The following is a 113302-nucleotide window of genomic DNA, read 5'->3' on the forward strand; positions in this document are numbered from 1 at the left end:
GAACAGCCCCCTAAGTTTGCTCATAGCCTGTACAGAAAGATACCATAAAACTATGGCAGCATAGGGATTCCCCTGTATTAAGCACAATTCAGCAGGAACAGCCCCCTAAGTTTGCTCATAGCCTGTACAGAGAGATACCATAAAACTATGGCAGCATAGGGATTCCCCTGTACTAAGCACAATTCAGCAGGAACAGCCCCCTAAGTTTGCTCATAGCCTGTACAGAGAGATACCATAAAACTATGGCACATAGGGATTCCCCTGTACTAAGCACAATTCAGCAGGAACAGCCCCCTAAGTTTGCTCATAGCCTGTACAGAGAGATACCATAAAACTATGGCAGCATAGGGATTCCCCTGTACTAAGCACAATATAGCAGGAACAGCCCCCTAAGTTTGCTCATAGCCTGTATAGAGAGATACCATAAAACTATGGCACATAGGGATTCCTCTGTACTACGCACAATTCAGCAGGAACAGCCCCCTAAGTTTGCTCATAGCCTGTATAGAGAGATACCATAAAACTATGGCACATAGGGATTCCCCTGTACTAAGCACAATTCAGCAGGAACAGCCCCCTAAGTTTTCTTGTGCACATTGCAGGTTATACCCATACTATCTAGGGAAACAATATGGCAGATTGGAATGACTAGGCACACCATGAGCTGTACGTATAATTAGATTATATTTTGTCCTTGATTAGATAGCAACTTGCTTATAAGCATTATTACCCAAGCTGCATTTAGAGAGAGACGCGGCTGGGCCATCAATCACGTGCTGAAACTAGAAAGTGACAGGCTATCTAAGGATGAGCTCCCTTGCACAACTGCAATCCTACTCCATGGCATAGGCACCCAGGAGCAGCGATATAAATAGCCGGAGAATTCAAACATATGCCAGAGAGCTATAGATCTGCCCCCCGAAGAATGGGGAGTTTAGCCAGTAATTAGAATGCTGTGTGGCCAGGGTGGTTGTACAAGGTGGGCCTGATGCTGCTATTTATATGATTGCCCCCCCTAAGGCTGGGCAGAACCCCAGTGCCATCGTTATGTATTAGGTAACTAATGGCAATCATTCACGTTAAAGGGTTTGTTCCCCTTTAAATTACCTTTTAGTAGAATGTTAGACTGCTATTATGAGACAATTTGCAATTGGTCTTCACTTATTTATTATTTGCGTTTTTTTTTAAATCATTTAGCTTTTTGTTCAGTAGCCCTCCAGCTTGGAATTTCAGCAGCTACCTGGTTGCTAGGGTCCAATTTAACCTAGCAACCAGGCAGTGGTTTGAAAAAGAACCAGGAATATGAGTAGAGCAGGGCCTATATCGAAGGATTAATAATAAAAAGTAACAATAACAATAAAACTGGAGCCTCACAGAACAATAGTTTTTTGGCTGCCGGGGTCAGTGACCCCCCCAATTGAAAGCAGGAAAGAGTCAGCAGATGAAAGGAAATAATTAAAAAATGAAGACTTTTATTCTGGCCATCTTTCATAGCTGCAATCACCAGAACCATTAGTGGGCCCCCGAGTCCCACTGAAATGAATGAGGAGCGACAAAACAGCCAAAACTGCATTGTGTATGTTTAGAATGAGATTCAGGGGGATGGAACATAAAACCTTTGGATGACAAAGGGGGCCTAAACCCCAGGAAAAGCAGTCTGCTTTCAAGTTGCCAGGAACGCTCAACATAGCAACAAGAACAGGAAATGAATACCCATGGCAGTACTGGTTCCTATATAATAAAGGTATTGAGATGCTTGCATGAATTAATCCTTAATGGCAGAAAATAATATAGAATGTAGGGGCAGAGATAACTGTACCACTGTGCCCTCATCCTAGATTCCATGGTTCCTGGATGCTTTTTGATCTATGCCATAACGTATATTGCCAATCACATAGATTAATGGGCAACCTGGAACTGTAGAGTCTATGCCGATGTGGTACTGTGGAAACATGTCACGTGGCAATATCAACAACTTATTAATGGTTAATCTATATGTTCTTGATACATTGTATTATTGAATAATTACATATAAGGTCCTTCCTACCTATGCTGCCATAGTTTATGGTATCTCTCTGTACAGGCTATGAGCAAACTTAGGGAGCTGTTCCTGCTGAATTGTGCTTAGTACAGGGGAATCCCTATGTGCCATAGTTTTATGATATCTCTCTGTACAGGCTATGAGGAGCAAACTTAGGGGGCTGTTCCTGCTGAATTGTGCTTAGTACAGGGGAATCCCTATGTGCCATAGTTTTATGGTATCTCTCTGTACAGGCTATGAGCAAACTTAGGGGGCTGTTCCTGCTGAATTGTGCTTAGTACAGGGGAATCCCTATGTGCCATAGTTTTATGGTATCTCTCTGTACAGGCTATGACCAAACTTAGGGAGCTGTTCCTGCTGAATTGTGCTTAGTACAGGGGAATTCCTATGCTGCCATAGTTTTATGGTATCTCTCTGTACAGGCTATGAGCAAACTTGGGGGGCTGTTCCTGCTGAATTGTGCTTAGTGCAGGAGATAATAATCTGAACCTTAATAGATAAATTGAAGCATGGGACAAAAGTCAATCACAAATAACCTTGAAATACTAATTTCTACATTATACTAAGCATTATCTTTTACTTCCCCTTTAATACATTTCTTTTTGCTGTGTGTGTTGGATTAACTGGTCACACACGTCAAGCAGGAAATGTAAGTTGAAGGAATATGAGTGGAACGCGCGCATGCCTTGTTCTGTTCTGAATGTGTTTATCCCTATGACAGCAGTCGTAACAATACCTGAGGGAACTTAAAATACAAAAACACAGAGTCACTGTCCCTTAGAGCTGACAATCAGCATATTTCTGGAATGTCTTGCGTCCTACCTTGCTAGAGTCAGCCTTTCTAGCCCTATGGCTGTGTGGCTTAGTCAGGATCTATACTTTGCCTGGAAACAGCACAAGGGTGGAAGTTCTACTGGCAGGGCTACCAAGAGGGCCATAGCAAGATATAGGGCACCCTTACCCAGCCCCCCTACCAGGTTGCCAAGGACCAAGCAGCCAATGTTAGTGTTCTATAAGGGCTCTGGTACACGGGGAGATTAGTCACGAGTCTTTTTCGGCGATTTCCCGAAATCGCGCCGCCGCGTCTGCCATCCCGCCGGCGACTTACATGTTCGCCGGTGGGATGGCAGAGGGAAGGCAACTCGGGGAGATTAGTCGCCCGCGAGCAGGGAGTTTTGCCACGGGCGACTAATCTCCCCGTGTACCAGAGTCCTAAGCCCACACACCACTAATCCAATTCAGAAAGGCACCTCTAGGCCACTGTTGTTCTTAAGGGTATAAATATAAATACAATTCTGGATACACTGGACTTGAAAGACATGAACATGATATAGATCCTATGGGGCACTTGTACCCGGTTATAAATGCAGAGTAGAGCAGCAGGGTTCACGGGCACCATGTCCGACTCCTTCCCTAGCTCTATGGTAACATAGTAAGTTGGGTTGAAAAAAGACGTACATCCATCACGTTCAACCATAATGCCTATATATAACCTGCCTAACTGCTAATCCAGAGGAAGGCAAAAACCCCATTTGCCGCAGAGGGGAAAAAATTCCTTCCTGACTCCAAGATGGCAGGAGTGGTTCCCTCGTGCCCGTTGGAAGGACCTACTGGTAAATAAAACATTAGAGAGGTTATTATATGATCCCTTTATATATTTATACATAGTTATCATGTCACCTCTTAAGCGCCTCTTCCCCAGTGTAAACAGACCCAACTTGGCCAGTCTTTCTTCATAACTGAGACTTCCCATACCCTTTACCAGCTTAGTTGCCCTTCTCTGGACCCTCTCTAACTCAATCATGTCCCGTTTGAGCACTGGAGACCAAAACCAACAGCATATTCTAGATGGAATTTGGTGGCCATCACTGACCAAGTCCAAGCACAGTTGTTGTCATGTCCATAACAGCTTTAATCCCACACACCATCTCTGTGGCCAGCATTGCCAGAGGGCTTGGGGACAGGAAGTGAGGTGGCCCAACATGTCTGCCCTTTATTATAGGGCTGTATCTGAGGAGTGTGGGGGTGGGCCCAAGAAGGGTACTGTGTAGAGACATTAGTTTATTTAGCTTCCTATCCTGTTAGTAACATTGGCATTAAACGCCATATTTAGTGGTTATTTGCCCACCAATGACATTACTGAGGGACGTCCCAGAACTATAACGCAAAGCTGTGAAGTGGGAACTTCTTAATGTACGCCACACCCAAGCCTGGCCCCAGCCTGCCTCCCCACTTTGGCTTGGCAGCCACCTCACAGGCCAGGCACTAACTTGCTCTATGTTTGTGCCAAAGTACAGCCATCGGGAAGCCTTAATCCCGCCCACTGCAGCTGGCTGCTCCCCCTATAAATAGCGCTGACTGACAGCTTTCAGGCCCAACCGAGCGTCACAAACAGAAGCACATCGGAATAACCTACGCACCGATTGGCCGATGCTTGTGAGGTACCCAACCTGCCTGGTGACGTCAGCGCACTCTCCTCGCATTCTGACAGGAACATCAGCCATTCGGGACGCGACTAGAGCCGAGAGCTGCTCCGCCATTGGTTGTGTGTCCGCCCTGCGCCCGCCCCATTGCCCTTAGAATGGCGGAGGCTACGTATAAATAAATGTAAGTGACAGGCAGAGGGACGTAGCGAAGCCTGTGAGAGGGGTACGGTGTTATTGGCAGGGAAGCAGCCGGGCCTCTCGCACACGGTGAGTTAGGGGTTGTACCGAGGGGGGAGGGATAGGGGCAGGGGGAGACGGCTCCTAGGGGTCTGTGGGGCCGCACTCACACACACGGGCATAGGGGCACTGTATGAGGGGAACCCTGGGCACCGCCTCCCCTACTCACTCACCCACCCTTATAACTACTCCTGTGGGGATTAGTATTGCCTGCGCAAACTGCCCTTTAACTCTTTATATGCTGCCCCCTATCCCCTGTACCCCAGTACCCCTATACAGCTGCGCCCCCACCACTTGGCCGGCCTCTGTACCCTACCCACCATAGCCCTGTAACCCCTTGTAGCCTGGCAGCCTCTCTATCTTGCCCCTGTAACCCCTTGTAGCCTGGCAGCCTCTCTATCTTGCCCCTGTAACCCCTTGTAGCCTGGCAGCCTCTCTATCTTGCCCCTGTAACCCCTTGTAGCCTGGCAGCCTCTCTATCTTGGCCCTGTAACCCCTTGTAGCCTGGCAGCCTCTCTATCTTGGCCCTGTAACCCCTTGTAGCCTGGCAGCCTCTCTATCTTGGCCCTGTAACCCCTTGTAGCTGGCAGCCTCTCTATCTTGGCCCTGTAACCCTTGTAGCCTGGCAGCCTCTGTATCCTTGGCCCTGTAACCCCTTGTTAGCTGGCAGCCTCTGTATCTGGCCCTGTAACCCCTTGTAGCCTGGCAGCCTCTGTATCTTGCCCCTGTAACCCCTTGTAGCCTGGCAGCCTCTGTATCTTGCCCCTGTAACCCCTTGTAGCCTGGCAGCCTCTCTCTTGCCCTGTAACCCCTTGTAACCTGGCAGCCTCTGTATCTTGCCCTGTAACCCCTTGTAGCCTGGCAGCCTCTGTATCTTGCCCCTGTAACCCCTTGTAGCCTGGCAGCCTCTGTATCTTGCCCCTGTAACCCCTTGTAGCCTGGCAGCCTCTGTATCTTGCCCCTGTAACCCCTTGTAGCCTGGCAGCCTCTGTATCTTGCCCTGTAACCCCTTGTAGCCTGCAGCCTCTGTATCTTGCCCCTGTAACCCCTTGTAGCCTGGCAGCCTCTGTATCTTGCCCCTGTAACCCCTTGTAGCCTGCAGCCTCTGTATCTTGCCCCTGTAACCCCTTGTAGCCTGGCAGCCTCTCTCTTGCCCCTGTAACCCCTTGTAGCCTGGCAGCCTCTGTATCTTGCCCCTGTAACCCCTTGTAGCCTGGCAGCCTCTCTATCTTGCCCCTGTAACCCCTTGTAGCCTGGCAGCCTCTCTATCTTGCCCCTGTAACCCCTTGTAGTCTGGCAGCCTCTATATCTTGGCCCTGTAACCCCTTGTAGCCTGGCAGCCTTTATGCCTTGCCCCTTTAACTCCTTATCTGCTGGTTAGCCTTTAAGCCTTGCCCCTTAGCCTACCAGCTGTCATGCCTTAACCCCTTTGAGCCTGTCTGCCTTGTCCCTTAACCTTTTCTAGTTTTTCAGCCTTTATACCTTGCTCGCTTAACCCTAAAGACCCTTAAGGCCTGTCGGTCTTTCTAACCAGCCCCCTTAGTCCCTTATAGCCTGACAGTCCACTGAAAGCCTGGCAGTCTCTATACCTTACTATATTCTAGTCTGTCACTCTCTATTATTTAACCCTTTAGACCCTTTATGACTGCGTTCTAGAGTAGGGCAGAGAGGGGATTTACCCTAGGCCTATACTATCACAGGGGGGCTTTGGAGTTAATGTGTAATTATAATAGACATAGTTACTGCTATTGGGACTGTCCCACCTACAAGGATAGTTGGGAGTTGCAGGTTGGAAATCCCAGAGTCCCCTGCGGTTTGAGGCTGCAGCCATTTGGATATGTACATATGGCCCCCTTATAGACTGAGCTCCCATACCTTGCCCCTTAACTCTTATACATGCCATATTAGCCCCTTATCCTGTCACCATTTTACCTAAACATCTTATAGCCAGTTGCCTAAGGGTTAAAAAGCACAGAACTGCTAGTAGCAGCTACTTGTCACAACTACAAAAATAGACAGAGACTGATAATTGTCTCTATGTGTGTTTAGCAGATGAAATTCTAAGTAATGTCTATGGCAGGGGATTTTCTGGCATTTAGTAGCCGTGAAAAGTAGTTGCTACTCGGTAGCTGTGTGTGTCTTCCCCCCCCATAGTGAGCTAGACCCGATAGCCTCTCTCCCCTGTCTCTGGTATACCTTGTGCCCAGGGTAGGTACACTGTGTCCTGCCAGTGCTACAGATAGGCCAGCAGCTTACTGGGACTGGCACATTGTATACATTCCTGGGTGTGTGTACAATGTGTGTGCATATGTAATAAAATATAAATATATATACACCTAGATATGTACAGGTAAGTGATACAAGTTCTTTATCCACTTTGGAATCCTAAAATATCATTGTTCATAATTATTTGTGAGTGTGGAAATTGCCCCCTTGCCCATATGGCATATAGTTACTGGCCAGCTGTACACCTAGGCCCATTTATAGCAATATGTGCCGTATATAGGACATTCCTGCTCATAATAAACCCTTAATGCAGTAACAATCTCACTTCCGCTTGCCATCTGTTGCGCTACAGCTCACTTCCTGGCTCTAGTGGGGGATGCTGGGAGATGTAGGATTAAGCCGCTAACATTAAGCACCAGTTCCAGACTAAAGACCAACTACAATTTTTTTTTTCTTCTAGCTTTACACTGGATTATATGTACTAGGGATGCACAGAATTCGGCATTTAGCACTATTTTGCAGAATTCTGATGTCAAATCCTTAGTTTGTCCAAATCCTTAGTCATGTGACTTTAAAGCCCTGGGCAACTGAATGCAACTTTTTTTTTTTTTTTTTTTTCCCCTCAAGACTTAAGGACTTTAAAAAAAAAAAAAAAAAAAAATTCCTTTCAAGCGGAATATCCCAATTTGATTTTGTTTTTGAAGTTGTAATTGGCTGCATCGTTAATAACTAGCTATTAAGTTGTTAATGAACTGGCTGCCTAAGTAGGTGCGATTATTAGGCCTGTTTGTCCTTCTACTCCCTGGTAATGCCCTCTAGCTTCCAAATATCAAAATCTGCCCCTACAGGCACGGCTAAAGGCTTCTGTATGATATTCTGTATGTGTATAAGTCAGGCTGGCCCAAATGGTACCTCTGTACCCCCCCTGGGCTCTTGACCCAAACTAACGCCTTGGTAGAAAGGTGACCACATAACGGCCCCTCATACGTTGGCCCCAACCGGTTTGGGGATAGTGGGTGTTGTTCCGACTGTGCCGCCGTAGTGCGTTAGTTCAGCCGGAGCCTGCTGGGCAGTGCAAGGGTTAAGAGCAGTTTCAGGCGTTCCTTGGAACAGTTACAGCTTGGGTGGCACTCAGTGTTTTCATTCCACCTGTGCTCCAGTGAAAGTGCTAGAGCCAGCGCCACAGCACAAGGGAGGTTACACAGCCTGGCTAAATTGCCCTGTCTGGTAAATTTTAATTATTGCCTCTGGTTGTCTCTCGATCTTTAGTCCGTACCCCACCCTTGCTGAACTAGCAAATGTGTAAAGGTCGCCTTACACGGGCCCACAGATTGGCTTTCAGTAGGAGGCAGAGCAATGCGCAGAGCCCTTTGGGGGGGGGAAGAAATGGCTTTGCTCTTTGGGTTGCCCTGTAGCCACTGCTGCTCTACAGGTTCTACTAACAACCCTAATACTGTATCCGACTCATTGTAACCGCCCTATTACTCTGCCCTATTACTCTACCCTATTCATTATTACTCATTTTCCCTTATTACAGTATGAAGGTACAGCCCAGACTGTTTGTTTGTATGTTTTCATATAGGTTAAGGGCTGCCATATTGTTTACTTTTGACAGTTAATGTTGTTTGGGATAAAAGATACAAAATGTATAATCTGTACTTGCCCTTTAAGCAATAAGGGATGCACAGAATTTAGGCTTTGGTTTGGGATTCAGTCGAGACCCTAAAAGGGGGTTGTTCACCTTTACCATAACTATTATGTTATAGAATAACTTATTCCTAGCAATTCTGCAATTGTTCCTCATTATTTATTCTTTATAGTACAGGTATAGGATCCGGAAACCCATTATCCAGAAAGCTCCGAATTACGGAAAGCCTGTCTCCCATAGACTCCATTTTAATCAAATAATTCAGAATTTTAACACTAATTTCCCTTTTCTCTGTAATAATAAACCAGTATCTTGTAATTGATCCCAACTAAGATATAATTACCCCTTATTGGGGCAGAACAGCCCTATTGGGTTTATTTAATGGTTAAATGATTCCCTTTTCCCTGTAATAATAAAACAGTACCTGTACTTGATCCCAACTAAGATATAATTACCCCTTATTGGGGGCAGAACAGCCCTATTGGGTTTATTTAATGGTTAAATGATTCCCTTTTCTCTGTAATAATAAAACAGTACCTGTACTTGATCCCAACTAAGATATAATTACCCCTTATTGGGCAGAACAGCCCTATTGGTTTATTTAATGGTTAAATGATTCCTTTTCTCTGTAATAATAAAACAGTACCTGTACTTGATCCCAACTAAGATATAATTACCCCTTATTGGGGCAGAACAGCCCTATTGGGTTTATTTAATGGTTAAATGATTCCCTTTTCTCTGTTAATAATAAAACAGTACCTGTACTTGATCCCAACTAAGATATAATTACCCCTTATTGGGGCAGAACAGCCCTATTGGGTTTATTTAATGGTTAAATGATTCCCTTTTCTCTGTAATAATAAAACAGTACCTGTACTTGATCCCAACTAAGATATAATTACCCCTTATTGGGGGCAGAACAATCCTATTGGGTTTAATTAATATTTTATTGATTTTTTTTTAGTAGACTTAAGGTTTGGAGATCCAAATTACAGAAAGACCCCTTATCCGGAATACCCTTGGTCCCGAGCATTCTGGATAATGGGTCCTATACCTGTATTCATTTTTTTTGTGTGTGTGTGATTTGCTTCTGTTTCGACCACTTCAGCTTTTAAATGTGGGACGGGGAACTGCCGCTCTGTAAGGCTACAATTTTATTATTACGTTTTATTATCTTTATGCCCTTTTTTTATACTAATTTCACTCTATTATTCAAAACAATTGCCTGGTTGCTAGGGAAAATATGACCCTAGCAACCAGATTGTTGCTGAAATGCTGAACTGTAGAGCTGCTGAACTGAAATCTAAATCACTACAATAAAGATCAATTGCAAGCTCTCAAAATATCTCTGGTAAAATTGAATTCAAAGGTAAATTACCCCTTTAACTTAGTGTAGTTTTTCATTTCCAGATTTCGTTTTTTTGATATCTCTACTTTTCTAAAATTTTAATTTTGGATATTCACCGTTCAGACATATATTTTATGAAAAATTTTTATTTGGTCAAAGCCAAAAATGCTGGGTTCAGTGTAGGGATGCACTTAATTCCCAACCAAATCCAAGCCTGAATATTATTTTTCCTGAATTTGGTGTTCGGCCGAATCTTATCCCTACTTGAGGTCGCCAAGCGAGCGCATCTTCACCTGATATCCCCACCTATGGGTGGGCAATATTGGGGAGCGTGTAGGCTAATTTGGCCCTGGGGCCAAACGATCGAATTATATTGGCGGCAATGGGCAGTCGTTTCGGGGACCGCATCAACGAGCCGATGCGGTCCCCAATCTGACTGAATTTTCTAACCTGTCTGATTTGATATCTGCCCGATTTCAGGCCAGCTATCGGTCGGGCAGGCCCCTCGGTTCTGCCCCTACACGGGCCGATAAGCTGCCAAATCTGTCCAAGGGACCCATATCGGCAGCTACAATCGGCCCGTGTATGGGGACCTTAACTCATATTGAAATAATCACTTCTCCAAGTGACGGCCATTGTATGGAATCTAATGGATCTTGTTTTCCTTCTGTTGCAGGAGGAACACTGCGGGGTAACAGTCGATTTGGATGAGATTACATTCCGTTGGCCAGTTGGGCACAGTCTTTGTATTTCTGGAGACAAGTAAACCGCACTGGTTTTGCCGCTATGCAGCTTGAGATTAAGGTGGCACTGAATTTTATCATTTCATATTTGTACAACAAACTGCCGCGGCGGCGCGTCAACATATTTGGCGAAGAACTGGAAAAGCTGCTGAAGAATAAGTATGAAGGGCACTGGTACCCCGACAGGCCCTACAAAGGGTCAGGGTTTCGCTGCATTCATGTAGGAGAAAAGGTGGAGCCCATCATCCAGCAGGCAGCCAACGAAAGCGGCCTGGAAATCGAGGACATCCGCCGGAACCTCCCCCAGGACCTCAGCGTCTGGATTGACCCGTCAGAAGTGTCCTATCAGATCGGCGAGAAGGGGCAGATCAAGGTTCTGTACGTCGACGATAACTCCGAGAACGGCACGGAACTGGATAAGGAGATCAAGAACAGCTTTAACCCGGAGGCACAGGCGTTCATGCCAATCAATGACCAATCTTCTTCCGTGTCCAGCTCCCCGTCGCCCCTTTTTAACGAGACTGCCGCCGTCAGCCCGACGTTCATGCCGAGACTCAATCAGCCTCTCACCTTCACCACCGCTATGTTCGCTGCCACCAAGTTCGGTTCCACCAAAATGAAGAACAACCGCAACAAGATCGCGCGCTCCTCCCCCACTCAGTTTGGCCTGAACGTCAACCTGTTGCAGCAGAGCGCGTTGTCTTCCTCCATGCACCCTATGTACGGCATCGGCCTGCCGCAGAAGCCCTCCGCCCTCTCCCCCAACGCACAGGAGTTCAGCTTCCCCAGTATACCGGATCCAGGCAGACCCGCCATAGGCTGCCCCAACGACGGAACTCTTCCCTACAGTAATGCCTTCGATATGTTCGCAGCCTACGGCGGCCTGAATGATAAATCGCTGGTGGATGGTTTGAATTACAGCCTAAACAACATGCAGTACAGCAACCAGCAATTCCAGCCGGTTATGGCCAACTAGCCGCCCAAACACAAGTATTGAACAAGCTGCATGAGCCCAAGGTTACCATTTTGTTTTTTTATTCCTTAATCTCTTCAGCTTGTTGCCCTTACACATTCAATACATTCAAGGTTGGTTGCATAAGCACATAGACCATTTTTTTGTTTTTGTTTTTTTTGCCAGCGAAGTGCAAATCTTGTGTTCACTACATTTATAAGGAACGTTGCTCCTTACAGTATTTAGAAGCTACAAATACATATTATATATTTTTTTATATAATAGGCCTTGAGATTTGTTTTTCTAAATTGGGATATGTTGATTATTTATATTTACAAATGCATACAGGACTGGAGGCCCCTCCCCCTTCCCCCTTGCCCCGCCCCCAGCTCTGGAAAGAAGAGGGCTTTAATGAAAAGCGATTACGCCTATTGTAAATAGCGTAAGGCGGCGGGGATTCAGTTTCCCAGCCCTGTATGGGGAGATTGACATAAAGCATTTCAGAATTTCTATGGATCTGTGATTCCAGCTACAAAACTCCCTTTTACTTTTTTTTATTTCTGATTGTAATTTTTATTTCTTTTCCTTTTGAGACACCAGTTCAGAAAGTTTATTAGAGTTTTTTTCCTCGCTGTAAACCTTAAAAAAAAAAAAAAAAGAGATGACCGAGGATATATGTATTTTCAGAGTTGTATTTTCTGTTACAAATTTAAAAACAAAAAAAAAAAAATTTTTGCTATATAAAAGATGGAGATGTTGTAATTTTTGTATCTAAATTGTGCAATACTTGACAATGTTAAAGTATATTAAAGTCAGTGTCTTACATGTTAAGAGCTGAGATAGTTTATATTTAGTTTGTATTAAAATTATTTTAAATGAAAAATTTCCTTCCACGATTGGTTTGTGGGTGCGAATGCGCCCGTGTCCCACCCAAACAGGTGCTTATTAAGGTTAATGGGGGGGGACCAATATCTGATTACACAGGAAGTGCCCGGGGAGCACAATGAGGCAGCGCTGCTTTTGTGGCTTGAATGGATTTTGCAGTGGCCGAGGGGTCAGAGAGCCGGCGCATCAGCACTCTGGGCCGGTATTGGGGGATTAATAGCAGGGCGGGGCCTACTCAATAGAACTGCTGATTGAATTTTTAGAGACAGAAGTTTATTTAAGGATCAGGTTGCTGTGCAAAATGGGAGCGCTCATGTAAACAGGACTGTAAGTGGGGCTTTGTTCTATGGCAGCATAGGGATTCCCCTGTACTAAGCACAATTCAGCAGGAACAGCCCCCTAAGTTTGCCCATAGCCCGTACCGAGAGATACCATAAAACTATGGCACATAGGGATTCCCCTGTACTAAGCACAATTCAGCAGGAACAGCCCCCTAAGTTTGCTCATAGCCCGTACCGAGAGATACCATAAAACTATGGCACATAGGGATTCCCCTGTACTAAGCACAATTCAGCAGGAACAGCCCCCTAAGTTTGCTCATAGCCCGTACCGAGAGATACCATAAAACTATGGCACATAGGGATTCCCCTGTACTAAGCACAATTCAGCAGGAACAGCCCCCTAAGTTTGCCCATAGCCCGTACCGAGAGATACCATAAAACTATGGCACATAGGGATTCCCCTGTACTAAGCACAATTCAGCAGGAACAGCCCCCTAAGTTTGCTCATAGCCTGTACAGAGAGATACCATAAAACTATGGCAGCATAGAGATTCCCCCTGTACTAAGCACAATTCAGCAGGAACAGCCCCCTAAGTTTGCTCATAGCCTGTACAGAGGTACCATAGAACTGGAATTCCCCGGTACAAAACACAGTTCAGCAGGAAGAAGTAAGGCTAATGGTGACTATAACCTCATACTGGGTTTCTCTGGCTGTAAGTTTCAAAGTACTGTACATACCCCCCCCCCCCCCCATATTCTCTGTGCTTATTCTATACCCTAAAATCAGACAAAATCATTATTGTGACTAGTGAAACCAACCTGGGCCTGCCGGCAGCGCAGCCTCCGCTTGCCCGTAGCCTTCCCTTCAGCTGCCAGAGACATTCAGGCCTGGGCGGGAGGCTGACAGCACTGACTCTCTTCCAGCCTGCTGGGACAGCCATTATGAAATCTCCTAATAATATCTTTATATGGCGCTGCTAATATTAACCCAGTCGCTTGCACGGCTGCCCCGCAGAGCTTACTTACACTGCTAAATTTGGTACCTGTGGGAGGAGGAGCTAAGGGGACTCGCACCTTGCATGGGAAATGCCTCCTGCCTGGCTGCATGGGATTAAAGGGGAACTAAAGTCGTCTTTTCCATGTATAGTTCATATGTCTGGAGTGGAAGCAGCTGTGACTGATGGTCAATATAACCCGGGACAAACTAACAGCAGAGGCATTTGGTGGCCCCATGTGAAAATCATGGGCAGCGATTTCTCTGGCCAAACAAACGAGTCTGGTAATGGGGCAGAGCGCAATGTCAGCAGTGACCCGATACTGCCCCCCCCCCCCCCCCCCCCCCGGAGGTGCCTCTGCTGATACCTACACAAAGCAGTGATAGCACAATGGGCACAGGGAAAGTGCTACAAGGCTATGGGAGTCTGGCTAAACAGAAACTCAATGATTTATTCTGAATGGGGCCACGGGGGTGGGGGGGGATTCCCTTAGACACCAGATAAGGGCTTGTATAACAACACAGTTCATTTATATAGGGGGCTTGGGAAGAGAGAGCGCCAGTGTTTGGTTGCTAGGAGACGCTCACTTCTGCTACATTTATTCAGTAGTCGGATAAGCAGTGAATGGTGTTTAGGAAAAAACCTGAATAATCACTACAAACGTGTAAGTGGGTAGGAGCTGAGAGAGACACGAGTGGTTATTGGTTATATTGTGTGTTTCCACTCTAAAGTTTGCTCATAGCCTGTACAGAGAGATACCATAAAACTATGGCACATAGGGATTCCCCTGTACTAAGCACAATTCAGCAGGAACAGCCCCCTAAGTTTGCTCATAGCCTGTACAGAGAGATACCATAAAACTATGGCACATAGGGATTCCCCTGTACTAAGCACAATTCAGCAGGAACAGCTGCCTTAGTTTGCTCATAGCCTGTATATACACCAGTATAATACAGTAGGAATACAGTGAATGCTGTATGTGTCTCTGTCACAATCCTGAGAGTGCCGCCGGGGCAGTAGGGGTATTACACACACACAGAAGGGAACACTATTTCCATCCCCATAACACCCAGACCGTTCCAGGCACAGAATGAGCAGCAGCATTCTAAGCTCCCGGACACTGTGGCATTTGTGTCAGAATCCCCCACAGCAGCCCACTCCTATAGGCACGGCCTGCAGGGTCCCCTGTCACACAGGAACTGATACACTAAACGCAGCTAAATCTGTGCAACTCTGACTGTGCTACATTGTGGGAAAATACATTATGTACTGCAACAGTAACAGATTGAACTCCTTTGGCCCCAGTGGGGTTTGATTGTGTTTGCCCATAACCTCACTGCTTGGCATACGCCAGCCCCTAGATACCCCCCTAGATAATGTACCCCCTACTATAAATGTTAAGGATATTAGCAGTCACTGAGGGGTTCTGTGCCCATATAAAGGCACAAGGCTGCAGGCTGAGTTATACAGGGAACTCTGAGTATCACTCATGTATTATAAGGGATAATGTACCCCCTACTGTAAATGATAAGGATATTAGCAGTCACTGAGGGGTTCTGTGCCCATATAAAGGCACAAGGCTGCAGGCTGAGTTATACAGGGAACTCTGAGTATCACTCATGTATTATAAGGGATAATGTACCCCCTACTGTAAATGATAAGGATATTAGCAGTCACTGAGGGGTTCTGTGCCCATATAAAGGCACAAGGCTGCAGGCTGAGTTATACAGGGAACTCTGAGTATCACTCATGTATTATAAGGGATAATGTACCCCCTACTGTAAATGATAAGGATATTAGCAGTCACTGAGGGGTTCTGTGCCCATATAAAGGCACAAGGCTGCAGGCTGAGTTATACAGGGAACTCTGAGTATCACTCATGTATTATAAGGGATAATGTACCCCCTACTGTAAATGATAAGGATATTAGCAGTCACTGAGGGGTTCTGTGCCCATATAAAGGCACAAGGCTGCAGGCTGAGTAGAAAGACACAAGTCACAATGACACAGCACAGCCATATACAGTGGTGTGAAAAACTATTTGCCCCCTTCCTGATTACTTATTCTTTTGCATGTTTGTCACACAAAATGTTTCTGATCATCAAACACATTTAACTATTAGTCAAAGATAACACAAGTAAACACAAAATGCAGTTTTTAAATGAGGGTTTTTATTATTTAGGGAGAAAAAAAATCCAAACCTACATGGCCCTGTGTGAAAAAGTAATTGCCCCCTGAACCTAATAACTGGTTGGGCCACCCTTAGCAGCAATAACTGCAATCAAGCGAGTCTTTTACAGCGCTCTGGAGGAATTTTGGCCCACTCATCTTTGCAGAATTGTTGTAATTCGGCTTTATTTGAGGGTTTTCTAGCATGAACCGCCTTTTTAAGGTCATGCCACAACATCTCAATAGGATTCAGGTCAGGACTTTGACTAGGCCACTCCAAAGTCTTCATTTTGTTTTTCTTCAGCCATTCAGAGGTGGATTTGCTGGTGTGTTTTGGGTCATTGTCCTGCTGCAGCACCCAAGATCGCTTCAGCTTGAGTTGACGAACAGATGGCCGGACATTCTCCTTCAGGATTTTTTGGTAGACAGTAGAATTCATGGTTCCATCTATCACAGCAAGCCTTCCAGGTCCTGAAGCAGCAAAACAACCCCACACCATCACACTACCGCCACCATATTTTACTGTTGGTATGATGTTCTTTTTCTGAAATGCTGTGTTACTTTTACGCCAGATGTAACGGGACACGCACCTTCCAAAAAGTTCAACTTTTGTCTCGTCGGTCCACAAGGTATTTTCCCAAAAGTCTTGGCAATCATTGAGATGTTTTTTTTAGCAAAATTGAGACGAGCCATAATGTTCTTTTTGCTTAAAAGTGGTTTGCGCCTTGGAAATCTGCCATGCAGGCCGTTTTTGCCCAGTCTCTTTCTTATGGTGGAGTCGTGAACACTGACCTTAATTGAGGCAAGTGAGGCCTGCAGTTCTTTAGATGTTGTCCTGGGGTCTTTTGTGGCCTCTCGGATGAGTTGTCTCTGCTCTTGGGGTAATTTTGGTCGGCCGGCCACTCCTGGGAAGGTTCACCACTGTTCCATGTTTTTGCCATTTGTGGATAATGGCTCTCACTGTGGTTCGCTGGAGTCCCAAAGCTTTAGAAATGGCTTTATAACCTTTACCAGACTGATAGATCTCAATTACTTTTGTTCTCATTTGTTCCTGAATTTCTTTGGATCTTGGCATGATGTGTAGCTTTTGAGGTGCTTTTGGTCTGCTTCTCTGTGTCAGGTAGCTCCTATTTAAGTGATTTCTTGATTGAAACAGGTGTGGCAGTAATCAGGCCTGGGGGTGACTACAGAAATTGATATTGAAATTGAAAATTGAAATTGATAAACCACAGTTAAGTTATTTTTTAACAAGGGGGGCAATCACTTTTTCACACAGGGCCATGTAGATTTGGAGTTTTTTTTCTCCCTTAATAACGTAAACCTTCATTTAAAAACTGCATTTTGTGTTCAATTATGTTATCTTTCACTAATAGTTAACGGTGTTTGATGATCAGAAACATTTAAGTGTGACAAACATGCAAAAGAATAAGAAATCAGGAAGGGGGCAAATAGTTTTTCACACCACTGTAACTAAATATATGAAGGATGTTCTGTCCCAAGGCCACAGACACACGGTTGGGCATGGGTGCCAGGCCAGTTGCCAGCGGCTACTCACTGCACTCTGTGTAACCCGGATCATCAATCTGACAAGCCCAAACCCTTCCCAGGCTGCATCTGCTGTGCCAGCTAATCCCCTGCGCAATATTCAGCACAAACCCCTTAAAGTGGCAGTGACACACACAGAGGGTAAGTAGTGATCGGGCACCCCCATATAGAAGTGCTGTACCAGGCAGGGCCCCCCCGTGCCTCTATACTCCCGGGCTCCTCTGTCACAGTCTGAGCTGACATGTTTTGTGCTTCTTTAAATCAACTTGATCAACACCAGATCCCATGACAAATCTCTCCCCATGGTTGGGGCACATGGTCACATGACCTTCCCATGGCTTATTCATGGCCAATCAATAGCAAGTTCTTCCTCATGACATAACATTTGTTATTGTATATGCCTCCTTGCCAAGCGCTCAGATAATTACATAACAATTAAATAGGCATTAAACACTAATCACAATGTTTTCTTGTACGCCTTAAACTTTTAATTTTAATATTAAGCAATGAGACACTGCAACTTACCATCTGGGTTTGCTTCCCCTTTAACAGCCTACCGGCATAGCAAGACAGACTGATTAGACGCAGACAGCAGTGAATATAAAATAAAGCATAACTGGTCTTTCCATGTGATTACTGGTTTGATCCTAAGCTCATATCTAGAATCCCTGCCATAAAGCAAGACAGCAGAGCTGCTTCCCTGCCAGAAGGAAGAAGAGGCAGTCACTTCCTATAAAAGCACAAAAATGTACAAAAAAAGTAACCAATGTTTTCCCAAGTCTATTCCCTTTATTGTAGTGATGCAATTAACCCACTAGTTCCCAAAATGTCCCTCTGTTGCTTATATACACACCCATGACACGCCCATCTCTGACATCACCAAAGGGGGTGGGGCAGGCCCCAGCTAGAAATTAAAGATAGCCAGACATAAACCCTTAGTGGACTCACACCCACCCAAGCTTGTGTACCCTTTCATATCCCTTGACCCAATCCCACTGATGTCATGGAGGCAGGACTGAGAGGGGGTGGATCTATGAGGCAAAGGGGGTGGGTCTATGATTTAAATGGAGGCGGAGCTGCTAACTGTCATATGGAAGGGGAACAGAGGGCAGAACTGGGGCAGATTAGGTGCAGGCCTGAGGCAGTGGGGGTTACAAATTTACCCCCGGCCCTGGCTGGTATTTTAGTGGCCGGTGGCAACCCTGCCCTCACATTACTCTAACGTTCATTTCTAACATAATCTGTCAGAATAGACATGAATCAGATTTACTGTCACATTTTATTAATATTCTGAGAATCCAGTCCGTCAGCCCTTAGCCCCTCCCCCTGCCACCCAAATATAGGGAGCCAATTAAAATTGCCCTTGAGCTTATTACAGGAAAGTGAGTAACCATTAATGAACCCTTAGTGAGAATAACTGGCGAGTGATTGTCTTTAATTGAACCTGGCGCTCACGTGAGCAGCACTTGGAACGTTATACTAACGAGCTGACTCATTAGGCACAACTAAAGGAAATTCAGGATTTAGAAGTGACTGGGAGAGGTATAAGGGCAATGGCACTCAGGTGATATTCTGTTATAGGCCAATGGCGGCCATTGTGGGGGGATAATAATAATAGCCTCTGGGAAGGGACTGGGGCTGTGGGATAGCAGGTATAGTAGGGAGAGATGAAGCCTATAGTAGCAGTGGGGGGATAATAGCCTCTGGGAAGGGACTGGGGCTGTGGGATAGCAGGTATAGTAGGGAGAGATGGTGCCTATAGTAGCAGTGGGGGGGATAATAGCCTCTGGGAAGGGACTGGGGCTGTGGGATAGCAGGTATAGTAGGGAGAGATGGTGCCTATAGTAGCAGTGGGGGGATAATAGCCTCTGGGAAGGGACTGGGGCTGTGGGATAGCAGGTATAGTAGGGAGAGATGGTGCCTATAGTAACAGTGGGGGGGATAATAGCCTCTGGGAAGGGACTGGGGCTGTGGGATAGCAGGTATAGTAGGGAGAGATGGTACCTATAGTAGCAGTGGGATAATAGCCTCTGGGAAGGGACTGGGGCTGTGGGGATAGCAGGTATAGTAGGGAGAGATGGTGCCTATAGTAGCAGTGGGATAATAGCCTCTGGGAAGGGACTGGGGCTGTGGGATAGCAGGTATAGTAGGGAGAGATGGTGCCTATAGTAGCAGTGGGGGGGATAATAGCCTCTGGGAAGGGACTGGGGCTGTGGGATAGCAGGTATAGTAGGGAGAGATGGTGCCTATAGTAACAGTGGGGGGGATAATAGCCTCTGGGAAGGGACTGGGGCTGTGGGATAGCAGGTATAGTAGGGAGAGATGGTGCCTATAGTAGCAGTGGGGGGATAATAGCCTCTGGGAAGGGACTGGGGCTGTGGGATAGCAGGTATAGTAGGGAGAGATGGTGCCTATAGTAGCAGTGGGGGATAATAGCCTCTGGGAAGGGACTGGGGCTGTAGGATAGCAGGTATAGTAGGGAGAGATGGTGCCTATAGTAGCAGTGGGGGGATAATAGCCTCTGGGAAGGGACTGGGGCTGTGGGATAGCAGGTATAGTAGGGAGAGATGGTGCCTATAGTAGCAGTGGGGGATAATAGCCTCTGGGAAGGGACTGGGGCTGTAGGATAGCAGGTATAGTAGGGAGAGATGGTGCCTATAGTAGCAGTGGGGGGATAATAGCCTCTGGGAAGGGACTGGGGCTGTGGGATAGCAGGTATAGTAGGGAGAGATGGTGCCTATAGTAGCAGTGGGGGGATAATAGCCTCTGGGAAGGGACTGGGGCTGTGGGATAGCAGGTATAGTAGGGAGAGATGGTGCCTATAGTAGCAGTGGGAGGGCATTATGGGATAGTTTTTTTCTATGATCATGTGACACCATCTCTGATGATAGAAATGGAAGTGGAAGTATATTTTCCTCGTTATTCTTAGTATTCTCTATTTTCCCATCAGACATTAGAGAGAGAACAGTCACAAGGAGAAGCCACAGCAGGTGCAAATACCTCGGTGCATTATGGGATGCAGGTTATTCCGGTACATTCCGGCCCCTCTCTAATCTGACAATAACACACGGCGATTGCCAAACTGAGATTGGGATCAGTTTTGGTTTTGGCGTAGGCTGAAATTCTACTCCCGGACTCCAACATTGGCCAAATACATTGGTTGGTGGGTTGCTGATGGCTTCCTGCTGTGAGATTGTTTACAGGAGCAGGAAGTTAGTTGTGCAGAGGAATCTGTTTCCCCCAAGCAGTATGCTGACAGAAAGTACAGTGCATTTCTATGAAACAGCTTCTTTGCGAGAGGTTATTACATTCCCAGATATCAGCGCCCCCTAGAGGAGCAGCTGCAGTAGGGAAGAATATAGCCTAGCAATGAGGTACGGAAAGGCATCACTTTGCACTCACTGTACAGGAAGTAATGTGTGCAGAGAAAATAGATTCCCTAATATAGTCATTTGAAACTTAAAATAAAATGGGAACCCCACCCAAAAAATGTTTTGTGTGTGCTTCTTAGGGCTTACATGAGCAAATCCTTCACTTTAGTTGAGAAATCTGTGTGCGGGGTAACATGGAAGGTTATAGTAAGGTTATACTTAGACCATATGCCTCCCCTCCAACAAGGACAGTGCTGTCTGTTCAGAGACTGCTTGCTGTACGTCACATAGGGGGGCCTGTAGCTGTTACTACAGCCTCATAAAGTCCCAGAATGCCTCAGGAGTCAAATAGGAACAATAATAAGGGCAGCACTGGAGACCTAGAGACTAGTAAGGGGTGTACAAAGGTATACATGGCATCTCCATCTCTTTTATAAAGAAAAATATACAGATAAGCTGTACCCCCATACTGTACTGTCTAAGGGAAACACTATGGCACCTCCTACCCATATGTATAAATACAAATATACAGAGAAGGAATGTTCTGGGCACACAATAAGCTGTACCCCCATACTGTACTGTCTAAGGGAAACACTATGGCACCTCCTACCCATATGTATAAATACAAATATACAGAGAGGGAATGTTCTGGGCACACAATAAGCTGTACCCCCATACTGTACTGTCTAAGGGAAACACTATGGCACCCCCTACCCATATGTATAAATACAAATATACAGAGAAGGAATGTTCTGGGCACACAATAAGCTGTACCCCCATACTGTACTGTCTAAGGGAAACACTATGGCACCCCCTACCCATATGTATAAATACAAATATACAGAGAAGGAATGTTCTGGGCACACAATAAGCTGTACCCCCATACTGTACTGTCTAAGGGAAACACTATGGCACCCCCTACCCATATGTATAAATACAAATATACAGAGAAGGAATGTTCTGGGCACACAATAAGCTGTACCCCCATACTGTACTGTCTAAGGGAAACACTATGGCACCCCCTACCCATATGTATAAATACAAATATACAGAGAAGGAATATTCTGGGCACACAATAAGCTGTACCCCCATACTGTACTGTCTAAGGGAAACACTATGGCACCTCCTACCCATATGTATAAATACAAATATACAGAGAAGGAATGTTCTGGGCACACAATAAGCTGTACCCCCATACTGTACTGTCTAAGGGAAACACTATGGCACCTCCTACCCATATGTATAAATACAAATATACAGAGAAGGAATGTTCTGGGCACACAATAAGCTGTACCCCCATACTGTACTGTCTAAGGGAAACACTATGGCACCCCCTACCCATATGTATAAATACAAATATACAGAGAAGGAATGTTCTGGGCACACAGTGTGCCAGTGCTAATCTGGATAGAGATAAGGGCATTTATAATATTACAGTACAATTCCAGCAGCTCATGTGAGTAATTCAGAGATATTCTGTGAGGCTTATCTCCCCCATATCAATCACAGCTGCATAGCTAAGTGACATGTCATGTGACCCCTTGATACAGAAACAGCAGAATGGTGTTTACCATAGGATGTGATGGGGTGGAGCCAGGAGAGACCATGTAGGAGGTTCAGGGGTAGAAGGAGGAGGAGATTATGCAAAATAATAAAAGGAGGTGGGCTAGTAAGGGAAAGGTGGTTCTGTAGGAGGAGCTTGTACAAAGGTATAGAAAGAATAGAGCAAAGAAACAGGCAAGGAGGGGGGTATGTAGCCTAAGTGCCCAGCAGGAGAATAGCCCCAGGACTATAGGAGGAAACCTGCAGCAATGCCATAGTGCAACATACACACGTGCCCCAGGCAAAGGCATGAAATAGCGATAAAGTGCTGCCTGGGGTAAGCCTATCTCAGCTAATATATATATATATATATGCCTAGATGGGCAGGGATAGGGTCTGAGGGGCTGCACTGCCCTGGGGGGGGGGGTAATCAGAAACCCACTGCTATAGGTACCCCAGTGCTATAACTATAATGGGGGGACCCCATCAGAAACCCACTGCTATAGGTACCCCAGTGCTATAACTATAATGGGGGGACCCCATCAGGAACCCACTGCTATAGGTACCTCAGTGCTATAACTATAATGGGGGGCACTGGCAAAGGGAGGTAAGGGACAGGGGTGGGTAAGGGGCAGGGGTGGGTAGGGGGGTACGGGGCAGGGGTGGGTAAGGGGCAGGGGTGGGTAAGGGGCAGGGTGGGTAAGGGGCAGGGGTGGGTAAGGGGCAGGGGTGGGTAAGGGGCAGGGGTGGGTACGGGGCAGGGGTGGGTAAGGGGCAGGGGTGGGTAAGGGCAGGGGTGGGTACGGGGCAGGGGTGGGTAAGGGGCAGGGGCAGGGTGGGTAGGGGCAGGGGTGGGTAAGGGGCAGGGGTGGGTACGGGGCAGGGGTGGGTAAGGGCAGGGGCAGGGGTGGGTAAGGGGCAGGGGGGGTAAGGGGCAGGGGGTGGGTAAGGCGGCAGGGGTGGGTACAGGGGCAGGGTGGGGTAAGGGGCAGGGTGGGGTACGGGGCAGGGGTGGGTAAGGGGCAGGGGTGGGTACGGGGCAGGGGTGGGGTAAGGGCCAGGGGTGGGGTACGGGGCGAGGGATGGGGGTAAGGGGCAGGGGTGCGGTAAGGGGGCAGGGGCAGGGGTGGGTAAGGGCAGGGGTGGAAGGGGCCAGGGGTGAAGTAAGGGCAGGGGCCAGGGGTGGGGTAAGGGGGCAGGGAGTGGGGTAAGGGGCAGGGGCAGGGGTGGGTAAGGGGCAGGGGTGGGCTACGGGGACAGGGGTGCGGTAAGGGGCAGGGGGGGTAAGGGGCAAGGGTGGGTAAGGGGCAGGGGTGGGTAAGGGGCAGGGGTGGGTAAGGGGCAGGGGCAAGTGAGAATATGAAACGAAACCAGCTGAGAGGGGAGAGGCCTAGTGCGAAGCGGAAGAAGAGGGGGGGGAGGGGGAAGAGGAAACAGGGGGCACACACGGAGCAGCTTCCCGGCCGGCATAGGAAGAGCCGGGGCAAAAGCCGGGCGAGGCCGGGGATTCCAGTCAGCTGGTGATGTCACAGCCTGAGGGGCGGAGCCGAGACGGGCGGGAAGGGCAACAGGGGGAAATGCGGCCGAAAGGTGGAGCCAAAGGCTGGGTTAAGTGCCAGGAGGCGGAGTTGAGGCGAGGGGCGGTGCCTCCAGTGAAAGATGAAAGAGAAAAGGGGTGGGCTTGGAGGAGGAGTTTAGGAGAGTAACATTTATGGTCGGGGCGTGGCTAAGTAGGCGTGTGTTAGAGTGGGAGAGATAGCCAGACGGAGGAGTGCCCTATGGGAGGAGTCAAGGCCAGCAGGGCGGTGCCAGGGCGGAGTTGAGACTATGGGAGGGCTCCAGAGGGGCAGGCCGGAGCCTTGGCCGATGGAGGGGCCTTATCCTTAGAGTCAGATCGAGCGCTCAACCCGGGGCCCGGGGGCCGCAGACATGGAGCTAGAGGACGGCATGGTGTACCAGGAGGATCCGGGCAGCTCCGCTGTTATGTCTGAGCGGGTGTCCGGCCTGGCCGGTTCCATTTACCGGGAGTTCGAGCGGCTGATCGGCCGATATGATGAGGATGTGGTGAAGGAGCTGATGCCGCTGGTGGTGGCGGTGCTGGAGAACCTGGACTCGGTATTCGGCCAGAACCAGGAGCATGAGGTGGAGCTGGAGCTGCTCCGGGAGGATAACGAGCAACTCATCACCCAGTACGAGCGGGAGAAGGCGCTCCGCAAGCACGCAGAGGAGGTACCGCAGGGCCCTGGGGCCACACTTGGGCACAGTCCCACCAGCGCCTACTCACCCCCCCCCCCCCTCACTCACCCCCCTCACTCACCCCCCCTCACTCACCCCCTCACTCACCCCTCACTCACCCCCTCACTCACCCCCCCTCACTCACCCCCCTCACTCACCCCCCTCACTCACCCCCTCACTCACCCCCCCTCACTCACCCCCCCTCACTCACCCCCCCTCACTCACACCCCCTCACTCACACCCCCTCACTCACCCCCCCTCACTCACACCCCCTCACTCACCCCCCCTCACTCACCCCCCCTCACTCACCCCCCCTCACTCACACCCCCTCACTCACCCCCTCTAATGTATGCTAGACACCACATTGGCCAATAGGGTACTACTGTCACCCCAACAACTCACTGTTGCACACTTAACTACCCCCCACTGTCCCAGATGCCTTGCCCAGCCCCCACTCTACTCATAACATATAACTACTCCCTTCTGTACCCCAAATCTCTCCTCTAACCCTCTACTGTACCCGTAACTCCCAACTACCTTCTTCTGTACCCCAATCTCTCCTCTAACCCTCTACTGTACCCATAACACCCAACTACCTTCTTCTGTACCCCAATCCCTCCTCTAACCCTCTACTGTACCCATAACTCCCAACTACCTTCTTCTGTACCCCAATCCCTCCTCTAACCCTCTACTGTACCCATAACACCCAACTACCTTCTTCTGTACCCCAATCCCTCCTCTAACCCTCTACTGTACCCATAACACCCAACTACACCCTGCTGTACCCCAATCCCTCCTCTAACCCTCTACTGTACCCATAACACCCAACTACACCCTGCTGTACCCCAATCCCTCCTCTAACCCTATACTGTACCCATAACACCCAACTACACCCTGCTGTACCCCAATCCCTCCTCTAACCCTATACTGTACCCATAACTCCCAACTACCTTCTTCTGTACCCCAATCCCTCCTCTAACCCTCTACTGTACCCATAACTCCAAACTACCTTCTTCTGTACCCCAATCCCTCCTCTAACCCTCTACTGTACCCATAACTCCAAACTACACCCTGCTGTACCTCTCTATCTCTTTCTTACGCCCCTACTGTACCCATATACCACATGCTGGTACTGTACCTCTGATTTTGCCCTACCCCCTGTCACCCTGTACCTGTGATGTCTTCTCTACTGCTTATGGTGTTAGCAGTCTCTTAAATGCCCTGACTGTACCCCTAATCTCTCGCCTTCACCCTTCATATTACACTCCATTCTGCTAGCTAACTCCACGCTGTACTGCACTGTGCCCTGTATCCTTATATTCCTTACTGTGCCCCCGAACTAAAATCTACAGACATCTTTCCTACTCTGCCTTCTCTGAAACCCTAAACTTTAACCTAGCCCCCCCACACATTCCCTAAACTAGCCCCGCGCCGCCAGTAGCCCCACGCCGCCAGTAGCCCCGCGCCGCCTGAACCCTCACACTGCTGCCGTACCCTATATTGTCCCCATAGTCTCATTCTGGGCCCCTGGGCCCTCACACTGCTGCCGTACCCTATATTGTCCCCATAGTCTCATTCTGGGCCCCTGGACCCTCACACTGCTGCCGTACCCTATATTGTCCCCATAGTCTCATTCTGGGCCCCTGGGCCCTCACACTGCTGCCGTACCCTATATTGTCCCCATAGTCTCATTCTGGGCCCCTGGGCCCTCACACTGCTGCCGTACCCTATATTGTCCCCATAGTCTCATTCTGGGCCCCTGGGCCCTCACACTGCTGCCGTACCCTATATTGTCCCCATAGTCTCATTCTGGGCCCCTGGGCCCTCACACTGCTGCCGTACCCTATATTGTCCCCATAGTCTCATTCTGGGCCCCTGGGCCCTCACACTGCTGCCGTACCCTATATTGTCCCCATAGTCTCATTCTGGGCCCCTGGGCCCTCACACTGCTGCCGTACCCTATATACTGCATTGCTGTCTGCCCCATACTGTATCTAAGTTTAATGCGCTCAAAAATACCCTTTTGACTTCTGCCTTTTGAGTTGAAAGTTGGGGATTTTGGTGCTAACTGGATATGAAAGCGGAACTGTTGGTAAATAATGGGAGTCTATGTCAGGCTGTGTGCATTTATAGTGAGAATTAGGGGAGACCCGGTGCCTTTTGGTAACTGCACCCCCTCAGAGCGCTTCTGCAGTAGCCATACAAAGGCAGACTCCATTGGCCCAATGAGCTTACACTCTCCCTATGTTATATGGTCATGCCCAAGCTGAACTGAATCAACATAGGGAGAGCTTTGGTTCTTATATTAATTATAAGCATAGGAGTATACTCTACTCTACCCCCAGCATGGCACACTCACTGAGTATACACTCTCAGCTGTGATAACACGACTTGCCCCCAGGCCTCACAAAAAAGAGCCATATCACAGGTGGAGGCCCTCTCTACATTTCCTTATGAGATAACCAACTTATTTTTAGCAGTCAAGGCCAACTTAACCCAGAATGCCTCGGAAAGCGTCCCACAGACCAACGAGTAACCACATTTTAATCTATGGCCAACTTGGGCCTATGTAAACTAAGCAGTCCCAGTGCTTTCATTTGTGAATTTTGATTGGCCAGGCTGTTGCATGTTGAACAGCTTAAACTGAAAGGAATTGCAAGCTCATCAGTCAAAAAAGCAGATGGTTACAGTTCAGTAGTGAGAGCCTTAGGCTTAATTGCCCCAGAATAAGCACATACCCAGCTGGCTGTTCGGTGAGCCTTCCCACTGTATCACTATCCTAGTGGAGTCCTTCCCAGAAGGCATAGTTGCACAGTGAGTCACAGCAAGTTCATGAGTGGGTGGAGGCCGATGGCTAAAAATACGATGGTGTTGTGTCTGGCTTTCTGGGAGCGTTGGGAGGAGTAGTTTAACAACAGTTAAGGGCTCTGGCACACGGGGAGATTAGTCGCCCGCGAACAGAGAGTTTTGTCGCGGGCAACTAATCTCCCCGTGTGCCAGAGCCCTAAAGGGCTGTATTGCCTCTGCTAATTGCTTCATCATAGGGGCCAATAACAGCCAATCAACATGTAGCTTTGAACTGTTAATTGTAAATTAAACTTGTAACGACCTCTTGGCATTAGGGATTGTGTATTGTTATGTACAACACTGAGGGGTGATAGGCCCAGAATGGGAGTCATTATAGGCCCTGGCATTCTCAGTACCCAGAGGCCCAAACAGCCCCCCCAGCCCAATAAATAGTGACTGTCTGTGGCACCTTACAGCCCCCCTGGCATTCCCAGTACCCAGAGGCCCAAACAGCCCCCCCAGCCCAATAAATAGTGACTATGGCACCTTACAGCCCCCCTGGCATTCCCAGTACCCAGAGGCCCAAACAGCCCCCCCAGCCCAATAAATAGTGACTATGGCACCTTACAGCCCCCCTGGCCATTCTCAGTACCCAGAGGCCCAAACAGCCCCCCCAGCCCAATAAAATAGTGACTGTCTGTTGGTACCTTACAGCCCCCCTGGCATTTCCCAGTACCCAGAGGCAACAAACAGCCCCCCAGCCCAATAAATAGTGGACTGTCTGTGGCACCTTACAGCCCCCTGGCATTCCCAGTACCCAGAGGCACAAAACAGCCCCCCCAGCCCAATAAATAGTGACTATGGCACTTACAGCCCCCCTGGCATTCTCAGTACCCAGAGGCCCAAACAGCCCCCCAGCCCACTATGGCACCTTACAGCCCCCTGGCATTCTCCACCCCAGCCAATAAATAGTGACTATGGCACCTTACAGCCCCCCCTCTGGCATTTGCCTGAACCACAGATTGCCAGTCTGGGCCTGGGTCCTGGCATTCCCAGTACAGCCCCCATCCCAATAAATAGTGACTGTCTGTGGTACCTTACAGCCCCCCTGGCATTCCCAGTACCCAGAGGCCCAAACAGCCCCCCCAGCCCAATAAATAGTGACTGTCTGTGGCACCTTACAGCAGCCCCTCTGGCATTTGCCTGAACCCACAGATTGCCAGTCTGGGCCTGGGTCCTGGCATTCCCAGTACCCAGAGGCACAAACAGCCCCCCCAGCCCAATAAATAGTGAGTGTCTGGCACCTTACAGCAGCCCCTCTGGCATTTGCCTGAACCCACAGATTGCCAGTCTGGGCCTGGGTCCTGGCATTCCCAGTACCCAGAGGCACAAACAGCCCCCCCAGCCCAATAAATAGTGAGTGTCTATGGCACCTTACAGCAGCCCCTCTGGCCTTTGCCACAATTCACATTTTGCCAGTCCGACTGCCCCAGCTATAGTCATAGAGCAGCATAGCCATTGGCACTTTCCCTAAACTGGCGGAAAGGAACTGATTTAGTGAATAGTTTCCTTCTCGTGCCAGTCCGACTCCGTACACACAGCGCTGAGGTACTAATGCTAAGGAGTGGCTGAATTTCCTCTGCTGGTTTCCTCTTCCCCGAGTGACTCCCCGTGCACTTCTGCTCTTTTCCTTTACACCCTTGGCCTTTCCTAAAATATCATTTGGGTGGCGGATTCTTCCCATGGCATTTGAGCTCTGCGCCTCCCTGGGGGGTAGAAACTGGCAACATGTAGTAGGCTTGAGGTGGCACGGAGTATTCACTTGCCCCATCAGCTTTGGCTTTATATTTTCCCATAGCAAAGGTTAATTCTGTACCACATTTATATAGAAAGTGATTGTTTTGCCTAAAATTGCTCATTTTGGAACATAGAGTAACTGAGGTTGAAAAAAGACTTGTCCATCAATTCAGCTTTTCTGCTGGGAGGATTCAGTTGTTACAGGGGGCACAGTAAATGAATCTGCCCCAGCTGTGTGTGTGGCCTCCCACCCTGAGTTCCTTTAGCCCAATCAGTGAGCTGGAGATTAGTACAGGGTCCCACACTGAGACTGGTATTATCTGCAATGGGCCAAAGGTTTCCTTCCAGCCGAACTCACTGATCTCTGAACTTTATTTGGGTGGGGGTGGAATCTCCTTAGTCCTGTTGGTTGGGGTTGGGAGAGACCAAGCACAGTGTTATCTGGGTTTCTGGACTTTTATTTCTTTTTCCGGTAGCAACAAACATTTATTTTCCTTGCCTGTCTAGCTGGTGCCTAAAGTTGGCCAGACATGGGCCGCTAAAAGCAGCTGACTCCTCCCATCCAGGACGAGTCGCCAGATTATTGGTCTGTTTATGGGGCTGCTTGACTGATATGGGGTAGGTTGGGGCACGTTAGTGGGTTGGTGCAGGTATTGCCCAGCCAGTCCCCATAGGCTCGCTGTATGATCCAATTGTTAGCCCATATGAACTATATGAATGAAGGCAGTATACAGACAGTCTATACCCATACTTTATATTGAGCACTGTGCCCATCTGTTGTTTAACTACACCTCCCAGCTACACTATCCCACTAAACTTCTTCTAACTTTTAGTATGTAATAGAATGGCTAATTCTGAGAAACTTTTCAATTGGTCTTCGTTGATTCATTTTGATTTTGTTTGTAAGTTATTGAACTGGAGAACTGCTGTTCAGAAAATAAAATAAAGAAAAAAACCTATAAATAATAAAAAACGAAGACCAACTGCAAATTGAATTAAACTATTATTCTTTACATCATCCTAAAAGTCAGTTCAAAGGTGAACAACCCCTTTAATGTAAAGGTGACCTACCCCTTTAATGGCATTCTATGTATACATTCCAGCCTACATGTATTTGATTGATGGAGCTGCCATGCTGGTTGCTCGTGACCAGGAACAATCGCTGATTATGAAAGATTATGTTAATATTGAAAAGCCACGTTGATCCGTAGTTGTGCCTGGGGGGGGTTGCGTGTGAGAGTCATAAGGTTTATATCTTGTGATACGGACTGTGCCGCAGCCTGAAGCCAATAACTTCCCCAGCCTTATATAAGCCGCTCTGAATTCCACTCCTGTCATTGGGGGGATGAGATTGGCCGATGAGTTGGCGTTTTGATCTCATTGTTAATGCTGATATACAAGGTTCTGAGCTGCAGTGGCTCTAGCTGGCCATACATGCCTGGATTTGGTTGGCCAATTTACCATATTACCCAGCCGTCATGGCTTATATAACAGTCCAGGGGCTGTATCAATGGACTGCATGGAAACAGTAGGGAGGTGGCCATACACTTGTACTGTATCTGACACTGTGTTCAAACAGAACCACCACTACTTGTCCTTTACGGGCTGTGGCACGTGGCAGCTGGATGCGACTCCCTTCCCATTGCATGGGAATAGCATGAACGCCAGGAATTCCCAGTATTTCTAGCCAAGAATCTGTGGAAAATCTCTACTTCTAGGTTTAAGGAGCCAGAGGGGCTATAACTGTCTTAAACAGTATTAATTATGTACTCTTGTGTACTTACTGAATGTATAATGTCAGTAAATTGGGATTATACATAAAATGGGAGGTGCCATATTGTTTCGCTTAGACAGTACAGTATGGGGGTACAGCTTATTGTGTGCCCAGAACATTCCTTCTCTGTATATTTGTATTTATACATATGGGTAGGAGGTGCCATAGTGTTTCCCTTAGACAGTACAGTATGGGGGTACAGCTTATTGTGTGCCCAGAACATTCCTTCTCTGTATATTTGTATTTATACATATGGGTAGGGGGTGCCATAGTGTTTCCCTTAGACAGTACAGTATGGGGGTACAGCTTATTGTGTGCCCAGAACATTCCTTCTCTGTATATTTGTATTTATACATATGGGTAGGGGGTGCCATAGTGTTTCCCTTAGACAGTACAGTATGGGGTACAGCTTATTGTGTGCCCAGAACATTCCTTCTCTGTATATTTGTATTTATACATATGGGTAGGAGGTGCCATAGTGTTTCCCTTAGACAGTACAGTATGGGGGTACAGCTTATTGTGTGCCCAGAACATTCCTTCTCTGTATATTTGTATTTATACATATGGGTAGGAGGTGCCATAGTGTTTCCCTTAGACAGTACAGTATGGGGGTACAGCTTATTGTGTGCCCAGAACATTCCTTCTCTGTATATTTGTATTTATACATATGGGTAGGAGGTGCCATAGTGTTTCCCTTAGACAGTACAGTATGGGGGTACAGCTTATTGTCTGCCCAGAACATTCCTTCTCTGTATATTTGTATTTATACATATGGGTAGGGGGTGCCATAGTGTTTCCCTTAGACAGTACAGTATGGGGGTACAGCTTATTGTGTGCCCAGAACATTCCTTCTGAAGTTAACTCAATTAATATTTTGTGCTCTTTTTATTTGTAGAAATTTATAGAATTTGAAGACTCCCAAGAGCAGGACAAGAAGGATCTTCAGACCAGAGTGGAAAATCTAGAGTCACTTACCCGGCAGCTTGAGCTCAAAGCGAAAAACTATGCAGATCAAAGTAAGTGAGGGTTAATTTTCCTTTAACCTTTACGCCATGTTGCTAGCAATTATACAGGAACCCCTGTAGTCCATCTCATGCATGCAATTGGTCCATTTGTAGTTTCATTTATTTGTCTTGTGGTTTTTGAATGATTTTAGCTTTTTGTCTGCTGCTCTCTGGTTGCTAGTGTCCAGTTTACCCTTGCAACCAGGGAGTGGTTTGAGACTGGAAGGTGAATAGGAGAGGGCCTGAATATCAAGTAACAGTACAAGTATAGCCTTACTGAGCAATAGGGTTTTGCTGCTGGAGTCAGTGACCCCTGTTGGGAACAGGCAGACGTTGAAGGCAAATAGTAAAATAAGTATAGATAATAAAGACCAATTAAACATTAACTACTCTTTTAAGAAAAGCTCCCATTAGCTGTGACTGTTGTACAAATCCAGGGATACAGCAGTACTATGAAACCCGTTTACTTGATCTGTAATCAGCGTGGGCACTGGGAAAAGAAGGGCGGCCTTGAGGCGTGGCCATCCTGTACAACATGCAACCCCCTAAACGAGAGGACATTTTTATTGTCAGGGGGCTGCTGTACACCCAGACTCACTCAGCAGCTCTGAGATATGGGCCAAACACAGCCAGTATTCCATTTAGTGCAGGCCCCTAACTATAGGGAATAAGTACTTTGGGCCCTTATCCCGTGACAGTCAGTGTGGCCCTTAAACTCACCAACCTGCCAATAGATTGCTGTGGCTCTGTGTACTGCCTCAGGGAAATGCCATGCTGGCATTCAGATCACACCTGGCACCAAAAGGCCTGTTGAAGGACAAGTCAACCCAAAATATAATTTTTTACCTAATAAAAGAAAACCTAATTCTAAGCAACTTTGCAATATACAGATTTGTAATGGTTTTTTGCTCTTAAAAGTAGTTTAGTTTGTCAGTCCTTCTCTATTCCCTGCTCCGGGGGCTCTGACTGAAACAATGTAACACAAGGCAGCAGCCTGACAGACCCGACTCCCTGGGGGAGACCGACCGTTGCAACATTGTTTAAAAAGTAACAACCAGGAGTTCAGCAAATGCTGCTTCCAATAGCAATGACATTTACACGTAACTGAAAGCAATAAACTATTTTCAATAAATTCACATTGGAAAGTTGCTTGGAATTATGTTTTCTTCTGTTAGGCAAAAAATTGCCCAAGGGGAGTTAACTTTTAGTGAGATGTAGAGAGTGATATTCTGAGACAGTTTGCAATTGGTCTTCATTTTTAATTTTTGTTTTTTTTTTAGTGATTTTCACTTTTGGTCAGCTGCTCTCCAGTTTGGAGTTTCAGTTATTTGGTTGCTAGGGTCCAAATTACATTAGTAACCAGGGAGCAGTTTGAAGGAGAGACCGGTATATGAATAGAAGAGGATGTGAATAGAAAAACAAGTGATAAAAAGTTACAATAAAACCGACCATTCTATAACATACTAAACGGTGAACCCCACCCCTTTACACTAAGGCTGCTGGGAGTTGTAGCTGTAACTGTAGTTGTAAATACCTGTTTCTTACAACACTAAATAAATAATAAAGACCAGCTGAAACGAATTGACCATTCTATAACATGCTAAACGGTGAACCACCCCTTTAAACTGAGGCTGCTGGGAGTTGTAGTTGTAAATACCGGTTTCTTACAGCACTTTAAAATTCAGAATATGCCTATGGTAAAAGGGCAAGTAAAGCTTTGGGCAAGGATTGGCTTAATTCAGGCAACAGGCTAATGTAGTGCTTTCCAGATATAGAAGCAAAGTTTCACCCCCCCCCCCCCCCCCACATTTAAGCATTGGTCAGGGACCCCCGATTATTAATAAGGTGACAGATAGGACCATAGCAAAGTCATCCTTCCCACCATCCCTGTATCATCATTGGATGATCCATAGTTTTATACCATGGATTGCAAGCCCAATGGCAGCTCCTACTCTAGCACTGCTGTGCTCACCAGACCTTCTGTTCCTCTAGTTCCCCAGTGTGTGGCATTCTGGGGTAAAAACCTAGCACAGTGCAGACATTGGGGACCATGGGCAGCTTAGTAAATTCCTATTCGGGTCACAGCCGTGCCTTTGGGACCAGTCATGCCAATATAATGTTTAGCAGTCACAGCTCATTGGAACTTCAGTTATTATGACTGTGCTTATTGACCTCTGCCCTCCCCTGCTGCTGACTGCACCGGTTTATATACTGTCTGCCGCTGGCTACATCCACTTTAGTCTTGTCACCATTCCCATGTTTGTTTTGGGGATATAACTTGTATGCTGCTTTGGGCAGTTATAGTGGCCATTTATGAACGCAAGGACAGTGTGCAAATCCCAGGTCTTTTACCCATAATGCAACGGTTCCCCCCATAACTCCAGCATAACTGCGTCAGCCACAGTTGCCCCCAAGGTGTCAAAAAGGAGTCAAATCAGGAGCACTTTTTGCAGTGTGGGGGGGGGGGTAACTAATCAGTTTTAAAGGGAACTTTACACCCACAATGTGTTTTTGACTAAGCGTATTGGCACGCAGCACGTTTTGTCATTGTGCCTTGTCTTCTCCAACAAAACATCTGAAGCTCCTTTCCCAACACCATGAATGGAAATCACCGGTGGGAAAAAATAGGCAAGTTTGGGCTACTGAGCGACACCTATTTTTCTGACTGCCGCTTTATAGTAAAGGAGTAGTTCACCTTTAAATTGACTTTTAGTATGACATTGACATTGATATGCTGAGACTCTTTGCAACTGGTTTTCAGCAGCTATCTGGTTGCTAAGGTCTTGTTTACCTTAGCAACCAGGCAGTGGTTTGAATAAGATACTAAAATATGAATTAAAGAGGGGGCAAATAGAAAGATATGAATTAAAACAATAATGATAAAATTGTAGCCTCAATGAGATATAGTCAGTGACCCACCCATTTGAAAGCTGGAAAGATGTAAAAGAGGTAGGCAAATAATTCAATATATATATATATATATCCGGTATATCCAAAAAAGACCAGCAACACCGAGTTATATTCCAAAAACAGTCAATTGTGTATTAAAAACGAATGAACAGCCAACTTGTATAGATATATATAATAGTCCATAGGGTGCACACCATTTGCAGCAACAAAACCTGGGTGCTAGTTGAAAAAATGCACTGGGACAAGGACATACATATATATAATATAGTAATTATTTTGTTTTTAGTTTAAAGGGGTAGTTCACCTTTAAATTAGCTTTTAGTATGATGAAGATATTGATATTCTGATTGGTCTTCATTTTTTATACTTTATGGTTTTTCTGATTATTTAGCTTCTTGTTCAGCGGCTCTCCAGTCTGGGATTTCAGCAGCTATCTGGTTGCCATGGTCTTATTTACTCTAGCAACCAGGCAGGGGTTTGAATGACGCACCGGAATATAAATGGGATAAAATCAATAACAATAAAACTGGAGCCTCGCAGAGTACTAGGTTTTTGGCTGCCGGGGTCAGTGACCCCCATTTGAAGCTGGAAGGAGGCAGAAGAGGAAGGCAAATAATTAAAAACAAACAAACCAAAAACTATAAATAATGACGACCAATTGCAGAGGTGCTAGGAATAGGACATTCTTTAACCTACTTAAAGTTAGCTTAAACCTGAACTACCCCTTTAATGTCAGTGGGAAGGGAACTTCAGACCAGACCCCCAGTGCCAGTACCGCAATGAAGTAAAATGTTACCCTTAGTAACTTCCCACATACATTTATGACACATTTTCACTGGTTCTGTATAAATGGCATTGCCACTGAAAACAGTTTTTGGGTGGCCTTCCCCTTTAAATTGTTACTTTATGCTGTTGTTCTTTAGTGGATCAGATACATCTATGCAGTTTGTAATAACCGGTTCTCTGTACTTTCTGATTTGGGGTGTAGCCGATGCCTAATTCCTTTTCCCTTTCAATTGCAGTCAGTCGGTTGGAGGAGCGAGAGGCGGAGCTAAAGAAGGAGTACAACGCTCTCCATCAGAGACACTCAGAGGTAGGACTTGGGTTTACACTGTGCCCCCATAATTCAACATTAGTTTGTATAAGGAAGGCTAGCTAAAGGTCCCCATACACTGGGCGATTCTAGCTGCCGATATGGGTCCCTTAGACAGATTTGGCAGCTAATCGGCCCGTGTATGGGCACTACCGACGGGCCTGCCCGACTGATATGTGGCCTGAAATCGGGCAGATCTCGATCGGGCAGGTTAAAAAATCTAGTCGGATCGGGGACCGTATTGGCTCATTGATGAGGTCCCCGGACCAACTTTGCCTATACCTGCCGTTATAATTCGATCATTTGGCCCCAGGGCTAAGTGATTGAATTAGCCTGGATTCTCCCGATATCGACCACTCGTAGGTGGGGATATCGGGAGAAGATCCGCTCGCTTGGCGCCAAGCAAGCGGATCTTAAGGTGTATGGGGACCTTAAGGCAGAGCTGCCACAAGTCACTCAAATTTAATAAATGTTAAAGGGCTAGTTCCCCTTAAAGGGAAACGCCACCTCAAAAACTTGTTTTGGCCTAATGAAAGAAAATATTATTATTATTAACATTTATTTATAAAGCGCCAACATATTCCGCAGCGCTGTACAATAAGTGGGTTACATACATTGGACATACAGAGTAACATATAAAGCAATCAGTAACCGATACAGGAGGGGAAGGGAGCCCTGCCCAAAAGAGCTTACACTCTACAAGGAGTAACATATAAAGCAATCAATAACCGATACAGGAGGGGAAGAGAGCCCTGCCCAAAGAGCTTACACTCTACAAGGAGTAACATATAAAGCAATCAGTAACCGATACAGGAGGGGAAGAGGGCCCTGCCCAAAAGAGCTTACACTCTACAGGGAGTAACATATAAAGCAATCAGTAACCGATGCAAGAGGTGAAGAGGGCCCTGCCCAAAAGAGCTTACACTCTACAAGGAGTAACATATAAAGCAATCAGTAACCGATACAGGAGGGGAAGGGAGCCCTGCCCAAAAGAGCTTACACTCTACAAGGAGTAACATATAAAGCAATCAGTAACCGATACAGGAGGGGAAGAGAGCCCTGCCCAAAAGAGCTTATAATCTACAAGGAGTAACATATAAAGGAATCAGTAACCGATACAAGAGGGGAAGAGAGCCCTGCCCAAAAGAGCTTACACTCTACAAGGAGTAACATATAAAGCAATCAGTAACCGATACAAGAGGTGAAGAGAGCCCTGCCCAAAAGAGCTTACACTCTACAAGGAGTAACATATAAAGCAATCAGTAACCGATACAAGAGGTGAAGGGAGCCCTGCCCAAAAGAGCTTACACTCTACATAATTCTAAGCAACTTACCAATATGCGGTCATTCCTCATTCTCTATAGTTGTGTGTAAGTGTCATGGTTATTGGATTTATTTTCTGCACTGCTAGTTCTGGTTCTGGTCAGCCGATTAACAGACCAGAGTCCAGTTACCTTGTTTTATAAGTCAGAACCAGCAGATCAGAAAGGGACAGACAGACACAGCTTTCAGTAGCAAAGTTACACTATAAAACCAGAATGGAAATTACTTAGAACTTTCTTTCATTAGAGAGATGAATCATTGGGTTTACATCCCCTTTTGTTTTTCCACCAATCACATTCTCTTTTTTGGGTGCCTACAATATTGGCCTCACATCACATGCTTGCTAGCAATATCACAGGAGAGTGCAAGACCCTGTACATCGTTTGGCAACCGCTCACGTGCTGATTTTGTTAACGAGCAATTCTCTCGCTGCTTCCTCATTTCACAGTTCTACATTTTTAATTAAGGGATCTGGTTTGCCCAAAATAACTGTCTGTACTCAGATTAGTGACTGTCGGATCTCTGTATAGATTGGTTCTAGCTGTTCCACTGGAGTTGCATGCAAAGTCAGTAGTGCCTCCGACTGCTAGAGTGGCATCAAACCCATTGTACTGTGGGCATTTAGCATAACATGAGGATTATGGCTATATGGTTATACAGATAGCTAGAATCTCAGCCATAAAGCAGGGCAGGACTGCTGCTTACAATGGGGGGGGATCAGATAGGATCTGTGCCACTGTGACAGAATGCTCTGTTATACAGATAGCTAGAATCTCAGCCATAAAGCAGGGCAGGACTGCTGCTTACAATGGGGGGATCAGATAGGATCTGTGCCACTGTGACAGAATGCTCTGTTATACAGATAGCTAGAATCTCAGCCATAAAGCAGGGCAGGACTGCTGCTTACAATGGGGGGATCAGATAGGATCTGTGCCACTGTGACAGAATGCTCTGTTATACAGATAGCTAGAATCTCAGCCATAAAGCAGGGCAGGACTGCTGCTTACAATGGGGGGATCAAATAGGATCTGTGCCAGTGTGACAGAATGCTCTGTTATACAGATAGCTAGAATCTCAGCCATAAAGCAGGGCAGGACTGCTGCTTACAATGGGGGGATCAGATGGGATCTGTGCCACTGTGACAGAATGCTCTGTTATACAGATAGCTAGAATCTCAGCCATAAAGCAGGGCAGGACTGCTGCTTACAATGTGGGGGATCAGATAGGATCTATCACAGTGGCACAGATCCTGTTTCTAATTGTAGTGGGTGAATTTAGAGACCTAATACAAAATTTGACCTAACCTGCTTAATGTATAACTTGTATAGATATATAAATGTATATATTGAATCTTTTGCATTAATATACTGTCCTGTGTTATGATGAACAGGGCTCTTGTAATGGGAAGTTCAGGTTCTGGGCAGACTGTCCCTGGATATATGGACCAGGTGACTTACATGAACACAAGTATGCACAGTCATTAGACATAGTTTGGTCCAGTAAAGTAAATAAAATAATTGTATATAGTTTGAATATTAATTTGGGACAGGCTTTTTTAAAAAATGCTATGCCTTTTGGTTTTAAACTATATATAATTACTGTACTTTGGTTCATATTTATATTTTTTTAATTCAACCAAACAATACTTGTAGAGTGTAAGCTCTTTTGGGCAGGGCTCTCTTCCCCTCTTGTATCGGTTACTGATTGCTTTATATGTTACTCCTTGTAGAGTGTAAGCTCTTTTGGGCAAGGCCCTCTTCACCTCTTGTATCGGTTACTGATTGCTTTATATGTTACTCCTTGTAGAGTGTAAGCTCTTTTGGGCAGGGCTCTCTTCCCCTCCTGTATCGGTTATGGATTGCTTTATATGTTACTCCTTGTAGATTGTAAGCTCTTTTGGGCAGGGCTCTCTTCCCCTCCTGTATCGGTTATTGATTGCTTTATATGTTACTCCTTGTAGAGTGTAAGCTCTTTTGGGCAGGGCTCTCTTCACCTCTTGTATCGGTTACTGATTGCTTTATATGTTACTCCTTGTAGAGTGTAAGCTCTTTTGGGCAGGGCTCTCTTCCCATCCTGTATCGGTTACTGATTGCTTTATATGTTACTCCTTGTAGAGTGTAAGCTCTTTTGGGCAGGGCTCCCTTCCCCTCCTGTATCGGTTACTGATTGCTTTATATGTTACTCCTTGTAGAGTGTAAGCTCTTTTGGGCAGGGCTCCCTTCACCTCTTGTATCGGTTACTGATTGCTTTATATGTTACTCCTTGTAGATTGTAAGCTCTTTTGGGCAGGGCTCTCTTCCCATCCTGTATCGGTTATTGATTGCTTTATATGTTACTCCTTGTAGAGTGTAAGCTCTTTTGGGCAGGGCTCTCTTCCCCTCCTGTATCGGTTATTGATTGCTTTATATGTTACTCCTTGTAGAGTGTAAGCTCTTTTGGGCAGGGCTCTCTTCACCTCTTGTATCGGTTATTGATTGCTTTATATGTTACTCTGTATGTCCAATGTATGAAACCCACTTGTTGTACAGCGCTGCGGGATATGTTGGCGCTTTATGAATAAAGGTTAATAATATTACTATTTCTTTACAGCTTCTGCATTAGGCCACTGGGTGGCCTATCCTCTCAGCAAAGAAAACTGCCTTGAAACATGGCATTGCTGCAAATACTTCAGATAGCTCTGTAGCCGGCTCCTCATAAACACTGAACTGTAGGCAAAAACCACAGTTACTCTGTATGTCCAATGTATGAAACCCACTTATTGTACAGCGCTGCGGGGTATGTTGGCGCTTTATAAATAGTGCCATATAAAAGCGCCAACATACCCCGCAGCGCTGTACAATAAGCGTACAGCTGGAATTCTGTCCGAGATATTGTGTTGTTTATTTTACCCTTGTTTATGGCTGGTTGAAGCACCTGACCTGGAGGGGCTTGTTGTGGGCTTACCTACTCACAAGCCCCAGTCTTACTCTCCTCTGCCTCCCCAGCCCTTATTTATAAAGCGCCAACATACCCCGCAGCGCTGTACAATAAGTGGGTTTCATACATTGGACATACAGAGTAACATATAAAGCAATCAGTAACCGATACAAGAGGTGAAGAGAGCCCTGCCCAAAAGAGCTTACACTCTACAAGGAGTAACATATAAAGCAATCAGTAACCGATACAGGAGGGGAAGGGAGCCCTGCCCAAAAGAGCTTACACTCTACAAGGAGTAACATATAAAGCAATCAGTAACCAATACAGGAGGGGAAGAGAGCCCTGCCCAAAAGAGCTTACACTCTACCAGGAGTAACATATAAAGCAATCAGTAACCGATACAAGAGGTGAAGAGAGCCCTGCCCAAAAGAGCTTACAATCTACAAGGAGTTACATATAAAGCAATCAGTAACCGATACAAGAGGGGAAGAGAGCCCTGCCCAAAAGAGCTTACACTCTACAAGGTTAGCGCAAGTCTCAGCCCAGGGCCAGACGTGGGTTGGGAACTTCACAACCTATGCATTACTAGTTAGCTTGTAAAGTTTAACTTCTCCTTTCATTTTTATTTCACAGATGATCCATAATTACATGGAACACTTGGAACGAACCAAACAACATCAGCAGCTACTCGGTGGCGACCAACTAGAATCTTCCTTACACAGCAAAATTCGGTAATTTTTTACTTTTCACATTTGCATAGGAGTGAAAAAAAGATCTCTCCCACACTCGCTCTTTGTGCCACGGAGATAATGTTGCCTTTGTATTGAAATCCTCCAACAATCATCTGGCTGATTCAATAAAAGGTTGATGAATGATTGGAATTTGGTAGGAGAAGAGATCTGTAATGTGCTGGAACTAAAGCCATTAAAGCGAGCAAACGTTACTGTGCAACTTCATTGTGCCTCCAGCCTTCTAATCCACAATGAATAGGGAAATCAATTTGGGAATTTGTATTTTAGTGTAGTATAAATGTAATACAGGCTTGGGATCCTTTTAGACTCCATTATAAGCAAATGATTATAATTTTTAAATATGATTCCCTTTTCTCTGTAATAATAAAACAGTACCTCTACTTGATCCCAACTAAGGTATAATTACCCCTTATTGGGGCAGAACAGCCCTATTGAGTTTATTTAATGGTTAAATGATTCCCTTTTCTCTGTAATAATAAAACAGTACCTGTACTTGATCCCAACTAAGATATAATTACCCCTTATTGGGGCAGAACAGCCCTATTGGGTTTATTTAATGGTTAAATGATTCCCTTTTCTCTGTAATAATAAAACAGTACCTGTACTTGATCCCAACTAAGATATAATTACCCCTTATTGGGGGCAGAACAGCCCTATTGGGTTTATTTCATGGTTAAATGATTCCCTTTTCTCTGTAATAATAAAACAGTACCTGTACTTGATCCCAACTAAGATATAATTACCCCTTATTGGGGGCAGAACAGCCCTATTGGGTTTATTTCATGGTTAAATGATTCCCTTTTCTCTGTAATAATAAAACAGTACCTGTACTTGATCCCAACTAAGATATAATTACCCCTTATTGGGGGCAGAACAGCCCTATTGGGTTTATTTCATGGTTAAATGATTCCCTTTTCTCTGTAATAATAAAACAGTACCTGTACTTGATCCCAACTAAGATATAATTACCCTTATTGGGGGCAGAACAGCCCTATTGGGTTTATTTCATGGTTAAATGATTCCCTTTTCTCTGTAATAATAAAACAGTACCTGTACTTGATCCCAACTAAGATATAATTACCCCTTATTGGGGCAGAACAGCCCTATTGGGTTTATTTCATGGTTAAATGATTCCCTTTTCTCTGTAATAATAAAACAGTACCTGTACTTGATCCCAACTAAGATATAATTACCCCTTATTGGGGGCAGAACAGCCCTATTGGGTTTATTTAATGGTTAAATGATTCCCTTTTCTCTGTAATAATAAAACAGTACCTGTACTTGATCCCAACTAAGATATAATTACCCCTTATTGGGGCAGAACAGCCCTATTGGGTTTATTTAATGGTTAAATGATTCCCTTTTCTCTGTAATAATAAAACAGTACCTGTACTTGATCCCAACTAAGATATAATTACCCCTTATTGGGGGGCAGAACAGCCCTATTGGGTTTATTTAATGGTTAAATGATTCCCTTTTCTCTGTAATAATAAAACAGTACCTGTACTTGATCCCAACTAAGATATAATTACCCCTTATTGGGGGCAGAACAGCCCTATTGGGTTTATTTAATGGTTAAATGATTCCCTTTTCTCTGATGTAAATTGCCAGTGGGTTGGCATACGCATCGCTGCGATGCCCTGCGACAACAAAGATTTCTCACGGGCTGACTAATCTCCCCATGTACCCCTGCTCTTAAGATATGGAGATCCAAATTATGGAAAGATTCCTTATCCGGAAAGCCCTAAGTCCAGGTCCCAAACATTCTGGATAACAGGTCCAATACATGTAATGTCTCACAGTTTGTATAAGCATGAAATCATTTAGAATGGCAATGATTGTTTTTTTTTAATTTTTATTTTATAATTGTAATATTGTCTGAATAAACACATTTCCAGCATCCTTCTACTGATGTTGTACTACAACTCCCAGCACCCTGTTGGCAGGATGGCGGGATGCTCTAAACTGTTGTTCAAGCCGTCTTGGTGTTTATAATATTATATACTACATATTTCTTTCAGCTCAGACTTTATTTCTCCTAAAATATTACCTATTTTTATTATCTAATTAATACAAAAAATATCTAATTGAGATACATATTGATATACATAAAAATATATTTGTTATTACTTTATTTTGTGTATATTCTTTTTATGATGGAATATAAAAAAAGAATACATTTATAGATTTTTTCAGTGTGATTTATATTTTTAATATTTTTTGAAAATAGTAAAAAACAAACAAATCAATTAAATATAAATCTGTCAGGTCAATATGTATATATAATATATAAATAAAATAAATAGTTGAATGAAAACTAAAAAAAAACCCATAAAAATAAAGAAATAAATGATATTTATATAGATTTTTACAATATACATGTGAAATTTACCCAAGATGCATGTGGTCTCTTTAGAAAACAAGATGTATTTAGTTTCCCCTTTAATGGATGGAAGTCAGTTGATTGTTAATGAAGGAGGGTTGGAGGTTTGCCAGGGAAACGAGCAGGTCCCTAGTTATTTATTTATATGTAGAGAATGAGCGGAGCGAGAGAGACAGTGCGAGAGCGAGAGCGAGAGGGACAGAGAGAGAGAGAGGAGGGTGATGTCATCGCTGTGAAGCTCCTGCAGGACTGGGTTAATCGTCAGCCCATGGAATTGTTATTGTGGCAGCGGCTGAATGACAGAGTCTCAGCCTCCCCGGGAGTCCCCCTTGTTCGCGGCGTAGCTTTGGTCCTACCGGCGGCCCACCATGCCAGCGCAGCGCCATGAGTCCCAGATGCATGCTTCTGTTTGTGTTTGGCTTCGTTGGCGGGGCGGTGGTCATTAATTCTGCGATTTTAGTCTCCCTCTCCGTTTTGCTGCTCGTCCACTTTTCCTTTTCCAGCGGATTGCCGGCGCTGACGGAGACTCTGCCCAGGATACTCAGGTACCGCCGGCCTCGGCCCCATCAGCCTTTGCTTTTATGGCTGCAGTTTGGGATCTCTGTCGCACTAGGGCATCCCTGCTGTCTGTCTCCTTAATCTCTCCTTTAACTCTCCTCTCTCCACGCATCTCCTACATTCTCCTCCCCCCTACCCTGCAGAGTCTGACTCAAATGTTACCCCTAGCTGGAGCAATTATTTGCATTTTGGGGGCCGATTCCTGCTCTGCTAAGTGTTGCATTATTGGGATAGGTGTCAGTCAAGCTGGAGGGAGGCGAGTATTTAGGATGAGACTGGCGGCTGCCCTACTGCCAAGTCATAGTTTAGCTCAGCTGGAACTTAAATCAGTTCAATTGCTGATTGTGTTTAACCCTTACTGTGATCAGGAGACAGGTGCCCCTTATACCCCCCCACCCAACTGCCTAATAATTAGGGAATGCCTGCATCATGCCGCTTAGCAATCTGTGACACAGAACCCTTTCCTGCCTCTTAGAGGTTCACTCTCTCTCGTGTCTGTCTCATTATAAATACCCATAATATTCTGTAATGTACAAACAATAGTCACATTAAAGCTACTAATGTGTAATGACATTTGTTTTCTACTTCTATACGTTGTAGTTTATCTTTCTATTTCATGATATTAATGTGTATGTGTGTGTGTATATATTAGAGATGTAAAATAGAAATAGAGAGAGAGAAAGAAATTTCGATAGTTATACATATAGCTATAGAGATGTAGATAGCTATAGATAGATAGAAATATAGAGAGAGATGGATAGATATAGAGAGAGGTAGATATGGAGAGAGAGATAGATATAGAGAGAGGTAGATAGATATGGGGAGAGAGAGATATAGAGAGGGAGATATAGAGATAGAGATAGGTAGGTAGATAGAGATAGGTAGGGAGAGGTAGGTAGATAGAGATAGAGAGAGGTAGATAGAGATAGAGAGAGGTAGATAGAGATAGAGAGAGAGAGAGAGATCTAGATAGATATAGATGGAAAGAGTGAGATAGCTAGAGAGAGATAAATAGAGAGAGACTGAAAGACAGAGAATATAATTATGTGATGACACAGATTAATACGTGAAAAGGTTGAATGTGTTCTAATGAATGTGAAATAAAGGCTAACAACATAAGAGAGAGATACAGATACAGGTATGGGACCTATTACCCACATCCTTATCTGGAAACCTCAGGACCTGTGGGGCCATATTTTTATAGCTCTATACTTTAAGTTTAATAAAAAATCATTTAAACAAGTTCACCTTTAAGTTAACATTTAGTATGCTGTAGAATGGCCAGTCCGAAGCATCTTTTCAATTGCTCTTTATTATTTATTTCTTACAGTTTTTTAATTTGTCAAATGGGGGTCACTGACCCCGGCAGCCAGAAACTATTGCTCTGTGATATTCCAGTCTCTCATTGCAACTCTACCTTATCAAGTCCCTGGTTGCTAAGGTAATTTGGACCCTAGCAACCAGATAACAACTAAAATTCTAAACTGGAGAGTTGCTGAACAAATAGTAAAATCATTTAAAAAACCACAATTAATAAAAAATGAAGACCAATTGCAAATTGTCTCAGAATATCACTCTCTACCCCATACCAACCCAATAGGATGGTTTTTTATGTATGTATATTTTTATTTATATAGAGAGAAACCGCACTGAAAGTTTTTATTGCCTGCTGCACGCAATGTTGTTATAGGAACAGGGATCCTTTTTTCACTCAAGTTTTTGAGATTTTTGAACTTAATAAAAAAACAAATGTTGAAGTTTTTTTAACCATAATTCAAATCCAACTAAAGGTAGCACACCATACGAAGGGGGTTGAAACCTGGGTGCCTGTTCTTAAGGAAAAATGCAGAAACAAAAAAGTCACTAATTGAGAGAAAAAGAGTTTCCTTACAAGGCTTTTTTATTACTTAGCCTTGTAAGGAAACTCTTTTTCTCTCTATTAGTGACTTTTTTGTTCGATTGTGGAAATTCCTGTGAGTGCCGTCATTTTTTGTTTATATAGATATAGCTTCCTGAAGGCAAATTATATACAGTGTAGGACTGGGCCAGCGGGACACTGGGATAAAGCCTGGCCTGGCGGTGGTGGGCCCTCAAAGTGGCAGCCCCTCTGTTTCTCTCTGTCTTATCTTGGGCCAATGGGGAAACCAACCCCTGTTTTGCTTCTGGGGGATCTTCTAATTACACAACTGATATATTTGTACAACTGATTTGTGTCCCCCCCCCATATGCAGTTCATTTTGCAGTAGTTTTATTCAGTGTTGTGCATCAGATGATCTCTGTATAAATATGAGTGCAAGTGGGACAAGGGACAGGTCGCTGTCACACACTGCAGCTCAATTAGGGGCTGTGCGTGCGGTGGCTAATGACTGTGTAATTAGGCAGGTTCCCTGTAAATCCCCGCAGGGGGGGGTAGTTGGGACTCAGCAGCTATGCTACACTTGGCACGGGCTGCTATGGATCATCTGCTGATCAGAAGGAAGGACATGCAGCCAAATGTGAGACACAATTGGCTGATTGTGCAAATACACTCGCTGAACTGGGGGGGGGCGACCTTGGGATCAGGGCCAATAAAAATGAAGGCTTGCATATAGTTTACATATAGTGCCTATAATGTTAGGCACCCCCTGCGATTGTAATCGTATACCCCAGGCTGGTGCCCCCGTTAGTAGAAACCCGCGCCAGCCCGGGGTAGCTGCGAGGGAGCGATCCTCTTCCTTCTTCTGTCTTTGTGCCACTTGCGCAGTAGAGTGCAAAGCCAAACTTTACCAAGCATGTCCGCATTTTCACCCTACTGCGCATGCGTCGGTTTCAGAAGAAAGATGGAAGAGGATCGCTCCCTCGCACCCACGCTGGTGGGGTTTTTTCCTAACAGAGGTATAAGCTAAGCAATTATAATCACTGGGGGTCCCTAACATTTTGGCAGCCCCCAGTTATTTTTACCTTTACTTCTCCTTTAATACAAATCTTTTGTTAAGGGAAAATGTGGCCTAATCTGAAAAACGATGGATTCGGTGCAGCCCTTGCTTTAATTCTAAGCTTATTATTGGTTAAGTTAACCAATGCTTTTTTTATTCCAAATAGGAAAGAGCGCCCGATCTCGCTCGGAATCTTCCCGCTGAACTCTGGCGACTCTTTGCTTGTACCTGACAGCCAGGGTGCTGAGACGCCAGGGAATGGGCCATGGAAACACCCAGATCCAAACCACCCTCGCTGCAATACCAGTTTGAAGGTAAGACTGACGTACGGCATATTAATGTGGAGGGTGAACCTTTGGAACACTGTATGATCCAGCTGTTGTCTGGGGGAGGGGGGATAAATAAATACAGTCAGCCGGATTAACCCACTTCTTGGGCGGTTAGTTGGGCAGCCATTCTCCTGTTTGTTGATCTCACTGATTAAGTAAATGTGCCAGTTTATAACCATAGCAGGTTGATGTGCACTTTTCCCAAATCCTGATACATGGGCTGGAAACCTCCATCTTGGTCTGGAGGGGCCAAATCATTTGCTGTATGGCCATCTTCACTTTCTACCTATTTCCATATTTTTAATTCCCCCTTCAGGATGAATTCTTGAATATCAGCCAGCCAGGTCCCAAAAGCAGTGGCGCCGACACTGGCAATATGGTGCACTCTTCCTCAAAGCCGCACAAAGATGACATCACCATGAAGTCCAAGTCGCATAAAGATGATGTGTTGAAAGCAAACTTGGCAAACAACAATGTCCAGAACAGCAACAAGGGTGATGGTGCTCAGGAAGCCACAGTGCCCACCACCGGTAGGTTGTGTTTTTTTTCTTTAATTTTTTACTTGGTTGCTAGGGTCAGAGAGGCCTTTTAGATACTAGATAGCAAATGTAGAGAACTGGCATAAAACTAAGGCCTGGCCCTAGCATATTCATGCATGAAAAGTTCATTCTAAAATGAATAAGGGGTTGTTCTACTACTGCTATTCAGAGACAATTTGCTATTGGTCTTCATTTTTTATTTGTAGTTTTTTTATTTATTTATTTCATTTTCAGTTCAGGAGCTCTCAAGTTTGGAGTTTCGGTAGTTATTTGGTTGCTAGGGCCCAAGTTACCTTAGTGTCTGATCCAAACCACTCCCTGGCTGCTGTTATATATAGATAGGAGAGGGACTGAATAGAAAAGAAAGTTACAAAAAGTAACAACAATAAACCTGTAGCCTCACAGAGTAATTGTTTTTTGCTGCCGGGGTCAGTGACCCCCATTTGAATGGAGGAAGAAGACAAATAATTCAAAAACTATAACAAATCAATATAAGAACCAAGGTCCTTCTATAACATACTAAAAGTTAGCTTAAATGTGAACCACCCCTTTAATAGATTCCTGTAATAATGGAGGACGTTCCTTCTGTTGTTTACCCACGTGCCACTTACTGCAGTCGAGGTCGGGAGCTGCCATTGTGATTTGTAGCCTTGGAAGCAGATGGGGAGGGTTAAAGCGAATGGATTTAGCAACATTATTTCATGCCCAGGGCCATTATCTGAGATGGTGCTGTAAGCAATGGAGTTATTGATTGGCTCTGCATCTAATGTAACTAGAATCCCAAGGGCAAGGGCTTTGTGACTAAATGCAGACAGAGGGATTCGTTTCCAGGCATTACTGTCTGCGCTGACCCTGCAGTTTTTCTGCCTATTGGTTTATGGGTGTAATAGATCTTTGTTGTTATACTGCAACTGCCAGCTCACCTGACAGCTAAGGGTGCGGAGGCACATTTAAACTTCACTGTTACTTATCCTGTTACAGCCATATTGCCCTGCTTCTAGTGGGCTCTGTGGTTAATATTTGTTTCACCTTGACAGAGAAAGCAGCATGGCAGCTCCAAATAATCCATATCTATGGCTCTGTGATAGCTATAACTCATGCTCTCATAGCTTCCTCTACATCTTGTGATGCTCCAGGTGTTTCTGTACTACAACTCCCAGCATCCTTATTACAGCCTGTGCCAGGAGGGACTTACCTGTCCCAGGGTGCTGATAATAGTCTTATAACTGGATCTAGGTGCTGTTTCTCTTTAGCACGCTATGGCCACATTATAGAAGAATGAAGCTGTTGTGCTTCTTAGAAAAGGCACCCCTAGTGGTCAGAAATTGTCATTGCTGGGTTAAAATCAAGATAAACCTTAATCCACAACACGATAGAAAAGGCCTATTTCCCCTTTAAACAACAAGTCACATGATTGATACGTTTTTTCCCCTTAATATGTATTTTCTGAAGGTACCAATGATAACAAGGAAAAATCGGAGGTTCAGTCAATCATTGAGTCGACCCCGGAGTTGGATATGGACAGAGACCCCAAAGGATATCAATTCACGAGGTAGGTTATTAGGTTAAACTGTACTACTTTTGGCGTTCTTCCATCCTTGTTACCACACCCCAAGCAATTTAAATTAATATGGAGTGGGTGAATGAGGAAACCGCACTGAATTATGGGAGAAAGTTGGTTCTCTGCATCTTTTAGTTGGGCTTTCTTTATCCGGGCCCTGGAACTAAAAACTTCCTGCCTTGTTCCTTCATTCCCCCCAGCACCCCAACGAAAGGCATTGAAAATAAAGCATTCGACCGCAACACGGAATCGTTATTCGAGGAGCTGTCGTCTGCCGGAACTGACCTCATTGGCGATGTTGATGAAGGAGCGGACTTGCTGGGTTAGAATTTAATTCATTAGCCTTTATTTGTGCACTGTGTGTGGGATTTAATCAGAATGAAAGGCAAAATAGTGCCTGGACTGCAATAGCTCTGCTTTAATCATCAGAATTTTCTCCCATTTCCTCGTACTGAAAGGGAATTAAAGGAGCAGTAACACCAAAAATATCTATTATCTGCTATGTAACCTGTGCCTTTTCTCCTTTTTAATGGCTGCCCCCGGGGCTACACAGCAGCCTTGTTACTATAGTAGTGTTTCTGAAGCAAACACACAACTTTTACTAGGACAGGACAGCCATACATCATAGTTTAATTACTTTGATACAGTTTGAATTTTTGGTGTTACTGTTCCTTTAAATGTTCTGAGAGAAAATGTATCCAACAGATAAGTTATATCCTAATAAGTGACCTATTAAGAAATCTTACCAAATAGCAATATGCATATTTGTAAATAATGCCCATTTACATCTGTTACCTCGAGAAGCCATTTTGTGATGTTTTGTGTGCTCACTCACTGATCACCTGACAGGAAGTAATGCAGGTGTACAGGAAGCAAAATACCTTCTAGGCCACATTATTGTCCTTTTTCTTTCATCCCAATTATTCCCTTCTGATTTAAATAGGTTTTTCTGTTGATCTTCTCTGTTTAAGCCTTTAGGAGGGTGTTCATGTGTCACTGGTGAATCTTGTGATAGGGCAAGATGAAAGGCAAAATCTGCCAGGGAATATTTGGTTCTGCCTGAAGTCTGTTTAATTTCTCTCAAACATTAGGCTGATTGTCCAATGCTGGGGGGTCTGGGGGCCACGACAGGGGCCCCTGGGGTGGAAGCCCTGGTGGGCCCTGCACCAGTCCGACCCGGTGTATAAATGCCTTTGGTTTGTGTATGAGCACAGCACTTTATATGAGCCTGAGGGACAAACTAATTCTTAAGATGGCGGTGTCTTGTTGTGGGATAATGCTGAGGCAGATACTAGTATTAACACTGTGTGTTCTGCAGTATAACTCAGTATTAAGGTACCTAGAATTCCTGTCACAAAGCAAGATAGAATGGCTGACAGGAAATAGCAGCAGTCACGTGACAACCAGGAAATGGATCTCCCCATAGAAACATATAAAGTTACACCCCATTGCACAAGGGTTAAAAGAGAAAAGTAATACATTCATATAACAGTATCCATATAAACATTTGGCTGACAGAAGGGCATGTGTGTGGGCAGTGTTACCAGCAATTTAGATAAAGGATTTGCTGTTGACTGTAATGGCCAGACGTAGGAGAGAATATGAATCTACTTGGTTGTACGTTCAGTCTGGGCCAGAAAACCCAAACAAAGGGCCATTGTGCAACCACATTGTCTGATTGGTGATCATATGTTCTATCCACTCGGACTTCCTGCCCACGGTGCCGGGGGATGTGCTTATTGTTCTGCTTGGGGATGGCGCCAACATTTTCATAGAACCTTTTGACTCAAGGAAATTTCCATTAAATATCCAGTTTCTGAATAGGAAATAAAGGGAACTTCCTGTGGCTATTTCCCTCCCATATTCTGGAAAACATGGCTTGAATGAAAAAAATGGAAATGAGTTGGACAGTTGATCCACATGACCTGCAGCTGGCACACTTGTGGCCCATGTTACCATCTATGTCGGGCCCAGCGGAGTAAACTTTGATGCTACAGGTGGCACAGAACTACAACTCCCAGAATCCTTTCTAAAATGCAGTCAGTCAAGATCAGTCGCTTGGACACAGAAGCTGTGCTGCACTTTAGAACTTTGCTTGCAAGTACAGGTGTGGCAGCTGCAGGGGTCAAATTATCCACAATAACAGCTGTAAGGGGCAGTTAATGCACACCCCAGGCCCAATACCTGTCTGCTTCACTTGAGACCTGAGCACAAATATTTGTTTTCAGTTGCCTTTTTTACTGGTGCAGAGTTTTGTGATTGTCACTAGTTAAATATTCACTCTTTTGCTTGGATTAACCTTATAGGACATTTGTAAGTCAGTGTAACCTAAACTTCTTAATGACTTGCTTTGTTGTTTAAATGTAAATATGTGTGTTTCTTTTTATAGGCATGGGCCGTGAAGTGGAAAACCTTATCTTAGAAAACACTCAACTTCTAGAGACTAAGTATGTAGTTATTATACTCGCCCTTATTGCTTATTGTCCCTTACTATATTTACACATGTGGGCAGGAGGTGCCATAGTGTTTCCCTTAGACAGTACAGTATGGGGGTACAGCTTATTGTGTGCCCAGAGCATTCCTTCTCTGTATATTTGTATTTATACATATGGGTAGGGGGTGCCATAGTGTTTCCCATAGACAGTACAGTATGGGGGTACAGCTGTGCCCAGAACATTCCTTCTCTGTATATTTGTATTTATACATATGGGTAGGAGGTGCCATAGTGTTTCCCTTAGACAGTACAGTATGGGGGTACAGCTTATTGTGTGCCCAGAACATTCCCTCTCTGTATATTTGTATTTATACATATGGGTAGGGGGTGCCATAGTGTTTCCCTTAGACAGTACAGTATGGGGGTACAGCTTATTGTGTGCCCAGAACATTCCTTCTCTGTATATTTGTATTTATACATATGGGTAGGAGGTGCCATAGTGTTTCCCTTAGACAGTACAGTATGGGGGTACAGCTTATTGTGTGCCCAGAACATTCCTTCTCTGTATATTTGTATTTATACATATGGGTAGGAGGTGCCATAGTGTTTCCCTTAGACAGTACAGTATGGGGGTACAGCTTATTGTGTGTTATCACTACTGATTTTTTCTTTTCGATATTAAGATATTTTTGTTGTTACCTTTACAGAAATGCACTGAATGTGGTCAAAAATGACTTAATAGTCAGAGTGGATGAGTTGGTGTGTGAGAGGGACGTTCTGCAAGGGGAACTGGCAGCCGTTAAACAGGCCAAACAGAAGCTGGAGGAGAAGAACAAGGAGTTGGAAGAGGAGCTGAGGAAGTACGAGGGGTTATTATGCTTTCTGCAGTGGATATTTCTGTGAAGGAGGGAGCTGCATGGGCGGAACTTTCTGTGGCCCTTGCTCCTTCTTTACACATGATAGAATGGCAATGAATACAAATGGGGGTAAAATGAATAAAAGTGGGGAAGCAGAAGTTGTGCTTAATCTTTGGGGGAATTCTGGGAGTCTAAAAGCATAGAATGTATATAAATGATCTCCTCTCATGCAATATTCAGGGTATTGTTTCCTGTCCATTTTATATCTGCCATTACTGTAGTTTAATCAGTCACAGACCTCTCCAGGCAGCAGTGCAATAAAAGTAATATAACTGGTATTTCATCCTGCCTTGTGTCTGTGTTTAGAATCCCTGCCATAAAGCGAGACAGCACTGCTGCATTTTGCCTGAAAGCAATCGGAGACAGTCCTTTGTGTGATATTACTTCAACCATAGCGAAAGGGACAGTGGAGAATGGAGGGCAATGAGCCCAAATTTTTTTTTATTGGCAGCATAAATGTAATTATAGTGTGTCCCTTGCTCATGGCTATATGGCAGAGACTGCAGATCCTGGCGTAGGGCACACCTATTCATGCTTTCATACAAATAAGGGGAAAAAGAGATTTCTACAAATACTGCCCCGGATTTTAAAATTGAAAAAAAAAAAAAAGAAATTGCCTGAAGAAAACACAGTGTAGTTTTCTAGAATATTAAGACTTCTATTGTTTGCATTTGGAGGATGGCGAGATATCTCTGGATACACGTAAAGGGGCACTGTCATGCAGTGCAATTAAATGCTGAACTACTTAGTGGAGATGAAGTAATAACGGGGCAGCCCCCTGGCACTCTTGAGGCAGCTGCTGGTGGGGGTAACAAGGTGTGCCCCATAGCTAGTTACAGTATGGTCTTTTACAAAACCTTCCCCTTTCCGTTTAATGGCTGAGGGAATGCTTGGTGTGAGCCTATAGGAGCAGTTGTATAGGGTGGGCAAGGGCTCAAACCCATTACATTGCAGCAGCAGCCAGGGGTATAAGTATAGGGGAAGCAGACTCTGTGGTTGCTGGGGGGTCCGGGGCACTAATTAGAGAGCAATAGGTCCACCTTACCTTTGCTATGGGGCCCAGTAACATCTAGTTATGCCACTGGCAGCAGCCAATCACTGCATTGTCAGGGTGGGACGTGTGCCCACAGGGTGAAGGTGGATGGGTTTGTGGAGTCAGTGAGACATATGCAAGCAACCTTTGCCTCTTAATATCAAATGTAGGGATGGACTGAATCCAAGATTTGGTTCGGGATTCAACCAAAATTCGACCTTTTTCTGCAGGATTTGGCCGAATCCAAGTGCTTGGCTGCACTGAATGCTAATCCTTAAAATCACGTGTCTTTTGGTCATGTAAATACAGAAGTAAAAAAACTTCGCCAAATTTTTTACAAAGTATTTGGTGTTCGGGCGAACCCAAAAATATTGCATTCAGTGCATCCCTAATTATAATGCAGCCTTGCGTTACACTCTTTGTAAGAGTTGCATTAAACCCCCCAAATTGCTTTGGCAAAACTGTAGCTTTACCTATGACCAGATCCCACGTTCTTTGATTTGATATGTTTGTTCTTTTAAAGAGCCAGAGCGGAAGTGGAAGAAGCTCGGCAGAAGGGAAAAGATGAAGAAGATGTAAGTACTTAGCTCGTGCATTTTTTTTTTTCATTTGTCACTGTGACCATCCCACATAATCATCCTCCCACAACTATAAATTGCCTCTTAATAAGACCATTGGCTTTACTCTGTGCTACAGAGTGACGTCCCTACGGCACAGAGGAAGAGGTTTACCCGCGTTGAGATGGCCCGGGTGCTGATGGAGAGGAACCAGTACAAAGAGAGGTTGATGGAGCTGCAGGAGGCAGTTAGATGGACCGAAATGATCAGGTATACAAATGAACGTGTGTATTTCACTCATGGTCAGACCGGCCTATCGCAGTACCAGACAACCAACCCTAACCTGCCCACGCCAGACCCACCTCTGATGTCTCGGAGGCAGCAGGGCAGGCCTGCCTCTTTAAATAGATGCTACCGTATGTGGAAGCGCCCCACAGGTTCCTGGTGGAAAGTGGCAGCAAGATCCCGAACCCACCATATGTTGTGCAAGTGTCGGCCTGGGTCCCACGGGATTTGGGCTGGCCTGCACATTGCTAGTCTGCAGGGGGGCGAGACCCTAGTGTAGGACAGTTCCCATGAGCCTGTGTCAGAGTGCCAGATTCTTGGTGGTGGGCCCTATGAGTCCCCAGTCTGACTATGATTTCCCAGTAAAGTCATGAAGAATTAGAGCAAAGCAGAATTTTGGCCCAGATTCAGTAAGGGTCCTCCCAAAGCAAAAACAACATCAAAGAGTTCACTGGATTGGGGGTTATTAGTGACTCCTAACCTTTATATCCCAAAGAAAAGCAGTGTTGCAGCTTGGATTTGTTAGAACAGAGTTATTTTTAATTTTATTTTTAAATAATTATTTAGCAAATTGTTTGTGATTATATCGGATAACTTTGAGAGCTGATAAATGTCTATTTCATTAACAATTCTGGGTTTTGCTCCCATGTGCAGAGCATCTCGTGAGAATCCCGCCATTCAGGAGAAGAAGCGATCGAGCCTTTGGCAGTTGTAAGTGTAAAATTCTATCCCTTGCTCTTGCTATAGACACTTCATCAAATCCTGTATCTTTTTTTAGTAGATCAGTAAAGAGTTGCCTTAGCTGTATCAGTGATGTAAGCACTATCTACCAAGCTGGGCAGACTCACTTTGACTTGATTCAAATGATCATTGTTTGGTAATGCATTTACTGATAGTATATATAGCCACCCACTGGACGGTGCCTGAGGGGGGCAGTAGAGTAGAATAGAGGGAAGGCGGCAGTTTGGACACCTCCCTGAATTACATGCTACTTTCATCCTGTATCAGTTTCAGCCGACTGTTCAGCTCTTCGGCCACCGCCTCGAAAAAGCCAGACACTCCGGTGAACCTCAAGTACAATGCGCCGACCTCACATATCACACCATCCGTCAAGAAGAAGAGCAGCGCTCTCGCTAAGCTTCCCTCCGACAAGTCCAAAGCCTTTGACTTCCTCAGTGATGAGTATGTGCCTCTGAAATACTCCTTTGTTTCATTTGTCCGAATCCCCACAGCTTCTGACCCTCAGACTACCCCCTGACATTAGCAGTGATAACTTACTTGCTCAAAGTTCCTTTAAACGTATTTCAATACGGATCATTCCATTCATTTGCAGCCACTCTAGTGGGAGTGAAGTGGCTCTGGCATCGCGGCGAGAACAGAAGCGTGAGCAGTACAGGCAAGTGAAGGCACACGTACAGAAGGAAGATGGGCGGGTGCAGGCGTTCGGCTGGAGTCTTCCACAAAAATATAAGCCGGTAATGTATTACCCTGTACCGCGTGTGAGACTGGCCCACATAGGGGGGCACAAAGCCTATTAGTGCCTAATAATGCACTTCATTGTGTAAATGTGCGTGCCTCAGTACTAAATTTGAGCCCACAAGCAGAGAGGGCTGAGCTAGATATAGTTTGTTCAACTTTTAGTGTTTTCTTACCTTGCTAGCATTAAACAGCAAGTGGCTTCAGCAGCTTTCATATGGAGTCATTGGAATTGTGTGCTATTCTGATACACTAGGTGGCAAGTGAAGGACAGAACGAGAGCAAAATGAGGAATCTTCCCGTCCCTGTTTACCTGAGGCCTTTGGACGAGAAAGATACTTCCATGAAGGTAAGTGCTTGCTAGAAGGCTTTGTGTATGAATAACGTTTGACAGTCTGTATGTAGCACAAGCAGGACGACTTCTCCCATGTAGGTCTATTCTGTGTCCTCAGTATTCATTTTATCTTTATTTCATATACAGCTGTGGTGTGCAGTGGGAGTCAACCTGTCTGGCGGAAAGACAAGAGATGGAGGCTCAATTATTGGTGCCAGCGTTTTCTATAGCGACGCCCCCGGAGCGGAACTAGACAACCAAAAACCCCGCAGTGACTCTCAGAGCAGCTTGGATAAACTTGAGCAGGAGCTTAAGGTACAATGTTAAGTGCTTCCTAAATCTAACTTCTTTCCTCAGTGCAAACAAAAGTGCTGTCTGTCCCTGACAGTTATTTTTGCCCTGAAAGCTGACAATCAGGCCTCATTCCACCCCCTCTATAACTCCTAGGTGCAACAGAAGGAACTACGGCACCAGGACGAGTTATCGAGCCTTGTATGGATTTGCACCAGCACTCATTCCTCCACTAAGGTCATCATTGTGGATGCCAATGACCCAGGGAACATGCTGGACAGTTTCATTGTCTGTAACTCTCACGTCCTCTGTATTGCAAGCATTCCAGGTGTGATAAGTAGAAAATTATTTTAGAATCGCAACACCATTAAAAACCTTTTATATGAAAGGCACTGTTTAATTTGCAGCCCTGCTTTCTGGTGATGCCTATGACTGATTTAGGCAGGATGGGAGATAAACCCTAATAATATAATATATATAATATATATACGGGAGGTAATTATGGTTACAGACCCTGTAGTCGGGGGCAGGGTGACCCGGTCTGCTTTCTCTATAGTTACCAATAAATCCCACCTCTCCAACTGCTCTCCAGGGAAAGGGAATGCGAGGGACTTGGGTGGGAACTTGGTTGTTGGTAAAGGCCGGGTAGGAGTCTCTGTTCACCATTCCCCCACCAATTTACTATGGGGGGGGGGGTGCAGACTAGTTACTCCACTGGAAATTGAACTATATTTGCATGTTTAAATAATTTTATTACAGGTTTGTAATTCATTATTCACTGATTTCAGGGGCTATGGAAACCGATTACCCCACAGGAGAATCATCAAAGCCGGAATCGGAAACAGGCCAAACTGATAAAACGTCGCTGTCTGAAAGTCTTTTGAGCAGCGGGTCCTCGGGGGCGGAGAACGTTGCAGTAGGAGTCAAAGTGGGAGGGGCATCTTTGGAGGACATAGAACCCTGTGCTGTACAAACGCCAAGCGTCCTGCCAGCTGAGGAGGAAGTCAGTCAAGGTGTGGATATACACTTTTTTAAAGGACAAGTTCTCCATTCCTTTTGGTTTGCTATTGCATTGAATTCTAGAACATTATTCCCTGCCACTGCAGTCTGGTTGCTATGGTCTCTTGCCTCTGGGGGCAACTTAAATGATAGTGCTTGCCAGCTTAGTTATGTTTAAATATTTTAGGTGGCACTGTGACTCCCTTTATCGGGTTATCAATTTGAGTCACTGCTTCAGGATTTGCAAGGTTCTTTGATCCTAAACCCAGGAACACATTGCTATTCTTGTGTTTCCAGATCCCGATTCCACAGACCGGGAACTGGATGACAACGTGGCCACGGCAGAAGAAGCCACAGAGGACACGGAAGTGGGAACTGGCTCCAACGATGATCTGGCTGACATTTCCCAGACAGGGGTTTATACGGAGCATGTATTCACCGATCCCCTGGGGGCACAGACCACAACAGAGGACACAGGCTACCAGCCTAGGTAAGGACTGAATATGGCCAGCACTGATCTAAGTATGGCTATCATCCATTGCTAAGTAAAGTGCAACAGGTTGAACTTGATAGACATTAGGGATGCCCCGAATTCAGGGTGTGTGTGTGTTTTTTTAATCTCATCTACTACGTCATTAGGAAGTGGCATTGGAATTAGAATGCAGATCTTTGTATTTTCCTTTTAACCTCTCTCTTCCACCCCCAGCAATGACTCTGACCTGTATAAAGATGGCATTGCCACATTACCAACTGAACAAGACCTGATGAGAGAGGAAGCCCAAAAAATGAACAGCTTGCTGCCTACAATGTGGCTCGGAGCCCAAAATGGATAGTAAGTAAAATGATGCTTATGCTCTCTAAAGCCCCCACAGATCAATAGGTGGCTCCTTATAAACTTGTATACGCTTCACAAAGTCTTCCTGGGTTGGGGAATATGCAGAAGATGTAGGTGTAATAGTGGCTGACAGTATGGGCACGGCTGTAGCCACTGTAGGTGTTTACTTGGGATTCAGAGCACTTTTGCAGCCCTGGCAAGTCTGACTACTTGAATGTAGACAGTGTTTTGAAAGATACAGTAGAGTCATCCACCTGATTTTGTAGACAGGATACTTTTTCTATAATTCATGACGACCAAGACTGCCCAGATCATGAAGTTAAATATAGTTTATATGTGTTTTGGGGGAGATTATATTATCATTGTAAGCTTGTAAACACATTGTTAAATCGCTTCCTTTTCAGCTTATACGTCCATTCTTCTGTTGCTCAGTGGAAGAAATGTCTTCTCAACATCAAGTTAAAAGATTCCATCCTCAGCATTGTGTAAGTCGCCCCATAAAATAGAAAAAACAAACTGCCAATATAGTTCTTTTTGGGTACTCGGCCCCCCAACCCATGCAGTTCTTTTCAAATGATATTATCAAAGGGCCATGACCTCATTCATTGATCACACAGTACAAAGTTCAGGGAAATAATATACATATTCAAGCGTCTGTAAACATTGGTAGGCGCTCAGCACCAATAACTGACCCCTAGGGCATGACTGGCATGTTGCTGTGAATAGTGTGTGGCGTCAAAAGACTTTTTTTTTTTTTTAATCTTTCCAGGCATGTTAAAGGAATAGTATTAGTTGCTTTAGCTGATGGGACACTGGCGATCTTTCATCGAGGAGTTGGTAGGTATGGACTGCATGTGGAAGTGGTAAAGGGCATATATTCCTTCTCTGTATATTTGTATTTAAAGATATGGGTGGGTAGGAGGTGCCATATTGTTTCTCTTAGACAGTACAGTTTGGGGGTACAGCTTATTGTGTGCCCAGAACATTCCTTCTCTGTATATTTGTATTTATACATATGGGTAGGGGGTGCCATAGTGTTTCCCTTAGACAGTACAGTATGGGGGTACAGCTTATTGTGTGCCCAGAACATTCCTTCTCTGTATATTTGTATTTATACATATGGGTAGGGGGTGCCATAGTGTTTCCCTTAGACCAGTGCTGTCCAACTGGCGACCCCCCTCTGTGTGGCCCCCCACCTGTCTGGCTGCTTTGATGGCTTACTCTTGTGTAAGCTTTAAATGGTATCAGTACTGTGATTAACTGCCCCCCCCTGCATGGTTCTCACCTCAGATTCAGGCTGTATTGTTTAAATATGTAATCCCCTGTACTGTTCACACCTTTTAATCTCTGCATTGTTCACCCCCTGCAGTGTTCATACCTCCGGCTCAGGCTGTAATCACCCACATTATTCCCCTGTTCACACCTCAGGAGCAGTAGAAACCCACAAATAATCCCTGCATACTACAAAAAGAACATATACTGAGGTGGTACTGCAATTAAAAAGTTTTTTAATATATAGTTATTGTGCAGACTGTAGGAGCAGTGCCAGCATTGTGTCACTGTAGGCTGCCTGTATGTGCCATACACACAGGCAGCATAGGGCAAGCAGAGTATGGCACACACAGGCAGGGTAGGGAAGGCAGAGTATGGCACACACAGGCAGAGTAGGGCAGGCAGAGTATGGCACACACAGGCAAGTTTGGCACAAACCAGCCAAGAATGGCACACACAGTGAAAGTATGGCACACACAGGCAGGGTAGGGCAGGCAGAGTATGGCACACACAGGCAGGGTAGGGAAGGCAGAGTATGGCACACACAGGCAGAGTAGGGCAGGCAGAGTATGGCACACAGGCAGGGTAGGGCAGGCAGAGTATGGCAGGTTTTTGCTGTACTACAACCATTAATATGGGTATGATCATGTGATAACATGGGTGTGGTTTCAAGTGGGTGTGGTTTCAAAAAGGGGAGTGGTCAAAACTGGCTTCCATTATTGGCCCTCCACCACGTAGGTCGGGAAAAATCCGGCCCTCGGTACAACAGAAGTTGGACAGCACTGCCTTAGACAGTACAGTATGGGGGTACAGCTTATTGTGTAATAACATCTCTATGCAAACCAATGGGCACCCATAGTTCGGGATGCAACGAATCCAGGATTTGGTTTGGCCTTTTTCAGCAGGATTTAGCCAAATCCACACGCGCGGCCAAACCGAATCTTTAAAATCATAGAAACGAGTAGAAAAGCACACATAGTTCTCTTTAACTCTCATTTGCATGGGCAAATTAGGATTCAGTTCGGTATTTGCCTGAATCTTTTACGAAGGATTCAGGGTTCGGTCAAATCCCAAAATAGTTAATTTGGTGCATTCCTAATTATAGTTGCTGAATCAGTGAGACCTTACTCTCCAAATAAACAAAATGGCGGCCCTTTCAAGGCTGGAATACTCACTGCTTTTGTGCTTTCCATGCAGAGTATTTAAAAGTCCAGTTTTATTTGCATGTACTTCATCGACTCTTCATTGCCTTTTCCTCACTGACAGATGGCCAATGGGACCTCTCGAACTATCACCTCCTTGATTTTGGCCGGCCTCACCATTCCATTCGCTGCATGAGTGTGGTGCACGAGAAGGTGTGGTGCGGGTACAGGAACAAGATCTACATCGTGCAGCCGAAAACCATGAAAATAGAGGTACAGACATGTGCAAGGGATGCCCAGCCTGCCCCCTGCCCATTTTATTGCCTGTGGGAAGGAATTTCAGGGAGTTTAGTTGCCCACAATAGCAGAGATTTAACCAGGAGCAACTTATCCGTGCCCCTGCCCTTAGAGTAACTGTAGGCAAAGTACCCATTGCTGGTAGGTGTGAGGCCCTTTTAAGAACCCCATTGTTCTCATATTGATATTCTGAGACAATTTGCAATTGGTCTTTATTTTTTTGTTATGGTTTTTCAGTTATTTAGGTTTTTTGTTCAGCAGCTCTCCATTTGGAATTTTAACAGCTATCTGAGTATTATTTACCCTAGCAACCAGGCAGTGGTTTAAACCAGAGATGGGAGTGTGAGTAGTAGGGGGCCTACATAGAAAGATAAGTATAATTATAAGTAAGCATAGAAAAGAAAGTTACAAAAAGTAACAATAACAATAAAACTGGAGCCTCGCAGAGCAATAGTTTCTGGCTGCCGGGGTCAGTGACCCCCATTTGAAAGCTGGAAAGAGTCAGAAGAGTAAGGCAAAAAATTCAAAAACTATAAATAATAAAGACCAATTGCAAAATAGCTAGGAATAGGGCGTTCTGTAACATACTACAAGTATGAACCACCTTTTTAATTAGCCCCAGGGCAGTGGTAGGCAAAACTTCCATATACCAGGGGCCTTATACTTGGCAAAGTATATATTGAACAACAAAATCTTTCATTATTCCTTCTAGAAATCGTTTGATGCCCATCCGAGGAAAGAGAGCCAAGTGCGCCAATTAGCGTGGGTTGGAGATGGCGTGTGGGTTTCTATCAGGTTAGATTCAACTCTGCGGCTGTACCACGCGCACACGTACCAACATCTGCAGGACGTCGACATAGAACCCTATGTTAGCAAGATGCTCGGTAAGATGGTCTTAATGGTTATGATGGGACGGTGGAAGCTGACATACTGCTTGAGCGTGTTACTTTAGAGGTAATCACTGGACGATGAATACAAGTTTCTTCACTTTTAGGTACAGGAAAGCTGGGCTTCTCCTTTGTGCGGATAACTGCACTCATGGTGTCCTGCAATCGCCTGTGGGTAGGCACTGGCAACGGTGTGATCATATCAATTCCCCTAACAGAAAGTAAGTACCTCTTATGTAGTAACCTCACTTGAATTATGTAATTATGATGTATTATACTATTTGGTTACCCCTATCCTTGCCTGTAGTTTAACCCTAGTTGTTAAAGGAATACTGTCATGGGAAAATGTTTTTAATTTAATTTTGAAAAACTTTACTGCTGCGCTGCAAGTTGGAGTGATATCCCCCCCCCCTCACCCCCAGCAGCCGATCAGCAGAACAATGGGAAGGGAGCAAGATAGCAGCTCCCAGTAGGTATCAGAATAGCACTCAATAGTAAGAAATCCAAGTCTGGCTTGGGACTCCTCCAGTTACATGGGAGTAGGAGAAACAATAGGTTAGCTGAAAGCAGTTCTAATGTATAGCGCTGGCTACTTCTGAAAGCTCAATGCACTGAGATGGTACCTACACACCAATATTACAGCTAAAAATACATTTATTGGTTCAAGAATAACATTTTAAATGGCAGAGGGAATTATTTGCTATGTAAACAGTGCTATTTAGAAATAAAAAGTACCCAGTAAAAATCATGACAGTATCCCTTTACCCAACTAAATATTCATACTAGTTTACCACTAGGGGGAGCATGCATTTAATGGAACAGCAAACATCTTAAAAAGAATCCTTGGAAAATGTCTAAAACCTTTGCAGCAGTGCCATCAGTTGAAACCATCCCTCAGCTTGGAATTGCCACATTGCTTGCTCCCAGCTGAGGTACAAATGGATAACAGAACAGTGCAGTTTAACATTTCTATACAATAAAGCAAAGGATGGCCTTCTGTATACAGTAGAGAAAGCAGTGTTCTGGATTTATTATCGGTTTTTAATATTTAAAATGATACCAGTATGTTCCAGTAATCAAACATGGTCAGTATTACATAAACGTTAATAGTACTCCAGGAAGGATTGCTCCACCCCCTGTTCAGCAAAGTGACATAACTAACCCTCTAGTGCAGATAGCTTAAACCTATTCGGAGTATCGGTAGGGTCAGTACCACTTTGCTAGGATTGTGGTGTAGGGTAAGTAGCTCTTGTAAACTTCTTTACAAGTAATACTAACACATTCCTATTGATTATAAGAAGGTTAGTATCCCTTTAAATTTGGACCAATTTCAAGCTTAGCTGATCAGTCCTTACAAGACAATGTTCATTGTAAAGTGAGCTTTTCCCCTTAGGCTTAGGTTAAGCCAAATAATGTGATGAGTAGATGCTACCTGTAGTTGTTAGACTTGCCCTACAGAAACTGGTGAGCCACAAGTAGAAATCAGTCTCCAACAGGGTTGGACTGGACCCGGCGACACTGGTGTTGGGCTTCGGCCCTTGTGAGACCCCTCAACCCAGACTGATCCCTTCCAGCAACTTAGGCGCACTTGCGCTTTGTCTGCAATTGGGGTGGGGGGAGCCTGAGGTGCCAGTTCCGGTGGGCCCCAGACACCCTAACTGGACACTACTCTCTGGGGTAAGTGCATGCAGGGGCAAGTGGTTAGGGTAGTTCTACCAATCAGAGGTTGACTTCAGAATGGACATTGTCTTGTAGATGGAAGTTATCAACCAGCTTTGCTTTTGGTGCTACCATAAAAAAAATGTATAAAATGCTTTTTCTGTCAGACCTGGAATTTAGGATGCCATCTTGTTGCTAGGATCAGTGACCCCGGCAACCAAGGAGCAGTTTAATCGTTTTCCTTAATTTGTATTTCTGCTGTACTGGTTCTTGTAGTCCAACAAGAGCTAGAGGGTTTATGCCATATTTACCATTTCCCTCTCAAGGGATTTGGAAATGGTCATACAGTATATATTGGTAACGTTATAAGCAGTGAATCCTTATTTACTCTCTTCTTTACTGTTACACCTGCCTACCCCTCTCCCCTTACTCTCTCACTGTAGCCGTAATACTGCACCAGGGACGGTTACTTGGGTTAAGGGGTAAGTTCAGCTGTACCACCAGACCAGTACCCCCCCCTCCCCAGGCTTATAATAGCCACTTTCTGGATGCGTAGTCTTTCCCCCACCTTGTTTGCACCCAAGCTCCTCTGCCTATAGGCCCCTACTTGCAATAGTTGTGTACTAAATGCCACCCATTCTGCTGGCAGTTCAGCATCTGTCTCCCATGACTTGCAGCTAATCTCTCATAATAATAATAATACTCTTTTGCTCCACTAGTCACGGTACCAAACCTGGCCCGGCTCCGGCTTCTGTTCCTTGCACACAACTCTTCTATCCTTCCCTAGATCTCTCCTACTGTTACTGCCCCTCTCCTTTCCAATGGATGTGTCTTGTAAATCTAGCAGTGCTCTACAACCCCCAGGCAAGAAATGTATAGGATTGTACACTGTCATTACTTAAAGGGATTGTTCACTTTTGAGTTAACTTTTAGTATGATGTAGAGAGTAATATTAGAAATTTGGAAAGAGACAAAAGAAGAAGGCTAATAGTTCTAAAAGTAAAAAAAAAAAATGATAAAGACCAGTTGAAAAGATGCTTAGAATTGGCTATTCTATACCATACTAAAACTTAAAGGTGAACCACCCCCCCACACACACATTTATAGGACTGTTAATCAGCATTTTCATCACATATGAGGTTTACTTTTTCAGCATTGATGTATTTGAAGTGGTTTTGCTTGCTCTACCTTAGCTTAACTTTATCTCTCTTAGCCAAATCAGAACAGGCCTTTCCAGGCAGCAGTGCTGTGTTTTACAAATCGAGTGTGACTGACCCTGCCATGTGTTGCTTTAAAGGAAAACTATACCCCCGAACAATGTAGGTCTCTCCAAAAAAAATATTTCACAAAATGGCTTATCTGTAAAACCCTGCTTAATCTAAACAAACCATTTTGATAGTAGTATGTGCCATTGGGTAATCCTAAATAGAAAACTGCCATTTTAATTACTAAGAGCTGCCCACTGGGATTGAACAACTCATGGTGCACACAAAGGTCACAGGTCACTTCAGCCAATTAATGGACAGAGTCATGTCTTTGGCTCCTAGACTACTTCATGTTACAGTCAGAGCTGCATTATTTCCTGTCAGCTGATCTCTGAGGGAGCACACAGCCTATCACAAAATGGCGGATCAAGGGAAATGATGCAAAAGGGCAATATTTACTGATATATATGGTGCCTCCCTGACAGTATAGCTATAGAAGGCTGAAGATTAGTTTAGACATGAGCTAGCCGGAGTGACATGGCAGCAGTTTGTGCTAGATTAGTATAAGGCACACGCCATTCCTTTCTATTTCTTTAGAAACTAAGCATGCTGAACTTATTCTATTTATTTACTACAAGCCCTGCCTCAAACCCAGCCGCTGACTCCCCACCCGGCTTTGGCTTTTAGATGAGACCAAGACGCACGGATACCACACTGTTTATCGCCCATTGAATTGAAAAGCGTTATTTTTTTTTCTCTCCCCTTAAAGCCAATAAGGCATTAACTGGCTCAGGAAACCGCCCAGGGAGTGTGATACGCGTCTACGGAGATGAAAACAGTGACAAAGTCACGCCGGGCACTTTCATTCCGTACTGTTCAATGGCGCATGCCCAGCTGTGTTTCCATGGGCATCGCGATGCGGTGAAATTCTTTGTTTCTGTTCCAGGTAGGTGGCACCATTTGGGTCCAATAAAGGATCACTCTTAGCCAGTGTTTACACTTAAGCCCATGGCAAATCTATAGACTGGGCTTGTAGCTTTATGTAAGGGCATAGTAATTTGTAACATATATAGCCCCCTCTACTAGGCTCGGCTAAAGAAATAATTGCACATAAGTGCACCCTTTTTTTATTTTGGGACCAAGGGGCTTCATTGCTTTCACTTTTTAAAATATTTTTATCACTGTACTGTAAAAAGAAAAAAAAAAATATATATATATATATATGTGTGTGTGTGTGTATATATAGAGATATATTATATAGATAGCTTGTATGTATATATAGATGTGTATATATAGATAGATTATGTGTGTGTGTGTGTGTGTGTATATATAGATGTGTATATATATATGTATATGTGTATATGTATATATATATGTGTATATATATGTATATGTGTGTGTGTATATATATATATATATATATATATATATATATATATATATATATATATATATATATCTCAAACCAGGGGTGGCACACCGCCTCAGTATTTGTCCCGGGTGCAAGGTAAATGGTTTAAATATCGAAAAAAAGACCAGCAACACCGGGTTTATTGCAAAAAATTAGTTGTGTATTTAAAAATGCATGTGGCTGTTCAAAATGTAAGGTTTGGTTACCCTTTAAATGGTAGAAAATGCAACGGCTCTACTTCATGGGAAAATGAGGGGGTAAACCTGTCCACAGGCCCCAACCAGGTTCAGGTTGGGATTCAAAATTGGCCCTGGCATTTCACTTGCACAGAGGCCCAAACAGCCCCCTAATAGTAACTCTCTGAGGTTTCTTACAGCAGCACCTTTCCAGAATCCACAGACTGCCAGTCTGGGCCCAAGTCCCAACTATAAATCTTTCATTTTCTGTCAGACATTCCCAATCCCCAGAGCTTAGGGGTTGCTGTTCCTCCCAGCAACACCTCAGCCAATCACCAGAAAAGGCGGGAAAATGAAAAACCCTTGTTCTGGCAGCCACTTCCTCATTCAGCTGCAGGAGTGAGAGGGCTGCCATTATGCAACGTGGCTCCTCAGTGAATTTGTTCCCTAGTACACAACCACTCTCTCCCACTACATAACAAAATAGGATATATTTTCAGTGTTCTGCTTATGGTCTTATACGTTTATAAGATCTATGCTCCATTAATAGGTCACACAAGGCAATTTGTGTGCATTTTGCCACAAGAATTGTCCTCAGATAACAAAAACATGGATATCTTTCCATTTGTCTCTGCAGAGCAACATTCCTGTCAGCAATACTATGTGGTAATTACATCTGTATCACATGAGGCAATGTGTGTGGTAATTACATCTGTCATATACTGGTATATATTATCCAGTGCCCTAAGGAAAATCACTGACAATTTGCCACCTTTATTATATTATATAAATATGGGCAGTGGAAACAGTGTGGGGTATTAAGCTTTGCCTGGGTAATGCAGACATGTTTTGTTATGTCACCAGTGTTATGTGCGCAAACCTACAGGTCAGGTTCGTGGTTTCAATGGCAGTGGAACATCAGAAATGGCAGCAGAAAAGGCGGGATCTCAGCAAGACTTGTCCAGCCCAAATCAGCCAAAATCCATGTTGGTGATGAGCGGAGGGGAGGGGTATATCGACTTCAGGATGGGTAAGTGCCATTTTGTATAGCGTGTGGTCTATACAGTGGTTTGTATCTCAGCTGAAGGAGAAGAAATACCAGAGCCCCGACTTTTCCTGTGTGCACAAAACGTTCTCTGTATAAGGGAAACATATCCCACGATCATCATTAAACACAATCCTGTTTTTCCTTCTCGTTTTTCAGGGGATGATGGGGAAGACTCAGAACTCTTAGATGATTCACTACAATTTGAACCTTCCGTGGCCAAAGTAGAAAGGAGTCACCTAATAGTCTGGCAAGTCATGTGCAGCAGTGAATAACCAGCAGGATGGACAAAAACGATATATATTATTTTTTTTGCATGTTTTTTTTCCTTTCCTCTTTTTATCAGATATTTTAACAGTTGATATCTGTATAAAAAACAAACAAACACATAATGGTATTAACATTGAGTCCCGCTGAAACAGGACAGTCTTGTTCCACGGAATTTTTCTGGTATCCCCTGTGGTTGCTGGAGGACATATCAGTAGTCTTTTTGTGCAATGTGTTTCTTCAGTGATCTGCCAGCTGCTGCAGAAATATCACTCCCATTGGGGTTTAGGGTGTTTTTAGCAACAGCTGGTTGGGGGCTCATTTGGAAGATAACTCTGTTCACAGAACACCTTACAACAGACATGGGCGTGTTTCTGCCGCCGATTGACAACTCCCAGCATCGTTAGCAAGGGCGGTGGGAGTTGTAGTATTCTTATTAGCGGGAACTTGCACATGGGACATCCCTTCCTGACTTTTTTTTTTTTTTTTTTTTTTAACGGTTTTCTGACAAATTTCTGTCATTAATGTAACAGTGTAAATACAGTAGTTGTGACTGATAACGGCGCACAAGCGACACTTTCTGTTCTCAACATATCTGCACTTTGGGGTAAGTCACAAATAAAGTCACAAATGGTATCACTTTTTGCTTATAAAGCATAAACCTGATTCAGTAGGCCAGTTTTAGGGAAAGCCCCCTGGCAAGGATTCTTTTTAGTCATTGTACACAGGTTAAAGGGCTGCTGCACACACCTACATTTACAGCAGTCTCTGGTACCTGTGCTCTGGTTTTCTTTAACTGATGTCAGAGGCACGTGTTCAGAATGCTGCTGGCTGTGTGCATATGACCATCGTATGGTAGCCCAGCAGGGTCAATGTATATGCAGTTAAGCCTTATACTGTGGCCCAGTAGGGTCAAAAAATGCACAGGTTCTGAGCTAGCTTCTATGCCTGATAGTTTCCTCAAGCTATCAGGGAAGGATTTACAGAACAGCACATAGTTAGAAGAAGTGGGTACCTGTGGTTTGACACAGCAGCCCTGTAGCTCAATGGGTCTATATATTCTTATGTTTTATTCTTACTTGGATAAATTTAAATTACAATTGCAGATGGGAGGGAGGTGCCATATTGTTTCCCTTAGTACAGTATGAGAGTATAGATTATTGTGTGCCCAGGACATTCCTTCTCTGTATATTTGTATTTATACATATGGGTAGGAGGTGCCATAGTGTTTCCCTTAGACAGTACAGTATGGGGGTACAGCTTATTGTGTGCCCAGAACATTCCTTCTCTGTATATTTGTATTTATACATATGGGAGGGAGGTGCCATAGTGTTTCCCTTAGACAATACAGTATGGGGGTACAGCTTATTGTGTGCCCAGAACATTCCTTCTCTGTATATTTGTATTTATACATATGGGAGGGAGGTGCCATAGTGTTTCCCTTAGACAGTACAGTATGGGGGTACAGCTTATTGTGTGCCCAGAACATTCCTTCACCTTATATTTGTATTTATACATATGGGTAGGAGGTGCCATATTGTTTCCCTTAGACAGTACAGTATGAGGGTACTGCTTATTGTGTGCCCAGAACATTCCTTCACTGTATATTTGTATTTATACATATGGGTAGAAGGTACAGATTATTGTGTAAATACAAATTTTACAGAGCAGGAATGTTCTGGGCAAACTTGGGTAGGAGGTGCCATACCTTTAGCCAAATCATTCTCGATAAACATTGGAAGTAAAATGGTGGCTCCCACCTATAAGATTGTTCTGTGTTCACAAAAAAAAGGGATGGGATGTCCTCCAAGCCTAATAAACCAACATGGCAGCTCCCACCTACATGTATAAATAAAACTATACATAGGAAAGCTATGTATATATAACTTGTATTGTGCACACAATATAAGTTTCCTTCTTATTTAGGGCTCATTCTAAGGGAACAGAGATAGCAGGATATCTTATTTATGGTATCTGATTAATCAGGACACTACGGGCAACTCTAAGTGCAGGGAGTTATTAATAAAAGTCTTTACTGATCCAGTACAGTGCAAGTCATTATCAGATCTCATTACTGTATAGAATTCACTACTTCAAAGGAAATGTAAACCCTCGAAACACATGTCTAATTGCTTTTCTAGTTCTTAAGATATTAGCAGTTCTTAAACAGCTACCATAATGCATTTGAAACAACAGCACCTCCTGCTGTTCATTTCGGCCGAGCCACAGGCAGCAGATAATTCAAGTTAGTGAGAACGGGGAAGTTACTGCGCTTAAAACTGACTCCTCCCTACTCACAATCTTGAAGAGAGTGACATCACAAGACTTTGTTGACGTGTAATTGTTTTGAGGGTTTACTTTCCCTTTAAAATGCTGCACTGCTTAAATGATATCTGTTGGGAAGCTGACTTAGAATCCCACACAGGATTTTTCACAGTATTAAACTTTTTTTTTTTTTTTTTAACTACCTTCCAATTAAAGGGGAAGTAAACCCAAAATGTCACCTAACAAAAGGTGTAATGTCACTCTAAGCAGATTTTTTTATTCTGTTCTCTGCCCTGCTGGTTCCGACTACTGAAACAATGTAGCCGAATGCATGTTAAAATTGTATTGTTGGGTTTACATCCCCTTACCTAAGTGCTTATGCACACTGTAAGGCCAAAAACATTTTTTTAGGGGGGGGGGGGGGGATGCTGTAGGCCTTTTGCAGTTTGTATATAACATGTGACAATGAAGGATTCCGTGGTGTAATTAAGATAATGATATACTTCTGAAGTTTACCGGCACTTTATGTAAACTAATCTTTCTGGATAGATACGTGATTTGCATTTCACTTTTTGTACTGTTCACACGGAAACCACTAAAGTGCACTAAAACGTAAAACTGCCTCCACAAGGGGTAGAATTCGGGAGAGGTCAGACTTGGAGTATATTCCAGTCTAAGTTACCCTTTAGTAAGGGCACCTCCACAACTTTTTTTTTTATTTGGACTGCTTTTAGATAGATTGTAATGCTTTTAAAGCAGCGCAATAGTTGTGCGCATCTGGAGCTGATGCGGCTATTGGGTGTTGCGCTGGCGTGTGGAGTGCTGACGATCAACGTAAAGTGGAAATATATCCCTATATATAAGTTGGCTTTCATTTTTCCACCGTTTAGTGACTGCAGTATGCATTGTTTGTGTGCATAGAAATGTATTTATGTTTCACAACTGGGAGCTGCCATGCTGCTTGGGCCAGAAACACTCATTTCTGACCAGTCCTGGATTTCCCATTGCAATTTCTATAAAGCTGGCCAACATGGGCTGATAAATGATACCCCCTTCAGACTGAGTTGGCAGCTTATTAGCCATCGTATGGGGCCCACCAGACTGGTATCTGGCTGATAATTAGACAGGGTTGAAAATTAAATTAGACAAGGAGCATTTTGGTGCGGTCCTCATCAAGCAGGTCAGTAGGCCGCTCTGTCTGATACAATTACTGGCCCCAGAGCTAATGATTGGTAGTTTGGCCCAGTACGTGGGTGGAGAAATCACCAAACAAGCGTATCTGCCTGTATATTTAAAGCTAGATTGTGTCCAGTTGCACAAATGAACAGCAGGTGGCGCTGTTGTGTCAAATGCATTGTATTAGCAGTATAAAAAATGCTACAATTAAAAAAAAAAAAAAAAATTACAAGGAAAATGCTTACGCTTCTTTGTTTCGAGGGTTTAAAAGAGATACTGACACCAGAAATTAAACCACTTTTTACATTCATCATGACATTGTTTGAATTTTGCCTTGAAAGTATTTGCTCGATGCTTTCACATTGCCTATTTGGTCCCCCATGTTCCTCTATGAGGGACGGCCATATTTGTGCAGCAGAAGATAGCATTAGAAGCTATAACTGACAGTCAGGTTGGCAAACCATTCATGTTTAGAAACTTCAAGTAACAATTACTTATAAAAGTAGGGATGCAACAAATCCACTATTTTAGGATCCGGCTGAACCCAGAATCCCTTGGGAAAGATTCGGCCGAATACCGAACCAAATCCTGACAACTGGGTCAGACTTCATTCTATAAACAGAAAGTTTGCTTCTCTGTGCCAGGCCCCTTTGGAGATTTTTTTGCTGGGAGTCCCAGCACAGAGTAGCAAACTTACCCTGCCCACTCGTGCATAATTCCCTGCCTGCTCTTCTACCTCAGAGCTGGTTTGGAGTGGGGCAGAACCCGGGGTCCCCTGCTATTGTTAGGCCACTGGGTGGACTTTTTCTATAAAGAGACCCTGCAAAATACCTACTGACCACCAGGTGTTGTGGCCTATAGGGAATACCTGGATCAAACTGTATGGCAGCTCTCACCTCCCAGTATAAATGTAACAGAATGTTCTTTGCACACAATACTCCATGTCGGCATCCGTTAGGCTAAAAGCAAAGATTATAAATGCTGCTTGTAAATATGATATATTTCCCTTTTTATAGACAAACTGAAACCCTTGTGACACTTGAATTGGGGCTCAGCCGTCCGAACCCCCACGCGTTGGCAGAACTGTATTTTCTATGTCTCTTTTCTACGCCTCTGATCTATATAGGATTATATATACATATAAATAGGAACACTAACGATGGTTTCTAGCCGTCACAGGCTTACGCTCTTCAGATGAAGTTACATGTACTAATACACTTTATCGGGGTGGGGGCGGGGCAAGCTGTTGATAAATAAGAATAAAGACTCCGGATTGGTGGATAGATCTTTCCCATCCAACTTTGCAATGAATGACATCATTGTAAAAAAAATAGATATTTATTTCACTGTAAAACATACACGGATGTACCAAAGTTCTGGATTTAGCTAATCTGCTGCTTTTTTTTGTACCATTAACCCTTTTTTATCCACCTGTTTCCCCCTTTTATTGAAATGTTCTATTTAATCTCATTTTTTAAGAAATCCTTTATAAGCTCTCTAATTCTAATTAATACATTTTTGTTCTATTTTAATCCATTTGTTTTTTTACGTTTGGATATTTTTGCCGATGACGCGGGCTCGCTAGAAATTTCAGAGCGTTCAATTGCTGCCTGTTTAAATTGTTAAGGCCTAACTTCTGTTCGCAGGAGAAGAGCGTATTTTCTTTTTGTTATATAGGTCAGTATTTATTTCCAACAATAACCCCTACTGTGGGGGTTTAGAATGTAGCTTTGTACATGATATACATGTGTGTAAATATATATATATAAATATGTATATGAAATGACACCAGTGTCGAGTCTTTTGATTCAGGGGACATGTTTGTGTGGTTACATAAACAAACAACCAATCAGCAATGAGCTTGGGTTATTCTACTTCAGGCTGCCGAAATTGGTTCCGTTGGGTGACATTAAATACACCAAAAGATCCAGTTTGGGCCAAACTTGAATTTGCCTCCATGGGCAAATGATCAGATCTTAATGGAGGCTTCTAGTCTGACCTGTTTTGAGAGGGATGGAATTTCCTAGCATGCCCAATAGATAGATATTTGACTGGGTTTCACCCCAATAAAGGTCGGGCAGGCTGACAGGAGGGCCCCATACATGAGCCAATAGGCTGACTTGTTTTGGAGGAGCCTAATTGGCAGCCTTTATCAGCCCATGTATGGCCACATTAGGCAACTATCTGTGTAATAACAACACATTTGTTTCAGAAAGGGAATCATGGAGAGATTTCCAGAAAGCGGATAAGTTGGCCTGACAGCCTACTGATTTGGTGGCATTTTGTGCCTGTCCAGCCAATATACAGGAAAAATGGGTCCAATATTTATCAAGTAAGTTAGAGAAACCTGTTTCACAAGAACTGCAATGTAGTCCTTCCTGGGGCAGGGTGCAAAGGCCTGCATTATAAACCAATTACTGGCTCAGGGGCCACACGGTTGGATCAACCTAACTGGGAGCAGTATGTGGCAGCCAAATCAGCCTCCACTTTTAATCATAGCTTCCACCATTGCTGTCTCTGAATTATGATTGGGCCAGGTAATGCATGGCAGCTTTTCATTGGTTGCTGGTCATAATGAAGCAATAACTGTTCCCTAAAACTCTTCATCCATGGGCCAAGCAGGTAAGCTTGACCAATCATCCATACATGGGCCAATTGGGTACACTCCCATATTGACTTACAGACAAACCACACAGGCTATGGTTGCCTTTTTATTGTTCAGGAATTGAAAAGGTTCTGTGGGCTCCACTTTCTTATTGGCCGAGGCACTGGGCATAATTATACATTGGCAGATGGAATTTTCAGACCTGTATGAACCCCCAACAGATAAATATTCACAGTGCAGTAACAAGCGCCATTGCCGATACACATGGAGGGTCGGAGACAGACAAACCTCAACCCCAAATATGCTCGCTTGTTATTGGTTCTTACATCTATAAACTCAATGGCGGCCCTGTTTGCCTCTCACATGGGATGGGGGCCTCTAGTGATAAAGGCATTAATTTCACCACAATTATTAATTACAAGAATCTCAATTTTAAAATGTTTATTTTTATATGAGACTAATGACTACAATGAAAGGAGATGTCAATCCTTACAAATTAAATAGTGCTTCTCTGAACAATTTACATCCTTTCTAGTTTTCAAGTTATCAGCGGTTTTTTACACTAATATCTGAAACTAATTCATTTTTGGCCAGCTGGACATGGTCTTATGGTGGTGTTCCACTAAGAACGGGCTAAAGAAACGCCTGATTATCCTTCCTCTGGGCACTAACTACTTTAGATAGATGTGGGCCTTTACTTTTGGATTTGGGGTGTTTTTTTTTTTGCAAAGAAAATATTGCTGGAAGGATCAACAAAGCTAGGGGGGGGCAAACACTGCTTCCAGGTGTCTCTATAAAAACATAATTCTATCTACAGGGCCCTGCTCTAACACAGCCCTGGAACATGTGATCACGGGGGAGGGGTTAGCATTTTGGTTTTCTTATTTTCTGCCATATATTTGCCCAGGGGCAAATATCATGGGCTATAATAAAGTGCCCAGTATAGGCACGAAACAAGTAGGGATTATATGTACTATGATGTATAAAATTCTTAATTAATAGCATATTTTAAGCAACATATCTACGTCAGTCCAGTTTTGACACCAGCCCACTTGATAAGAAGTTACTAAAACTATGATTCTAACCTACCCCTAGGGAACCCACACCCACTCGAGGCCTTACTTTTAACTCAACCCAAACCTGCAGGCGATTGCATGGCGGGGGTAGGGTTTTCCAGATCAGAGGTAAATGTGTAAGGGTTCAACATGGAAGGTCCAGTAATACCAAAATCTGGACCCTTCTCCTGCCTGAACCTACATCAGCAACCCCACTTTATTACCCAAACACAGGGTATCATGGCTATTATGCGGCACCAATGGTAAGTCCTTGACTGGTAGACAACTACACTAACTGCAAATGTTACACAATACCTTTTTAAAAAAAGGGGAGGTGGTTGCGTGGTCAAAAAGCACCAATATAAGTTTGGCCAATAGCATGAACAGGTGGAACTAAGCCGTAGTCCCCTCACTTCCTGATCCACACCGGCCAATGTCTTATACCAATTATGAATGGTTAAAATGGGCCGAGGTCTGTTAATACATTGATGACCACAATCACGCTGACATATGGTAACAGACTCATTCTGAAAACGTAAGTAACATTTTTAATGCTCAAGGTTTTTTGTGGTTATTTTTTTTTAACAGAAAATAGATTCATAAAACTTCTCCTGCCACCTTATAAGTTAGCAACCTGTGAACAAGAACGTTCCAACATCTACAGAGGAAATAAAGAAAAAAGGAAATTCACACCCAATGTACAAACCTCTAGAAAAGTAAAAAAACAAAGCCTATTGGTAATAGGGTTGCAGTTCTAGCCACGCCTTCCCGACTACATGGAGTCGCCGACGCCTGCGCAATGGACACTCCCACATCAACTTTTTTTTTTTTTATGGACTTTCATGTGTTTATAGAGTGCCGCTTTGTACCTGAAACACTTGCTGCACTGCGGGCAAGGCACTGTCTCTCTCTCGTGAATTTTTAGATGTTTATCAAACTTGGCCTTTACCTCAAACTGTCTACCGCATTTGTTGCACGTAAAAGGCAATTCTCCGCAATATTTTTTCTGATGTACGACGAGGCTGCATTTATGGCCGAAACGGGCGCCGCAATCATTGCACTCGTAAGGCCTCTCACCGGTGTGCACCCGCCGATGGATAACATACTGGGACTGATAATAGAAGCGCCTCCCGCAATCCTTGCACTTGATGGTTCTTTTCTTGCTGTGTTTTTTTGTAATGTGTTTTTGGAGTTGGACTTTGCGCTTGAACGATTTGCCGCACTGCTCGCATTCATGAGTGATTTTGGGCTCTGGAAGGACTTCAGGTTTCTCGTCCTCATCGTGTCTGTCAGACAGTAAACATTCAGGAGTCAACAGCAGATGCAGGTCGAGTTGACTTTTTTTAGGAAAGGTGATCTCGCAGCCGTTACACTTGCATGGCTCATTATCGGGGGGTTCTTGGCTTTCCCCTGGGGGACAGTTATTGTTTGCTGAATGCTTGGAGGATGCTTCATTGTCGGAGCCACTATCACTCTGGCTCTTTTTGATGGTACGCCTCTTGGACTTCACAGTGTTGCTTTCTTCATCAGATAAAGACGATTCGTCCGTTTTGGGTCTATAGTGTTGCTCTGGCCTCCAGTCAGACGTGCTACTATCATCATCATCGTCTAGATCCTCAGATGAAGGGGGGTCAATGTAGGGATCATCCGCTGCATCACAGTTTGTGGTTGCCTCTGCCGAGGAAGAAAAGAGATGAAAAATTTACTAGCCAAAGCCTTTATTCAACGGAAAAAAAAGCCACAGATAAACAAGAAAAGTACAGCCTCTCTTCTTCTTTGGGCTCAATAATGCAGCAATGAGGGAAATGTACATAAGTGAATCTAGGAGACAGATTAGCACTTAAAAATTTCTAGTGTTGTGTATACCTGCCTTACAGTTGTTTCCATTATGTTCCATTCTTTCCCAACAATTGTTCAGGCCCTCCTTTGCTTAACAGGTAATAAGAATTGAGTAGCATTGGTGTACCTAGCCACAAATAAGCACTCACCCCAAATCCCCCCCTAACTGGCCTTCAGGCTGGGCCCCCTTAGCCCATAACAAGGTTACAGATTTATAGAAACATTGGGGTAACAGTCACCCTGCTATAGTTCCAGGGGTACCCAGGGCACAAATAAGCACTCACCCCAAATCCCCCCCTAAACTGGCCTTCAGGCTGGCCCCCTTAGCCCATAACAAGGTTACAGATATATAGAAACATTGGGGTAACAGTCACCCTGCTATAGTTCCGGTGGTACCCAGAGCACAAATAAGCACTCACCCCAAATCCCCCCCTAACTGGCCTTCAGGCTGGGCCCCCTTAGCCCATAACAAGGTTACAGATATATAGAAACATTGGGGTAACAGTCACCCCGCTATAGTTCCAGGGGTACCCAGAGCACAAATAAGCACTCACCCCAAATCCCCCCCTAACTGGCCTTCAGGCTGGGCCCCCTTAGCCCATAACAAGGTTACAGATATATAGAAACATTGGGGTAACAGTCACCCCGCTATAGTTGCAGGGGTACCCAGGGCACAAATAAGCACTCACCCCAAATCCCCCCCCTAACTGGCCTTCAGGCTGGGCCCCCTTAGCCCATAACAAGGTTACAGATATATAGAAACATTGGGGTAACAGTCCCCCTGCTATAGTTCCAGGGGTACCCAGGGCACAAATAAGCACTCACCCCAAATCCCCCCCTAACTGGCCTTCTGGCTGGGCCCCCTTAGCTCATAACAAGGTTACAGATATATAGAAACATTGGGGTAACAGTCACCCCGCTATAGTTCCAGGGGTACCCAGGGCACAAATAAGCACTCACCCCAAATCCCCCCCTAACTGGCCTTCTGGCTGGGCCCCCTTAGCTCATATGAAAGTTAGATATAGAGAAACATTTTCGAAAAAAAAAAAAAAAACAACATTCATCCAAAATCAAGATGAGGGGGTGGGGTGGGTAGACATGTTTGTGTCGCTTTACCTTCTCCCCAGTCTTCAGGGATTTTAAACTGAGTGAAAGGAAGATGCTCGTCCATCAGTAAGTTATGGTAGTGGTCCCTGTGCTCATCTAAATATTCCCACTCATCCATTGAGAAATAAACAGCCACGTCCCCACGTTTTATAGGAACCTGAAGTAGAAGAATACAGATTTAGCCCTATAGGACAGTCAGCCCTGCGTTATGGACATGATAGGAGACAAAGGAAATATAGATATAGGCATACCTCTCCGTTCATCTGGTGAATACCCCTTTGAATAGAATCTTTCTTCACAACTGTCCATTCCTACAGAACAAAGCACATTTTATCAAATGGAGATCAAGTACATTTGTACCTTTTCTTTGGTGGGGGGACAGGGCCACCATCAATGGGGTATTGAAGTCAGTCGGTGGAGTTATCATAATGGGGTGTGGCAATGTATTATTATTGGGTTTTTTTTATCGGAGCCCTATTTTACTTGACAGAGCCCACCTCCAAAAGTGCTGAGATAAGCTAATAATTGGGGGACACTGGGGGTGGGAGGGCCCTGCTAATGCAGTAGTAGTATAGATCACTAAACTGATGGCAGCCCTGGCTAAGGGTGAACCGTAATAGCGGCAAACCAGCTTTTGTGACGGGCCACAGCAAATTTTGCAACAAATGCACTTCATGGCTGCCATAACACTCTCCCACTGGCTTCTTCAATGCAAACTTAATTACAAACACAAGAGGATGATCCACTGAGAATCCCATCTAGCAGCCATGATTGCAAGCACAGTGAGCAAACTCAATGTGCCATAAATGTAGCCGGCTAGCCCTGTAAAGTATCCACAATGCAACTGGCTGCCTGTACCTTAGCCTATGGCTTGCTCCTCCTCTCACCTGTCCAGTCAGCAGGTAGATAACCTCCAGAGCTTCATTCACAATCCTCTCTGTCATCGGTTTGTTTTCTAGGGTCCTTTGATACAAGGAAGAGTTATTCAGATGCTGCAGCAGTAGGACCTAGGGGAAGAGATGAGACAGGAAAGCAGAACAGATTTGTTTTTGCTCTGTGGGATGAGCAGAAAGCCATATTTTTGCAAAGTAGGGTTCAGTACATATTTACTTCTGTAGCTGCTGCCTGGCATTGAGCTCTACTATAGAGATGCGGCTGGCTAAGGTAGCATTCTGTTATTATATGATCAGCTAAAACCCCAATATTTAACGGTAGATAATTCAGATGGGTGGGGATATTGTGACGTACCAGAAGGGTATGAAACGAATGGTCCAAGGAACACTATGGGGTTTATGTTTGTTTCCTTTTTAACATGGACACTTGAATACATTTTTATTTTTTCAGATACCTTATAAACTTTGGTTGTAGACATGCCCTTAATCTGGGGGCAGTATCCTGTTAGCTTTGGCCCTACTTGATTGCCCACTAATGACCTCCATTATAATCAAATGAGATGAGTGCCTACCCCCCCACCTACTGTGATTTCTCCTTTCACTCACCAATACTTTCTCCACTGAAGACCACGCCTGCTCTGCTTCCAGATTCTGAAAGAAATTCTTCTGATATAAGTCATCGCTTTTGGATGATAATCTTGTCCAGAACCATGGGGGGTAAATATCACGGGGAAAGAACTCATTGAGATTCAAGGGTCCCATGGGCTCGTCAGGGTTGAGGGGCCGGCAATGGTAGAGGTGATCGTGTTCGACTTTCCAAGGTTCACCCTCAAAATTGGACTCAAATTCGGGCCACTGCACCCCCTTGTCGGCTGCAAACATCACACGATTGGTCAGTGTGCTGGCATTTAGCGTTAGAATGCTGTAGTTAACGTATTCATGAAGACAAGAGCAGAAATAACTGACCCTATTTGCCATTTAGGCCATTATGGTTGAACGTGATGGACATACGTCTTTTTTTTTCAACCTAATTTACTATGTTACTATGTAAGAATATAAGCCCTGTAAAATATATATGACTATATGGTAAAAATATGTATATAAAATCAGCAGGATATATCCCCTTTAATTTTATCAGGTGCAACCTAGTGCCCCATGATGCTGGGACTAAGGGGGGACCTTAGCATTTCCATAATCTGGATCCATGCCTGTACTCTGTATAAACCACCAGCAACTGTCTAAGGGTGCTCTGTCCCTTTAACTGGCCTAGATGTGCCGCTACTGACCTGTTGGACCTGTTGGAGGTGTTTTCTTTCTAGATTTAGGAATTCTTGGGGGAGGAGCTTCAGGTGTTTTAGGCGCAGAATTCTGTTCAGCAGAAAGTGGCACCTGGGCTACCATCAGCGGTGGCCAAACATTCAAAAGAACTTGCGGTTGTTGTGCCTGTGGTCTGCTTGGGAAAATGGTCGGCATGGCGTTCGTTCGGAGAATGGCTCTGCCTTCTTGAAAGATATAGCATTCTGGGGAAAAGTGGGCGGAGCACATGCAATAGTCATAACTCCTCCTCTTTTCGAGCACTTTCTGAGCAAAGAGGTCAATGTTGCCAAAATCTTGGCCGGTTTGATGCAACCACTGCTTTATCCTTTGCAGATTGTTGGGAAACGTGTGAAACAAAACCCCACCGATTGGCTGCCGACAGCCGCTGACGATGCATTTCGGCCACACTTCACCCTGAAGTAGAGAGTTTCATAACAAATTAGACATAAAAAAAGTTTTGGTAATTGAAAAAAATAACTAAATGCTATTTCTATATTAGAGTATGTGGCTAGCATACCTGTCTGGCCCATGTATGGCCACCTTTATTAATAAAGGATAAGTAAGCCTTTTATTCTATTTTTTCTCTATTACAAGCAGCTAAACAGCAGTTTATTTACCAACTTTTTTGTTTAGCGTGAAGCTCCACCCCCTTTACTGTCCGACTATGAAGACACAGAGGATTGGGCATGCTCACTGCCTCTGCTCCAATTAAAATCAATCATCAGTCATGCGCAGTAGGCACCTCTGAGGTTATCATAATCGGAGAGAGAAGGAGGGCTCAGAAAGTCAAAGGGGCGGAGCTTCTTCTGCTGCTGCTGCTTTCCAGCTTTCAAACGGGGGTCACTGACCCCGGCAGCCAAACAACAATTGCTCTGTGAGGCTACAATTTACTGTTACTTCCTACTACTTATTTTTCTATTTATGTCCTCTCCTATAAATATATCAGTCTTTTCATTAAACCACTGCCTGGTTGCTAAGGTAATTTGAACCCCAGCAACCAGATTACTGCTGAAAGGCCAAACGGGAGAGTTGCTGAACAAATAAACTAAATAATTAAAAAAACACAAATAATAAATGAAGACTAATTGCAAATTGTCTCAGAACATCACTCTCTACGTCATACTAAAGGTTACTTTTAAGGGACAATAATATATGCCAACTTTGTTTCTCCAGAATGAGTTGGCATCTCAGTGACCCACGTAAGGGGCCATCCCAACTACCAGCCAAGTGATACTGTGTAAAATATCAGGTGAATTAGAAAATCCCATTAGGTGGGAGCTGCACTGATGCCTTTCCCAATGGGTCTCCCTAGGCCCCATTAAGATATGATATCTAACATGGGACAATAATATATACTGCCCCCTACCTGACACCCTGATGAATTGGGAGGAGAAGGGAAATTCTGCGAGTTGGCCGTCGGTTCGATCATCGCTGGGAAGATGGTTGGGACGGCGTCCGACCGAAGAACCAGTTTAGCATCCTGCACGACGTAAGAGTTGGGGGCAAAATGGGCGGAACACATACGATGCGGATCTGTACTCTTCCTCTTTCCCTCCACGACCTTTTGCGCTAAATAGTCAATCTCGTCAGCTGTGAGGCCGATCTGCTGGAGCCACAGCTTGATCCTGGGAAAATCATTGGGAAAGGGGTGCAGAGCCACCCCGTGGAGATTGGATTTCTTGTAGTTAAAATGCGGACAGTTGCTCACCACGCAATGCGGCATGTTCCTCACCTGCAAAGGAATGGGAAACCACTTGAACCGTAGGCACCTTTAGGGGCGTATTTATATAGAGGCGCCCCCCATGGCTGAACAGTCAGGATCCCAACCAGGGTAACTAGCAACCTGTTTGAAAAGCCACAAACTCAAAAACTGCCTAGCTCACACACACGTATATATATTTCATTGAAACCATTGGGGGGGGGGGGGGGGTGAGTGGGGAAACCCTTCAGTTGTGTAATCGAACAATTTTGCAGAAGGCGGAATTTCCTTGCAACTTACTCTATGGTTGGCGCCAATTTAAAGGCGTTTAAGTCTGTCTCCCAGAGACTCTTTCCTGTGGGTGACAAAGTGCCCCGTGTGCAGGGTCGGATTGGGGGGTGCAGGGCCCACAGGGCTCCCCTAAGTTTAACGCATCAGGGGAGGAACGGTCGGGCAGTGCCAGCAAGCATCGGGTCTGGGCCGCCGGGCCAGTGTCCCAGTCCAACCCTGCCCGAGTCAGTGCCGATTGGGTAATTGCCTGCAGACTGGGTGCACAAGTTAATGGGGCGGGGCAATTTATCCCCTTCCCACAGGGCTACTAATTGCTATGGTGACTAGATGTTGACAATTGCCCCATGTGTTGCAGAGTGTGCCTGTAGGGAAAGGGCATATCTGCTCATCCCAATACAGACCGTCATTAAACTGCCAGAAAATTCTCAAACTGGCACCCCAAGAAAAACTATAACTAGCCAACTGGATGAGATGGCTGCAATTAGATTTTAGTTTTAATAACCAGTGTGCCAGTGCTGCATTTATGGGACCATAAATGTCCCAGGCTGGGTGCCCCAGACTTACTGCCCCACTGCCTACTCACCCCTGATTCCTGCCCCACTGCCTACTCACCCCTGATTCCTGCCCCACTGCCTACTCACCCCTGATTCCTGCCCCACTGCCTACTCACCCCTGATTCCTGCCCCACTGCCTACTCACCCCTGATTCCTGCCCCCACTGCCTACTCACCCCTGATTCCTGCCCCACTGCCTACTCACCCCTGATTCCTGCCCCACTGCCTACTCACCCCTGATTCCTGCCCCACTGCCTACTCACCCCTGATTCCTGCCCCACTGCCTACTCACCCCTGATTCCTGCCCTCTGAGTGAAGTAGCCTTCTCTGCTGCAACTCTGAGATCCAGTGGGAGGAACTTATTAAACGAACATGGCAGCTCCCTATCACTTAAAATCTTAACCGGATAGGGAAGGCTCACAGTCCCCAAGCCAAACACCCTGTGTAACCCCGCCCATGGGAATGTACCACTGAGAGGGGAGGGGACTATGAATGAAATCAATGAAGTACTGGCTGGTCCCTACAGCTGGGCGGAACCACGCAGCACACACCCCCCCCGCAGCTTTGTTACAAGCAGATTCTGCCAGGGAGGAGGGATTACAGCAAGAAGCCCTGTTGTTGTTGGTCAGAGAGCCTTGGGCGCATGGAATTATGGGAGTTGTAGTCTTTTTCTCAGTTCACTCCCGCCATTTTTACCTCAGTAAACAGAGCAGCAGCAGCTTAAAGTGCAGTGAATATGCACAGGGTGCTGGCTCTGATCCTCCCCCCCCCCCTGGCAGCAGCACAAGCAGAGAGACACAGAGGGACAAACTGGGAGGGATTTCCTGCTACTGTTAAGCCTGTCACTCAGTGCTGTGACCACTTCCTGTGGGAGACTGAAGCCACACCCCTAGCTTTCATTTCACTCAGGCTTGAGCTCTCTGCAGCTCTCATATAGTGACAGGTTTAGGAGGGAAAATGCTCTCAAAACTTTATATCCAAAGTGTGCAGGTTCCCTGTCAGTTCCGCAGCAGAAAGTTCCGGGGCCCCAAAAGGGCGTCGGTGAAGACCGGTGCTGGCAGGGGGTTCCCCTGTGTCACGGAGGAGTTTGCCCATACCAGCTGTGCCCACAGCTCGCCCGTCTAGCGACTGGCTAATATAAAAGAAGACAATTGGTGAAATTGACCAAAAGTAATTTTTATTTTGGTCTCTTTTTCTCTGGTATCAGAGGATCCCACTATTTTTGTTCACATAAGGAACAGATTTTTTACATTTCAATGACAGAATAAGTGTTAGTTTAGAAGAAGACAGAGTGCAATTGGGCAAAAGTAACTTTTTTTACTCTGGTCTTAATTCCAAAGTGTGCAGGTTCCCTGTCAGTTCCGCAGCAGAAAGTTCCGGGGCCCCAAAAGGGCGTCGGTGAAGACCGGTGCTGGCAGGGGGTTCCCCTGTGTCACGGAGGAGTTTGCCCATACCAGCTGTGCCCACAGTCACTTGGGCCCCATTTTTCACCATTTAGGGACAATGGCTAATTTAGTAGCATACAATTGGTGAAATTGGCCAAATGTAATTTTTTGTCGCTTTCCTCTTTAGTATCAGAGGGTCCCACTATTTTGGTTCACAGAAGGGACAGATTTTTTCAGAGGGTTTCACAATTTTTGTTTGCACAAGGGGCAGATTTTTTCACTATGAAAAGAACAAGGGTTAATTTAGGGGATGACTGTGTGTGATGAAAGTAACTTACTCCTCTATTACTCTGGTTCTAACGTTACAGTCTGCAGGTTCATGGTCAGTTCTAGGGCCCCAAAAGGGCATCAGCAAGGTGCTGGCGGAGGGTTTCCCCTGTTTCACAAAACAGTTAGGCCACTCCAGCTGCACCCACGGGATAAACTGAGATTTTCAGTTATTTTGACTTCAGTGCCATATTTTTTACAAATTGGGGACAAAATATGGGCTCATTTTGGAAAATATATATTATTCTTGGTAATCTTTAGCTTTTAGCCTATTTTGTTCAAAGTGGCATCAAAGGCGTCCAGTGTGGGGCAAAAGAGTCAGATTTGTCACAATTTAGGGACAAAATAATAGCATATTTAAGAAAACACAATGAGAAACTGGGTTCAGTGTAAAAATCAAACTGGGTAAAATGGAAAGTGCACAAAATAAAAAATATTTCTAATGTAGTTCGTTAGGCAAAAATGTAATCCAACAGGTAGAGCTGTAAAGGAGAAAGTAGTATTCTGCCCATTATGTGGTAGTATATCTGCCTGCTCCAGCCTTTATAGATTACATTTTTGGGCAACTAACTATATTGACAACATTTTTTATTTTAAGCAGTCTATTTTATAAGACAAAAAGAAACTTCATGCACACCAGAGAGCAAAAAGAATATCCATTAAAATCATTGCACCTAACGAGTTTTGTGCACACTTACTCATAGGCCTGTGATTAAGTGCAAATGCGCATGAAATTCGTTAGGTACAATGATTTTAATGGATATCCTTTTGGCTCTCTGGTGAAGTTTTATTTTGTCGTATATTCTACTCCCTCTAGCTACGGGTTAGGGGCTTTGCGCACCCGGACCACTCTTGGAAAACGGTTGTATTCATTTTGAATCATTTTCAACGCTGCTGAGGATTTTGTGACTGATTGCTTCTTTGTCATAGACCTGGGGTTTGTTCACCCGGGTTTATCAAATTTATTTGGTATGATGTGATTTACCACTTGATGTATATACCCAGCATCAGCCATTTTGTTTCTGATTATTAGTATATGTTTCACATTTTGTTTTGCCCCAGTCTATCTATATTGCCCATTTTTCAGTTTTACACTGAACTGCTCTTGTAAAACAGCCTCCCACCCTGCAGAATCCCTGGCACCCTGGTCTGTGTCAGTGACGCAGAAATGTGTGAGTGACATGCGGATCCAAATCTTACTGCAATAGCCAGATACAGGTGTAACGAAACAGTGTATAAAAGAGACTTCCCCCATACCAGTGACACATCAATTGTGTGTACAGGCACATAGACTCCTGTATGTTGGATTCACAGACACCTCTCTATAGCTCTGTTTGTTATAATTCCCCTTTAAGGGGCAAAATGTCGTATGTTAGGAGAAAACATTGGTTGAACTTGAAGAAATCATACTTTTTTATTTTTTTTAAAGTTTCATTTTTATTATTTTTTGGCACAAGTCAAACTTACAAAGAGTGATTTAGCATAATAATACACATTTGCAGTGAATGCCATACCATTATACTAGGGTAACATGACCACTGGTTTGGAATGCAGGGGTTGGTTGTCTGAGAGCCTTATGCCACCTCCGGTGTAGCAGGGTTTAGGTCCAACCATGGGGACCAGATTTTTTTTCAAATTTTGTTGGGCAGCTGCGGGCTTCATATGTAAGTCTGATGGAGGGGAGGGATGTGTTGATAAGGGTCTGCCATATTTTCACTGAGGCTGCGTTGTTACCCATCCACTTTATTACCGCTTTCTTTGCATAGTATAATATGGTCCTAACCAGGGATCTATTTTTGTTGAGTGGCACCAATTCTTCAATCTGGGCCAGCAGATATATTTCTGGTGTGCATATATTTGGAAACCCCAAATTGTCTACCATGTATTTAATTATCTTGGACCAGAAGCTTTTGTCAGTTCATACTTTTTAGGCTTTATTCTAAACTCTCTGCGACACAGCAATGAAAGAAATAACTGGTTTCACTTTGCAGCAAGTAAAAGCCTTACACCAACTCCCCACACCCCCCTTTCCCCCAATACACACTGTGGCCCATTAATCCTATCACTAGCAACATAATGGGTTCCCTGAGATTCTGGGGAGAATGCAGGTAGCGCAGTTATTCTACTAAACAGAATGATTCCATATGCCCCCTGCCTGCACATTTATTACATCACTCTCTTGCTTTTAGTTAGTCACAGCTCCCATCGTGCCTTGCTATGATGGAATTCTAGCTGTAAGCTATAGATAGGCATAATCTTCTCCTAAACTGAAAGGTGAGAAAGCTTTATATTATTTGATGTTTGCACCAAGTTGCTGAAAAGTTGTACTTTCATCCGGTTAAAGTGACAGCCCATGGAACTTGTATCTCTTGCCACCTCCTCTGGATGGCACATCTTCTCTTTCACAAGTAGTACCCGTTGTAATTCAACCAGACCCTCAGCTTTGGGAGCGGAAAAACCATCAATGAACAGAAAAAAGAAGGCCTCCATGCACAACGAAAATCCACAGGACCACAAAATAGAAGTAAAATCTCCAATGGCCCTACGCGTTTTGTGCCCTAAGTCATGGGCTAATGGCTAAGTTCCGACTAAGTTCTTTAGGGCACAAAATGCATAGGGCCATTGGAGATGTTTGTTTTGTAATTCAACTTATATAAGATTATTACTTGTCTTTTGTGGCCCTGTGGATTTTCAGTTTGCCTGGAAACCCCCTTTCTTATGTTCATTGGTGCATCTTCTCTCCTCAGTTTTGCTTGGGGTTTAAAGAGGTAGTTCAACTTTAAGTTTAACTTTGACTAGAAAAAAAAGTGCTCTCTGACCAACAACAACAGGGCTTTTTGCTATATCCTTGGCCCGGCATAATCTGCTTGTAACAAGGCTGCATGGTGCGTGTATAGCGTGGTTTCGCCCAGCTGTAGGGATGAGCCAGTACATAATTGAAAATTCATAGTCCCCTCCCCTCTCAGTGGTACATTCCTGTGGACGGGGTTGCACAGGGTGTTTAGCTTTGGGACTGTTAGCCTTCCCTATCTGGTTAAAATTTTAGCTCTATTCGTTTAATAAGGTCCTGCCCACTTGGATCAGAGTTGCAGCAGAGAAGGATACTTCAATACTTGATCCCAACTAAGATATAATTACCCCTTATGTTATGGAGATCCAAATTACAGAAAGCATTCTGAGCATTCTGGATAAAAGGTCCCATACCTGTATGAGCTAAAAAGTCTGAATAATCATTAATAGTTATAATACAGGAATGCCAAGCACATGGTGCCTGCCGCCAATCCCAAAGTATTTAAGCAAAAAAAAAATAAATTCTGTGCATTTGGCATAAAACTTCTATTAAAGTTCACTTAAAAATCCAATTAATCGAGGCCCGAGTTCATAATATCTTTACACAAAGTTAAAAACAAATTCATGTGATTGATACTGTTGTTGCTCTAGCTTTAGTTGCTCTGTGAATTCATTCTAGAGATGAAATTAAATGAATAAGACTGAAAGCATATTCCACTATGAGGTGCGCAAGTGCCCCATTACTAACCATTCTATATACACTGTGTTACAGAAGCGGCAAGTTGATGTGGCTAATAACCCGCTTGTGGGGCTACACAGATATAGCAGCCACCCGGAGGGATACACAGCCAGCCCTAACACCCAATTCGCTGCCCTACAGCTTGCTAACCAATCCCCCGGGCTGTGTACCTGCCTTACTGCTCTGCACAGTTAGAACAATAATCGTTGGGAAGAAAAAGAGAGAAAAGTCACTCTTATAAATAGGATCACTCCACATGCGATCTGAGGTAGAGCGATTACATCTTAATCTAATAAGAGAGAGCAGGGACTAAGCCGCTTTCATCTACTCATCCACAACCGCTTCTGAATTCAAGGGCGGCTATCAAAAGCCACAGTGAGAGGCATATAGTCATTGCGCTGCCATTAAGGTGTATGTAAAATGGCTTCCCTCTGCGCCACCTATAACAAACAAGCACAAGTATGAGCTGCAAGGGAAAAAAATCTCAGCAGACAGACGCTCAGAGCCTGTATAGAGCGGCACAGATTGGCGCCAAGTGAGCGCATCGTGAGGGAAATGTAAGTGCCGCCTCCTTCCTTCTGTTGCGCAGTTGCAAAAGTCGCACATGCGCATTAGTCCGAATCTGAGTATAAGAACATAATCGGTAGTATTGGTTTCTGGGGGTTGTATTTTCCCCCTGGTAAAAAACGTGGGGGTGAACTGTGAAAAGACGACAACTCCCATAATTCCATGCGTCCAAGGCTCTCTGACCAACAGCAACAGGGCTTTTTGCTGTAATCTCTCCTCCTTGGCAGAATCTGCTTGTAACAAAGCTGCGGGGGTGTGTGTGCTGCATGGTTTCGCCCAGCTCTAGGGACCAGCCATTACATCATTGAGAATTCATAGTCCCCTCCCCTCTCAGTGGTACATTCCCGTGGGCAGGGTTACACAGGGTGTTTGGCTTTGGGACTGTTAGCCTTCCCTACCTGGTTAAGATTTTAGCCATGTTCGGTTAATAAGGTCCTGCCCACTTGGATTTCAGAGTTACAGCAGAGAAGGATACTAACACCCAATTCGCGCCCTACAGATTGGATCAGATCTTAAAATGCAAAGATTATTATCAATAATATTTTTAATTTGTCTGTATTGAGGGCTGTAAGTAAGAACGCAAGATAAAGTATGAGGAGCTTTGTTTTTTTCTTTGTGACGTGTATGAGTAGTACCTAGGTTAACGTTAGGTTTGATAGTTTCTATATAGTTGGATTTATATCTCTCAAATAGATTAATTCTACTCGTTATAGCAGCTTTTTGAAAGGCTTGTTCAAGTACATTTTTGGCATAACCTCTTTCACTAGGTCTTTGAGATAACTCTCTTGATTTCAATAGAAAGTCTTCTTCTTTTGAGCAGATACGTCTGAGTCGCAAAAATTGACTATAAGGGATATTGTGAATGAGGTGTTTTGGGTGACATGATGTGGCATTGAGTATTGTGTTGGGTGAGCAATCCTTACGAAAAATAGTAGTAGTAATTGTGTGTTCCTCAGAGGAAAGAGTGATATCTAGGTAATTAAGAGAGAAAGGATTAAATTCAAAGGTGAACTTCAAATTGTATGTGTTAAAGGAAAACGAAAGGCAAAATCACTTGGGGGTGCCAAAATGTTAACCGCTTACCTCGTACCCCGGGCTGGTGCCCCTGTTAGGAGAAAACAGCACCAGCCCGGGGCACCTGGGGCGGATTGCTTCCTTCTTCCTGCTTCCGTTGCTGAAATGCCAGCGTTGGGCGCATGCGCAGTAGAGTGAGAAGCCGTCTTTAATGTTTAAGTTCGGCTTTTCACTCTACTGCGCATGCGCGCGCAGCGAATCAGCAAGAAGGAAGTGCCGGCAGCTACCCCGGGCTGGTGCTGTTCCCTCCTCACAGGGGCACCAGCCCGGGGTAAAAGGTAGGTGGTCAAAGTCACTTGGGAGTGCCTAACATTTTGGCACCCCCAAGTGACTTTGACTTTCTTTTTCCTTTAATATTTATAAGAGACATAAACTCTTTGAATTGGTCTATAGAGCCTGACCAAATCATGATGATATCATCAATATAGCGACCATAATATTCAAAGGGAGATAGATGGGTGTTGTTGTTGAAAATGTGCTTTTCCTCCCACCATCCTAAAAAGAGGTTTGCGTAGGAGGGTGCAAATTTAGCTCCCATGGTGGTACCACAACATTATAGGTAATACTTTTTATCGAAATAGAAGAAATAATGAGTAAGAATCAATTCAATGGATTTCAAAATAAAGATTATAAGGTTATCATTATAAGTGCTGTATAGATTGAGATGATATCTTACTGCTTCTAAACCTAGATGATGAGGTATGCAAGAATATAAGGATACTATGTCAATAGAGGCCCATTTAAAATCTCCATTTTTACAATAAAAATTGGATAAAGCGTGTATAAGGTGACCACTGTCTTTTAGATAACTGGGAAGCCTGAGGACAAGAGGCTGTAGAAAGTGATCAACATATTCACATAGATTTTCGCCTAAGGACCCTATACCTGCTATTATAGGTCGTCCCAGAGGGGGGGTCTATCTTTTTTATGAATTTTGGGCAGATGGTGAAAAATGGCAGTTTTAGGGTTTTCAGGTTTTAGAAAAGAGAAAAGTTTCTCTTCAATAATGTTAAATTTTAAAGCTTCTTGAAGTAAAGAATCAAGCTCTAATTCAAAGAGGTAAGTAGGATTACTGTGTTACTATCATGTGTTCTATAGGAGTCTGTGTTAGCTAATTGTCTATGGGCTTCTGATAAGTAATCAATTTTATTGAGTATTATCAGCTCATCTTATAACTATATTGGTATCTTTCTCTAAGTTATTTAATGCTCGTGTTTCTTTAATAGTGAGATTATTGTTGGGAGATTTTAATGGGTGTCTAAGCTTTTCGTATAGAGAAGTCAGTTCTAATTCAGTGGTTTTTTTTAAACATATAAATAGTCTGATCTCTAAGGTATACAGGATAAAAATTGGATTTAGATTTAAACTTACTAGCTGAAGTATTGCCATTAGCTCCCACTCTTCCTATATTAGAGTAATTTTCTCGCTGAAGTTTTTCTAATTGTAATATTGTGTTCAGTTCTTTAAAGTTGGAGGTATGAGACTGTAAGAATGTTAAATTGAAAATTTCACTGTCAACAAAGTCTAAGGATTCAGTATTATCATTATAAAACTGTTTTTACATTAACAGTTTCCATACAAAACGATTAATGTCAGTAATGGTGTTAAATAGATCAAAGTTCTTTACAGGACAAAAAGTTACTGTATTTTTCGCCATATAAGACGCACTTTTTCTTCCCCAAAACTGGGGGGGGGGGAAGTTTGTGCGTCTTATACGGCGAATGCGTCTTCCTCTATGTGCCGCGGCTCTCTGCCGCATACTCGCTTTTATAAGGTTGCGCCCGTGCGCACTGACGTCACGCGCACAGGGCGCAACCTTATAAAAGCACAGAAGCAGCTGGGAGCCGTGGCACAGAGAGGAAAACATCACGGGAGCCGGAGGCCGCTGGGGGGAAATGGAAGGTGCTCGGGGCCCGGGGGGAAGCTGAAGAATGCTGTGGGTGCCGTGGGGGAGCTGGAGGATGTTGGAGACCCTAGGGGACGCTGAAGGATACTTGGGGGGGGCCCTGGGGGAAGCTGAAGGATACTTGGGGGGGCCTGGGGGAAGCTGAAGGATACTTGGGGGGGCCCTGGGGGAAGCTGAAGGATACTTGGGGGGCCCTGGGGGAAGCTGAAGGATACTTGGGGGGGCCCTGGGGGCAGCTAAGGATGCTTGGGGGGGACCCTGGGGGAAGCCTCATTATGTGCGAGCCCAGAGACAATTAACTTTATACAGTTGATATAAAATATTTTACTACAGTATTTGCTTCAGAATCTTTTTTTTCTAGATTTTCCTCCTTTAAAATTGGGTGCGTCTTATATTCCGGAGCATCTTATAGGGTGAAAAATACGGTAAACCCTTTTCTAACACGCTGCTTTCATGTGTGCTCAGGGGTTGATCGGATAAGTTCAAAATCTTTTCCTCCCTCGATCTCTCTGGGTATTTTGGTGTTTTTAAGTCTTCCTCTTCCTCGCCAGATTCGCTGGAACGATGGTTTCTTTTGTTTTTCCATTTCGACCAATTGTCCAATCCATTTTTTGTAGATGAGGATATTTTTTGTTGTCTTGTGTCTCCATCAAGAAAGGCTTCTTTCAGTCGTGAATCGCGATTAGCCTGGGATAGTTACTTTCAAAGCTGTCAAAATCTGCGCCAGAGAAACTAACTCTTTTGTCTTCAATTTTTAGGATAGATCTGCGTGCATTACTTCTATTTCTATTAGCAGCATATTTTCTCTGTTTATTATGATATTGTTTCCAAGTATAGACTTAATCTTTTTTGTCGCGTTTGAACTTATTGGTCTTAATGCCCATCATTTCTTTTTCTGTTTTTTTCAATTTTAGCAGTGAGATTTTCAGAGAGTTTAGTGTAGCCAGTAAGTTTTGTTAAATCGATATCTTTTAAATTAGAGATGTCATTTTTTAATTTCTCATACATTTGCCGTTTTTGATCAATCAGAAGATTCATTAATCTCAATGAACAGTCAGATCAGATTAGGTTCCATTGTTCCATAAAGTCTATAACGTCTGAGAGAGAAGTAGGGTATTTTTTAATTCTAAGGGCTCTGGTACACGGGGAGATTAGTCGCCCGCGGCAAAACTCCCTGCTCGCGGGCGACTAATCTCCCCGAGTTGCCTTCCCTCTGCCATCCCACCGGCGAACATGTAAGTCGCCGGCGGGATGGCAGACGCGGCGAGGCGATTTCGGGAAATCGCCGAAAAAGCCTCGCGAGTCTTTTTCGGCGATTTGCGCGAAATCGCGCCGCCGCGTCTGCCATCCCGCCGGCGACTTACATGTTCGCCGGTGGGATGGCAGAGGGAAGGCAACTCGGGGAAATTAGTCGCCCGCGAGCAGGGAGTTTTGCCGCGGGCGACTAATCTCCCCGTGTACCAGAGCCCTAAGGCCTCTAAGAATCATCTGTAAGGCTATATATTTAACGAAGGTAGCTATTTCCCACCATAGTTTCAGTTCTTTAAGAGAGAGTGTTTCAAGTGAGGAAAAATATTCACGTAATGTAGAGGATTCTTGAGAAAAGATTTGCTCTAATTTTTGCTTTCTAGCAGTAGATTCCATTTTTTGAAGAGGACAGATTAAACCAATATGTTCAAAAAGCAGCAGGTTCAAATAATAGTTAATTTCAGCTCTCATTACATAGAAGGCTATCAATTAGTAAATAGTTAAAAAGGACTAATGCAGAAACCTTTATTAAGAAGAGTAGTATGCCCTTTAAAGCACTTTTTTAAAAAAAATAAATTCAATATTAAGTGTTAAAACCTGAGTTTACCATTCCTGTAGAATATAAAGAACAGACTGCTGGGGGTAACAAACTGCTGGGGTAACAAACTGCTGGGGGTAACAGACTGCTGGGTGTTACAGACAGCTGGGGTTACAGACAGCTGGAGGTAATAGACTGCTGAGGTTACAGACTGCTGGGGTTACAGACTGCTGGGGTTACAGACTGCTGGGGTTACAGACTGCTGAGGTTACAGACTGCTGGGGTTACAGACAGCTGGGGTTACAGACTGCTGGGGGTAACAGACTGCTGGGGGTAACAGACAGCTGGGGGTAACAGACTGCTGGGGGTAACAGACTGCTGGGGTTACAGACTGCTGGGGTTACAGACAGCTGGGGGCAACAGACTGCTGGGGGTAAAAGACTGCTGGGGGTAACAGACTGCTGGGGTTACAGACTGCTGGGGGTAACAGACTGCTGGGGTTAGAGACTGCTGGGGTTACAGACAGCTGGGGGCAACAGACTGCTGGGGGTAAAAGACTGCTGGGGTTACAGACTGCTGGGGTTACAGACTGCTGGGGGTAACAGACTGCTGGGGTTATAGACTGCTGGGGTTACAGACTGCTGGGGGTAACAAACTGCTGGGGGTAACAGACTGCTGGGGTTACAGACTGCTGGGGGTAACAGACTGCTGGGGTTACAGACTGCTGGGGGTAACAAACTGCTGGGGTAACAGACTTCTGGGGTAACAAACTGCTGGGGATAACAGACTTCTGGGGTAACAGACTGCTGGGGGTAACAGACTGCTGGGGTAACAGACTACTGTGGGTAACAGACTGCTGGGGTAACAGACTGCTGGGGGTAACAGACTGCTGGGGGTAACAAACTGCTGGGGGTAACAGACTGCTGGGGGTTACAAACTGCTGGGGGTAACAGACTGCTGGGGTAACAGACTGCTGGGGTAACAGACTGCTGGGGGTAACAGACTGCTGGGGTTACAAACTGCTGGGGGTAACAGACTGCTGGGGTTACAAACTGCTGGGGGTAACAGACTGCTGGGGGTTACAAACTGCTGGAGGTAATAGACTGCTGAGGTTACAGACTGCTGGGGTTACAGACCGCTGGGGTTACAGACCGCTGGGGTTACAGACTGCTGGGGGTAACAGACTGCTGGGGGTAACAGACAGCTGGGGGTAACAGACTGCTGGGGGTAACAGACTGCTGGGGTTACAGACAGCTGGGGGCAACAGACTGCTGGGGGTAAAAGACTGCTGGGGGTAACAGACTGCTGGGGTTACAGACTGCTGGGGGTAACAGACTGCTGGGGTTAGAGACTGCTGGGGTTACAGACAGCTGGGGGTAACAGACTGCTGGGGTTACAGACAGCTGGGGGCAACAGACTGCTGGGGGTAACAGACTGCTGGGGGTAACAGACTGCTGGGGTTACAGACAGCTGGGGGTAACAGACTGCTGGGGGTAAAAGACTGCTGGGGGTAACAGACTGCTGGGGTTACAGACTGCTGGGGGTAACAGACTGCTGGGGTTAGAGACTGCTGGGGTTACAGACAGCTGGGGGTAACAGACTGCTGGGGTTACAGACAGCTGGGGGCAACAGACTGCTGGGGGTAAAAGACTGCTGGGGTTACAGACTGCTGGGGGTAACAGACTGCTGGGGTTACAAACTGCTGGGGTTACAGACAGCTGGGGGCAACAGACTGCTGGGGGTAAAAGACTGCTGGGGTTACAGACTGCTGGGGTTACAAACTGCTGGGGGTAACAGACTGCTGGGGTTACAAACTGCTGGGGGTAACAGACTGCTGGGGGTAACAGACTGCCAGGGTAGCAGCACTGACCTCTCCTGGCTCAATCACCAGCAGCTTGATATATACCAGGCTGAATGTGCTGAGCCATGGGATGCAGGCAGATAAATAATGCCCCTGTAGTAACTAAGCTTAGTGCCACACTGACTGTGCCCCTGACTGGCAGAGTGAGAGTCAGGTACAGGGGTAACATCCCTCTCCCACCATGATCCCCTGCCTCTGGCTGCTGTTATATTAAGCTTGCAGAGGGGAGGGGGAGCTCTTCTATTCACAAGTAAAGGATTTAGGAGACGTGGCCATTTGGCCTTTACATGCTCCTCTCTGGCTTAAGGCTGGTGTATCTGGGGGTAACTTTTTTTACCTGTGTGCCACTCTCAGGTGCAATAAGTGTTTGTGAGCCACACAAGCATGAAAAAAAGCTCCTAAAGGATGTAAAATTAGGGCTGTGATTGGCTATTTGGTGGCCCCATGTAGACTGCTGGCCTGCAGGAGGCGCTGCTTGGGGTAAAACTGTGTCTTTGTGCTCCCAATATTTGCCTCCATGCCAGAAATTGGCACCTATGTTGAGGCCACTGGGAGCAACATGTTGCTATGGGGCACTGGTTAGGGATCACTGATCTACCAGCTGCTTCAGGAACCATACATAATAGCCACGTACCCTACGCACAATCACTTATTCTCCAATGAAACATTCCCCATTATATTTCTTAAAGTTATATTTCTAAAAACATCAGATAAAAAGCTCTATCCTGTCCCTATATTGGAGAAAGTTTTTTTTAAATTTCATCCCGTTTCCTTTTTCAATAGTATATTCCATGCTGCCTGTTTGGGTGTGTGATGCCATGACAATGGGGGGAGCAGCTTCCCCCCTCTGATAAGGCCGTTGGTTGTAATCAAACCACTACAGGGTTTCAGGGTTCTGTTTAACTGATTCTCTGCTGTAACAGCCCAGTAAAAGTAAACAGCTGCCCTTTATATGAAATGGTATGTTCCATGCTGCACAGTTACTGCTTAGCAGTGTATCCTCGTGTATGATGACATCACAATGGGGAGGGAAGCTGTGATGACATCACAATGCTTACACAGAGGCTTTACTTTCCCTTCTCAAAGTCTCAGGCATTTGTTAGCTGGCAGGGTAGAGGGAGCTTGCTCCTAACACTTTGCCGTTCAACAAATTTTTCTTGATTTTTAATCTTATTTTCAAAGAATTATGATTTTATTCATTTTTTTCTTAATTAAATGCTTTTTAGCTATTCTTTTTGGATTTTTCTTAGATAACAAGAATATGGCCATATACAGTGCTTTGACCGGGCTGATTTTTCTTTTTTTTTGGCTTAAGAAATCGCCCAATTGGCAAAATGCACGTAATCACCTAAAATCAGTACTACCAATTACACTGTGCACCTTGGCCGTACTGTATGGATATTTCCAGGAAAGAAGGATTGTGGTCACGCCCATCTACAATGTTTTTACTGGGCTGATGGTAATTTATTATTGGCGAAAGAAGTTGTTCCATTACCAAAAAGCGCGTAATCGCCAAAACTCAGTGATACTGGCGATAATATGCTCTTTAGCCATACTTTACGGATATTTCCAAGAGAGAAATAATGTGGTCATGCCCATGTACAATGCTTTTGCTGGGCTGACTGTCCTTTTTTATTGGCTAAAGAAATTGCAGAAGTTACAAATTGATCGTAATTTCCCGATTCCTGCAATAGATGTAGACAAACTAAAGGAAGGAAAGAAGGTAAGTGGCCGATTCTACTGATAATATTTACTATATTAGGACTTTGCATTAGATTTATTTCTATGTTCTGAGGGATTTAGCTGCTTAACTATAACTAATCATAGGATTACATGTATGATATGAATGCTGCTGTTGCCATGACAGCCTCTTAGCCCCCCAATATAATTAACAGACTGTGATAAAAGAACCCAATCTTTTTAAATCTGCTGTGATATCTGTTTCCCTACTTTTCATTGGTGTTTCTATTTCAGCTGCTCGGCAGTACGTTAGTATGAATGCGAATGTGCAATAACTGAACATGAACCCTAAAATTCTTATTTTTTCTCCATCTTTACAGGAATTCATTTACAGTGAGAGCAGTTTCTTGAACACGGTAAGTACCATATTGTTTAGGTGCAATAGTGGCACGTGTGGCTCGGTGTGGGACTGACCCTGCCATTATACCCTATTATACCCCTATTAACTGTGTGTTACAATCTTTCCCCAGCTCATCAGTGACATCTGGCAACAAATTGTGCATTTCGCTAATCACACCATTAAACATGATTTTGAGAAATTCGTGCACAAAATTGTCCCAGGGCTCTCATGTTTAAGAATAAACCATGTCGACCTCGGCAAGAAGGTAAGACCCCCTCCTTGTATTAACCCCCTCAGTAAGTGGCCTACAGCATATTCTTTAGAGTGAAATCTGTTTATTTTGTCAAAATGAATATCTGTATATCTGTATCTATATCCAAAGAGCTTGATTCCAAGCCACAAAGGAGATATTTACAGATATAATGGAAAACCCTAAACCCTTTCCTTCCGTTAGTTTGGCCACATTGGATCTCTCCCGTTTAGAGATCTCTTGTCCAACTCTCTATAACGCTCCTATGTTCTATTCAGGCTCCGAAAATAACCGGGTTGGCACTGGAATGGACGAAGGACAGAAAGCGCCTCTCCATTGATGTAATGATAGAGTAAGTGGATTGCATGAAACCCATAACCTTGTGCCTAGTCCCTCACAGCCCTGCCCAATATCACATATACAGTCCTTTCTATCCAGCACCTCCTATTGCACCCACAAACCCAATCCTCTGCCGGCCAATAATCCTGTCTCTGTTTATTGCAGATTTAATGGAGATATCTCGATCAGAGCATCACTCACAAAGAAACTGCTCAGATTCGGAGTGAACGGAGTTATGGTGAGTGCCCATACATGCCCAGATCTGACTGGGTTGGGGGCAAAAATTATTTTTGTTGGGGGGGGGGCCTGGCATATGTAGTTACACACTGGTTATGTTACCTTTTCTATCCTGTAAGTCATTAAATTCCATTTTCTCTCCGGCAGTTCAAGGGAAGAATCCGAGTGTATCTAGAACCAATCCTGGACAAACCGCCGTTTATTGGCGCAGCCACTATTTACTTCCCTGAAAAACCGGTAAGTCAGTGTGGAACTTGTTCCTGTAGAGAAAAGGGAGATACAATGAACCATTTGGGAATTTATGGAAAAATAATGGCAAAAAAGAGTGAAAAATTCTAGAAAGGGGTGCTTGTTAGCTATCACACTATTGGCTACCTGGCTAGTAGGGCTTCTCTACTTATATTAGCCACACCCACTGAGGCACAGGGAAGGCTGATTTTTAGTTTGGGGAGGAGAGACAGCGTGGGGGCATTGAAGGGGCATTTCCTTTTTACATTATCTTAATATGATACATGGGCAGGGATTGTTCTGCTTAGACTCTCGTGTAGCTACACATTCAGTCATTCAGTAGATACTACTTTTGCCTCTAGGAATTCTTTCATAATTTAGTTCTGTTTATTCATAGGAGTGTGGGAACGTAACAATTAGGGGCAGATTTATCAAAATGTTTAGAGTTTAGAGCTAAATATATAAAAACTTACCCACGCTCTATACTTTTTTATTAAATACACTTCTAACAATCCTATAGGAATGACCAGAAAGTGGGTGAATTTTTCTGTAGTAAAGTCTTAGCTCACATTTTGATAAATCTACCCCAAGTGTGTAATATGTGGCGAATCTGCTCCCGATTAATATCATCAATGTGCTTTTTTTGGCAGGAACTTTGTCTTAAATTCACAGGCCATACAAGACTGGCCAATCCCACTATGATAAAGTAAGTACCCCCTTGCCCTGTCTCCTGCCCCATCCTGTGTGTAGCTTCCCACCATCTCTATACGGCCTCTAATGAACCGTTGGGGCTCATTTCTATGTTTTTCTTTTCGTCTCTTGCAGCACGTTCGTACACAAAAAGATCCTAGAGGCAATGGGAATGCTTCTGATTAAGCCAAAGGCTTTGTGCATCCCATTAGACCTGACTTATAAAACGGAAGAGCTGAACTATACAAGGACAATGGTAAGTCCCAGAATTTAGTCCGATGCCCAATATTAAGTCTGTTACTTGGTTAAGGCCATTGCTGAGGCTGCTAGGCATGGGGTAGTTATGGTAGTGCTTATTGCGTTGGAACATGGGCTGATAGATAGGGGGAGCTGTGGGATTGGGGAGGGAACAGTAATTGCGGGGGGCTGTTATAGAAGGGGGTGTGAGGACATTGGTTCATGCAGTAGGGAGGGAGTCACTAGGGCAGCAGCCATTAAGCACTTGCCTAGGTAGTTTACACCCCTGCCTGCACCTCTCACTCACTGTAGTTACGATTGGGTGCTGTTGCAATTGCCCTCTTTTTTCTTTTTTATCTTTACCTTGAATTTAATGAGCTTTTGTTCTTTTGCAGAATATATTCCGTATTTATGTACTGGAAGCTGAGGGTTTTAGATCTGAAGACTTCCGGACAGAAACCCTCAGTTCTTATGTTGCCGTAAGCAGTGCCAAGCAAGAGGCAAGAACAAGTGTGGCCAACAACAGCCTTAATCCAACATGGCACCAGGCATTTGAGGTAGGGTTTGCTTCTACATTTATATTCACACAAATAAGTGGTGCTGAGTTAAATGGGCAGAGCTTATTGTACCCCCCAGTGTATGTGTATCTGTAGCAGTGCATGGGGGCTGCCCTTTTCCTGCTCCTGCAGAGGCATTTTCCATAGGTGAAGCTAAAGAACAAGCTGGTACCGTGCAAGCGGTGGTACCACACACAATAAAATCTAAGCTTATTCCATGTTCTCTCCCCAGATGGCATTTAATGACATCCCAGAGCAAGAGATTGAATTCCGGCTCTTTAATGACAGACTTCTTAAGGGCAAGTTGCTGGGCAGGTGAGTAGATTGAAGATTAAATATTTACAATAATAATGAATAATGATAATATCCAAGCATTCCACCAGTTTGCATGGGTTGCTGGGAGTTGTAGTTGAACAGCAGAAGAGCCACAAGTCGATGATCCCATTATGTGGTTGGAAATTTGCGGTTCTCCTGATGTTCCTAAACGCTAGCTCCCAGCTTTAAATCCATCTTTCCTTTATGTAACTCTCTCTCTCTCTCCCGTGTCTAGCTGCAGAATCAGCGTGGAGGAGCTCAAGAAACATACAAACCTGGATATGGTAAGAGATTTATATGGCAGGGTCTGATCTAGAGACCATGAGATGCCAACCCTAGGCTGGGCATGGCTGCCCTGTGATATAACTTCCCTACTGACTTCTGCTTCTCTCTCCCTTTCAGTGGCTCCCGCTGGATAATGTGGCCCCTGCGAGGCTTCACATTAGGAGTCAGCGGCTCAAACTTGTTACTGACCGTGCCGAGCTTAGGAAGGTAATGTCTGGGTTCCTTTTCTCTGGCTGCTTGGGCTCAGGGAGGCGCCTTCTGCTCTTTGCTTCATGGCACTTGTTTGTCTTTTCCCAGGTTCTGGTGGGGAACCACATGTCTCGTCCGATACAGATGAAGGAATTTTCCTCAGCGCTCCTCAGCGTGCATGTATCGAAAGGCAAGGACCTCAAGGTAAGTTCTAATTGGCCCCCATGTGTGTCTCTTTGCATTACTGGGCCCCAATCCTAGATGATCTGCTGCAAATACATTTAGTAAGAGTGACATTTCATTTGTCCCCTTTTTGGCACATCAGTCCCAGACTCAATGTCCCTCTTTATACTCCGTCACTTTACTCTCATGTTGTTACTTTATGTCTTACAGTTACCGACTGGAAACAGGATGCCAACAACCCTTACAGAAATCCATGTCGGAAAAATGAGGGAACAAACCTTGGTAATGCTTGATATCATATTATAAATGTATTTAAAAGCCTTTTTGTCCTCAACATTAGTAAGCGTTACAGCGACTTTCTGTGCTCACGTGGGGCAAAGCACAGTTACCCCTGAAACCGGAATAATACCCTGTGTAGTGCAGGAAAAGCCAATAATTGCAGAACATTGGCAGTGCCTTGCTTTATGACAAGTGCTGTAAACTATAGAAGGGTAGTGATAGATTTCCCATAAGTGGGTGGTTCTGGGAGAGAGTGGGAAACACAAGGGGCTGATGGGAATGATGTATAACAGTGCTGTCCAACTGGCGGCCCGCGACCCCCCTCTGTGTGGCCCCCCACCTGTCTGGCTTCTTTGATGGCTTACCTTTGAGTAAGCATTAAATGGTATCAGTACTGAGATTAACTGCCCCCCTGCATGGTTCTCACCTCAGATTCAGGCTGTTATCCCTCTGTATTGTTTAAAAATGTAATCCCCTGTGTTGTTCACACCTTTTAATCTCTGCATTGTTCACCCCCTGCAGTGTTCACACCTGAGGCTCAGGCTGTAATCACCCACATTGTTCACTTCTTCACACCTCAGACATAGGTACTGTAGGCAGAGTATGGCACATACAGCCAGCATAGGGCAGGTAGAGTATGGCACACACAGGCAGCATAGGTCAGGGAGGGTATGGCACACACAGGAAGGGTAGGGCAGGCAGAGTATGGCACACACAGTCAGGGTAGGGCAGGCAGAGTATGGCACACACAGGCAGGGTAGGGCAGGCAGAGTATGGCACACACAGGCAGGGTAGGGCAGGCAGAGTATGGCACACAGAGGCAGCATAGAGAAGGCAGAGTATGGCACACACAGGCAGGGTAGGACAGGCAGAGTATGGCACACACAGGCAGGGTAGGACAGGCAGAGTATGGCACACACAGACAGCATAGGACAGGAGTGCTGCCTGTGTGTGCCATACTCTGCTTGCCCTATGCTGCTTGTGGGAGGTGAACCTGGCAGGGGTTTGGTTAGCAGTTGGAAATAGCCATTAAATGGTCCCTAAGGTGTGTAATTATGTACTGGGGGTTGCTCTGCTATCCACAGGGGAGAAGGAGGCATATGGAATTTAAGGGTATATCTTAATATGACATAATTCTTTCACATATGAATGATGGTTGATATCCCCACAGTAAGGACCAAGCATTTGGGATTTTGCTGTGCTACCACCATTGTGATAAAATAGGTGTGGTTTGAAGTAGGTGTGGTTTCAAAAAGGGGAGTTGTCAAAACTGGCTTCCATTAGCGGCCCTCCACCATGTATGCTAGAGAAATTCCGGCCCTCGGCACTGTAGAAGTTGGACAGCACTGATGTATAATATCCGTACAGCGCTAGGGAATATCTTGGCACTATATAAAGGATAATAATAATTACAACGTATGTCCTGTCACTGCCTCCTTACTTAAACCTTTCTATCCTGACTTTCAGTATTCGCCGCTCTGTATCCAAACCCCGGATCCGGTATGGAAAGAGACTTTCAGCTTCCTAATGAAGGACCCTCGAATGGAGAAAGTGGAATTAGTGGTGAGTAGAAAAGTCCAGTTTTCCTCCCCCCCCCCACCTTTAGCTGGAGATCGGGGCTCCTTTGAGTCCTCTTTGCTCTGCTTTCTGCCCTGTTGGTCTCTGTCCCTTACACTCTGTATTTTTCTAGGTCAAAGACAATTACCATGGGTCCCTGGGCTCTATATCTGTGCCCATCTCTAGACTCCTGGAAGCAAGAAATCTCACTATCACAGACTGGTATGAGCTCTGCCCGTCTGAGCCTCGCGGTGCTATACTAGTTAAACTGGAGTTGTGGGTAAGTGAACACTCTCTCTGTAACTGTGGGTCAGTATTTCAGTCTGTGTAATAATTAAATAGAACGATAATAAAGGGGAAATAATATACTGATAATATGTACAGGGGCCCGGGCTGTGGCTGTTGGACAAGTCGTTTAAAACCCAATCTGGTTTTGTCCCACAGATTTTGGTTCCACCAAATGGTGAAACCCAGAAATCCAAAGTTCCCAGCTCTCAGCAGCCTCAATGTAAGGATGTGAATAAGCGAAGAGCTGGCCCCAGGCTGCTTGTAAAGAGGAAACTTATTTCAACGCACTACAAACCAAGGAGGTAAGGAGCATTGCATTGTGGGAAAGTACTGGGGGACATGGGGAGCCTTCTGGGGAGATCAGTACGGGACGTTCTGTATTTGCTGAATGAACAGATGAAATAAATCTCTTTCATTAATTCTCTGTTTAGATTTCCCACAGCAGCCACTGGCGCTACTGAAGAACCAGAACAACGGAGAGAAACAAATGGACTTGCGACATTTAAAGGGCAACTAATACGAGCAGCAAGACTTATATGCAGAGCGTGCACTCCACGGCGCTGACTAAAGGTCAGGTGACTTTTCACCTGATTTCAATTGTGACGCAAAAGCGGCAGATCTGAGACTTTTACTACGTACCTCCCAATTGTGCCGATTACGTCAAAATACCCCCAAAAGTGGGAGGGACCTTGGGTGGATTGGGGGCATTAATTGGCAACTGGACGACACCTAAAATGTCCTGATTTTGGAGGGGAGGTGCGCTAAAGCTCAGCTGGGTCAGATACAGACGTTTATACTGCCCAGCAAAGAAAGAAGAGAGATTTGTGGATATAATGGACATCACGCCATGCAGTGGCTTCTACCGACGGTGGCCTATCTGCTGCCTGACCTCAGAATGGATACCGACGGTGGCCTATCTGCTGCCTGACCTCAGAATGGATACCGACAGTGGCCTATCTGCTGCCTGACCTCAGAATGGATACCGACGGTGGCCTATCTGCTGCCTGACCTCAGAATGGATACCGACGGTGGCCTATCTGCTGCCTGACCTCAGAATGGATACCGACGGTGGCCTATCTGCTGCCTGACCTCAGAATGGATACCGACGGTGGCCTATCTGCTGCCTGACCTCAGAATGGATACCGACGGTGGCCTATCTGCTGCCTGACCTCAGAATGGATACCGACAGTGGCCTATCTGCTGCCTGACCTCAGAATGGATACCGACGGTGGCCTATCTGCTGCCTGACCTCAGAATGGATACCGACGGTGGCCTATCTGCTGCCTGACCTCAGAAGATGATACTATCCCTTTAATAAATACAAATATTTTATTTTTCAATTCTATTGTTAATACAAATTATTGCTGTTACACTGTAACAATTACTTTTTTAATAAAAATTTGTATATATATAAAGGAGTAGTTCACCATTTAAATGAAGTTTTAGTATAGTGTAGGCATTAAAGCAGAAGGAAAGGTTGGAATCACTGGGGTATATACCCTTCTTCCACTCCTTCGTCTCGCTAAGGCCCTGGGCCGAGGCCTGTGCAGTATAATGAAGCAGCAGGGTGTTTGCTTAATGTTTGGCTTTTCACTCTGCCAAGTGATTATAGTCATTGGGGGTTTCTAACATTTAACACCCCCTCTCCGTTGAATTAACCTTTCCTTCTCCTTTAATGCTGAGGCCATAGATCTGACTAGGTTGCCCTGAATCGCTATTAAATAGAGCCAGGTCTGGTATCTCAGTCAAGGTGTTAAGAGTTAAAAATAAACATCACTTGGGGGTGCAGGTCAGTTAGAGGGCCCCAAGCTGAAACAAATGCAGGTTAGTGGTGCAGGTACGGCAGGCAGGTTGGCACGGCTGGGTTTGCCTGATTAGACCCATATATTATATGGCAATGTGCCATTAAGCCCAAGGGCCTAACTAAATACTAAAGTCAGGTGTTCCTCACACCAATTATGTGCAGAAATACCAGGGACAGAGGGCACAATATTCATAGTATCTTCTCCTGCATCTTCAGTAACCCCAGTAAATTATGGAGCTTCACCTCCCCCCCCAAAAAGCCCATTAGTCACTTTGTACCTAATAGCACTGTCCAGATTATTGTTATTTATATAGTGCTGACACATACACCAGTGTTTTACAGAGATTATACATCATTCCCATCAGTCCCTGCCCCAGTGAGCTTACAATCTAAGGTCCCTATCACATTCCCATCAGTCCCTGCCCCAGTGGAGCTTACAATCTAAGGTTGACTGGTTTTTATAGAGTCACCAGCATTTTGTATTGGGATCTATTTACTGAATGATATGAGCGGCTCCTACATGAACTTTCCAGCAGGGGGATGACTGGTTATTATAGAGTCACATCAGCTGTTTGTATTGGGATCTATTTACTGAATGATATGAGCGGCTCCTACATGAACTTTCCAGCAGGGGGATGACTGGTTATTATAGAGTCACATCAGCTGTTTGTATTGGGATCTATTTACTGACTGATATGAGCGGCTCCTACATGAACTTTCCAGCAGGGGAATGACTGGTTATTATAGAGTCACATCAGCTGTTTGTATTGGGATCTATTTACTGACTGATATGAGCGGCTCCTACATGAACTTTCCAGCAGGGTAATGACTGGTTATTATAGAGTCACATCAGCTGTTTGTATTGGGATCTATTTATTGAATGATATGAGCGGCTCCTACATGAACTTTCCAGCAGGGGAATGACTGGTTATTATAGAGTCACATCAGCTGTTTGTATTGGGATCTATTTACTGAATGATATGAGCGGCTCCTACATGAACTTTCCAGCAGGGGAATGACTGGTTATTATAGAGTCACATCAGCTGTTTGTATTGGGATCTATTTACTGAATGATATGAGCGGCTCCTACATGAACTTTCCAGCAGGGGAATGACTGGTTATTATAGAGTCACATCAGCTGTTTGTATTGGGATCTATTTACTGAATGATATGAGCGGCTCCTACATGAACTTTCCAGCAGGGGAATGACTGGTTATTAAAGAGTCACATCAGCTGTTTGTATTGGGATCTATTTACTGACTGATATGAGCGGCTCCTACATGAACTTTCCAGCAGGGGAATGACTGGTTATTATAGAGTCACATCAGCTGTTTGTATTGGGATCTATTTACTGAATGATATGAGCGGCTCCTACATGAACTTTCCAGCAGGGGAATGACTGGTTATTATAGAGTCACATCAGCTGTTTGTATTGGGATCTATTTACTGAATGATATGAGCGGCTCCTACATGAACTTTCCAGCAGGGTAATGACTGGTTATTATAGAGTCACATCAGCTGTTTGTATTGGGATCTATTTATTGAATGATATGAGCGGCTCCTACATGAACTTTCCAGCAGGGGAATGACTGGTTATTATAGAGTCACATCAGCTGTTTGTATTGGGATCTATTTACTGAATGATATGAGCGGCTCCTACATGAACTTTCCAGCAGGGGAATGACTGGTTATTATAGAGTCACATCAGCTGTTTGTATTGGGATCTATTTACTGAATGATATGAGCGGCTCCTACATGAACTTTCCAGCAGGGGAATGACTGGTTATTAAAGAGTCACATCAGCTGTTTGTATTGGGATCTATTTACTGACTGATATGAGCGGCTCCTACATGAACTTTCCAGCAGGGGAATGACTGGTTATTATAGAGTCACATCAGCTGTTTGTATTGGGATCTATTTACTGACTGATATGAGCGGCTCCTACATGAACTTTCCAGCAGGGGAATGACTGGTTATTATAGAGTCACATCAGCTGTTTGTATTGGGATCTATTTACTGACTGATATGAGCGGCTCCTACATGAACTTTCCAGCAGGGGGATGACTGGTTATTATAGAGTCACATCAGCTGTTTGTATTGGGATCTATTTACTGACTGATATGAGCGGCTCCTACATGAACTTTCCAGCAGGGGAATGACTGGTTATTATAGAGTCACATCAGCTGTTTGTATTGGGATCTATTTACTGAATGATATGAGCGGCTCCTACATGAACTTTCCAGCAGGGGAATGACTGGTTATTATAGAGTCACATCAGCTGTTTGTATTGGGATCTATTTACTGAATGATATGAGCGGCTCCTACATGAACTTTCCAGCAGGGGAATGACTGGTTATTATAGAGTCACATCAGCTGTTTGTATTGGGATCTATTTACTGAATGATATGAGCGGCTCCTACATGAACTTTCCAGCAGGGGAATGACTGGTTATTATAGAGTCACATCAGCTGTTTGTATTGGGATCTATTTACTGAATGATATGAGCGGCTCCTACATGAACTTTCCAGCAGGGTAATGACTGGTTATTATAGAGTCACATCAGCTGTTTGTATTGGGATCTATTTATTGAATGATATGAGCGGCTCCTACATGAACTTTCCAGCAGGGGAATGACTGGTTATTATAGAGTCACATCAGCTGTTTGTATTGGGATCTATGTACTGAATGATATGAGCGGCTCCTACATGAACTTTCCAGCAGGGGAATGACTGGTTATTATAGAGTCACATCAGCTGTTTGTTTTGGGATCTATTTACTGAATGATATGAGCGGCTCCTACATGAACTTTCCAGCAGGGGAATGACTGGTTATTAAAGAGTCACATCAGCTGTTTGTATTGGGATCTATTTACTGACTGATATGAGCGGCTCCTACATGAACTTTCCAGCAGGGGAATGACTGGTTATTATAGAGTCACATCAGCTGTTTGTATTGGGATCTATTTACTGAATGATATGAGCGGCTCCTACATGAACTTTCCAGCAGGGGAATGACTGGTTATTATAGAGTCACATCAGCTGTTTGTATTGGGATCTATTTACTGAATGATATGAGCGGCTCCTACATGAACTTTCCAGCAGGGTAATGACTGGTTATTATAGAGTCACATCAGCTGTTTGTATTGGGATCTATTTATTGAATGATATGAGCGGCTCCTACATGAACTTTCCAGCAGGGGAATGACTGGTTATTATAGAGTCACATCAGCTGTTTGTATTGGGATCTATTTACTGAATGATATGAGCGGCTCCTACATGAACTTTCCAGCAGGGGAATGACTGGTTATTATAGAGTCACATCAGCTGTTTGTATTGGGATCTATTTACTGACTGATATGAGCGGCTCCTACATGAACTTTCCAGCAGGGGAATGACTGGTTATTATAGAGTCACATCAGCTGTTTGTATTGGGATCTATTTACTGACTGATATGAGCGGCTCCTACATGAACTTTCCAGCAGGGGGATGACTGGTTATTATAGAGTCACATCAGCTGTTTGTATTGGGATCTATTTACTGACTGATATGAGCGGCTCCTACATGAACTTTCCAGCAGGGGAATGACTGGTTATTATAGAGTCACATCAGCTGTTTGTATTGGGATCTATTTACTGACTGATATGAGCGGCTCCTACATGAACTTTCCAGCAGGGGAATGACTGGTTATTATAGAGTCACATCAGCTGTTTGTATTGGGATCTATTTACTTAATGATATGAGCGGCTCCTACATGAACTTTCCAGCAGGGGAATGACTGGTTATTATAGAGTCACATCAGCTGTTTGTATTGGGATCTATTTACTGAATGATATGAGCGGCTCCTACATGAACTTTCCAGCAGGGGAATGACTGGTTATTATAGAGTCACATCAGCTGTTTATATTGGGATCTATTTACTGAATGATATGAGCGGCTCCTACATGAACTTTCCAGCAGGGGAATGACTGGTTATTATAGAGTCACATCAGCTGTTTGTATTGGGATCTATTTACTGAATGATATGAGCGGCTCCTACATGAACTTTCCAGCAGGGTAATGACTGGTTATTATAGAGTCACATCAGCTGTTTGTATTGGGATCTATTTACTGAATGATATGAGCGGCTCCTACATGAACTTTCCAGCAGGGGAATGACTGGTTATTATAGAGTCACATCAGCTGTTTGTATTGGGATCTATTTACTGAATGATATGAGTGGCTCCTACATGAACTTTCCAGCAGGGGAATGACTGGTTATTATAGAGTCACATCAGCTGTTTGTATTGGGATCTATTTACTGACTGATATGAGCGGCTCCTACATGAACTTTCCAGCAGGGGAATGACTGGTTATTATAGAGTCACATCAGCTGTTTGTATTGGGATCTATTTACTGAATGGTATGAGCGGCTCCTACATGAACTTTCCAGCAGGGGAATGACTGGTTATTATAGAGTCACATCAGCTGTTTGTATTGGGATCTATTTACTGAATGATATGAGCGGCTCCTACATGAACTTTCCAGCAGGGGAATGACTGGTTATTATAGAGTCACATCGGCTGTTTGTATTGGGATCTATTTACTGACTGATATGAGCGGCTCCTACATGAACTTTCCAGCAGGGGAATGACTGGTTATTATAGAGTCACATCAGCTGTTTGTATTGGGATCTATTTACTGACTGATATGAGCGGCTCCTACATGAACTTTCCAGCAGGGGAATGACTGGTTATTATAGAGTCACATCAGCTGTTTGTATTGGGATCTATTTACTGACTGATATGAGCGGCTCCTACATGAACTTTCCAGCAGGGGGATGACTGGTTATTATAGAGTCACATCAGCTGTTTGTATTGGGATCTATTTACTGACTGATATGAGCGGCTCCTACATGAACTTTCCAGCAGGGGGATGACTGGTTATTATAGAGTCACATCAGCTGTTTGTATTGGGATCTATTTACTGACTGATATGAGCGGCTCCTACATGAACTTTCCAGCAGGGGAATGACTGGTTATTATAGAGTCACATCAGCTGTTTGTATTGGGATCTATTTACTGACTGATATGAGCGGCTCCTACATGAACTTTCCAGCAGGGGAATGACTGGTTATTATAGAGTCACATCAGCTGTTTGTATTGGGATCTATTTACTGAATGATATGAGCGGCTCCTACATGAACTTTCCAGCAGGGGAATGACTGGTTATTATAGAGTCACATCAGCTGTTTATATTGGGATCTATTTACTGAATGATATGAGCGGCTCCTACATGAACTTTCCAGCAGGGGAATGACTGGTTATTATAGAGTCACATCAGCTGTTTGTATTGGGATCTATTTACTGAATGATATGAGCGGCTCCTACATGAACTTTCCAGCAGGGTAATGACTGGTTATTATAGAGTCACATCAGCTGTTTGTATTGGGATCTATTTACTGAATGATATGAGCGGCTCCTACATGAACTTTCCAGCAGGGGAATGACTGGTTATTATAGAGTCACATCAGCTGTTTGTATTGGGATCTATTTACTGAATGATATGAGTGGCTCCTACATGAACTTTCCAGCAGGGGAATGACTGGTTATTATAGAGTCACATCAGCTGTTTGTATTGGGATCTATTTACTGACTGATATGAGCGGCTCCTACATGAACTTTCCAGCAGGGGAATGACTGGTTATTATAGAGTCACATCAGCTGTTTGTATTGGGATCTATTTACTGAATGATATGAGCGGCTCCTACATGAACTTTCCAGCAGGGGAATGACTGGTTATTATAGAGTCACATCGGCTGTTTGTATTGGGATCTATTTACTGACTGATATGAGCGGCTCCTACATGAACTTTCCAGCAGGGGAATGACTGGTTATTATAGAGTCACATCAGCTGTTTGTATTGGGATCTATTTACTGACTGATATGAGCGGCTCCTACATGAACTTTCCAGCAGGGGAATGACTGGTTATTATAGAGTCACATCAGCTGTTTGTATTGGGATCTATTTACTGAATGATATGAGCGGCTCCTACATGAACTTTCCAGCAGGGGAATGACTGGTTATTATAGAGTCACATCGGCTGTTTGTATTGGGATCTATTTACTGAATGATATGAGCGGCTCCTACATGAACTTTCCAGCAGGGGAATGACTGGTTATTATAGAGTCACATCAGCTGTTTGTATTGGGATCTATTTACTGAATGATATGAGCGGCTCCTACATGAACTTTCCAGCAGGGGAATGACTGGTTATTATAGAGTCACATCAGCTGTTTGTATTGGGATCTATTTACTGACTGATATGAGCGGCTCCTACATGAACTTTCCAGCAGGGGAATATGATTGGCTATTTTTGGCTCCACCCTAGTAAAAACCACTGTGCAATGTTTGGGGACCCTGGTTTTAATAGTGCCTGAAAGTCAATGAGTGACATTGCACTTAGTCATAGGCCTATGAGTAAGTGTGCACGAAACTCGTTAGGCGCAATGATTTTAATGGATATTCTTTTGGCTCTCTGGTGTGCATGAAGTTTCCTTTTGTCTTATAAAATAGACTGCTTAAAATAAAAATTTTTGTCAATATAGTTAGTTGGGCAAAAATGTAATCTATAAAGGCTGGAGTGGGCAAATGTCTCACATAATGGGCAGAACTCTATTTTTGCCTAACCAACTACATTGGAAATATTTCATTTTTACACTGAAGTGTTACTTAAATAATAAGCCATTTCTCATTGTTTTCTTAATTTTGCTCTTAATTTGCCCCTAAATTGTGACAAATCTGTCATTTTGCCCACCCAAAAACATACTGGCACCCTTTGATGCCACTGTAAACAAAATAAGTTAAAAGCTAAAGCTTGAATAAAAAGCTTGAATTCATGTGGAGAGATCCTGGTTATAAGAGTGACTTTTCTTACCAACCATTATTATTCAAACTGTGCGTGTAACTGTGCAGAGCAGTGAGGTGGGTACACAGCCCGGGGGGTTGGTTAGCAAGCTGTAGGGCAGCGAATTGGGTGTCAGGGCTGGCTGTGTATCCCGCCGGGTGGCTGCTATATCTGTGTAGCCCCCCAAAAGGGCATCAGCAAGGTGCTGTCACAAAACAGGCCACTCCAGCTGCACCCACGGGGTAAACGGAGATTTTCAGTTATTTTGACTTCAGGTTCAGTGCCATATTTTTTACAAATTAGGGACAAATTATGGGCTCATTTTGGAAAATATATATTATTCTTGGTAATCTTTACCTTTCAACTTATTTTGTTTACAGTGGCATCAAAGGGTGCGAGTGTGTTTTTTGGGTGGGCAAAAAGACAGATGTCACAATTTAGGGGCAAAATAAGAGCAAAATCAAGAAAACACAATGAGAAATGGCCACCAGAAACTTTGCTACATTCCTATTATAGGCCGCAACAGAGTCACGCACTTGTCTCTCCTCACTCTGCCATACGATTGGCCAAAAGTAACTTTTTTTTTTTACTCTGGTCTTAATTCCAAAGTGCGCAGGTTCCCTGTCCGTTCCGCAGCAGAAAGTTCCGGGGCCCCAAAAGGGCGTCGGTGAAGAGCGGTGCTGGCAGGGGGTTCCCCTGTGTCACGGAGGAGTTTGCCCATACCAGCTGTGCCCACAGTCACTTGGGCCCCATTTTTCACCATTTAGGGACAATGGCTAATTTAGTAGCATACAATTGGTGAAATTGGCCAAAAGTCATTTTTTGTCTCTTTCCTCTTTAGTATCAGAGGGTCCCACTATGTTGGTTCACAGAAGGGACAGATTTTTCAAAGGGTTTCACAATTTTTGTTTGCACAAGGGGCAGATTTTTTCTCTATGAAAAGAACAAGCGCTAATTTAGGGGATGACTGTGTGTGATGAAAGTAACTTACTCCTCTATTACTCTGGTTCTAACATTACAGTCTGCAGGTTTTGTGTCAGTTCTAGGGCCCCAAAAGGGCATCAGCAAGGTGCTGGCGGAGGGTTTCCCCTGTTTCACAAAACAGTTAGGCCACTCCAGCTGCACCCACGGGGTAAACTGACATTTTCAGTTATTTTGACTTCAGGTTCAGTGCCATATTGTTCACAAATTAAGGACAAAATATGGGCTCATTTTGGAAAATATAAATTATTCTTGGTAATCTTTAGCTTTTAACCTATTTTGTTCAAAGTGGCATCAAAGGCGTCCAGTGTGTTTTTTGGGTGGGCAAAAAAAACAGATTTGTCACAATTTAGGGGCAAAATAAAAGCAAATTTAAGAAAACACAATGAGAAATGGCTAATTATTAAAGTAACAGTTCAGTGTAAAAATGAAACTGGGTAAAATGGACAGTGCGCAAAATAAAAAATATTTCTAATGAAGTTCATTAGGCAGAAGAAGTAGAGTTCTGCCCATTATGTGAGACATTTGCCCACTCCAGCCTTTATAGATTATATTTTTGCCCAACTAACTATATTGACAACATTTTTTAATTTACCCAGTCTGTCTATTTTACAAGACAAAAGGAAACTTCATGCACACCAGAGAGCCAAAAGAATATCCATTAAAATCTTTACGCCTAACGAGTTTTGTGCACACTTACTCATAGGCCTGTGATTAAGTGCAAGTGCTCACGAAACGCATTAGACGTAATGATTGTAATGGATTAATAAACTTGAGTTTTAATGGATATCCTTTTGTCGTATATTCTACTCCCTCTAGCTATGGGTTAGGGGCTTTGTGCACCCGGACCACTCTTGGAAAACGGGGAGCTGTATTCAT

The 113302-nt window shown here is 44.3% G+C and overlaps 5 protein-coding genes across 10 annotated transcripts; 4 read left to right on the forward strand and 1 right to left on the reverse strand.

Moving 5' to 3' along the window:
- Positions 1 to 4438: 4438 nt before the first annotated feature.
- Positions 4439 to 12504, forward strand: tob1 (transducer of ERBB2, 1). 2 transcript variants are annotated; one of them, XM_018097742.2, is made up of 2 exons: positions 4439 to 4648; positions 10603 to 12504. In XM_018097742.2, exon 2 carries the CDS (start codon positions 10713 to 10715, stop codon positions 11643 to 11645), a length of 933 nt encoding a protein of 310 aa, XP_017953231.1. In that variant the 5' UTR covers positions 4439 to 4648; positions 10603 to 10712; the 3' UTR covers positions 11646 to 12504.
- Positions 12505 to 24215: 11711 nt separating this feature from the next.
- Positions 24216 to 68548, forward strand: spag9 (sperm associated antigen 9). Of its 4 annotated transcripts, XM_031894343.1 has the most exons (30): positions 24216 to 24638; positions 31898 to 32018; positions 35939 to 36009; positions 40882 to 40979; positions 47023 to 47170; positions 47502 to 47715; positions 49177 to 49276; positions 49486 to 49607; positions 51675 to 51732; positions 52427 to 52579; positions 54193 to 54244; positions 54366 to 54496; positions 55166 to 55222; positions 55520 to 55693; positions 55845 to 55986; positions 56244 to 56336; positions 56469 to 56636; positions 56769 to 56940; positions 57401 to 57625; positions 57909 to 58101; positions 58318 to 58443; positions 58851 to 58931; positions 59216 to 59283; positions 60985 to 61133; positions 61870 to 62041; positions 62152 to 62265; positions 64147 to 64185; positions 65678 to 65854; positions 67382 to 67525; positions 67700 to 68548. In XM_031894343.1, the coding sequence occupies exons 1-30, from the start codon at positions 24339 to 24341 to the stop codon at positions 67813 to 67815; spliced, it is 3978 nt and encodes a 1325-aa protein (XP_031750203.1). In that variant the 5' UTR covers positions 24216 to 24338; the 3' UTR covers positions 67816 to 68548. The 4 variants fall into 4 exon arrangements, with proteins under 4 accessions (XP_031750203.1, XP_031750204.1, XP_031750205.1 ...); XM_031894344.1 differs by lacking the exon at positions 64147 to 64185 and having other exon boundaries at positions 24217 to 24638; XM_031894345.1 differs by lacking the exons at positions 24216 to 24638; positions 31898 to 32018; positions 35939 to 36009; positions 40882 to 40979 and adding an exon at positions 43574 to 43928.
- A 6888-nt stretch (positions 68549 to 75436) lies between these two features.
- znf684 (zinc finger protein 684) lies at positions 75437 to 83004 on the reverse strand. Its single transcript, NM_001142913.1, is given in 9 exon segments — positions 75437 to 75727; positions 75730 to 76582; positions 77864 to 78038; positions 78106 to 78165; positions 78742 to 78861; positions 79354 to 79619; positions 80034 to 80478; positions 81431 to 81796; positions 82900 to 83004. Coding segments are annotated over 3 exon segments (996 nt in total). The 5' UTR covers positions 77919 to 78038; positions 78106 to 78165; positions 78742 to 78861; positions 79354 to 79619; positions 80034 to 80478; positions 81431 to 81796; positions 82900 to 83004; the 3' UTR covers positions 75437 to 75639.
- A 12503-nt stretch (positions 83005 to 95507) lies between these two features.
- On the forward strand, positions 95508 to 100471 carry LOC116407929 (extended synaptotagmin-3-like). Its single transcript, XM_031894207.1, has 11 exons — positions 95508 to 96765; positions 97103 to 97138; positions 97253 to 97387; positions 97651 to 97724; positions 97877 to 97949; positions 98096 to 98185; positions 98827 to 98882; positions 99002 to 99122; positions 99499 to 99660; positions 99893 to 99975; positions 100378 to 100471. The coding sequence occupies exons 1-11, from the start codon at positions 96229 to 96231 to the stop codon at positions 100469 to 100471; spliced, it is 1461 nt and encodes a 486-aa protein (XP_031750067.1). The 5' UTR covers positions 95508 to 96228.
- On the forward strand, positions 100091 to 104096 carry LOC105945209 (extended synaptotagmin-1-like). 2 transcript variants are annotated; one of them, XM_031894863.1, is made up of 7 exons: positions 100091 to 100467; positions 100558 to 100653; positions 100843 to 100914; positions 102379 to 102474; positions 102602 to 102748; positions 102913 to 103058; positions 103188 to 104096. In XM_031894863.1, the coding sequence occupies exons 2-7, from the start codon at positions 100576 to 100578 to the stop codon at positions 103318 to 103320; spliced, it is 672 nt and encodes a 223-aa protein (XP_031750723.1). In that variant the 5' UTR covers positions 100091 to 100467; positions 100558 to 100575; the 3' UTR covers positions 103321 to 104096. The 2 variants fall into 2 exon arrangements, with proteins under 2 accessions (XP_031750723.1, XP_031750722.1); XM_031894862.1 differs by having other exon boundaries at positions 100091 to 100653.
- Positions 104097 to 113302: the final 9206 nt, after the last annotated feature.

This window comes from Xenopus tropicalis, chromosome 10 (assembly GCF_000004195.4).
Source record: "Xenopus tropicalis strain Nigerian chromosome 10, UCB_Xtro_10.0, whole genome shotgun sequence".
In the NCBI taxonomy this organism is placed as follows: Eukaryota; Metazoa; Chordata; class Amphibia; order Anura; family Pipidae; genus Xenopus; species Xenopus tropicalis.

Excerpts from the sequence above, each read along its gene's own strand:
- tob1 (XM_018097742.2), top strand. The coding sequence starts at position 10,713 with ATGCAGCTTGAGATTAAGGTGGCACTGAATTTTATCATTTCATATTTG.
- spag9 (XM_031894343.1), top strand. The coding sequence starts at position 24,339 with ATGGAGCTAGAGGACGGCATGGTGTACCAGGAGGATCCGGGCAGCTCC. Across the intron at positions 55,987-56,243 it reads TTCCACAAAAATATAAGCCG|GTGGCAAGTGAAGGACAGAA; the intron begins GTAATGTATTAC and ends CTGATACACTAG. Across the intron at positions 56,637-56,768 it reads AACTTGAGCAGGAGCTTAAG|GTGCAACAGAAGGAACTACG; the intron begins GTACAATGTTAA and ends TATAACTCCTAG.
- LOC116407929 (XM_031894207.1), top strand. The coding sequence starts at position 96,229 with ATGATTTTATTCATTTTTTTCTTAATTAAATGCTTTTTAGCTATTCTT. Across the intron at positions 97,950-98,095 it reads TCGGAGTGAACGGAGTTATG|TTCAAGGGAAGAATCCGAGT; the intron begins GTGAGTGCCCAT and ends TCTCTCCGGCAG. Across the intron at positions 99,123-99,498 it reads TGAACTATACAAGGACAATG|AATATATTCCGTATTTATGT; the intron begins GTAAGTCCCAGA and ends GTTCTTTTGCAG.
- LOC105945209 (XM_031894862.1), top strand. The coding sequence starts at position 100,471 with ATGTCTGGGTTCCTTTTCTCTGGCTGCTTGGGCTCAGGGAGGCGCCTT. Across the intron at positions 102,475-102,601 it reads TGGAGAAAGTGGAATTAGTG|GTCAAAGACAATTACCATGG; the intron begins GTGAGTAGAAAA and ends GTATTTTTCTAG. Across the intron at positions 102,749-102,912 it reads TAGTTAAACTGGAGTTGTGG|ATTTTGGTTCCACCAAATGG; the intron begins GTAAGTGAACAC and ends TTTGTCCCACAG.